Source organism: Felis catus, chromosome D2, assembly GCF_018350175.1.
Source record: "Felis catus isolate Fca126 chromosome D2, F.catus_Fca126_mat1.0, whole genome shotgun sequence".
In the NCBI taxonomy this organism is placed as follows: Eukaryota; Metazoa; Chordata; class Mammalia; order Carnivora; family Felidae; genus Felis; species Felis catus.
Genome location: NC_058378.1, coordinates 8,756,393 through 8,878,288, shown reverse-complemented (window position 1 = coordinate 8,878,288; position 121,896 = coordinate 8,756,393). Strand labels below are relative to the sequence as shown.

The 121,896-nt window shown below is 43.7% G+C and overlaps 6 protein-coding genes and 1 long non-coding RNA gene across 18 annotated transcripts; 2 read left to right on the top strand and 5 right to left on the bottom strand.

Annotated features, from left to right (window-relative positions):
* Window positions 1-7,975: 7,975 nt before the first annotated feature.
* On the top strand, window positions 7,976-28,486 carry ZNF248 (zinc finger protein 248). Of its 5 annotated transcripts, none has more exons than XM_019814132.3 (7): window positions 7,976-8,089; window positions 8,903-8,974; window positions 9,720-9,821; window positions 9,923-9,964; window positions 17,738-17,864; window positions 18,131-18,226; window positions 24,235-28,486. In XM_019814132.3, the coding sequence occupies exons 4-7, from the start codon at window positions 9,950-9,952 to the stop codon at window positions 25,728-25,730; spliced, it is 1,734 nt and encodes a 577-aa protein (XP_019669691.2). In that variant the 5' UTR covers window positions 7,976-8,089; window positions 8,903-8,974; window positions 9,720-9,821; window positions 9,923-9,949; the 3' UTR covers window positions 25,731-28,486. The 5 variants fall into 5 exon arrangements, with proteins under 5 accessions (XP_019669691.2, XP_019669690.2, XP_011285501.2 ...); XM_011287199.4 differs by having other exon boundaries at window positions 7,978-8,089; window positions 24,232-28,486; XM_019814131.3 differs by lacking the exon at window positions 9,720-9,821 and having other exon boundaries at window positions 7,977-8,089; window positions 24,232-28,486.
* Window positions 28,487-36,075: 7,589 nt separating this feature from the next.
* LOC101100156 (interferon-induced protein with tetratricopeptide repeats 5) lies at window positions 36,076-49,518 on the bottom strand. Of its 2 annotated transcripts, none has more exons than XM_003993890.6 (2): window positions 48,262-49,518; window positions 36,076-39,057 (listed from the first exon to the last, which is right to left on the bottom strand). In XM_003993890.6, exons 1-2 carry the CDS (start codon window positions 48,354-48,356, stop codon window positions 37,617-37,619), a joined length of 1,536 nt encoding a protein of 511 aa, XP_003993939.4. In that variant the 5' UTR covers window positions 48,357-49,518; the 3' UTR covers window positions 36,076-37,616. The 2 variants fall into 2 exon arrangements, with proteins under 2 accessions (XP_003993939.4, XP_023096125.2); XM_023240357.2 differs by lacking the exon at window positions 48,262-49,518 and adding an exon at window positions 43,263-43,324.
* A 4,420-nt stretch (window positions 49,519-53,938) lies between these two features.
* Window positions 53,939-89,082, bottom strand: LOC101094376 (interferon-induced protein with tetratricopeptide repeats 1). Of its 3 annotated transcripts, none has more exons than XM_045040959.1 (2): window positions 88,966-89,082; window positions 53,939-55,657 (listed from the first exon to the last, which is right to left on the bottom strand). In XM_045040959.1, exons 1-2 carry the CDS (start codon window positions 88,968-88,970, stop codon window positions 54,241-54,243), a joined length of 1,422 nt encoding a protein of 473 aa, XP_044896894.1. In that variant the 5' UTR covers window positions 88,971-89,082; the 3' UTR covers window positions 53,939-54,240. The 3 variants fall into 3 exon arrangements, with proteins under 3 accessions (XP_044896894.1, XP_003993924.3, XP_044896893.1); XM_003993875.6 differs by lacking the exon at window positions 88,966-89,082 and adding an exon at window positions 56,889-58,946; XM_045040958.1 differs by lacking the exon at window positions 88,966-89,082 and adding an exon at window positions 56,501-56,707.
* Window positions 66,050-89,093, bottom strand: LOC105259606 (interferon-induced protein with tetratricopeptide repeats 1B). 3 transcript variants are annotated; one of them, XM_006937727.5, is made up of 2 exons: window positions 88,966-89,093; window positions 66,050-68,652 (listed from the first exon to the last, which is right to left on the bottom strand). In XM_006937727.5, exons 1-2 carry the CDS (start codon window positions 88,968-88,970, stop codon window positions 67,233-67,235), a joined length of 1,425 nt encoding a protein of 474 aa, XP_006937789.3. In that variant the 5' UTR covers window positions 88,971-89,093; the 3' UTR covers window positions 66,050-67,232. The 3 variants fall into 3 exon arrangements, with proteins under 3 accessions (XP_006937789.3, XP_044896895.1, XP_044896896.1); XM_045040960.1 differs by lacking the exon at window positions 88,966-89,093 and adding an exon at window positions 69,347-69,366; XM_045040961.1 differs by lacking the exon at window positions 88,966-89,093 and adding an exon at window positions 69,021-69,282.
* Window positions 76,720-89,103, bottom strand: IFIT3 (interferon induced protein with tetratricopeptide repeats 3). 3 transcript variants are annotated; one of them, XM_045040957.1, is made up of 3 exons: window positions 88,966-89,053; window positions 85,423-85,545; window positions 76,720-78,660 (listed from the first exon to the last, which is right to left on the bottom strand). In XM_045040957.1, exons 2-3 carry the CDS (start codon window positions 85,425-85,427, stop codon window positions 77,196-77,198), a joined length of 1,470 nt encoding a protein of 489 aa, XP_044896892.1. In that variant the 5' UTR covers window positions 85,428-85,545; window positions 88,966-89,053; the 3' UTR covers window positions 76,720-77,195. The 3 variants fall into 3 exon arrangements, with proteins under 3 accessions (XP_044896892.1, XP_019669692.2, XP_011285498.2); XM_019814133.3 differs by having other exon boundaries at window positions 85,423-85,550; window positions 88,966-89,042; XM_011287196.4 differs by lacking the exon at window positions 85,423-85,545 and having other exon boundaries at window positions 88,966-89,103.
* On the top strand, window positions 78,656-83,970 carry LOC123380985. The gene is made up of 2 exons (XR_006587482.1): window positions 78,656-79,156; window positions 81,351-83,970. It is a non-coding gene; the product is annotated as an uncharacterized LOC123380985 (long non-coding RNA).
* Window positions 89,104-103,373: 14,270 nt separating the features above from the next.
* IFIT2 (interferon induced protein with tetratricopeptide repeats 2) lies at window positions 103,374-109,457 on the bottom strand. Its single transcript, XM_006937718.5, has 2 exons — window positions 109,242-109,457; window positions 103,374-105,152 (listed from the first exon to the last, which is right to left on the bottom strand). Exons 1-2 carry the CDS (start codon window positions 109,244-109,246, stop codon window positions 103,748-103,750), a joined length of 1,410 nt encoding a protein of 469 aa, XP_006937780.3. The 5' UTR covers window positions 109,247-109,457; the 3' UTR covers window positions 103,374-103,747.
* Between the last annotated feature and the right edge of the window lie 12,439 nt (window positions 109,458-121,896).

Sequence of the window (121,896 nt, the reverse complement as noted above, 5' to 3'; positions counted from 1 at the left end):
TACTAAATGAGGAAGAACACACAAATTTTCTGTAAGAATCCCAAATACATTCGAGATATTCTGCCCACAAGGAGGTGAAGCATAACTCTCCCTCCTTAGGTATGGCCTACACACAGTGACTTCCTTCCAAAGAGGACAGTATGAAAACAGGAGAGCAAAGAGTAACTTTATAGAGGAGAAACCTGAACAATGCTACCTTAGCCAGGTGACAGGTGATTAACAGGGACACCTCAAAAGTGATAAGGCATGTTGATAGCATGTGCTCAAATAACACTTCAACCCTGGGATCTTCCTCCCCAAAACACAGAACTGCAGTCTAATCATGAGAAAAACAGCAGTTTCTAGTAGGACATCCTATGAAATACCTGATCAGGACTCCTCAAATTTGTCAAAATCGTCAAAAATGAGGAAGTCAAAAAAAGTCAGAAAAACTGTCACAGCCAAAAGGAGCCAGAGGTGACAAGTATATGCATTTGTCCTGGATAGCATTCTAGAACACAAAAAGGCATAGGTAAATAGTAAGGTGCTCTCGATAAAGTATTAATGCATTGATTCATTAATTATGACAAATGTACCAAACTAAAGTAAGATGTTAATAACAGGGAAAACTAGGTGTGGAGATACAGAATCTCTTGTACTATCTTTGTAATGTTTCTGTAAATCTAAAACTACTCTAAAATAAAAAATTTAGGGGCGCCTGGGTGGCGCAGTCGGTTAAGCGTCCGACTTCAGCCAGGTCACGATCTCGCGGTCCGGGAGTTCGAGCCCCGCGTCGGGCTCTGGGCTGATGGCTCAGAGCCTGGAGCCTGTTTCTGATTCTGTGTCTCCCTCTCTCTCTGCCCCTCCCCCGTTCATGCTCTGTCTCTCTCTGTCCCAAAAATAAATAAACGTTGAAAAAAAAAATTTAATAAAAAAAAATAAAAATAAATAAATAAAATAAAAAATTTAAAAAAGCAATCAGTGTAGCTTGCGATATTAACAGCTGAAGAAGAAAAGCCACATGCACATCTCAGTATATGTGGAAAAAAACACTTGATAAAATTCATCATCCATTCATGGTAAAAACGTCCCGTATACTAGGAATAGAAGAGAACTTCCCTAACCTGATACAGGGCATTGAAACCGACTTCCAGCTAACATCATACTTAATGATGAAAGAATTCATGTTTTCCTGCTAACACCAGGAACAAGGCAAGGATGGCCTCTCTTACCACTTTTACAACATTGTACTGGAATTTATAGCTAGTGCATAGGACAAGAAGAAGAAATAAAAGGCATACACATAAAAAATAAGAAATACAAACAATGTCTACTTGCAGAGGACAGGTTTGCCCATGTGGAAAATCCCATGGAACCCATAAAAAAAGTTCAAAGACACCTGGGTGGCTCAGCCAGTTAAGCATCGGACTCTTGATTTTGGCTCAGGTCGTGATCTCATGGTTCCTGAGATGGAGCCCTGCATTGGGCTCTGCGCTGACAGCACGAAGCCTGCTTGGGATTCTCTCTCTCCCTCTCTCTCTCCCTAAATAAATATTTTTAAAAGCTCAAAATATAACAGAAGATTGCAAGATACAAAGTGATCACACAAAATCAATTGTATTTCAGGTACCAGAAATGATCCATTGGAATTTGAAGTTATACATACAAAATATATGCCATATGTATATGTAATATATATATATGTAATTATATATAATTTAGTGCTTTTTAAAATTACAGGTGTAGGGGAGCCTGGCTGGCTCAGTTGGTGGAGCATGCGACTCTTGATGTTGGGGTTGTGAGTTTGAGCCCCACACTGGGCGGTGTAGAGATTGTTTAAAAATAAATCTTCCCCCCAAAACAAACAATCCAGTGAAGAAATGGGCAGAAGACATGAATAGGCACTTTTCCAAGGAAGACTTCCAGATGGCTAATAGACACATGAAAAGACGCTCAACATCACTCATCATCAGGGAAATACAAATCAAAACCACAATGAGATACCACCTCACACCTGTCAGAATGGCTAAAATTAACAACTCAGGAACAACCAAAGTTGGTGAGGATGTGGAGAAGGGAGAAAACTTTTGCACTGTTGCTGGAAATGCAAACTGGGGTAGCCACTCTGGGAAACAGTACGGAGGTTCCTCAAAAAATTAAAAATAGAACTACCCTACAACCCAGCAATTGCACTGCTAGGTATTTATCTACAGAATACAAAAATGCTAATTCCAAGGGGCACATACACTCCAATGTTTAGAGCAGCATTATCGACAGTAGCCAAATTATAGAAAGGGCCCAAATGTCTAACAACTGATGAATGGATAAAGAAGATGTGGTATATATACACAATGAAATATTACTTGGTGATCAAAAAGAATGAAATCTTGCCATTTGCAACAATGTGGATGGAACTAGAGGGTATTATGCTAAGCGAAATAAGTCAGTCAGAGAAAGACAAATATATGACTTCACTCATATGTGGAATTTAAGAAACACAACAGATGAACATAAGGGAAGGGAAGGGAAGGAAAAATAAGGTAAAATCAGAGAGGGAGACAAACCATAGAGACTTTTAAATGCAGAGAACAAACTAAGGGTTGCTGGCAGAGAGGTGTGGGATACACTAACTGGGTGATGGGCATTAAGGAGGGCACTTGTTGGGATGAGCACTGGGTGTTATATGTAAGCGATGAATCACTGGGTTCTACTCCTGAAACTATCATTACACCATATGTTAACTAACTTGGTTTAAAGACAAACAAAGGGAAAGAAAAAAATAAAATGCTTTTTAAAAAAAATGTTTGTTTTTGAGAGAGAGAGCATGCATATGTGTGTGCGCGCAGGGGAGAGGTAGAGAGGAGGAGAGAGCTTCAGAAGCAGGCTCCATGGTAACAGCAGAAAGCCTGATATGGGCCTGGAACTCATGAACCTCGAGATCATGACCTAAGCTGAAGTCGTATGCTTAACTTACTGAACCAACCCAAGAACCCCTAAAATGCTTTAAAAAAATCTTCAAAAAAGAAAATTACAGGTGTATGATTTTTGTAGACATGTGTATGTGTATAATTTTTAAAAGTGTTTAAAAGTTTTAAACTTTTAAACTTTAAGAAAGTTTAAAAGTAAAAAATTTAAAAGTGTCAAAAACAAAATACCCATGTAAAATTTAACAAACATGTATAAGAACTATATGGTGAAATCTATAAGCACTGATGAAATAAATTAAGGAAGATTCAAATAAATATATACCATGTTCCTGGCTTCTAACACTCAATATTATACATTAATCCTTCCCAAGTTAATCTATAGACTCAAGTGTAATGCAGTCAAAATCCCAGCAAAACTATGTACAGATATGACAAGCTTATTATGAAATTAATATGGAAATGCAAATGACCTACAATAGTCAAAACAATTTTGAGGAAAAATAAAGTTGGTCTCACACTACCCAGTTTCAAAACTTACTCTAAACCAGTAATATTAAAGACAGTGTGGTATTGGTGAAAGGGTAGACAGAGATATCAGTGGAACAGAACAGAGAGAACAAAAATAAACCCACATAAACATGGCCACTTGGTTGCTGACATAGGCACAGAGCCAGCTCAGTAGAAAGGACAGTCTTTTCAACAAATGGTGCTGGAACATTAAAACATTCATATGCAGGGGCACCTGGGTGGCTCAGTCAGTTAAAAGTCTGACTTCGGCTCAGGTCATGATCTCACACGGGTTCCTGAGTTCGAGCCCTGTGTCGGGCTCTTGTGCTGACAGCTCAGAGCCTGGAGTCTGCTTTGGATTCTGTGTCTCCCTCTCTCTCTGCTCCTCTCTGCTCGTGCTCTGTCTCTCTCTGTCTCTCAAAAGTAAAGGTAAAAAAATTTTTAAATATTCAGATGCAAAAACCAAAAACAAACAAAAAGAATGCCAACCTACACTTCACAGCTTGTACATAAATTAACTTGAAATGGATTTTAGACCTACATAAATTTAAAATTCTAAAACTTCAGATAAACTGGACTTTATGAAAATGGAAACTTTTTGCTCTAAGAAAGATACTGTTAAAATTAAAAGATAGGCCACACACTAGTTAAAAAAAATATGTGCAAGTCACATTTCTGACAAAGTATTTGTATCAGAATAAAGTTATTGAAAACAAAAATAAAATAAACAATTCATCTTTAATACAGACAAAAGGCAGGGGGAGTCTGGGTGGTTCTATCAGTAAACTGTAATCCCAGAGTTGTGGGATTGAGCCCCAGTTTGGACTCTGTGCCAAGCATAGAGTCTGATTGATTTTCTCTGTCTCTCTGTCTCTCTCTCTCTCTGCCCTTCTCCCCAGCTTGTGTTCTCTCTCTCTCTCTAAAATAATAAAAACAAAGAATAATTTTTAAAAAATGGACAAAAGGGGCACCTGGGTGCCTCAGTCGGTTGAGCGTCCAACTTTTGCTCAGGTCACAATCTAATGGTTTGTGAGTTGGAGCCCTGCATCAGGCTTGCTGCTGTCAGCACAGAGCCCTCTTTGGATCCTCTGCCCCCCCTCTCTCTTTTTGCCCCTCCCCTGCTCGCACTCACTCTCTCTCTCAAAAATAAACCAACATTTTAAAAAGTCTACTAAAACTCGTTAGAAAACCAAATGGGCAAAAGATGTCACAAGTTCCTAAGGAAGATTCATGGCTAGCACCTAAGCATGTGAAAACATGTACATTAGTTTATAAGGAAATGCAAATTTAAGCTGCCATAAGGCCTTCACATCCCTACTAGAATAGAAAAACAAAACAAACACTGAAAATACAAAATGCCACCGCTGTGGACTTTGAGAGACAGGAACTCTCACACATTGGTGGTGGGAATGAAAATCATACAAACATTTTGGAAAAGTTTTAGAATTTCTTATAAATTTAAACATATACTTACCATACAATCTGGTAATCTCACTCCTGCGTATTTACCCAAGCGAATTGCAAACTATGTCAAACACAAAAGTATCAACACAAATGTTTATACTTATCTATTCATTATCACCAAAACAGGTAACAGCTCAGCTATCCTTCAATAGGTGAATAAACTGTGGATCATCTATAAATGGAATACTGTTCAGTACTAAAAAGAGGAATGAACTAGTGCCTCACACTACCACAGGAATAAATCTTTTTAAAAACTTTTTAAAAAATGTTTTTAAATTTATTTTTGAAAGAGAGAGAGAGCGCACGTGAACAGGGGAGGGGTGAGAGACGAAAACACAGAAAGCTGGGGCAGGCTCCAGGCTCTGAGCTGTCAGCACAGAGCCTGACTCGGGGCTCAAACTCATGAACTGGGAGATCAGGATCTGAGCTGAAGTCAGATGCTTAACTGACTGAGCCACCCAGGCGCCCCCTAGTGATTGTGTTTTTACAAATGTATTATCACACAACCTGAGTTTAAAAAGTGGGGAAATAGGAGCTGACCTAAATAATTCCATAAATCCACATTTTGACTGGATACATTATGACTCAAAACAAAGAGAAATGTACAGAAACACTCTAGTTTGGTAAATTCTCACAGGGGTTAGCAATTCTGAAACTACATTAGGGCAAAAAGAATAAACTTATTGTACATAATGGTAGGCAGGTGTCTCAGTGTCTAACTGGGAAGTTAAAAATAAGCAAGGGGTGGGTGGGAAGGCTAGAATGAACCGAGTTAGACGAAAAGGTATCAGTGTTAGCTTACTAATTTTCACGTAGGCAGTCACGTGTATGTATACTGTGGATACTGTGAAACAGATACTGGGATGGATACAGTGGATACTGTGAAACAGATTACTAACATGTATTAGTACATACATGTATTTCTTAGCTGTGTCAGCTGAGAGTGTCTAGAAACAATTTCATCCAGCACCAATGAGCACACCTAGAGCTCAGATCTCGATTTCTCCAGTAAAAGGAACCAAGGCTCCTTGGAGAAAGGCCTGATTCTAGGGCTGGACAGGGAGAATTCAAGGAGCCCGGAGCACCTTGTGTGTCAAAAGGTAAGGAAGTGCTTTAAAAACAGTTATACGGATTTGTTAAAAGGACCCCAAAGCTAACGTGTGATAGCTCTCAATGCCAAAGCTGGGACAATTTGAGCGACATAATAACATGATAGCATTGGATGAAATGAAAAGAGTGGAGAGAAAGGAGCCAATTTAAGAAAAAGAGCAACAGCACAAATGAGTCCTAAATGGATTTTGCCAAGTGAAAAAAGCCACACCCAGAAGATACATATTCGATAATTCTGCAGACATTCTGAAAAGAGTAGAATTATAAAATGTAGAACACATCACAGAGTTGGGTGCCAAAGGTGGGGTTGAGTACAAACGGTTGAGAATAAAATAAATATCTACGAGCCTGTACTGACGGAAATAAACGATGGAATAAATGGGGAAAACGAAAATTTTTGCTTTACAGAAGAATCTCAATAAATAAATATAGAAGAAGTAAAATAGAAAAGTCACCATTTAAAACACTGCAGTAAAAGTGGTTGCAGGCAAGATCTAGCAATGAAAGCTAAAATTAGTGGCCAAAACTCTAAATACAAACAGTATACTTGTGTAGCCTCAGAGGGTCTCTCCTCAAATTTACTAATAAATATTTGAAAATATGAGCAAAAATTCGAGATACGGCTTATTTCCTCTGCCCCTGAGTGTGCACTGGACTTAGAAACTCACTTTTTTAAAAGTTTATTTGAGAGAGAGAGAGAGAGAGAGAGAGAGAGAACACAAGCTGGGGAGGGCCAGAGAGAGAGAGAGAGAGAGAGAGAGAGAGGGAGACAGACAGGGAGAATCCCAAGCAGGCTTGTCCTGACAGCGCAGAGCCTGATGCAGGGCTTGAGCTCACAACCTGTGAGATCATGACCTGAGCTGAAACCAAGAGTCGGACACTTAACCAAGTGAGTCACCAAAGCGCCCCCAACCCACTTTTAACTGTAGACTGAAAAGGGAAAAATCCTAACCATATAGTGGAGAAACCTGTCAGACACTACCTTAACCAAGTAATCACGGTTAGTATGTCACATCATGTTTACATCCTGTGTCACCTGATACGTAGGTAGGGCACATCCTCTCAGGGGGAATCTTCCTACAAATATATAACCTCAGTCTAATCAGGAGAAAACATCAAACATAAATTCAGGGACATTCTTCACAATACCTGACCATTATTCTTCAGCCATCTGAAGGACGTGAAAGATCAAAAAAACTCTTACAGATTGGAGGGGACAGTGACGGATGGTGACTGTACAGTGCTATGTTGGATTGATCCTGGACCAGTAAAAGGACATTAGTGGGAAAACTGACGAAATCTGAATAAACTCTGTAGTTTAGTTAAAAGAATTGCACCCGAGTTACTTCCTTAGTTTCGATGAAAGTATCGTAGTTCTGCAAGACGTTCACATCGGGGGAAATTGAGTGAAGCGTATAGGGGAAGGTCCCGGGAAGAGGAGAGGGTGCTTTCTTCGAGTTTGGTATAAGAACACTTCAACGGCTTTTAGCACGAATACCGAATTGCTAGCTTGCTTCTTCCTTCATTCCAAAGGATAACCATGCTGGTCACAGATCCCACGTTTATAACTGAAATCCATGCACACCTTTCCTTCTCTTGGCTTGTGTCTAGAAGGCGCACTGCTTTGCTGCAGGCGTCGGGGGCACGGACAGAATGCTGGCTCCAGGCAGAAGTGAATATCTCAGATGATAAGCTCTGAACTCAGCAGACTCGGCAGCTACGCTCCAGCTGATTTCTCGAGGAGTGGGCAGGTGCATATCGGGAAAGGGAATCTTGAGAGAGGTACTGAACAATTTAGGCAACATCCTAAGGGCTTTAACAACGCAAATGCCTCCAAGCTTCACTAAAACCCTGTTCTCTGGCTACTACCACTAGCTTTTACAACTTAGGAGTGAGACGTCGCTTCTAAGGAGGATACGGGAACTTTCCCAGCCCAAGCTGCCAGGAGCAGAGAGCTCCAGCTCTCCGCCGCAGCCGCGCCGCTCCCTCCCTCTGCGCATGTGCATCCCCGCCTACTCCTCCCGGCTCGTCCTTCCCCGGCCTCCAGCCCCTCGTGGGAAACCTTCCCTGGCTTCCGGGTCCACGCGGCGAGGGAGCTGCGGGTGAGCCCCGGAGGGAGGGTGCGAGGGCCCAGGGGGCCCCGCGCCGCTCGGGGGTCCGGCGGGGGCGGCGGTACCCAGTGGTGGGTAGGGGCCCCGCGGACATAGGAGGGACCCCAGGCTTCTGCGGCGCCTGCAGAGTGGAAGGGACGCGGGGTGTGGGGGGGGGGCATGGGCGTCTCAGATTAAGGGACCGGGGTCCCGCGTCGGAACGTGGGCTCTCCGGCTTGCAGGGTCCGCAGGTGTCCAGCTCCAGCGCTAAGCGGGCTGCGCCGTCGTGCGGCCGCGGGTGGGGAGTGCGCGTGCGTGACGTGTGCGCTGGGCCCACGGGGAGGGGGTGGGGCTGCGGAAAAGAGTGAACGCGCGTGCGCGACGTGCGTGCGCGCTTCACGTTGTGACGTGTGCGCGTGCGTCTTATAGGCGCCTGGCTACCTAAGGAGGGGCGCGGTCGTAGTAGAGAACGAGTGAGCCAGGCAGGGCTTCTGATGTAAATGAAGGGCTCTGACCGAATAGCCGACGTGAGGCTGGGGCTCCTTATCTGTAAAGTGTGGGTGTCCAGAATCCTTGCCGCACTGCATTGTTCCGAGCACTCGCATTTTGTTAGCTGCTATTGTATTTGTTTGTTATGTGTGTAATACGTGCGGCTGGAGCGTGGACAAGTCCCTAGGGCCTTCATTGCTCAGTTAACTCATTTGTGCAATGGAACAGGGAAGGGGCTGGACTAGCTAGCCACCAAGGCCCTTTCCTGGCTCTAACATTCCTCAGATCCCAAGTTATTATTTATTATGTATTCATTTGTTATTTGTTATGTATAAGCATGACTGTATCCTGAAGCCATCGAAGGCTGTGTGACGGTGGAAGGTCTGGGACAGAGTTAAGAAGAGCGAGGTGAGCTGGAGCTGAGAGGGGTGGGCACGCAGCCTGCACAGGAAACGTCGCCTCTTTGGAGAGTTTGTGAGGGCATGGTCGGGGATGAAAGGTTCACCAGCCATAGCTAAGGAAGTTCTGTCATCACCCCTCTCTGAACACTCCCTTCTCCCCTCATTTTCTGTTCACTGTTTCCGGAGGCGAGCTGCCCTCGAACAATGTCCCATTGTCGATGGCATCTAGAAAGATGCCGAGGTCCCCGCTTTCCTGACCTTACAGGCGTACAGAATGGTAGTGCAGGCAAGTCTCTTGTAGGCTTATCTGTTTTGACCTTATTTGAAAAGTGAGAAGGCAAAAATTGAGCCTGAGGAGCTGACTGACTGAGATTATGCGGTTTGTTAGTGCCAGAACCACGGTTAAAAGTTAGGTCTGCAGATGGCTGGGCCACTGCCCATTGTGCCACTGTGAAGTCAAAGATAGTTTGTTACCAAAAGACCTTTTGAAAGTTGTAAGCAGGTTAGAACAAACATTAAACATTTTTTACGTTGCCTTAAACAGTCCCATCTCTTTTTTCCAGAGGTTTCTTGGATTATCTGACCTCAAGGGATTAATGGTGTTAACAGGAGAATATTAACAATGTGGCTTGAGGTTTTTAATTTTTCCCCACCACATCAGTTTTTTTGACAAACCCATAGTGTTTCCTCCTTTAGGTTACTGTTCTATGTTAAACTCATCTTCTCATGTTTTTAATTTTTCTGTGTCACAGAACCTAAATTGGTAATAAATCAATAAGAAACAAATGTTTACATTCACTCAGTGAAAAGTATCATGTCTAAGCTCAACATATATCGGAGCCACACATGGACACGTAAGTATCTTGTATGTGGAGCTGTTGCGTAGGCAGGTAAATTCAGGAACTGCAAGATAGGCCAAGTCTCTCCTAACTTCCTTCTTCCTTGTTCCCCTCAGCTCTGCCTCCTTCACTAAGAGCGGAAAATGAACAGATCCCAGGTGAGTTTTTTGGTTTGTGTATTCCCATTTTGTTTTAAAACGAGTTGTCTAAAGTTTGTAAGGATTCATATTTTTAAAACGAAAAAGTAGAAGTGGGCAAGAATTATATTGAGGGCAGTACGTCAAGAGTAGCAAATTCAGGGGCACCTGCGTGGCTCAGTCGGTTAAGCATCCGACTTCAGCCCAGGTCATGATCTCACAGTCTGTGGGTTCGAGCCCCGCGTCGGGCTCTGTGCTGACAGTTCAGAGCCTGGATCCTGCTTCGGATTCTGTGTCTCCCTCTGTCTCTGCCCTATTTTTCCTAAATAGCTCTTGTTCCTTTCATTGGAGCACAGTATTAGAAACCAAGACTGGGGGACTAGGTGTGCCTTTTGCTAGTGGTGCATCATTGCTGGTAGACTGAACAAGGAAATACATGTGTGTACTAACCCATGCATATACACAAGTCTACAAATATTTCAGTATGCAACCATCTATATCTACAGTAGGCTACGTATTAGTTCACACTGTTTTCTCTTGTTGTCATCATTACCACATGGAGCATTCTAACCTTCTCTCCTTGCTTGTGTGTAGTCTCCCACTCTAACAGTGAGAATCTGGCTAACATCAAATGGATTTTATTGACTTGATAGTTCAATTTGAGCATACATGTACATGTACATGATTTCAGAGTTGTTAACCCCTGGACTCTTGATTCTTCCAGGTCGGGGCCCTTATGAATTAAGGGGCTAGAAATATTCATGTGTAGGTTTTTTTTTTTTAATTTTTAAAAAAATTTTTTAATGTTTTATTTATTTTTGAGACAGACAGAGCATGCATGGGGGAGGGGCGGAGAGAGAGGGAGACATAGAATCCAAAGCGGGCTCCAGGCTCTGAACAGTCAGCACAGAGCCCGATGCCGGGCTTGAACTCACGGACCACGAGATTGTGACCTGAGCCGAAGTCAGATGCTCAACCGACTGAGCCACCCAGGCGCCCCTCATGTGTAGGTTTTAAGGAGACATAAGGTTTCAGATGCTAGGGTGTGAAATTGCCGGGTCAATTATGTAATGTATGTTTAGCTTTGCAAGAAACCGCCAAACCATTTTTACAAAGGTGCTGTATCCGTTTCCATTCCTACCAATTACAAATCAGAATCCTTGTTGTTCTGCATCTGGACCTGAAATTGGTATTGTCATTATTTTGGATTTAACCATTCTAATGTGTCATGACATCTCATTTTTGTGTGGTTTTTTGAAAAATGTTTATTTATTTATTTTGAGAGAGAGAGAAAGAGAGAGTGCATGCATGCGAGCAGGGGAGGGCCAGAGAGAGAATCCCAAGTAGGCTGTGTGCTAGCAGCTCAGAGCTCGATGCGGAGCTCAATCTCACCAACTGTGAGATTGGACCAAAGCCGAAATCAAGACTCAGACACTTAACCGACTGAACCACCCAGGAACCTCTTATTTTTGTTTTAATTTGCATTTTCCTACTAACAGGTGATATTGAACATTTGTTCATATGTTTATTTGCTATCGTTATGTCTTTGGTGATATGTTTGTTCACATCTTTTGCCCATTTTTCCATGGGTCATTTGTTTTCTTACTGAGCTTTAAGAGTTCTTCTGTATTTTTTTTGATACAAATCCTTTAGTAGATATATGTGTTGCAAATATTTTTTCTTAGTGTGTGCCTTGTCCTTTCATTTTCTTAGAAAATGCCTTTTGCCGAGCAGATTTTGTTTTTAATAACACCCAGCCCATGTTTCCTGCCCTCCCCCACAGCCCCCTGCCATGGGATGTGCTTTTTCTCTTGTATCTAAAAGCTCATCACCAAATCCAGGGGCACAGAGATTTTTCTCTTATATCCTGTGTTCTGTATTTTCTCCTAGAAGGTTTTGCATCTTACATTTAGATCTCTGATTCATCTTTAGTTAATATTTGTGTAAGGTGTAGGGTCTCTGTCTAGGTTCATTCCTTTTGCATGGGTATCCAGTGGTCCACCACCATTTGTTGAGAGTATCTTTTCTTCTTTTATTGCCTTTGTTCCTTTGTCAAAAATTATTTGACTGTATTTTGGTAAATCTAATCCTGGACCCTCTATTTGTTCCATTGACCTGTGTGTCTCTTTCAGCAATAACATACTGTTGTGGATACTTGTAGCTTTATACTACACCTGGAGATCAGTTGATGTGAATTCTCATTTTTCTTCTTCCACATTGTGTTGGCTGTTCTAGATCCTTTGCCTTTCTATATAAGCTTCAGAGTCATTTTGTTAGTATCTGCAAAATAGCTGTTTTTTTTTTTTAATTTTTAATTTTATTATTTTTTTAAAGTTTTATTTATTTTTTTAATTTTTTTTTAATGTTTTATTTATTTTTGAGACAGAGAGAGACAGAGCATGAACGGGGGAGGGGCAGAAAGAGAGGGAGACACAGAATCGGAAGCAGGCTCCAGGCTCTGAGCCATCAGCCCAGAGCCCGACGCGGGGCTCGAACTCACGGACCGTGAGATCGTGACCTGAGCTGAAGTCGGCCGCTTAACCGACTGAGCCACCCAGGCGCCCCTAAAGTTTTATTTTAGAGATAGTGTGTGAACTGGAGAGAGGGGCAGAGTGATAGAGAGAGAGGGAGAGAGAGAATCCCAAGCAGGGCTTGGGGCTCGATCTTGTGGCCTTGGGATCATGACCTGAGCCAAAATCAGGAGTCAGACACTCAACTGACTGAGCCATCCAGGTGCCCCAAAATAGCTGGGGTTTTTATTTGAGTCACATTGAATTTATAGATTAAGTTGGAAAGAATTGGTATCTTAGCCATATTGAGTCTTCCTATTGATGAATATGGAACATTTCTCCATTTATTTAGATCTTTGATTTCTTCCATCAGTTGTGTTTTTCTGCAAACACCTGTAGATATTGTGTTATATTTATACTTGAGTACCTTTTTTTGGCACTCTTATAAATGGTATTTTTTCATTCATTTGAAAATTTGGAATTCCAATTCTTCATTTTATTTGTGTTTATTTATTTATTTAAAGTGAGAGAGAACGAGTCAGGGAGAGAGGCAGAGAGAAGGAGAGAGATTTCCAAGTGGGCTCCACACTGTCAGCTAAGGGCCCAACCATGGCTTGATCCCACATACTGTGAGACCATGACCTGAGGCAAAATCAGGTGAGACGCTGAACTGACTGAGCCACCCAGGTGCCCTGTGGAATTCCAGTTCTTTATTTGGATATAGGAAAACAGTTGACTTTTTAATATTGACTTTTATCCTGTGATGTTGTTGTATTTGCTTATTACTTCCAGTTGGTTTTTTCTTTCTTTTTATAGATTTCTTGAGGTTTTCTATATAGACACTCATATTGACTTCAAATAGAGAGTTTTATTTTTGCTTTGATCCCAGTGATCTCATCTCTTTCCCCCACCCACCTCCCCTCTGGCAATAACCAGTTTGTTCTCTAAAGAGTCTCTTTTTGTGTCTCTTTTGTTTCTTAAATTCCATATGGTAGTTGTCTTTCTTTGACTTCTTTCACCTAGCCCTGTAGTCTCTACATCTATCCATGTTGTTGCAGATGTCAAGATTTCATTCTTTTTATGGCCGAGTAATAGTCCATTGCGTGTGTGTGTGTGTGTGTGTGTGTGTGTGTGTGTGTGTGTACCACATCTTCTTTATCCATTTGTCGATGCACTCTTGGCTTGCCTCCATATTTTGTCTATTGTAAATAATGTTACATTTATATATAAACATAGAGGTGCATATATCTTTTCAATTCAGTGTTTTCATTTTCTTTGAGTAAATACCAAGTTATGGAATTACTGGATCATATGGTAGTTCTATTTTTTTTTTTTTTGGAGGAACGTTTATACTCTTTTCCATAGTGGCTGCACCCCTATCCCCTAATATTCCCCCCATCAGTATATGAGGGCTCCTTTTTCACATTCTCACCAACTCCTGTCATTTCTTTTTTGAGTCTAGCCATTCTGACAGTTGTAAAGTGATATCTCGTGGTTTTGATTTGAGTTTCCCTGATGATGAGTGATGTTGAGCATCTCTTCATGTGTCTCTTGACCATCTATATGTCTTCCTTGGAGAAATGTTTATTCAGGTCCTCCATCCAGTTTTTAATCAGCTTGTTTTTTTCTGTGCTGAGTTGTATAAGTTATGTATTTTGGAAATCAGATCCTTAACAGATATATCATTTGCAGATATCTTTTCCCAAGGTTTTATTTTTGTTTTATTGATGGATTCCTTTGCTGTGCAGAAGCTTTTTTGTTTTGGCGTAGTCCCAGTAGTTTAATTTTGCTTTTGTTTCCCTTGCCTGAGGAGACATATCTAGAAAAATGGTTCTACGGATGATGTCAAAGAAATTAGCCTATGTTTTCTTCCGGTTTCAGGTCTCACATTTAGGTTTTTAATCTCTTTCGTGTATGGTGTAAGAAATGGTCCAGTTTCATTTTTTTTGCATGTAGCTTTTTCCCAGCAGCGTTTGTTAAAGAGACTGTCTTTTTCCCATTGTATATTCTTGCTTCCTTTGTTGAAGACTAATCGGCTATATAACTGTGGGTTTATTTCTGGGCTGTCTGTTCTGTTCTACTTCAAATAGCCAAAACCATCTTGGGAAAGAAAAGCAAAGCTGGAGGTATCACAATCCCAGATTTCCAGATAGACTACAAAGAGCTATAGTAATTGAAACAGTATGGTACTGGCACAAAAATAAACACATACATCAGTGGAGGAGAATAGAGAGCCAATCATGCATGTATGTATGTATGTATCTATATATATATGTATATATATATATATTTTTTTTCTTTTGGTTTCTTTTGGGTCTTACTGCACTAGTGAGTGCTTCCAACACAGAGTTGAATAGGAATATTGAGACAAGACATCCTTGCCCTATTCCTGCCCTTAGAGGAAAAGTGTCCAGTCTCTTAATATTAACTGTGATATTGCTGTAAGATTTTTGTAGATGGTCTTTATCAAGCTGAGAAAGATCCCCCTATTCCTAGTTTGCTGGGAATTTTCATCATGAATGCTGTTAGATTTTGGCAAATGCTTTTTCTTCATCAATTGATTGGATCATGTAAATTTTCTTCTTGGCCTGTTGACGTACTAGATTGTATTCATTGATTTTTTTTTTTTTTTTAAACATTGATCTAGCCTTCCATACCTGGAATAAACTCCACCCGGTCGTGGTTTAAAATACATCTTATACATTGTCAGATTTGATTTGCCAATATTTGAGGATTTTTGTGTCTATGTTAATGGGAGATATTGGTCTTTAGTTTCTCATGTCTTTATCTGATTTTGGTATTAGGATACTGCTGGCCTCATAATATGAATTTGCAAGTGTTGTGTACTGGAGGAGATTGTGAAGAATTGGTATTTTTTCCTTAAACGTTTAATAGAATTCATCAGTGACACCATTTGGGCTTTGTGCTTTCTATTATGGGAGTGATTTGATTATTTATTCAAGTTTTTTAAAATTTTATTAATTTTTTTTAAGGTTTTTTCATTTTTCACAGAGTGAGTGGGGGAGGGGCAGAGAGAGAGGGAGACACAGAATCCAAAGTAGGTTCCAGGCTCTGAGCTGTCAGCACACAGCCTGATGCAGGGCTCGAACCACGGAGCATGTGATCATGACCTGAGCTGAAGTTGGATGCCTAACCGACTGAGCCACCCAGGTGCCCCTAATTCAAGTTTTTTTTTTAACAGATATAGATCTATTCAGGCTATTTATTTTTTTGTAGGAAATGGTAGCCGTGTCTTTTAAGGAATTTGTCCATTTCATCTAATTTTTCAGGAATAGAATTGTTTGTGGTATTCTCTTATTATTTTAATGTCATTAGGATCAGTATTGACCGATCATTTCTGAGATTCATAATTGTTTCTTTTCTTTTTTTCTTGGTTAGGTTTTCTGGAAGTTTATTAATTTTATTGGTCTTTCAAAGCAGCTGTTGGTTTCATTGATTTTTTTTTCATGGTTTCAATTTCATTGATTTATTCTAATGCTTCCTTTATTTTGCTTGCTTTTGGCTTAATTTGCCTTTCTTCTGTAGTTTACTAAGATGGAAACTTAGGTTACTGATTTAAAATTTTTCTTTCTGTTTTTTTTGGATGTTTATTTATTTTTGGGGGAGAGAGAGAGAGAGATGAGCAGAGGAGGGGCAGAGAGATGAAGACACAATACAAAGCAGGCTCTAGGCTCTGAGCTGTCTGTCAGCACAGACAGCTATCTCATGATTATTGATTTCTATTTAATTCCATTGTAGTCTGAGAACGTATTTTGTATCATAGCTGTTGTTTTAAATTTGTTAAGGTGTGTTTTGTGGCCAAGACTATGCTTTATCTTGGTGAAGGTTCCATGTGAGCTAAAATAGAATGATAAAGTGTGTGTTTTACTATTTTGGATGGAGTATTCTATAACTGTCAATTAGATCATGTTGATAGATAGTGCTGTTCAGGTCATTTATGTACTTAACTGATTTCTGCCTCCTTGATCTGTCAGTATTGACGGAGGGGTGTCGAAGTCTCCCAACTATGAGTATAAATTTGTGTATTTCTCTGTTCAGTTCTGTCAGTTTTGAGGTACATATTTTGATACTCTTTTGATACATGTATGTGTATGTTCTCTGTGAGGACTTGAATCCAGGTAATGAGTTAATTCCGATGCTGTGTTTCTTAGCTCTAAAGTGCCCATTTTATCTGTGTTCGGATGTGTGTACGTTGTGTGTCTGTAGACACATGTATCCGAGGGCCCGGAGACCATCCCCAGGTTCAGTGACTCAGCGGGTAGTCCTTCTTATGGCTCTGACTCCTTAACGGGCAGGCGTACAAACCAGGATCAGGGAAGGGAAAAGGCACGTGGAGCAGAGTTGAGAGGAAGCCAGGAGCAGACTTCTAAGAGTCTTCCCCCGAGACGCCCGAGACGCCCGTCAGTGCCCCAGCAGTGAGATGTGACAGCAAATGGGAAATGTCTGCCCCGGGAGCTCAGGAGACTCAGTGCTCAGAGACCAGGAGCTGATGGCATCGGTACTCTCTGCTTAGCACAGAAACTTCGAGACCAGAAGGAATGCACGTGTGTGCATAAAGCATATTGCTTACACACAGTTTAGGCTCAGCAAACCATTCGTATTAGGGCACGGTGAGTCTCCTGAGTCCAAGTTCCCAGGTGCCAGTCAAGGGCGCCTCACAGCGGACCTTTCAGGGGCTAGCAGTCTCCGGCCTGCTCTATTACTTCTCTGCACGGCACCCATACCACGTATCCGTCAACTTATCTCCTCTGTTCCTTTATTTTGTTCGTGTTTTCCTCTGTTCTATTAGCCATATTAATCATAATTCGTTTTAAAGTTCTTGTTTATTAATTCCAATATCTGGGTCTCCTTGTGGTCTGCTCTATTTTATTACCTATTTCTTCTGTCACGTAAATGATAATATTAAAGAGCTAACTTTTTCTTGGTTTGCCTTCCTTCCCAGTGTACTGTGTGCACACTCTTGGCTCCTGCAGTGTGTAATTTAGTAAAGGTTAACGTATGCGTCTACTCTTCAGATCGTAAGCGCTTTAAGCACAGGAACGATGTTTTCATCAGCAGTATTTGCAGCAAGGGGAACAGTTCCAGGTCCTTAGTGGAAACTCAGTTTGTGCAAGATACTTCTTTTATCCTACATAGTATAGCACAAAAGAAGGCGTCCCGTATGTCAATTTTTAGTGAATCCGAAAGAGATAAGCTCTTTTAAATCTCTTCCGTGTCCTGTAGTTCTGACACTTTCATATAGAAAAGGAATATACCATTACAGGAACAAGTGTCATTCAAAGATGTATGTGTGGACTTCACTCAGGAAGAGTGGTATCTGCTGGATCCTGCTCAGAAGATACTATACAGAGATGTGATTCTAGAAAATTACAGCCACCTTGTCTCAGTAGGTAAGAATTTTTTTTCCCTTGTGACTGACTACCAGTACATTTCTGGTTGTTGAAACATATGAATTGCCTGTGGAATTTTCTGATTTGAAACTTGAGATTCAGGGCCATGAGATGACCCATCTCTCTCTGGCCCCCATAAAAAATGCTGTTTTCTCAGGGGTTGGTTCATTTGGGCATCTCCCTTGGGTAGCTCCCAAAGCTGTACCTTTCAGAGTTCCTGAAGCCAGGCTCTTTAACCATTGTCTTGTGTTATTTTTTCTTAACAGGATATTGCTTTACTAAGCCAGAAGTGGTCTTCAAGATAGAGCAAGGAGAGGAGCCCTGGATATTAGAGGCAGGATTCCCAAGCCACTGCCACCAAGGTGAGTTAGTGAATTCATGGGCAGATGGAAAGCTAGGGGATGAGATCTTAGGCCATTGGTTTAGGGTTTATCACTTTTGAAATCATTCTTCAGAAATTTCTTTTTTTTAGGGGCGCCTGGATGGCTCAGTCAGTTGAGCCATCCAACTCCTAATTTTGGCTCAGGTCATGATCCTGTGGTCTATGAGATCGAGCCCTGTGTTGGGCTCTGTGCTGAGAGTGTGGAGCCTGCTTGGGATTCTCTCTCTTTCTCTCCCTCTCTCCCCCTCCCCTGCACCCTCCCTCTCTCTCTCTTTCAAAATAAATATGCTTAAAAAATGTCTTTTTTTAGTCTTAGAGCTTTGGAAGTGAGTAAGGACGTTTGGCCCACATCCCCCTATTACCTTAATCATACTCCTCCATATGTCACTTCCACTCATAAATGCTTTCCTTGTCCTTTGACATTTTTGAGTGATTTACTTGTGCCCACGATGCAAACTTAGTTGGTTTCATCTCAGATAATTTTTCTTGGTTAGTTTATCTTTTAAAATTGTTTTATTCTCTTTGGACGCCTTGTGTTAGTTCGTGTGTATTCCTGCTGTACTTGTAGATATTTGTTTAACAAACATGTGGTGGGCACCCACTATGACCTGGTTGTGTTTTTAGGTAATTAAAAGAATAACATCCCTTTTATCATGGAGCACATATTACAGTGAGGGACAAGGAGCCTGTGTGTGTACGCACGCGTGCATGCTTGTGACTACATACATACAGTTTGTGATGGGGAGGGAGAATGATGGCATGTGCTATTTGGTAAGGACATCAGAGAAAACCTTTTGATGAGGTCCACAATAGAGATGAGACTCTAATGAAGTGAAAGTGTGAGCTGTTCCAGGCACAGGGAACATCAGGTGCTAAACTTCTCAGCTGTGTTTAAGAGTGTTTGAAGAATGGCAAGGGGGCCATTGTGGCTGGAGGTGAGTAGGTGTGGGCAAGATTGGTAGGAGATGATGTCGTAGAGGTAGTGTGGCCCTTGGTAGTTTTTTTTTTTATTAAAAAAAAATTTTTTTTTAACATTTATTTATTATTGAGGCAGAGAGCGACAGAGCATGAACGGGGGAGGGTCAGAAAGAGAGGGAGACACAGAATCTGAAACAGGCTCCAGGCTCCAAGCTGTCAGGACAGAGCCCGACGCAGGGCTCAGACTCAGAGACCGCGAGATCATGACCTGAGCCGAAGTCGGACGCCTAACCATCTGAGCCACCCAGGCACCCCAGGCCCTTGGTAATTTTATTTTGAGTGATATGAGAAAACCTTGTGTTTTTTTTTTTTTTTTTTTTTGAGTAAATGTAAGTCAGATTAAGTCATCAGATGTGATTTATTGTTTATGCAGTAAATACACCATGGTGGTTAGATGGTGCTTGGGCACGGGCAAGGAAAGAATATCATTTAGGAGACTATTCTGAACTCCAGAGGGGAGAGGATAGCAGCTAAGGCGATACTGGAAGTGCTGAGGAGCAGGAGATTTGTACGCGTATCTCGAGGATGAGAGCGTGGAAGAGAGACAGGAGTCCAGCCTGACTCCACTGCTCCGTCTCAAGCAACTGGGCCAACGAGGGTGCCCTTTACTGAGACAGAGACGTTGGAGATTATAGGGGAATCACGACATGTTTAAATTTGACACGAGAAGCTCCAGAGAGCTGCTAGAATCCAGTTGTGTGTTGAACAAGAGTATGGATGTATGCGAGTGTGCTGGATGTGGTTGAGGCCAGAGCCAGAAGTGCCCACGCGAGAGTCGTCAGCTGTGGGTCGCGGGGAAGGCACGAGGCTGGGAGAGAGCTTCTAGATCGGAGGTTGGCGGACTTTTATGTAAAGACCATAGCACATATTTTAGGTTCCATGGGCCACATGTGGTCTGGGCGGTGGCGGCTGCTCCTCCTGTTCCTCTTCCCGCTCTTCCTCCTCCTCCTGCCCCTCCTCCTCCTGCTCCTCCTCCTCCTGCTTGTTCTCCTCCTCCCCCTCCTCCTTCTCCTCCAGTGGTGGCTCGTGCTCCTCCTCCTCCTCTTCCTCCTGCTCCTCTTCCTCCCGCTGCTGCTCCTCCTGCTCCTCCTCCTCCTGCTCCTCCAGCAGCAGCTCCTCCTCCTCCTGCTTGTTCTCCTTCTCCTCCTCCTCCTCCTCCTCCTCCTCCTCCTCCTTCTCCTCCTCCCTCCTCCTCCTCTTCCTTCCCCTCTTCCTCCTCCTCTTCCTCATCCTCCTGCTCCTCCTCATCCTCCTGCTCCTCCTCCTGCTTCTTCTCCTCCTCCCCCTCCTCGTGCTCCTCCCCCTCCTCGTGCTCCTCCTCCTGCTCCTCCTCCTCCTCTTCCTCCTGCTTCTCCTCCCCCTGCTTCTCCTCCTCCTCCCCCTGCTTCTCCTCCTCCTCCCCCTGCTTCTCCTCCTCCTCCCCCTGCTTCTCCTCCTCCTCCCCCTCCTTCTCCTCCTCCTCCCCCTCCTTCTCCTCCTCCTCCCCCTCCTTCTCCTCCTCCTCCCCCTCCTCCTGCTCCTCCTCCTCCTCGTGCTCCTCCTCCTCCTCGTGCTCCTCCTCCTCCTCCTCCTGCTCCTCCTCCTGCTCCCCCTTCTCCTCCTGTTCTTGCTCCTCCTCCTCCCCCTCCTCCTGCTCCTCCTCCTTCCTGGTTCCTCTTCTCTCGCCTCTCTTCTTCCTTTCCACTCCTCCCTACTGCTTCTTTTATCTTTCCCTCTAAAGATGTAAAAAGCATTCATTGATCAAGGACCCCGCTCAGCCAGCAGACTCCTTTTCTAGAGAGTGGTTGTTTCCAAGTAAGAGCAGTGGCCCTGGAACAGTTCCACTTCTACAAGTGGTTTACAGTCCGTTAAATCGCATCGTGAGAGGAGCTGGAGAAGGAGTAGCCTGAGTGACAGGAAAACCCTGGAGCCTGGTTTCCCAGGAATCCAACAGGGAACAGTCTGCCATTGTATTTCTACCTTCACTGGCAGCTCCGGCACCTGCCCGCTAAACCCCGTTTTCCCCTGTTGGTGGTCTCCTCATATTCCTGGGTTGTTTGCCTTCCAGAACCGTCTTCTTGCCTCTTCGGTTTCTCACTGATCCCACTCAAAACCAGAACTGCATCTGTGTTCTCTCATTCCTGGCTCGATCTGATTACTAACTGGTTTTTATTTTCTTACCTAAAGCATCCAATTTATCTTTCACTAGCCTGGAAAAGTTGCTAGTTATTAAAAAATAAAATTAAAATTGAAGTCTGTTTTCACTGACTATTGCAGTGTGGTCCTATGCTGCCTATGTCATTTCTTTCTTTCTGGTCTTCAGAATTTATACCAAACCCCATACTTTCCTATATCTTAAATTTCACTTATAAATGCTTTGTCTTATTTACAACTTTTATTCTTGTTTACTTTGCCTTTTCAGATACTTAATAGTGTCCATGTGAATTCTTTAGACATTGCACGGTACACTGTGATGGCTTGTTATTATTTCACTTATTTTAAGTTAGAACTCAAGTTTTTTTTCCTATCACTTAAGTGGCCCATATTTTATGACCCTCACCCACGATTGGCCGTATCCCCAAAACTCAGATCTAATCATAGCACCCTTGTTTAGGGTTTCTTTCTTTATTGAGATTTTGTTGTCCCAAAGAGAAAGCCCTTTATTTTCCTAATTCTGACAGTTTACTAATTACTTTGTTGATTAACTGTGGAGCCGCGTTTGGAAGAGATCTTTCTTTTTCATCGATTCAGAATGCATTCTGTGGTACTTCTCCTAAGTGCACATTGCCCTTTGGTCCTCATGTATACCAGCCCGTCAGAAAGAGTTTAGAAGTGATTCACATGCACATTCCTTTTAAGAGTCATTCATATTCTGCCTCTTTAGTGAGGTCAAAGGAAACAGGATTTTGGTAACACCGGCCAAGAGCCAGACTGCGGTCTTCACAAAGGTGTAGTAGCATGGGGCGAAGAACTTTCCTTACACTGTGGTGAATTTCACAGGCAGTAAACTTGTTCTGAAGACAGCGACTAAAGGCTGGAGGTGGAAGGGGTGTCGCGGTGCTCGTTGGCGTTCATTCTTTGCTTGTTATTTTTGTGGTTTGTTGTTTTCAATTAAAGAAAGCAGCATTTCCTGGAAGATGTCCAGGTTCCAGGAAGAAGGGGGCTGGAGCGCAGCTGGCCAGGTGAAAGGTGTGTCTCTGGGAGTGAGCGGCTTATGAGAGGCCCAGCTGGAGCTGCACAGAAGTCCTGTTAATGGACTTGTGACAGGGCGGCCTGCACACTTACTTTTAATTTGTTTTTGCAGTGTAGTAACTGTTACCAGTCGGTCTTTGGAGCAGTGGGCTCAGGACAGCATTAGACTTTTTTTCACACGAATGAACGTTGTTGCGTTGGGTAGCAGCAGTGAAGCACAGCCAAGAATTTGTAAGATAAAGTTTATGGAAGGTCTCAGAACCGTGTAGGGAGAGGAGTGATCCTTCCATAAGGAAGTCTCACAAGTAGGTAAAAGCCACAGATGAGGCTAGGTGTAAAGGCAGAAAACCTTGATGTGAAAGATAAGCTTAGATATAAAAGCAGACTTAAAGATCAGCAGTGCCTCAGAAACAGAATGTTTTGGGGAGAAGTAAGCCAGCAGACGGGTGAGTAATCGTGTGACTTGCCGGTCAGGACAGATTCATTAACAGCTGTGAGAAAACAAAATGAACCTGTTCCTTTGCAGAGATGGCCCGCCCCTCATCTGTTTTGTATTTCCTACTGGATATTTGTGGTGTTGTGAATCACAGCTAGGTAGAGAATGAGAGTCTGAGGCGAAGCATTGTCCTTCAAAACATGAGGAAATAGGTGCTTTCAGAAATGTCTTCTGAGGCTGATCTATCAAACGGAGGGGAAAAAAGGAATGGCCACATGCACACAGGCAAGGATCCTACCATAGTTCGAGGTCGGGCTGTGAGGATGTGAGGACATCAGCCACGATCTGCCTCTGAACTCTTCCTCAGCCGTGTTTCTCAGTCTATTTGTAGTTTATTTGTTACTAAAAAACAAAACAAAACAAAACAAAACAAAAAACCCTCCCTTGTTGAACTCATCCAATTCTCTACATTTCCTGCTTCCTAAATGGACACCTCTCAGAAAATCTCCAGCCCTTGCTCACCGTGTCTTGAGTTTATTTCACTTCCAGCCTGCTTCTTACAGCTTTAAAAAAAAAAAATTATTTGTTGTGAAATAAGTCAAAAGAAAAACAAGATTCTAGGCTGTAGGACCTCCTGGTGGAACCTGAGGAAGTTGGTGTTGGTGCATCGATAGAAGATATGCTCCAGCAGGAATCCTGCCCCAGAAATCTGTGTCTGAGGGGATTTAGGACTGGACTGTTCTGTCTCCACCAAACATAGTTCATCCTCTGAAAGCCCTGTCCGCTAATCTCCACTGTCACTTTATGCAGTGTTCAGTGTCTCTGTTGGGCTGACCCCATTCTCTGAGTTCCCCTGAATCAGCCACTCCTGGCTCCCTGTGCTTTGAATTTTCACACTTTCCTGTCCAGTTTTGAAGGTTACGTGTTTAAAATGTTAAATGTCAGGGCACCTGGGCGGCTTAGTCGGTTAAGCGTCCAACTCCTGATTTCGGCTCAGATCATGATCTCACTCATGGTTTGTGAGTTCGAGCCATGCATTGGGTTCTGCACTGTCAGTGCAGAGCCTGCTTGGGATTCTCTCTCCCCCTCTCTCTCTGCCCCTCCCTTGCTCATGCTTGCTTGTTCGCTCGCTTTCTCAAAATAAATAAAACTTAAAAAACAATTAAAAAATAATACAATGTTAAATGTCATTGCCAGGTTCCTTCCCTGTTTCCACTGTCGCGTGTCTTTATTTTCCAGTGAAAGCAGAAGGATAAAAAACGTATGCTTGGATTTAGTTCACACCAGGAAACCGAGCCTAAGACAAAAGCATCAACTAGATAAAAGGGCGTTTGTGTGAGTTCGTTTCCATTAGAAATGTACTAGGATTCATAAGATGTGGTTATTTTTCTCATTTCTAGAAGACTGGAAAGTTGATGACCTGATAGAGAGCAGCCAGGACAATGAAGACGAACATTTTTGGCAACTTGCTTTTACCGCCAACAAAACATTAAATATAGATAGTGGTGCTAGAGTAAGAAAAACTTTCAATCTGGGCACAGATTCTGTTCCTTCAAGAAATTTTCCATATAAGATATGTGACTCGTGTGAAATGAGTTTGAAAAATATTTCAGGCTTAATTATTAGTAGAAAGAGCTATTCTGGAAAGAAGCCTGATGAGTTTAATGTATATGAGAAATTGCTCCTTGACATCAGGCATGAGAAGACTCCTCCTGGAGGGAAATCTTATAAATATAATCAAAAAAGGAATGTGCTCCATCATAGTCATGATCTCAGTCAGCCAATTTTTGATCAGCCTTCTGAGTATAATGAAAATGGACAAGCCTTCCATGAGGAAGCGGCATTTTTCACAAACAAGAAAATACAGATAGGAGAGACGCTCTGTAAATACAATGCATGTGGAAGAACCTTCATCCACAGTTTAGAACTCAGTTTATCTCAGAGAACTCATTTGGAGATGGAGCCATATGAATGCAGTCTTTGTGGGAAGTCCTTCTATACCGATTTAAGATTGGGACACCAGAGAACTCTTACAGGGGAGACTCCTTATGAATATGACGAATATGGGCAAAGCTTCTGTGATGACTCAACTTTCATTATCCATCAGGGAACCTATGCAAGAAAGATTCCCCACGAATATAAAGTGAGTCATAAAACGTGGGAAAAGTCATCCCTCTTTAAACATCAGATAGTACACATGGGCAAAAAACCTTATGAGCACCATGAAAATAGGAATAACTTCAGCAAGAAGTCCCATCTCACCCAACTTCGAAGAGCTCACTCAGGAGAAAAAACCTTCGAATGTGGTGAATGTGGGAAAACATTCTGGGAGAAGTCAAACCTCACTCAGCATCAAAGAACACACACAGGAGAGAAACCCTATGAATGTACTGAATGTGGGAAATCGTTTTGTCAGAAACCACACCTTACCAACCATCAGCGAACACATACAGGAGAAAAACCCTACGCATGTAAGCAGTGTGGAAAAACGTTCTGCGTAAAGTCAAACCTCACGGAACATCAGAGAACGCACACCGGGGAAAAACCGTATGAATGTAATACGTGTGGGAAATCCTTCTGCCACAGGTCAGCCCTAACTGTACATCAGAGAACACACACAGGAGAGAAACCCTTTATATGTAATGAATGTGGGAAATCCTTCTGTGTGAAGTCAAACCTCATTGTACATCAAAGAACTCACACAGGGGAGAAACCCTATAAATGTAATGAGTGTGGGAAAACCTTCTGTGAAAAATCAGCTCTCACTAAACATCAGAGAACTCACACAGGAGAGAAACCCTATGAGTGTAACGGATGTGGGAAAACCTTTAGTCAGAGGTCAGTACTGACGAAACATCAGAGAATTCACACGAGAGTGAAAGCTCTTTCAACATCCTGATGTCCAGAAGTCTCCACCCACCCTTTCAAAGTCTTACACCATTTTTGAAAATGAGATGAATGAGACCCAAAGAATGCCTCATGTTACTAGAAAGTGACATCTTGTTGTACTTCAAATAATACTAGAATGAAACCTTACAGATATTTTGAATATGTGAAAGCTCTCAAAAACTGAAACTTCATCAGAAAATTTATATTGAGGGGAAGTTTATTCACTTAAGTAATGTAAAAATCTTTGTCTAGAATTTATGTTGTGTTGTATTCCAGATGTGATACCAAATTTTATTGTAAATACAGTGGATGGTATTATTCATTCATACCCAGACTCACAGTGGAATCTGAAGCTTAAAAAAAGTTCAATCACAGCAGCATTAAACATTTATGTGAGGAGTCTCTGACGATTGCAGGCCCAATGTGGGTGTAGCAATGTAATAGGAATTGGATGTACGCTTGATTTGCAAACTGGAGTCCAATGAACTTGTGGAGAAAATATCCCTTCATTAAATAACTTATGGTCTGTATTAATGTTTCCCACACTAAATACCACCAGTGTCTACGGGTTGACGTAAATATAGATGTATATATGTAGATGTAAATATATTTATGCACACATACCCACACAGATGCAGTAGTGTGTTAGAGTAAGCCCGCAATGGCTTGCAAGTACTGCTGATGGTTAAATTCCCAGGAATTTTGTGAGCCAGTTCTTAGAACATAATCATTATTTAAAAATTAAATTATATTAAAAACAAAGGTAATAAATACTCAGCACTCCTTGCTTCCTAATTATTTTATAATATTTTGCTATTAGCCTTGTTCTTTAGGTCACTCACAGTATCGAGTCTGCATGGTGACAATACCATACAACACGTGCTCCCGCCCGTCCCTTCCCACCTCTACTCAGTCATGAGGGTAGCTTGGCTTTAGTGGGAGTGTTTACACCCTGCAAATTGGCAAACCCTACAAACCGGGGTTTTTATTTTTTTATTTTTTCAGACAGCCTGTTGTCAAATATTTACCAGCACACCGCTGTGTATATATGAAAATATATTTGGAAAATTTAAAGTACAAACTATATACCTTACCCCCTGTCCCATTTCCCGCCATAAATAAATGGCTGTGGCCATTATCGCTGAACTGCGTCTTCAATAAAGATCCCCAAATCTGTTTTTGTGAGGTTTTTTTTTAACTACCTTTACATCAGTCTTCATTGTAAATACTACCAGAGCCTCTTCGTAGTTTGGCCAGTCTGTGCTGTGTCACCACCGCGTCACCACCCTCTTCTGTGACATTGCTGGCGTATATGATGAGTGAGTAGGGCTGTTGTTACTGAACTACTACTTCCCAAAAGAAGCCAGATAGTATTTTTCTGAGTTTTTTCAGCTGCCTCTGGGTCAGTCTGTAATGTAAGAGCTGTTAATAACAATGGTATCCCATGAATTTTGCACAGGTCTCCATCAGTTATGAACAGGAATACTCCCTACTCTCCACAAATAAAAGAAGTGCTATGCGCTAGAATGCCACTTTCATTCTCTTGGTATTCGGTTGTTGTATCTACTTAGGCATGATACGTTGTATGTGACCCAGGAACTGGAACTATGTAATTGTATTTAAAATAATAGGATGTCATATACTGTCTCTTCCTCCTTTGTCCTGTTTCCTGTGCCTCCTTGGAACACACTGATCAGCGGTTCCAAGGACACTGCCCACCCAGCACCCATTCTCTACTTCTTACTTGCTGGGCTCTGTTTTGTTTCTCTTCCCATCCCCCATTCCCCCACCCCCAGGCAATTTAGGAGTAAATCCAGATTAAGTTAATCATGGAGATGCTATTCTAATGATTTTGTTGGGATGGACACGTGAGCAGTGAGATGTTTGGAAAATATTCTGCGGTACTTCTGGGAAAGATCTCAGTGATAAAATATTGTCATGGCATGAGAAGACACAAGGAGAGATTGTCTCTCTTATGCTGGATTTTTTCATGTGTGTATGTTGTACCAAATTATAGCTTGTGGCCCTGAAGGGCAATAGCCTGAAGAGAACAATAGACAAAATGGAAAAAGCCTGGCTCAGAGGTGATGTCATAGAGCTGCACAACTCCATCTGGACCTGTTTTCTGCTAGGACTTTACATTACTGCAGTAGTAATGGTTTCTTATTGATCCTTAGGGCTGTCTGTCACTTAGAGCTGAAGCATTCCAGCTGGTACCGACACGTACTTAGTTCTAAATGTTTATGTTCTATACAGTGATTTGGTGGAAGAATGATTTCTTTTGACAAGTTAATACAGGGATAGCTCTTTGTATCAGCCTTGGTTCTGATGAAAACCAGAATGCTACCCCAACTAAGATTCTGATGGCAGACTTCTCACAGCGGTTTGGGCCAGAAACAAGGAATACTGAAGCGCCTAGGGGCTGGCATCACTGAGAAGCCATGACCAGTCTAAATCCTAAAGGGGCGAAGGATGGAGACAGGTGTCACCAGAGCACATTAAGAGCTGCTCTCACGGAGGAGAGACCATCTCCTAGGAGACACTGTCACTACCAGAATTGTGGCACTGGATTGCTGGTGCCTCCCTTTGGAGTACCCGGCCCGGTGCTACGTGCGGGTTAGCTGAGGTGGGCACAGAGAAAGGGGACAGCAGGTCTGGGAAGAGCTAATGGCTGATGAGCTGCTCAGTGTGTTTTCATTTCTGTAAATTCCTATGTAAAGTCTCCGTATTAGAAATAAACTTACTCTACTAGTTGAAAGTTCCATATTTCTGCTCCATTGTGCTTTTGTGTCATAAGTAAATTCCCTTTGGAACTGAGCACTGTGGCAGGTATGTCTCTGTTGACATGCGTGAAGCAGGTAGTATGTTGAATTGCTTTCTTCATACATCTCTCTGTGGTGTTTCTCGTTATATGTGTTGTGAGATACGCAGCTCTGTATTCTTCCAAATCAGTAGCCAGTTGTCCCTGCATTTTTTGATCAATTCACCCTTTTCCTCGTCAGCTTGATAATGGCATTTTGAGCATGTACTATATATTGTGTGTAGTGACTATTGCTTTTTGTCTGCTCAAGGCAACTCTTCTGTATTCTTCCAAGTAATATAACCTGTCCTTGTGAATGTGTGAGTTGACATTTATCACAGATGATACCATCTCTTCCTGGCCCCACATTTGTATTGATCCAGGAATGGTCACTTGTTACAAAATAGGCCAATGAGGACCCATCCCAGAATATTTTTGACAAGTCCCCATGACCAGATAGTTTATGTCCTTGTTGCTGCCAGAAGTCCTATCAAGAAAACACGTCCACCCGGGAGAACCTGATGGGGATAGTGCTGTAAAGTAAAATAAAAATAGGAAAAGTTGTCAGAAACATGGTTTGATTCTACATCGCGTGGAGAGGGACTGACCTCACTTGGACGGCTGCAGCGGAGGGAGTGAACCATTTGCTCATCTGGAGGGAGGGAGAGTGTGCTGCGTGTATGTGTGTAATTCGTGTGCATGTGTAACCAACAGTTTTACATACCTGTAATTTTGTTTCCTGAAACAACACCCTAATTACGTGTGATATATTCTGATGTCTTATTCTGTATTGTACTGCATTCTGTTAAAAGAAAGACTTGTTGCTGTATGCTAAACCGATTTCACAGCCAATGAATGGGTCATCTCCCAGAGCTTGAAAGCCAGTGCTCAAGTGCAAACTCAGAAAAGGAATTCCTGGGTCACAGGTGGGGTTTTCTGAAATGAGTAAGCAATTTACATTTCCAGTGCCTGGAAATTGTTTTCTGATAAACTCCCAAGAACTTGTCTTTTGGGAACTGGGCCCATTTTCTGTGTTGAACTTGGCCTCCCCTTGCCTGGTGTGCCCTATCACTTCATGTCCAGCCTGTACTTGGCAAGGAAAGGTAGAGCTGTAGCCTCTGGAAAGGTTCAACCCATGGCGTCCTAGATGCCCTCAGCCACCCTGCTTGTGGCTCCAGTCGGAAGCTGCAGCTGTAGCTGTGCCCTTGCACTACCCGCCTCTGCCTCTTTGTGGGGAGGGCTTATCCTGTTCCGATTCCTGTTATTTCCGCTGGATCTTCATCTGCCACTCAGGGACCGGACTCTACGGGATCCCAGCTTCCTCCCTTTTCCCCGCCTGCCCCTCCTTTCAGATTCTACACCCCCAGGCTTCCCTTCCAGACAACGAGGACCAGTATCTACTCTTAGACACCACTTTAGGAGCAAGGTCCCCTCAGATACTTGGGGAGGTGGAAAAGTGATGCTTGATGCCTTGCGCCTTCCGCAGTGTGTGGTCGGGATGGTTGACACTCAAACTGACATTCAGTTTCCTCATATACAAAGTGGGGGTAGTTCTCCCCATGTGTAGAACTACATTTTCATCTTGCTTGTAGTGACACACCGGCCAAAAACTCTCACTGGTCTAACCCCCCAAAGTCCTTAGAGAATAGGAGGGGAGGTTAGAATTGTTTGAACTCTGGGGCGCCTGGGTGGCTCAGTCGGTTGTCTGCATGATCTCTCAGTTTGGGACTTTGAGCCCCGTGTCGGGCTCTTTGCTCACACCTCAGAGTCTGGAACCTGCTTCAGATTCTGTGTCTCCTCACCCCTCTCTCTGCCTCTCCCCCACTCATGCTCTGTCCCCCCCTCTCTCAAGAATAAACACTAAAAAAAAAAAAAAAAAAACAAACTACTTGACCTCCAGCCCCTAGTGAAGATGTATCCTGCTCTATTGGGTCTCTGACCAAATTCTTTAAACTAGAAAAGGAACTTGGAGAAGCATGGCAGCCGTGTCTAGTGTCCATGAGTTGTGGGACTTCCTTAGTCTTCCTGTGACTGGGCGCTCCTATGCTGATGGTCCTTACCATCTGCCCATGTTGGGGGGAAAGGGCATGAGTATTCTTTGGAATATAACAGATGAGTAGCCTTCACCCCCATCCTCTCCTAAATAGTTGCCTCCCCTAAAATAACTATCATTTTTCAGTCCAGCATGTATCCTAGGACTTTTTCCATGCATTGTAATCCATGTTTGTTTACCTACACAGAATTTATAATAAACCAGAATCTGAAGGGCATTTGACTTTTGCAAATCAGAAACATTGTCAAAATATTAAAATCCTACATCGCAAGCAAAAGTGTATATGCCGTTTCCAAATAATACGTTGTTGCCTGGAATTAGACAACTTTAAAGCTGTCATGCCCAGCGATTTGCAAGCTGTATTTTGTAATTGCTCCTAAAGAGAAATAAACCATGTAATTTTTAATAGCCTATGGATGAACAACTATTATTTATGTTTTTTGGAGTTTTTTTTGCATATGATTTGGTGATTTGTGCAGATATTCTATATTATTATAGTTTAAAACATTTTAAAATTCCTATAAAATGTATCCAAAAGTTTTAAAACTGCTGATGTTAGTGGTTGTGATGAAAAACATCTGAACCACAGTAACTTTAGAAGAGCAAATACTATGGAAATAGCATGCTGTTAGTTTAGTAGGTAATGAGAAAAATAGTATGCTCAGAAAACATAAATAAAATGACTTTCATATACCACAGGAGTCACAGACTTACATTCTCTGAAACGTGTTCTTCAATTTTACTTATATGGGAAAATTAGTGAAAAAATAATACTGCTCTCTTGTCATCCATAGGTGGGTTGTGGCTTTGTCTCTGGTGTTTAGTTTGCTCTCTTCTATTTCAGTGTTCTTTTAGGAAATATGCACGCACACACTCCGTCTCTCTCTCTCTCTCTCTGTCTCTCACAATTACTAGGATAACATATATATTATATATAACATTTCATTTCACAATATGTGATTAACATTTTTCCATGTTTTTCTGCCTTTATGTGATCATGTTTAATGACTGCCCAGGATTCTGTCTTATGGATCAGTACCATTTTACCTACAATCTATTGATACTCGCTTAGGTGGTTTCCAGTATTTTTATTATAAATAACCTGTGGAGGAGCACCTTGGGGCATGTACCTTTCTACACTCCTCCAAGTTTTCTTCTTTGAATTTCTTTCTAAGAGTGTAATGTCTGGATTAAAAGGTAAGTTCATTTTCAGTGCTGATGAAATTGACTCCAGAAAGGCTGTATGAATTTCAGATCCATCCAAAGTTTGAAAATGTGAGTTTTCTAAACCTATTCCCACCATGGATCCTATTCTTTTACAATTTTTCCCAGCCTTATATGATATAAAGTCTTCTAGAGACATTGAGCAATTTAATACTATTTATTGACTTATCTTATCATCTTCAATTTCTTTCTTTGTGTTGGCTCATGTCCTTAGCCATAAGGACACTTTTTATGAACCATAAAAAAATTATTTGTTTTGTAAATTTCTAGTTTTACTGTTTTACACTGGGCTGGGTCTGTGCAAAAAGATAAGCGGCGGATGGACCCAGGGTCTATATTTTGGGGTTCCCGGGGCAGCCATATATGGGGAAGGTGGTCAATAATTGAGTTTGGGGGAGAGGTCTTGTGCTCCTGGACCCCAGGGCCCAGAGATCCTCCAGAGTAGAGCTCAAAGGCCTTACTCATACCTCTTAGCAGCACGGGCAAGCCAGCAGGGGGAGTAAGAGGAATGATTTGGCCATTGACTGCCCACCCTTCCCCCACTGCCCCCCTCCCCAAGGGCTCAGGGCACTGGTATCTGTAGGACCTGAAGTGCCTTTGGTTCCTAGGCCTCGTTTTAATTGAGGTGCTTACTCTGTAATGGTCATAAAAGAGTAGTACAATAGTTTCTTGATTTATGTGCTCTTTGTAATAATATCTTTTATCTCTGTTTACAGCAACAATGAGAACTATACATACTGACTTTTTTCATTTTATAATACATGATTCCACATTAATATGATACCCTTCTCATTTTTTTTGGAGTGCCCTCTAAAATTTGTCTACAGAAAGATTATTGAGATCAAGATTTCATAAGTTCACACTTTTAAGTACATTTTGTCTGCAGCTGGTGTCATGAATTCTCAACATGAAAATTATGAAACCTGATTTTTGAACTTTTATAGTTTAAATTTTATATTTCAATTAGGAACACATACAAATACAATTACACACAAGTATGTATTCATTACAATATGGGCGGTAAACATAAAATCTGTTAAACTATTATGCACTAAAGTTCAATAGTTTCCTTCATATAGACTGCACATTTCTTATTTATACCTATATCTTTTCTTTCTTTGAGCATGTAAACCTCTTGGCTATATTATGGACGTAAGGGAGGAATTTTATATTGTTAAAATATATTTACTAATAAATAAAGATCTTCACTGTGTACTATTCAGTAAAGAGATAGTCACAAAGCATCATGCTCTTTATAAAAATGTCAGAGTTTGCACTTAAAGTTAACTCTGAGAGGAGGGGGTGTTCTTTTGGATTATATTTCTTTTTACAATTTTTCCATTTTGTTTAATGTTTGTGTAATTTTCCCAAAGAAACATGTTTTGCAATCTAAGAGGTTTTGATGATCATGGATATGACATTTTTAAATTGTTGGCCTCTGTTTTTAGTTTTTCTTAAATATTTTATGATCATAAATGATATGGATATATTTGTGATATACATTTATTTGTGGTAGTTTTATGTCAGTATAGACACAGGCTGTGATTAAAGCCCACTTCTAAACCCTCTCCTTAGAGATTGTAGAAACAGCACCTCCTGGGAGAAGAGATTGTTCGGGGCAGCTCTAAAGGAAGGGCCATAGAGGCTAATGGGCACCGAGTCCAGAACTGTAAATAATGATGTCTGATGACCCAGGGAAGGGAAGGCATAGCTCGTGGCTCTGTGCATGTGCACTTCCGTGTTGTCTCCAGACTCCAGAGGGGGCTGAGGCGTAAGGCTCCAGCTCTTCTCCTTGGGAGACCTGGTTCTAGACAGAGAACTGGAAAGGAGGTTTGTGCCCTTTGGGTTCTGTAGAATTTGGTAGTCAGAGGGACAAAGAATTGTAATTGGATTGCAGTGGGTAGGGTTCAAGATGTCTCCAAATGCTTCTCAAGTGGGTGTATTAATGTGTGTAGTTTTGAGCCTGCTGGGGACTTGCCTTCAAAGAAAGGCCCTTGAGGATAGGCTGTGCCAGATGTCCATGGTTTTCAAGGTGGAAGGAAGGGTGTGGGGAGAGGAGGAGGAATGGCATGGTGCAGAGGATGAGCTGGGATCGCCTTTGTTACTTTCTGTGAGGAAAGCTCCCTATATGCAGTACACTCTATGGGCCTTGGTTCCAGAAGGTCTCTTCCTCAGCTGCATATGCCAGGATACGAGGCCCATGAATGTGACTGAGGAGGATTGTTAAAGGCTGTCCGATAGGAGCAGTGTAGTGAAACACTGTTGAAGAGCATGGACTTTGGAGTCAGTCTGGTCTGCATACACGGCCAGTCTCTACCGCTCAACACATTTGTGAGTCTAGACAGGTGACTTGACCACTGAAATCCTTGGTTTCTCCCTCACTAAAAAGTGAATGACAGCCGTAACTAGTTTACGGGGTTGTTGTAAGATGGGAAAAAAAATAAGCAAGTTCTAAATATATTTATCAATCAGTTATGAGTCAGACAGTCTTATAGCTGATTAGGAGTTATTTGAAAATGAAACACAAAACTCTGTTGGAGAGTGATGTCACCAAGATGGTGAGGTAGGAGATGCCGCCTCCCCCATTTAAGTTTAACATCAAGACACCTATCCATGAACAAAACAGCTCCGGGAGAGCTCAGGAGTCCACTTAACAAACTTTAGCAACAGTGGAACAAAAACCCTGGGAGTAACTTCAAAAACAGGAGGACAGCTTCCTTCTGCCCCTGATCCTGCCCACGCCAGCTGGCGCTGCCCAGTGCCAAGAGGCAACTTCCAGCCACAAAGAGTTCTAGCTGGGAAAGGAAGAGCCAAGTGAACACTGGGTTTCTGAGTTCTTTTGTGGCACCGGGCAAAGGGCCTGCTTTGGTTCTGCCCCACCCAGAGCCTGGGAAGCTGGGACCTACGCAGATGGCTACGAACAAGGACGAGCGGGAGTCACCAGTGTCAACACACTGGGGTGGCATCCGCAGTTCCCAGTGACCTGCTCTGCAGAGGACCCTGGCAGCTTTGGTCACTGAAGAACCCAGCGGCCACTCAGTACTGTACTGATTTGGAAGCTTCCCGCATACTTGTTTCACCTTGTCCACATAGATCTGAGCATCTGCGAGTCTGCCCAGGTGATAGTAGACCCGGGCATAGTTTCCCCAGGTGACCAGCCTTCTGATTTCTGCTTGATCAGAGTGTTCTCGCTGGACCAGCTCCTCAGCTTGCTGTAGGCACTCCAGGGCGGCCTCGTTGTGACCATTTAAGTGTTTTATGTAGGCCAAAAAGTTGTACATTGTAGCTTTGAACTCAGCGTTTACGAATTCAATCTGGTCACACACTCTGTCTTCTGGATCACGCGAGATACCATCTTTTTCAAGTAAGTTCCATGTGAAATGGCATTTCAGCTGTGGGAGGATTTTTTCCAGAGAATTCTTGTTGACCTCACTGTGGAGAAAATAGACACGGTCACTGTGATGTGCACCTGCCAGGCACCGCGCCCTGGGATGCAGTTACAGGTTAAGTTTGTGTGTCAATCTGCCCGGGCTGTGGGAGGCCCAGACTTCGAGTCTAACATCAGTTCTGGGTGTGTCTGTGACCAGCATCTGACTCAGGAGGCAGGGGTAAAGCAGACTGTCTTCCCCAGTGTTGGCTGGGCACCACCCGGTCTGGTGAGGGTCTGAGTACAACAAGAAGGCAGAGGGAGTGTGAATTCTGTCTGCCTGGCTGTGTGAGCTGGACATGTGTCTTCTCCTCCCCTTAGACTGGAGCCTGTACATCGGCCTTCCTGGTTCTCGGGCCCTCACACTTGGACCTCAGCCTATGGCATTGTCCCTCCAGCTCTCAGGCCTTTGGCCCAGACTGGAATTATAGCATTGGCTCTCCTGGGTCTGCAGCTTGTGGACAGTGACCCGTGATTCTGGTCCTCGGCCTCCGTAATCACGTGAGCCAATTCTTCAAGATTCTAATATCTAGTAAATTTTAAAGTCATTTAATAGACTTTAAAATCTAATATTTAAATGCAGATACTTTTATTTTGATATCATAATTGTATTTAATTGCATGTGGAGTCCCTACTTGGGAACATAAGCTTGATTACAACATTATTCCCAGTGAGAGAAAATGACTTGCTGCAAAATATTTGATGCAAAGTGTGACAAATGCTTCTTCTGACAGGTTAGGACTTCAGTCCTGAATTTCTGAAATACCTGAGTAAAGATCCTTCCCTTCCCTGTTCTTCCTTCCTGAATAAACATATGAAATGGAGCAAAATAAACACAGCAGAGACTTAAGTAAAACAAACATTTAAAAAAATTTAATTCGCGAAATACACTGCAGTATGGATGTGTGTCTGAATATGCATAGAAAAATATCTGGAAGGATACATATTAAATTGTTAACAGGTTACCATGGGGGTGTGGAACTGGGTTAGAGTGAGGGAAGTGCTCTTACTTGTAAATTCATATGCTTCTGTTTATTTGAAATTTTACAGTGAGAATTCACCACTTTTATAATAATCAAACCCATCAAAACCATAACAGAAAATTTAATTAAAAAAATAAAAATAGTAACAAGTAGAAATAACACACAAATTCATGGCAGTCTTAAGGCAGTGGCAGTATGGAGAATCAAATCGCACGGCACGCCTTTCCACTAACACTGGTGGTAGATACAATTGTGTATGATACTCAAAGAAACAACATAAAAGAAGCCACTTTCAGTAGCATCCCATTGTAAAAAGCATCCCTGGGGTCAGAGTCCTTGAGTAGTAGACCCTTCGAGGTGGATATTCAAACGGAAAGCAGGGCTTAACTACTGCACGATCTACAGGAAAACATGTCAATCTGAAAACTTCAGGCAAAAGAAAGAGCCACACAGAAGTAACTTTGGAATGCTTGAACAGTTAACCACAGGCTGGAAACTGGGGGAACAAGAACCACCCAGCCCGGACCCAAAACTTAATCACCAAAACTTGGCAATCTATGGATGTAGAATGGGGATATCTAGTGCATCCATTTAATTATCATTTCTCCCACAATTCCTCAATCTGCGCAATGATTTTAACCTAAAACTTCTGCAGTTTTAGTTGGAATGAAGTTAATTCCATTTAGATAAGGTTTACTTTCCAGTTGAAAGACGGGAGAAACTCGAGACTAAGGGTTTTCCATTGTTCACTTTTTTCCTCACAACTATTTCTAATTGTGTAATGAACATTTTGGAATTCTGTATTTAAAGAAATCTTTTTTCCCCTGTTCTAGTTTTTTTCTCCTTTCATTGAGGTCATCACAGACAGCAGACTTTTTACTGTTAAGAACTCTTTCTTTCAACAAAAAGGATTCTTTAAGTGACTAGCGGGCTCATGGTTCAATACCTTCCTCAGAGTCAGAACTGGATAGGATCCATCTTTGGCAAGCTACACAGTTAAGAGCTTAACTAATAGAATTTTCCATTTTGCCGAAAGTCCGTTCTTGACCTAGGGGTCAAAGGCTTACGGCAAGATTATGCTTGTTGCATAAGTGAGCAATATGTGAAATTTGACAAAAAATTTATCAGAAAATTATTATAAATAGCAGAGATCGAGGTGTAAAGTCATAATAGCCCTCCCATTTTTGAAAGGTAACAACATCTGGAATGTTTTTGTTGCCAAATGGATTACACTATTTTCATTAGAAAAAAAAAACAGTGAAAGATTCATATTTAGCATGATGCCTGCTACACAGTAAACATTCAATAAAAATCGGCTCTACAATTAACAATAGATTAAAACAATGAACAAGAATACTTGAACCCACAATGAGGAGAAAATCTTCAAAGTAATTTCCTAGAGTGTGTATTTAAATACAAAGTCTGAGCTCACAGAGAGCAGCAAGGGACTCTGCATTTTCTGGGTCTATCCCCTGGGCCCGAGCATAGAACTCAGCAGCTTGCCTCTTTTCTCCCTCCAGCTTGTAAACAAACCCCAGGGCACATAAACTCTGCACATCTGAAGCCTCGTGACTAAGTCTCTTGAGAGCCAATTTCTTCAGAGCACTTGTTAGTTTGGTCCGGAGGAGTGACCGGTCTCTAAGCTTCAAGGCCTCTACATAATGGTGGATGGCAGTACTTTCTGATTTACAGTGAAATTCCTGAAAGCGGCCATAGTAATAGTGGATCTGATGTCTGTGATCATCAGTTATGTTCTCCAGGTGAAGGGCTTTCTGGAAAACGTCTTCAGCCTTGGTATACTGGCCTCCCTCAGCGTACATGTTGGCCAGGTCCGTGTAGGCAAATGCAAACGTGGAGTCTCGTTCCACAGCTGCTTTGAAATGAGAGAGAGCCATCGCAATAAGCCTGTCGACTCTCAGTTTATCCTCCCCTTTAGGCCTGTTGCACGTGTCCTTCTTGATCTGGATCATTTGTGCCCTATAGCAGAGTCCCATCTGGTGATGCAGGAACGAGGACGTGGGCGTCGCCTTCAAGCCCTTTTTCAAAAGTCCAAGAGCTTCGTCCCAGGATTTTTTTCTCCTGTAGAATTTGGCTGCATAACGAAGGACGTAAGGTTGGGAAGCTATCTGGTCCAGGATTTCTTCAATGTGCCTTTCCCCTTCAGCTTCTGCATGTACATCTTGAAGCTTCAGCGCCAGTAAAACCTTCACGTAGGCGTTATCTGGGTTCAGGGTGACAGCCTTCCTCAGCGGGCCCAGAGACAAGCTCCTTGCAGGCCCTCCTCTGTTACCGTCATCCAGCCGATACACCGTGATGGCGTAGCCAATGCTGAATTCTGGATTGTCAGGTTCCGCTTCCAGAGCCTTCTCAAAAGCCGCTTTAGCCTTCTGGTAATACTTTCCTCCAAATTTCAAGAATGCCCACCCTTTTTCACATTCAATCTCAGGACTCTCCAACTTGTAGTCAGAAGGACTGGACCGTTTCTTGCAGACGGCCCCTATCTTGTCTAAATGCCTCTGTGCCTCCTTAAGCTGGTCCATGTGATAGTACACCCAGGCATAGTTTCCCCAAGTGACCAGACGCCGTATTTCTTCTTTGTCCGGGTGCTCTCTCCAGGTTATGTCTTCTGCTTGTTCCAAGCACGCCAGGGCATCTTCATTTTGCCCTTTTAGGTGTTTCACATAGGCCAATAGGTTGTAAAGAGTGAGTCTGGATTCTGTGGTGAGAAACTCAAGCTGCTGCCCGATTGTATTTTCCACATCAAACAGAATGTCTTCCTTAAGTAAATTCCATGTAAAGTGACATTCCAACTCTAACAGAATGGTCTTCAGGGGGTCCTTAGGCATTTCACTGTCAAAGATAAAGTCGTTTTTAAATTTTTATGAACTGAATCATTGTTTAAACCTCTAACACTGTTCTCTGCTTAGCAACCAAACCAGTCTTCTACTGGAATTTATAGTTGAAGCACTGGGCCCCTGTAACTTTATATTGGTTTCCTCTGGGTCCAGTTACATTCTAGAAATATTTCATTAAATTCTCATTGCAAAGCCAGTTCTGAAAGACAGCAGGGTTTTCTGCATCACAGGGTATCAATTTCCTTTTGGCAGTCACTAGCCCCCAGGTACCACCTATTTTTTTTTTTTTTAACTTTATTTTTGAGAGAGAGCAAGAGCCAGGGAGGGGCAGAGAGGGGAGAGAGAATCCCTAGCAGGCTCCACACTGTTAGTACAGAGCCCAACGCAGGGCTCAAACTAATGACCTGAGCTGAAATCAAGAGTCGGATGTGTAACCGACTAAGCCACCCACACGTCAGTACTGGGCATATTTTTACAGAGAGGAATTTATGATTATGATTATGATTTTTTAAATGTTTATTTTTGAGAGAGAGAGAGAGAGAGAGAGAGCGCATAAGAGGGGGAGGGACGGAGAGACAGACAGAGACAGAGACAGAAACAGACAGAGGATCTGAAGCAGGCTCTGCCCTGACAGCAGTGAGCCTGACTTGGGGCCCAAACTCACACATCATGAGATCATGACTAAGCTGAAGTTGGACACTCAACCAACTGAGCTACTCAGGCGCCCCTACAGAGACAAATTTAGGGACGCCTGGGTGGCTCGGTCGGTTAAGCATCTGACTTTGGCTCAGGTCATGATCTTGCGGTTCACAAATTTGAGCCCTGTGTTGGGCTCTGTGCTGACAGCCCAGAGCCTGGAGCCTGCTTCAAATTATGTGTCTCCCTCTCTCTCTGCCCCTCCCCTGCTCGTGTTCTGTCTCTGTCTCAAAATCAATCAATCAATCAATCAATCAGAGAGGAATTTAAATGTTTTGTCTAACAGCCTTGAAAATTAAAAATAATCTATAAACAGTAACGAATATAAAAATTCCATTTCTGCATTATGTGTAGGAAGGGAGAGAAGAATATGTGAGAAATAAGAAAAAGAAGTTCACTGGAGGAGACACAGAAGCCATATCAATGTATCATTTTTGAGGAGGAAGGAAGAAATCGAGGGAGAGCGGGTGGGGTGGGGTGGGAAACCCCAGGGAGAGAAAGGCCCAGAAACAGACAGGAACAGGTATACCAAGAGATGAGGAAAGCATGATTTGAGATAGATAAGAAGGAGAGCAGCAGAGAGTTCAAGAAAGATGGGGAGGGGCCCCTGGGTGGCTCAGTCGGTTGAGCCTCCGACTTTGGCTCAGGTCATGATCGCACAGCTTGTGAGTTCAAGCCCAGCGTTGGGCTCTGTGCTGACAGCTTGGAGCCTGGAGCCTGCTTCAGATTCTGTGTCTCCCTCTCTCTTTGCCCCTAACCCACTCACATTCTGTCTCTCTCTCAAAAATAAATAAACATTAAAAAAATTTTTTTTTTAAAAAAGAAAGGTCGAAGGGGCGCCTGGGTGGCGCAGTCGGTTAAGCGTCCGACTTCAGCCAGGTCACGATCTCGCGGTCCGTGAGTTCGAGCCCCGCGTCAGGCTCTGGGCTGACGGCTCAGAGCCTGGAGCCTGTTTCCGATTCTGTGTCTCCCTCTCTCTCTGCCCCTCCCCCGTTCATGCTCTGTCTCTCTCTGTCCCAAAAATAAATAAACGTTGAAAAAAAAAATTAAAAAAAAAAAAAAAAAGAAAGGTCGGGAAAGGACAAAAGGAGGGTGGGTAATGTGTAGGTTTTGCTGTCAAATCCCACAACCTTCTGGCCTCTCGGGTTGTGGGCAACAATAAAGACTAAGACCTATTATTAACTCATCAGCTCCCTCAATATTCACTTCATAAATATTTGCTGAGCTCCCTTCGTACAACGCACAGTGTAACTCTGCAGAGCCCATTGGAAACATGATCTCAGAAACTAGGAAGAGGAAGAGGAAAGGAAGGGCTAGGAAATACTTATTCATTAGGGACAGCCTTCTCTGTGCGAGATCTCATCAATAACCCTGGGGATGTAATCCTGAGCGAGACACAGCTCTGCTCATGGAGAGCTTATGTTATAAGTCACTGGTCAGTTACAGCTTAGCATTCCAACCAAGGTCTGTGAAAGTGACCCAGGAAGTGCACACAGTCCAGTGCTGTGGACATCTGTGGCTCTGGCTTGGTGAGGATCCCTTCTCTTGGTTTTCCTTTCTGGAACATGCTCTCCCTCTACTGTCAGTCCCTGTGATTTGAGATGGGCCATCCACCATTCACTCCAATCTGGGAAGGCACAAGATATTCCAGCCGTTCCCTGGTCCCAGTGATTCACTCAGAGGTAGTCCAATTAAAATATAATTTTGCTGAGGGGCGCCTAGGTAGCTTAGTCTGTTAAACATCTGACTTCAGGTCATGATCTCACAGTTGGTGAGGTCGAGCCCCACGTTGGGCTCTGTGCTGACAGCTCGGAGCCTGGACCCTGCTTCGGATTCTGCATCTCCCTGTCTCTCTGCCCCTCGCCAGCTGGTGTTCGCTTTCTCTCTCAATAATAGATAAATAAACTTAAGTATTTAATATTATATGTAATTAATATTAATACAATGTAATATATAAAATTTGTATTATATATAATTAGTATTAATCAGTATAATTAATATATGCAACATGCAATTATAATTAATTGTAATACTTATATATGATTAATATATAATTTAAATATATATTATATATTAGTTCATATATATTTTTTAATATATATATAATTTTACTGAAACTAGGTCTCTTCCTTCTGAAAAGTGTAAGCTGGTAGAATATAAGCTTGGAGCTGCTAGTGGCCATCCTTCCAGACTTAGGGACAGCCTACCTGAGAAGGGATCTAACACAGCAGAAAGCAGAGCTCAGACAGGAGGAAGGACAGACAGCTTATGCCAGTGACTGAAGAGTCTTGCCTGGATCGCCCTGTCTACCCCTGAACTTCTGTTTGCTTAAAGACATAGCTCTCTCTCCTTTGTTTAAGCTGGTTTGAATTAGGTTTCTACTGTCTGCAACTGATGAAATCCTGAGTAATATTCCTAGTTTTACTTGTTTGTTTTGCTGATGGTGGTGGTGAGACAGTCAAGAAAGACATTCTACATCTACTACTGGCCATAATTAAGAAATTCGCAGAAAAAAAATTCCTTAAATCTTCTCTCAAACAGAGAAGTTCCCTGCTTACATGTGTGTATTTCTGTTTCTGTTGCACACGGGATCCCCACCCTCTTGTATGTAAAATATAAACCTATTTGTGTAAATGTTTATGGGAACTACAGTAATATTTCCATCAAAACATTTGTTGACCACCTAATGTCACACAGGCCAGGCAGTATCCTAGTTGTATCCTAGATATAGTAGTGAGCGAGTAAGTTAGAAAAAGGCCCTTTCCTCATGGCAATTTCATTCTGGAAGAAGAGGGAACAAAAGGAGTTGAAAGAAAAGAAACATGGAAACAAATCAATATGGAAACAAATGGAAAGTATAATTCCAGATAGTGATAAGTGTTAAAAAGAAAAAAATAATCAGAGTAATGGTATTAAGAGGTGGTGGTTGGAGGCGGGGGGAGGTACTTTAGTTATGATTGTGAAGAAATAGCCCTTGTAAAAAGGGGCAATTGAAATAATCAGATCCCAACAGTGGAACAGAGGCAGTCATAGAAGATCTGAGGGCAGAATGGTCTAAGCCACTGCTTCTCTACCAGGGTGCTTTTGCTCCCCGGAGACATTTGGTAATGTCTGGAGACAATCTGGTTGTCACACTGGGTGGGTCAAGACCAGGGATGCTGCTAACTATCCTGCAGTGCACGGGTAGGTCCCAGTCACCATGAATTATCCAGCCCAAAATGTCAATCATGCTGAGGTTGAGAAACCCTGGTTGGGGCTGAGGGACCAGCAAGTGCAAAGGCCCTGATGTGGGAACAGACTTGGAGTGTTCAGGGGACAGAAGGAAGAAGGGTTACGTGGAAGGTGAGGCATGGCAGTAGCAGGAACAGAAGGTGCAGGCTTGCAGTCCATGACAAGGAATATTAATTTTACAATAATTCTAATGGGAAGCCCTTACAGGGAGATTTTTAAGTAGGGAAATGATAATGTTTGATACAGGCCTAAAAGATGTCCCTCTGGGGGCACCTGGTGGCTCAGTCTGTTGAGCGTCCAACTCTTGATCTCAGCTCAGGTCTTGATCTCAGGGTTGTGAGTTCAGGCCCTGTGTTGGGCTGTTGGGCTCTGCACTGGGCATGGAGCCTACTAAAAAACAAGATAAAACAAAAAACAAAACAATAAATTTATATTATATATATTATATATATATAACATGTTATATATACATATATAACATGTATATATATATAACATATATATGTATATACATATATATGTATATACATATATATACATGTATATATACATATGTATATACATATATATGTTATATATATACATGTTATATATATATATGTTATATATATATAACATGTTATATATATATATAAAACATGTGTTATATATATATATATATATATATATATATATATATATATCAGCATCATTTACATTAGCCAAATTATGGAAGCAGCCCAAGTGTCCATTGATATATATACATATATATGTATATACATATATATATGTGTGTATATATATATATATAACATGTTATATATATATGTTATATATATATGTTATATATATATATATGTTATATATATATGTTATATATATATATATAACATGTTTTATATATATATATATATATATATATATCAGCATCATTTACATTAGCCAAATTATGGAAGCAGCCCAAGTGTCCATTGATAGATGAATGGATAAAGAAGATGTGGATACATATACAATGGAATATTACTCATCCATAAAAAAGGGTGCAATCTTGCCATTTGCAACAACATGGGTGGACCTAGAGAGTATAATGCTAAGTAAAATAAGTCAGAGACAGACAAATACCATACGATTTCACTCATATGTGGAATTTAAGAAACAAATGAACAAAAAAAAGACTCTTTTTTAAAATGTTTATTTATTTTGAGAGAGACAGAGAGAGCAACGCATGCACGAGTGGGGGAAGGGGAAAGAGAGAAGGAGACAGAGAATCTCAAGCAGGCTCCCCAGTCAGCATGAAGCCTGATGTGGGCCTCAATCCCATGACCACGAGATCATGATCTAAGGCAATATCAAGCGTTGGACACTCAACTGACTAAGCCACCCAGGTGCCCCCCAAAACCAGACTCTTAAATACAGAGAACAAACTGGTGGTTGCCAGAGGGGAGGTAGGTGAGGGGATGGGTGAAGTAGATTTAAAAAAAGGGAAAAGGAAAAAAGGAAAAAAAAATCCATGATATTATGGAAGCCTAAGGAAGAAATATTTATTTCAGGAAGGAGAGATGGATGTTCGATATGTACAATGACTCTAAGAAGTTGAGTGATTGAGGACAGAGAAGAGATCACTGGGCTGGAGCAAAGCTGTGGGGGACCCTGATGAGCATTTTACTAAAAAGGTAGGGATGAAAACATTACCAGTTGGGCGGGGGGGGGGGGGTGGACAATGGGAGGTGGAATAGTGGATACGGGCAACAGAGGTCACTCCTTTCAAGGAATTTTACTATGAAGGGAATAGACAAATAGAGCTACATCCGGAGGGGGGTTGGCGGAACCGTCAAAAACATTTTTAATCATGAAATTTTTAATGACTTAATGATATGCCCGTGGGGATGATCCAGTATCAAGGGAGAAAATGACGCTTGTAGGAGAGAGGTGGGGATAACTGCGAGAAAGATGGGACGTGAAGCAGAAGTGAAGCTATACAATGTTAATACACCTTTATCTCCAGACTCAGACTCCTAACCGCGGTCGCCATGCCTTTCTTCATCTGTCCTGTGTCTACTTCTATAGCCTCATTTTGTACAATCTCCTCTCCTTCATTGCCCTCCAGTCATACTGGCCTTTAAAAAAGTTTCTTTCCTCTGCCAGGTCTGTATCCTCAGGGCATTTGCACCTGCTTTTTACACCCTCAGTCTCTGAACTCTTCCTAAGAGAGGTCTAGGGATTACTCACTCTCATGATTCTGGTCTTGGCTCAAATGTGAGGTCTTCCAAGAGGGGTATCTCTGACCACTCTGGCTAACACTGCACCCCTGCCTTGCCAGTCACCCTACAGTATAGTATTTTCTCATTTTCCTGTCCTGCATAGCAGGAGAAGAGTGCTTTGAATCAAATAAGAGACTGAGGCTTTACAGTGAATCGACCAAGTCTTTAGGAATTGTGAAGGGGCTGCCTTAATTAGCCAAAAGTGACAGAAGAGTTCGAGAACTGGATTAGTGGCACAACGAGTAGTAGTAATTGGCCAGATAAAACCATTTCATATTTACAACCAAATATACTATTCCGTGAACAGTTTTCCAACTTTTATAGAAACTAAATTTAATCCTTAGTGACTTAATATTATCTTTAGTACACATTTAAGTTAATCTGCAATTAGTTTCAATTTTATATATTTTTTTATGTTTATTCTCACTTTCCGTGTACATACATACACACCAATATACAGGTCCCACACTTTAGTGACTATAGGTTCTAGCCAGAGCTTGCCCACAGAAATTCTTGCCATGATGGAAATGTTCTTATCCATGCTCTGCAATATGATGGACACTAGCCACAAATGACCATGATCACTTGAAATGTGGCTAGGATGCATGAGGAACTGGATTTTAAATTTCGTTTACTTTTAATTAATTTAAATAACTGTACATGACCAGCGGCTCCTGTGTGAGACAGGACACTGGAGACACTGGGCCTGTCGGACTTTAATGGAATAAAAGAGCTCCCACACACCAGGTTAGAGCTCTCCTTTAACTTAAAATTCTCTGCCATTTTATTCAAGGTGAAGAACTAAATTAGATGGCAAATAAAGATGGATTTGAAAAAAACAACCTTATACACACGAGCTGGGCTCACTGCAGATTTGGCTCAATGGTGTAAATGTTACACTATTTATAATAGACTGTCTGAAATCAGAGGAGAACTCCACAAACAAGGAAACCTGAAGTTGCCATGCATCACTAGCTTACTGCACGCCAGGCAGTGCGCCAGGCACTTACAAATTACGTTTAATTTTTATGCCATTTTATTATTTTCACAATTTTGTGGATGAGGAGTAGGGGACAGAGTTTATATTACATGTCCGAGGTTACTCAGCTCTAACGTGGCTGAGCTCAGAATCAAACCTAGCTCTGCCTGACTCAAAGCTCAATACTGTTAAACTACCTCTTTTTACCATAAAAATTGGAGGTGTTTTTTTTTTTTTTTAGAATAGTTTGCTTTATTTTTTATTTATTTAAAAAAAATTTTTTTAACGTTTATTTATTTTTGAGACAGAGAGAGACAGAGCATGAATGGGGGAGGGGCAGAGAGAGGGAGACACAGAATCAGAAACAGGCTCCAGGCTCTGAGCTGTCAGCACAGAGCCTGACGCGGGGCTCAAACTCACAGACTGAGAGATCAAGACCTGAGCCGAAGTCGGACGCTTAACCGACTGAGCCACCCAGGCGCCCCAGAATAGTTTGCTTTAAAATATAGGATACATGCAATGTATTTAAAATTCACCTTGGGGCACCTGGGTGGCTCGGTCAGTTGGGTGGCCGACTTGGGCTCAGGTCATAATCTCGCAGTTGGTGAGTTTGAGCCCGGCGTGGGGCTCTGTGCTGTCAGCTCAGAGCCTGGAGCCTGCTTCGGATTCTGTATCTCCTCTCTCTCTGCCCCTCCCCCACTCATGTTCTGTTTCTCTCTGTCTCTCTCTCTCAAAAAATAAATCAACATAAAAAAAAAGAAGTTCAGTTGGCATCTCAAATACACACATGCAATACAGAAACCTGGGCGCCTTGATCCTGTACGTCCTGTCTTCCCCATCTTGTTTGGCACCTCTTAGTTCCACAGGCCAGATAACCTAGGAGTAATCTTTGATCCCTCTCTTCCTCCTCTCCCAACCCCTCATCCATTCCAGTACGAAGTTCTGTTAATTCTGTCACATCTCAAATCCATCCACTTCTCTCCACTTCCACTGCTGTTTTCCTTCTCTGAACCACAATCACCTTTCCTCTGAGCTGGGGCAAAAATCTGGTCTCCCTGCTTCCTTCTGATCTTGATTCCCCAATACAGCCCTAGTATATTTTTGAAAATGTAAGTCTCCCACTTACAATCTCCCAATGGCTACCCAACACCCTTAGATATTAATCCAGCCCTTGCCAGGTCCTACAAGTCCCTAAAGGACCTGGCCTTGCCTACCCATCCGACCTTTTCCCTCCTACTGTCCTCCACATTCACTGTCATTTTAGACATTTTGACTTTTCTTCCTATCTCAAACACATCAAGTTCAAGGACTTTTATACCTGTTGTTTTTACTCGGGATGCTCTGCTTCTAAATCTTTGCATGCCTAGCTCTTTCCTGTAACTCCGCTCAAATATTCCCTACCCCAGAGGGTGCCTGAGGCAGAACCATCTAAAATAGACCCCTCTGTTCCAGGTCACTCTCTTAGCCCATTACACTTATTTTCCTTACAGCTCTGTTCACTTTCTGAATTATAATATTTACTCATTTATCTATTGTATGTGTATTTCCCCCATTTAAATAAAAGCCCTATGAAAATAGGGACCTTGTTTTGATCTTACTTTTTGCACCTCTGTGTCCCAGCATTTAGTTATTATTCCAGGCAGATAATGGAAGCTCACTAAATATTTGTTGAATGAATGACAGTGTAGTCACATACTAGCAGCTTCTGACGTGTCCAGCCCAGAGGTTGGGCTTAGCATCAAAAGCACCTGGCTACCTGATGAGGAGTTCCTGCTAGTCCCTCCCTCCCTGCTGATGGCTCCAAACTACCTCCCACCCCCCACTTCAATTCTCCCCACCCCACTTGTCTTTGTGTCTTGGCATGCGCTCTGTCTGGCTCTGTGTTTGGATTTTGAATACAGGGTTTGGGCTGTCTTTTACGGTCCTGACTGGGAAACCTGGTATGATCATCCCTCGGTAGTTAGTTGTTCCTTTCTCTGGTGCAACGTCACCAAAATTTTGGGCAAGACCTCCCCTTAACAGCCTGTCCAGACCCATGGCTATCTGGGCTTACCAGGCCCCTGCCCGTGGGCAGAGTGAAATGCACATCCGCTTCTGCTCCAGAGGTTTACACACCGGCCCAGCCCAAGGAGGCTGAGGAGACCGCATCGGCAATACGAATGTGGCCGTGACAGTGACATCTCAAAGGGACGTTCACTCAGCCACTGAAGTGCTTCGCTCAGACTCGGTGGAATTTATACACAACTGGATACCATGATAAGTTTTACTTTTAAACCCAGTCTACTTAACCTTTAAACTTTGTCTCTGGGAAGCTGGCAGAGAGAGGCTCTTGTGTCTGAAGAGGCGACATTTATCTTTAGGCAATTCTGAGTTTTAGCCAGGAAGGAGCAGTCTTTCGTTGTCCCCAGTGGGGTCCGCTCCTGTTCCACATACAGTGCACCCCCTTTTCCTCCTTGTTTCTTCTGGCACACACCCCCCCCCCGAACTCCCTCCCTTCTTAAACTTGTTGGAAGTGGGGCGCTTATTCAATTTCCTCTTCTACTTCACGTAATAGTAATCAACATTCGCAAAACTCTTCATGCTAAGCAATGAATTCTTTCCGCGGTCCTAAGATTGGGTGCCATTAAGTTTTACGAATAAGAAACGGACTCAGAGTTTACAAAATGTTCTGGGCATCCAACGAGGAGGTGTTCAGAGTCACGACTTCGAACAAGGTTTTAGCCTCCCGTCCCTCAACTCATTTAAATGCGGAGGTTCACCGATCGGGCGCAGGGCAGGCTGCGGAAGCCTGGGGATCCAAAGCGGGTGAGAAGCACCCTGCCCCGCGCGTCAGCTGGTAAAGGAGACAGCCTCAGGCATCCGCGCAAAACAGCCGACTGGGCGGACCAGCAGGAGTCGGTGGCTCCCGGGAAGGGAAGAACTCAGACCCCGAGGTCAGAAAGGCACCGGGGCAGAAGCAGCAGACCCGGTGACGAGTCGCGTCTGCCGGCTCCCCTCCCTGTCCCGGGACTGGGGCTGCCCTTCCCTCGGCGGGGACCGGGCTCGGCGGGGGCAACCTAAACCCGACGCCCGTGCGGGGCGCCGGGGGCTCGGCCCCTGGAAGGGCCCCGGCGCTGCGCGGGCCACGGAGTCCAAGGTCTACGCGGAGTTTGGGAGCAGAAGCGGAGAAAAACCCTCACCTCGTGGTGGTTGCGGACCGTCCCGGCAGGCGGCAGTCCTCTCGGGCTTTCTGCTCTAGAAGTGGAGACCCGGCTGCGGAGCGCGCGCTCCAGGGCGCCGGCCTGCGCGGGAGTGCGGGCGGGAGGGCGCAGAGTGCGCGGGGGCGTGTGCGCGTGCAGGCGGGAGGGCGCGGAGTGCGCGCGGACGGGAGCGCGGAAGTGCCGGCGGCGCGGGAGTGCGCTTCCCTCCGGGCGTCAGCTGCGCGCTCTCTGAGGCTACGAGTTGGCTTTTGTAAAGGCGGCGTCCGAACGGGAAATGGAACGTAGATGGTGTCTCAGCTTCCCGACCCGGCGGAGTCCAGCTCCAAGAAACGGAAACTTCTGCAAGAGCTGAGTGGGGCCGGAGAGAGGTTTGCGAGGCTCCGGGCGGTTCGGTGTGGTATTTGCAGCGGGGCCTCTGGCTTTGGTCTGGGCTCTCGCCTGCCTTGCCGAGTCCTCGTGTCCCCCCCCCCCCCCTTTTTAAATAAAGTGACAGGAGATTGCTCCGCGTTATTTCTGTTGCAAGGGTGGCAGCGATGCTCTTTTCGTCTTTCTGCATCCTAAGCGGAAAGAAGTCTCTGCTTCTCGTCTTGATTCAACAAACAACACAGGTGCACTGTAGTGCACTTGTTATTCCCATTGGGTAAAGTTAGAGAAACTTGGGAGCCAAAATGCATACACATTTTAAAATATGATAGCTATTGCTTAATAACTTTGCGGAGAGATTTATACACCCCTCCCTGGAGTTGTAGGACAGTGCTTGCCTTCTGTGCCCTTGCCAACCGTGCTTCGCCTAACAACTTCTAATAAAGATCAGGGTGGTATCGGGAATCTGAGCCGAAAATGCCAAATACCCACACACTAAAATTTTTGTCCCCCTGTGACTTCAGTCATTCTTTCGTGGATTCAGTGAACTGCATTGAACAACTGCTAAGAGGCAGACGTTGTGCAAGACACAGGCAATGCAGCAATGAAAAAAACAGACAAAGGATCTACCTTCGCGTACTTCATTCCTAGTGTGGGAGATAAAGATAATAAAGAACAAATGAAGTATTGTGTGTGAGATGGTGCTATGGAGAAAAAGCATGGAGAGGGTTACAGTGCAGGGCGTTTCACCGTTATAAATATGGTGGGGAAGAAAGATTTCACTGGGTCAGTGACATTTGAGTAAAGATCTGAAGCAGGTGAAGGAGAGAGTGGTTATGGGGCCAGGGAAGAATGGTTCAGGCAGGGGAAGCAGTAGGTACAAACCCCAGGGAGGTGGGAACATATTTGCCATGAATGGATGGTGTGGCTGGAGCAGTAAGGGTAGGGGGGAGGTCTTAAGAAATGAGATCAGAGGAAGAATGGCATGGGCCTGAAGGCTACTGTAATGTTTAACTTAAGCAGGAAGCTGCATTTTATTTTTTAAAATTTTATTTATTATGTATGTATGTGTGTATGTATGTGTGTATGTATTTTTGAGAGAGAGAGTGAGAGCGAGCAGGGGAGGGACAGAGTGAGAAAGAGAATCCCAAGCAGGCTCTGTGCTGTCAACATGGAGAGTGATGTGGAGCAATATCTCACGAACCCTGAGATCATGACCTGAACCGAAATCAAGAGTCTGACACTTAACCAACTGAGCCACCTAGGCATCCTTTATTTTGTTTTTAAAAAATGTTTATTTATTTTGACAGAAAGAGTGAGAGAGGCAGGCAGAGTATCCCAAATGGGGTTCGATCCCACGATCAGTGAGATCATGACCTGAGCCGAGACAGAGTGACAGTCAACTGACTGAGCCACCCAGGTTCCTCAAGGAAGCTGCATTTCAGAAAAGGTATCGAACAGTTTGCTGTGGGTGGAAGAATAAAGCCAGAATACCCTCCTTACCAAGGATGTAGAAAAATTCAATGGCGCTCCAGTGTTTGAAAAAATTTTCAGTGCGTGGATTATGTTTCCTTCCTTGTTCTTGCTTCTCTCCCTTCCTTTCTCTTAACCGTATCCAGGCCAAAAGGTCGTCTTTGCTTATTAAGGTTTAGACCGATAGCAACTAAGCAACCAGAAGTGAACATGAAAGGGAAAGGAAATCCTGCCTATCTACTTATATTGTTTAGGAATTCAAATTCAGAAAGGCAAAAACCATCTGTGAAAAATTTAAAGGAATATACATTTTCAGGATTGAGAAGAAACAAACGTCTGGCTGTTGAGTGGGTGTTGAACGTGCCAGAATTACTAGGGAATTTGAATATTGATCTTTTTTCACAGACTGTTGGATTGGGTGGATTCTTGGTAAAAGCAGTAGTGTGTTGTCTTTTGAACGTACGCTAGTCAACATGCAGGACGCAGCAACTAGCAACAAAGGGAAACAGAAAGTGAAACATGGCAATTGATCTAAAATCTTCTTGGGAAACCGAAAATTAAGTAATGCTTTTAAGAAATACATGTAAGTCAGTTTTTCTGGATTTGCTGCTTGCTGTTTTGCCCTGCAAGCGTCCAGGCTGTTCCACACATTAGAGCTTCCGAGCCCTCAGCGTGCAGACACCTCTTCCAGAGGAGGGGACGCGAGGGGATAGAGAGATGGTGTTAGATTATAAGACACTCTGATGACTGTGACCTCTGGGTTGTCAAGCACCCCTCACACAAACACATCCATAATCCAGAGATTTATGTTGCATGAATGAGCTCTGCTTTCCGGCTGCAAGTGATGTATAGCAATACCTGGGAAGAGCTGCCTAGTAGATTAACCAGTCATCCGACCAGTATTTACCTTTCATGTTTCTCTCTCTGGAAGAGTTCCCAGTGGTTAGACTCACTTTAGTGCCAAAGTGTCACTTTGGGCCTCCTCCCCAAACTCAAGCACTGTAAGATACCATTTTTGTTAAATCTAACAAGTCTTTTGTTTTAGTTACAAGTATGTTGAGAAGATCGGATCTGTGTGGCTCTGATGTCTAGCCTTCAATGATGAAGTTTGCTCCCTTCGATTCCTAACGAATTTTAGTAGAAATCAAAAGGCTTTTGCAATCTGTGTATGAATTCCTTGAGGATTTGTGTTCTTGTGGATTATGGATCCCCACCAAGAAATGCAGGCAGTCTCTAGTAGTTGGAAAAGGTACAAAAAAGGATTGTCCCCTAGGACCTCTGGAGGCAGTTGCCACTGGATTTCCGTCCAGTGACACCCATTTCAGATTTCTGACCTTCAGAACTGTAAGATCATAAGTTTTTGTGGTTTTAAGCCACCAAGTTTGTGGTAATTTGTTAACAGCCACAGTGGGAAATTAATACATCCTCCCCCTAAAAAAATACATGGATGAAAAAAGCAGTCACACTGTTTCCTTATCTCTTCCTTTTAAAACTATTGGATGAGAAAAGACACATTGTTTCCTTATTTCTTCCTTTTAAAAATATTGCTTGGTGTGCAACCCCTTTTAATAAAATGTCACAAAGGTGGTTGTTACTGATGGTCTCTCAGGTCATTTAGCATCCTTTTCCTGTGTTTTTGATCAGTCAATACCAGAAAATGACTGAATAAACAGTGCTACATGTGGCATGAAAGAAGAGAAACTGCTTTGGAACAATAAACATCAAACAGCAAACAAGTAATTGACTGTGTACTTGTTACTCACTAGGTCGTAAACTTCAGGAGGTTTGGGGAGATGTCTGCTTTCTTGGCTGAAGGGCAGCAGAGTATGCCGCCCCAAAATATGCCAGGTTGGTGTAGGGATTATTTTGAACTGAGGGCAGTTGAGAAGAAGCAGGGTACAAGAAACGCTCTGCACACTCCCCCTACCTGCCTACAAGCAGTACAGAACTTTGTAGTGGTGTCCCCTTACCCTCTCCACCAGGAAGGTGAGAAGTTGATTGCCTGAGACAAGTGTAGACCCTTATCAGCCCAGAGTCACTGTTGGAGGAATCTACATAACAAACCTTCTTCTTTTTTTTTTTTTCCTAATTTTTAAAAATCTTTATTTATTTTTGAGAGAGGGAGAGAGTGAGCAGGGGAGGGACAGAGAGAGAGGGAGACACAGAATCCGAAGCAGGCTTGGGGCTCTGAGCTGTCAGCACAGAGCCCGACGCAGGGCTCGAACTCACCAACTGTGAGATCATGACCTGAGCCGAAGTTGGACGCTCAACTAACTGAGCCACCCAGGCCCCCATAACAAACCTTCTCAACTAGCCCTTGTTTTCCATTAATCTCCCCCAAATATTTACATTCCTACAGTTTGCCACCCTAGAAACTCAAGGTTCTTTTCCCTTCTCTAAAATTTCTTATCCCTTCTCTAAAAATGCATTGTTCGTTTGCCAGGATGCTATGTTCTAGCCACCCTTTTGAGTTACTCATCACTGGGTGCTCCCCTGTGTGTGTGCGGTGCATGTATTCATAAATCTGTTTGTTTATCTCTTGTTAATCTGTGCTTGTCATTCTAATTATGGAGTCCTGGCCAATGACCCTAAAATGGGTAGCGTAAAAAGATTTTTTCCTCCGCTACATCACCATATTTGGTATCTAACACCAAAAACTATTTGTTGATAAAATGAATGAATGAAACATTTTTGTTTTATGTAAATCCAGGCCTTTATTTGCTACGAATCTACTCGACAAATGGTTTTTCGACTATATATCATTCACAGAGAAATGGTTCCTCTCTCACGTAACAGAGATGTATATATTCTGTTTCAGTATTTTCTGAATAGAACCAATATTTTACCAGGTTTGGGTAATGGTTAAAAACTTGCATCACTGCAGTGGATTGCTTAATATGTTTCTGAAAGTAGCAAGCAGAAACAATGGTTAGAGTTAACATGTTTACCTAAAATCAAATAAAACGTGAAAGTGGTTCATATTTCCACACCCAGGATCAGGTACCAGAGTTCCCAGAGTCCACAGCCAGCCGCAGGGCCTGCTCATAGTACTCCAGGGCTTTGTTCATTTCGCCTTTGACTTTGTAGATAAACCCAAGAATGCTCAAGCTTTCTATGTCTGATGCGTTTCTGGAAAGTCTTCTTAAAGTCAGTTTCTCCAAAGAATTAATACATTTATCTCTTGTCAGTGACACCTTTTCTGTTTTTAGTGCTTTTAAATAATGGATAATTGCATTGACTTCAGATTTCTTTTGAAATTCCTGAAATTGACCATAGTGGAAATGTCCCTTTTGCTGTTTTTCTTCGTCGAGGGACGTCAGACATAACAATTTTTGGTAAATGTCTTCAGCTTTTCTGTGGTTGCCAGCTTCTATGTACATACCGGCCAGGTGTATATAAGCAACATCAAATGTGGGCTTTTGTTCCAGAGCAAATTGAAAATGAGCTATGGCTAACCTTACCATTTTGTCGACATTGTCTCTATCCTGTCCTCTGGGCTGCCAGTTTGCCGCTCTCTTGATCTGGATCATGCGTGCCTTGTAACAAAGCCCCATCTGGTGATGCAGGAAAGCGGAGGAGGGCGTGGCCCGCAGGGCCCTCTTTAAGAGCTGAAGAGCTTTATCCAGAGCGCCTTTCCTGCGGTAAAACTTGGCCGCGTATCGAAAGACGTAGGTCTGCGAGGACATGTTGGTCAGTGCCTCTTCGACGTACTTTTCTCCTTCGGCTTCTTGGCCCACGTCCTGAAGCTTCAGGGCGAGCAGAGCCTTGATATACGCGTCTTCTGGGTTTAGCCTGATGGCCTCTTTTAGAGGCTGCAGACAAAATGCGTCGCTGACCTGGGTCGCTTTGTTGAAGCCGTCCAGGCGATAGATGGTGATTGCATACCCGGTGCTGAATTCAGGGTTCGCAGGCTCCGCTGCCAGAGCCTTTTCGAAGCAGGCCTTGGCCCGCTCGTAGTTCTTTCCTCCACACTTCAGCAAGGCCCACCCTTCCTCACAGTCCATCTGAGGACAGTCCAGCCTGTAGCAGGAGGGGGCTGCAAACTTCTCACAAGTGTTCGCCACCCTGTCCAGGTAAGTCTGGGCCTCCGCCAGCCTGCCCATGTGGTGATACAGCCAGGCGTAGTTGCCCCAGATGACCAGGCTTCTCACAGCCGATCGGTCGCCGTGTTCCTGCTGGATCAGGTCTTCGGCTTCCTTCAGGCTCTCCAGGGCCTCCCGAGTCTGGCCTTTCAGGTGTCGGACGTAGGCCAGCAGGTTGTGTATGCCCGCGTTGTATTTGGTGTCTAGGAACTCAATCTCATCCAAGATCCTGTTCTCTAAATCGGGCATCTCAGTGTCTTCAACTAGCAGCTCCCAGGTGAAGTGGCATCTCAGCTGAAGCAGCTTACCTTTGACCTCATCAGCGTTCTTACTGCAAAAGAGAAAAACAAGTTTTCTTTGTTAAGTGAGGAACGGTCGATAGAAAGAAGCCAGATAAAACAGCTCATCTTTAGGACTTAGCCTTGGAAAGGGCACGCCTGCTTTGATTTTCCTTAGAATCCCTACGTTCCTAAGATCCGCACAGACTTTGAATGCAGTTTGCTTGGTCTCAGACACTGGCTCCGCCACTTTTTACCAAGTAACCTCTCTCTGTTTCAGAGTCTCGTTTGTAAAATGGGGATAGGAATAGACTCAGCACACTTGAGTCTGAAGTTGGGTGAAAATTAATAAGCCTGTATGTGTGTTAAGTACTTAGAGCACATATTACATGCTATAATGAGAGTTTCCTATTTTCCTATTCCTACATTCAGGACAGAAACCAGTTAGAAACATAGAGCCTGGGTGGCTCAGTCAGTTGAGCATCCGACTTCGGCTCAGGTCATGATCTCGCAGTTTGTGACTTTGAGCCCTGAATTGAGCTTGCTGCTGTCAGCGCAGAGCCTGCTTTCGATCCTCTGTCCCCCTCTCTGTGCCTCCCCCGCTTACACACTCTCTCTCAAAAGAAAGAAAAAAAAAAGAAAGAAAAAAGAAAGAAACGTAGAGGCTTATAAAACAGTATTCACTTCAGGACCTTAGTCTGTAGGTTATGCCACAAATTTAGACCACCTGAAAGAGAATATTTGTTCGACCAATTTTTTTTCCCACTTATAATTTGGAAATAATTAGAGAATCACTGAAATTTGCAAAGAGAGTACGGAGCTCCAGTGTACCCTTCGCCTGGTTTCTTCCAATACCTTACACAAGTACCATACAATAACAAAATGAAGACACCAACATTGGCACAATGTAAGTCCTGTGTTGTTTCATCACGTGAGACAAACTGTCCATTCCCTCCCTCGGTCAGACAGAAGGGAGTTTGGGGAAGAGAATTTCAGAGACGTGGATCATTTTCTCCCTCCCTGCAAAACTCTTTTCCCACATCCCTCTGCTTCTTTGGGCTTTGTTATGAGGTAAGCTTCCTCGGGGTGATGCTAAAAAAAAAGAAAAAAAAAAAAGAAAAAAAAAAAAAGCCTGAATTAAGGACACTCAGTCTCCAAGCAGACGCTCACCTGGAAGAGTAAGGAAACTCAACATCACTGAAATCAAGTCTTTTGAGATAGTATTGATTAACCTTTTTTCCCAGAACTTCAGACTGACAGGCAGAGAAGCAGAGAAGTCCTTACCTCATGGCTGCCAGTTCTGCAGGGCCTCGTTTAGCTGTGGGCTCTTCTGAGATCCAGCCAGGAGACTGGGTTTTCAGGATGTGAGCCACATCCTGGGCAATATAAGAAAGATGAACAGTTCATGACGTAACCTGTGGGCGTGTTGTTGACAATTTAGACTGGAAACCGAGATAGAAACTGAAAGTGGAAAGTGAAACTAGTGAGCAGAGTTCCTGCTTGGGGAAAACAAAACCAGGATTGCTTTCTTTGGTCTGTCTGGAAACTGAGAAGAGGCCGAGGAAAAGCAGTTTCACCGATGTGCTAACTCTTGTCTCAGGCTCCGTGTGGCCTTGTGCAGAGCTGGGAGTGTGGAGTGCCAGGCACGTAGGGTCCGCGGACCCTGGAGCCAGGGAGGCCTGGGGAAGTTGGCTGTGGGACCTTGCCACACTCTTGCCCCAGATCTGTGCCTTCGTTTGCTCATCTGGAAATAGAAAGCTTCCCTTTCGTGGCATAAAATTCTGCATCTCTCCAAGCTGGAGTTTTGACCCAAATCTGCCACTGTTGTCTGAGAGGCTGTGTTTTACCAGTTCTTCTCTGCTTTGTTTTTTGCATACCCTTCCTGAGAATGGCCAATGGCAGTAAGAGCTTGTAACCTCTTCCTTGTTCATTAGAACGAAGAAAGTGTATGTGCTAGCATCTTGAGACTTCAGACAGAACACGTTAGGCCTTAATGACAGTATTTTTAATGCCTCTACGGTAGTCGTCTAAAGTGTCCTTACTCAGCAGACGTGACTCTCGTAGCTGCTCAGGGCCCTGTCCAGTTCTGGAGGCGCCCACGGCACCAGGTTTGGCATCCCTCATCCTGGCCCACGTCACTTTCTGTGCTCAGGGTGTCTGTGATAACAGGGAGACGAGAAAAGTGCTGAAACTGGGGGTGAGGCTCCTGTTGGTGCTGTCTGCCAAGTCCCTGTTTCTTTCTACCTTTCACTGGAAACTGTCCGACCCTCCCGATACACGTCATAGAGTGGGGGTTCTCCAGCCGCTCCTGCAAAGCAAATTTATCCCCAGACACAGTTCATTTAGTCCTGGGAAAGCTCCATGTTGAGATGAGTGTGAACAGGGAGTCCTGAGATGGACTTGGAGAATTGCTGGGGGTCCCAAAAGGGAGCTGGGAGATCTTTAGGAAAACGGAGTTTGTGCATGTCTGCCCCTGGATGGAGACTGAACTCTAGAACCTGGGCCTTAACCACAGAACCATTTCTGGAACATTTCTATGTATCAGATAGCTCACATGTTGTCAGAATCAATCATTATTCTTTTAAAACAACTTGTGGTTTTTGCCTTTAGAAACTCCTAATTTCTTCCCCCAGTTGTTTGATCCCTCTCAAATCTATCTTCCAAACCGCAATCCCCAAGACCCCAAATAAATGCATTGCTTGTTTTTACAGACACAGTCTGAGATCCGTTGACATGCCATGGTGTCAGAGAAGTGGGGTCCGGAGCAACTGCCTTCTGTTCCAAGCCGCAGTGGGCACCTGTGAAGTACCTGCAGGATGCCATTGTTTTCCACCGTCTCCCCTGGCAACCTTGTTCTTGGTGGTAAGTCCTCCTGGGCCCAAACCTCCCTTGTTTGGGTGTCCTCTGCTGCTGGCTTCTGTCCTCTCTCATTTCTGAAGAGAGGATTCTGTTTTCACTCATTTTGAGTGGAAGAGTTGGGTTTCAGCTTGTTGATGAATACTCTGTTTGGGGAGATCATTCTCCTAAGGGGACTCTTGATAACCAGCCCCCTGCCAGAGCTCCTGCAGGATTTATGTGTAAGGAAGACGGCTCTTCTTGCTGAAAAATGTTTGCCTGTTAGACTCGCATTCCCCACGATGATTTAAAGCCTTATTGGCCAACATGGGGCACTTCTGATAGTCCAAACTGAGGTTACTTGCATGCATAAACTGAAAAGGAGTTATACAACCGAACAAAATGAGTGGGGGGCTTATTTTAAATGGAGATTCCAAAAGAAACACTGGAAAGTTTGCTTCCCTTCAGGAGCTAAGTCTACATTCCCAGCAGTTAATTCAGACCCTTCTAAGAGGCTCTCAAGAATAGAAGAAATAGCTGATGCCTCTCAACCCCTTGCTTCTCCTCCTCTGTTCTGCCCCCACCCCTGCTGTTCCCACCCCTTCCCCACCCCTTCTTCCCACCCTCTGTCTCCTACTCTCCGTGTACACATCCTAGATGAGTTGGACTGCCCTTCTCTAATGACAGCCTGGGCGTTCATGTAGATCCTGCAGGCATCCTTTCCCAGTTAGATCTAAGGAAGGAGGCTCTGAGACTTCATCAGTTCCTTACGCTCCTCGGACTAAGACAGAACTGTAAGCCATTACCGAGGACTTTCCCAATGCCTTTGAAGACCTGCTAAGATTTGTGAAAGAATTCCATGTAGTCAGTCAGACCCAGGAGCCTGGCTATTCCAACCTTTATCAACTTGTCCACATGCTTGTAAGTGAGGGTCAGGCAAGGGAATGAATTTAAAAAGTAGGTTGAACAAAGCCTTTTGATAATTTTTTCCAAGTGATAAGCTATAGACAAAATAGCAGCCAGAGTGGCTGCACCAGTTTGCATTCCCAGCATTTCTTATTTCTTTCTGTTGTTTCTTCCTAAAATGTTGTGACGATAGCTCAGAGACTAGAAATGATTGACCAAACCTTCCCTCCTGACATCTTTCCTCAACTGACAGATATGACAAAAGACAATGCCTAAGATCCATTTCCCTGAGGCTCCCTGTTGCTCAAATGTAGCCATTGTCCTTAGGTCAACAACTCCTGCCTACACCTGTTTCTCTCCTCAGTGGGACATCACATACCAGAAATGAACCTTCCTGCGATGAAGGACCCAAAACATAAAATTATTCATCAATGTTTTTGAAAATTTATTGATCATCAATGCTTTCTGAAGAAAGATCTTGATCAAAAGGAGGAGATGTGAACAGAGTTATAAAATGGAGCTATGATTGCTAAGGGTCACAAAATGGAGCTCCCTTAGGGAAATGGAACTTTTTTTTTTTTTTTGGTTTTGTTTTGCAGCCTCAGCTTGAAATTTGTTAAGAGGAACTTCGGCTATAGCAACTTCTTACTTGACACGTCTCTGGAGGCAAGGGAAACAAAAGCAGAAATGAACCATTGGAACTTCATCAAAATATAAAGTTTCTGCGAAGGAAACAATCAGCAAACTAAAAGGTAGCCAATGGAATGGGAGAAGAGATTTGTAAATGACATATCAGATAAAGGGTTAGTATCCAAAATCTATAAAGAACTTATCAAACTCAACACCCAAAAAGCAAATAATCTATCTAGCAAAGAAATGGGCAAAAGACGTGAGTAGACACTTTTCCAAAGAAGACATCTAGATGGCTAACAGACACATGAAAAGACACTCAATACCACTCATCATCAGGGAAATACAAATCAAAACCACAATGAGATACCATCTCACACAGGTCAGAATGGCTAAAATGAACAACTCAGGAAACAACAGATGTTGGCAAGAATTCACAGAAAGGGGAACACTTTTGCACTGTTGGTGGGAATGCAAACTGGTGCAGCCACTCTGGAAAACGGTATGGAGGTTCCTCAAAAAACTAAAAATAGAACTACCCTTCAACCCAGAAAAAGCACTACTAGGTATTTATCCAAAGGTTACAAAAATGCTGATTCCAAGGGGCACATGCACCCCAATGTTTAGAGCAGCACTATTGACAATAGCCAAATTATGGAAAGAGCCCAATGTTAATCGACTGATGAATGGATAAAGAAGGTGTGGTGTGTATGTATGTATGTATATATATGTATATACATATATATACATATATATGTATGTATATGTGTATATATATGTATATATATATGATGAAATATCACTTGGTGATCAAAAAGAATGAAATCTTGCTATTTGCAACAACATGGAGGGAACTAGGGGGCCATTATGCTAAGCAAAATGAGTCAGGCAGAGAGAGACAAATATCATATGATTTCATTCATGTGTGGAATTTAAGATACACAACAGATGAACATAGGGGAAGGGAGGAAAAAAATCAGATAGAAACAGAGAGGGATGGAAGCCATAAGAGACTCTTAAATACAGAGAACCAACTGAGGGTTGCTGGAGGGGAGGTGGGTGGGTAGGGGGATGGGCTAAATGGGGGATGGACATTAAGGCAGACACTTGGGATGAGCACTGGGTGTTATATGTAAGTGATGAATCACTGAATTCTCCTAAAATCATTATTACACTATATGTTAACTAACTTGGATTTAAATTGAAATAATAAAGAAAGAAAAATAAATAAATAAAATCATTAATTAAAAAAAAAAGAAATGTGTTAAGAGGAGACAATTAGACTTGCTTCCCTAGAAAGCTGGATCTTGGAAGTGTTGGACCTGTAGCATATATATTTGAGTACCATTGTCAGCCATGTTTGTTCATGTGGCCTGAAAATAAAAACAGAAGAAGCTTATTGAAAGAGAAGAATCTCAAGTGGTTAATGAGAGAAATAGAGAACTGAAGTAAGAGATGGAAAGTTCTGATGATGTCTTTTGTCCGCAGCTTTACCATCAAGAGTCAAGGGGCAAGGACCATGTGCAGGGTCTTGTGGAGTTTGCAGGTGAGTACAGAATTGTATGAAATCAGAGTACCAATGGCTGTGAACCTGGGACCTTACTGAGGGGTGTTCCTAGTGGTGCAAACACTTAGCAGCAGTGTCTGGAACCAGATCTGTCTTGTACCCTGAAGGAGAGCTTCAGGCCATCGTTGCCTGTCATGGAGGTTGGTAGCTGGATTCTGGAAGAATTGAAGGAGGTAGTAGCCCCAGTTTCAATTAGCCTCCTAAATATAGAAGGAATCTACTATAAAATATAAAAACCTACTCTTATTTTGAAGTGATCAGGATTCTGGTGGTTACTATTGGTTTCAGCCTGACAGAAATAAACAAGCCACCTGGTTCACGAATGAAGGAAATGGACCAAATACCAAGAACGCCTCTTAATCCCTGATCACTTGGACAGGAGGTAAGAGAAAGATTTTGTGGTTTGACAACGGAGTGCCCAGCTCATCTCCCATCTCAGCTCTCACCAGTAATATAAGCCTCCATGGAGGCATCCTGAACTAGCCAGAAAGTTCTGCACAAGTAAAAATTTCTCAATACATAAGACACATTTATCCATGTGTTCTGATAAATGCTCAGGCCATAAGCAAACGCTGAACTACATGCATTAGAAAAGCTCTCTTTTTGGGGGTAGAAAAGTGTCTTTGGAGTTCTTGTGGAGAAAAGCAATTAGTTTGTAATTTTCCAAATGCACTAAATAGATTGTAGACAAGCAGAAAGAATGTGTATCTTGTGATCACCGTGAATTTGGCAATGGTTCCAGTTCGAATGAGCGCCGACTCAGAGTGAATAGGTAATTCAGAATCTTGCCCATGAGTGACACTAGACAAAGCAGAGAGGAAATAGCCAATAAAGTACGCACGCATGCGTACCTCTGTGTGTGCGTGTGTGTGTGTGTGTGTGTGTGTGTGTGTGTGTGTGTCTGTGTGTGTCTGTGTATGTGTGTGTTCAGTTAGGAAAGAAATCAAGAACTGGAGAAAACGAAACTTACAGAAAATGAAATTTCAGCACTAGACTATGAGTCCATTTCTGGGAGTCTACGACCAGCTCCCTGAGTGACTGACCAGCTGATATAAGCCACTTCACCTCGATGACCTCAGTTTCCTCAGGTGATAAACAAGTGACTTGGGATAGATTATTGGATCTCAACCCTTACTGTACCCTAGAAGCATCTAGGGAGGTTTTAAGAATAACGCTAACTAGGCCCGATCCTAGGCCAGTCAAATACATGTCTGGGAATGCCCCCCTCCCATCTCTGTATTAAAAAGAAACCCTCAGGTGATTTTTATGTACACCTGGGGAGGAACCAGGGCCTAGATGACCCCTGGAATCTACTGTAAAACTGAAATGCTTTGACTGAGTGGTCTGAGACACCAACCCTGGACCTACCCGCCGTTCTGTGTGGCTCACATTCAGTGTCTTCATTACTCGGAGCCTCATTTCCCCACCTGCATAATGGACAGTTAACTCCTCCACCTCTTACTGACCCCACAAGATGGCATGGAAAAAGAATGGAATTTTGAATGTTTGGACCCTTCTATAAAAGGATCTTCTTGGCTTTGTGGATTTTCCCCAAATACTTGCAATCATATCCGTGGGGAAGGACTCAGAGACACCAGGAATCCTTTGTTGTGAACGGTTTGAGGAATTTCACATCTCGGGTACTTCCCGCACCCTCTCAGGCCACCTTGACCCCCCATTTAGCCCATTGCAACATATTCAAGTACGAACTGAATTTTTATGATTTCCCTTTTTTACATTTCAAGCTTATTTTGAAATAGTTACAGACTCACAGGAAGTAGCAAGAGGGGTCTTGTATGCCTTTCACACAACTCCCCCCTGACCCCCACCCCTGAGTGGCTACTTCCTACATAGCTGTAATACGGTATCGAAACCAGGAAAGTGACACTGGCACTGTGTATATGTTTTAAAGACAAAATATATCACGAGTTCATCTTATTGATTCAAGCTTATAGGAGTTTTACTCAACCTAATTGTGTATCTCTTCTCCTGAATGGAGTATCTGATACCCATATTCATATGCTCTATTCATATGAGGCTGGGTAACAACAGCCTCAGAGTAACAAAATACACAAAACAACCTTCAAAATGATTGCTGAGTAGAGTTTAAGATTTTTTTTTCTGTTCTTTTTGTCCATAAGATCTATTCTTCTAAAACTGTAGAGTCAAATTACAGTACGCTAAAAATCTCTGGGAGGTGGGGGGTGATGCTGACCTTCGGTGTGTGGGTTCCAGTGCCTTGGCGCCCTCAGGAAGTTCTTTCTTGTGGGGAGCATTGTAAGAAGAGGCTAGGGGAACTCATCCTCACTCTGAAACTGGGGCAGGCACTGAGGTGGTCTGTGCACCCCCCACTGTCACACGGACTTTGCCCCTGGCAGGGATCCCAAGACTGCTGTGGCTGCACAGAGCTGCTGCAGAGGGTGATCAGTCCTGGGATGAGCCACGTGGGCTGTCCTGGGCGAGTCAGGTGAGCTGATGGAACAGAAAGTGGCCCACAGCCTTGCAGAGGGACTGGGAGTGATCGCCTGCACTGGGGAGGAGCTACATGAGAGGGAAGCTGGTGTCACCGAGAAGGTCACTGTGGATGACGCGAAGGACCAGAGCAAGGTCGTCCTGGCCTCTGAGCCCATGTGGGCCGTCAGGACTGGCAAGACCGCGGTGCCCCAACGGACCCAGGAAGTACACCAAGCTCTGGGGATGGCTTACGTCTAACGCTGATGCAGTGGCTCGGAGCATCCCGTTTATTTCTCAGGTCCTGTGGCTGGGGCAGCCGGCAAGGAGCCAGCAAGCTAGCCTGCTGTGGGGCCAAACCGGGGGACATCACCAGTGACACGCAGTGTACCCCATCCATGTCCCCTACTCTGCCTGCTCGGCCAGGGACAAGGTGGGGCAGAGGCCCAATCACTGCGCTCTCCACCGCCCCCCCAATGCTGCGCACGCTTCCGGATGGGGGCAGCCCATGGCCTAATCCAAACCATGCCCCTTCTTTACCATGTACACCTCACCCTGTAATGCTGGGGCCGGGCCTCTCCTTCTCCACGTACTGGAATGGTTAGGACAGAACGTGTCACCAAGGTGGCTTCTCCCCGGCTGAGAGGTGGAGGGGGTGGAGTCACTCATGGGTCCCCTCAGTCCTTAGTGAGAGCAGGAGAGACAAGCCTGTTTCTCCTGTCTCGTGCCATGAGGCCACGGGCTGCAAGGAAGCCCCATCCTCCCCTCAGAGGGGCTGTTCCCGTGGTGTTCAAAGTCCCGTGGTGTTCAAAGTCCCACGTCAGGGGAACATAGATACCTGGTGCTTCAAACAAATCACTTAGAATATTTTCTCATCCTGTGTGGTTTTATCTTCTAGCCCGTATATATTTTGGCTCATTTGCCTCATTTTGGTTTACCTTTCAGATACGGCTTTTTGACCTTTTTATCCTGACAGTTTTGTCCTGAACATCAGAGAAAAGTTGAGAGGATTTTACAATGAACACTAATATACTCAACTACCTAGATCCTACAGTAACATTTTACACATTTGCTTAACTGCAAATCTATTCATCCATCAAGCCTCCATCCATTTATTTACCTTAGTTTTTGTTGTGTAAGAAGGCAATTCGCTGATGAAACGTGTCGGCATGCATACTGTGATGACTTCAGTCACATCTTGTTTACAAGAAAAAGACAGTATTCCTGCCCCAGTAGGTTTTTTTTGTTGCTTCAATATAATAAATCCATTCTTGGTTTAGGAGCGACAAAATTGGAAAGGGCAGTAATTTTGGTGCTAATTATTGCTATTAATTGTTTTCCCCGGGTATCATCTGAGTGACCGCCACCCTCCGCCCCATAGGTCAGTTCCAGCCCTCAGGGAAAAACCAACCTTACAATTCCGTGGCCTGCAAAAGTAAAGCCCTACCCAATACTTGAAAAAATTCTTGGTAGTGTTTATATTCCCGAAGCTTCTGCCTCAGACCTTCTATTGCTTATAGAAGTCGCTTCTGTGTTTTTCTACTTCCATCCAAACATAGAATATATGGTTTTCTTAAGTTTACTTATTTATTTTGAGAGAGAGCATGAGCTTGAGCCGGGGAGGGAGAAAGAAAAGGAGGAAGAAAGAATCCCAAGCAGGCTCTGCGTTGTCAGCACGGAGACTGATGCGGGGCTTGAACTCACAAACCGATGGATCATGACCTGAATTGAAATCCAGAGTCGGATGCTTAACTGACTGAGCCACCCAGGTGCCCCAAGAATACACATCTTTTTTTAAAAAAAGAATTTTTTTTAACGTTTATTTTTGAGAAAGAGAGAGAGAGACAGTGCAAGCAGGGGAGGGGCAGAAAGGGAGACACAGAATCCGAAGCAGGTTCCCAGCTGTCAGCACAGAGCTGGATGCGGGGCCTGAACCCATGAGCCCAATATCATGACCTGAGCAGAAGTCAGATGCTTAACCGACTGAGCCATCCAGGTGCCCCTGGAAGATATACCTTTTAAAAATCTCACTAATAAAACTCACTCAAAGACTTTGTTAGCTTACCAAGTTTCTAACTTTACTGAATGCTTTTGGAGAAAATATCTTAGGGAAAAAGAAGATTATATGATGTACCCCAAGGGCCAGCACCTAAAAACTGCATTAATGTATTTGTCACTTTTGGCTTGCACCTCCTAAACGGGCTTTTCCTTTATTTGTCTTTCCCCAGTACATTTTAATTTTTCTTAGGGGTGAGTACACGTCCAGCGACGTGTTTGGAATGCACAGATTCTTTGCGATTGCCAGCGGCTGGACAAACGTGTCCCGAAATGTTTGAGTTTCTTATGAGGCTATAGACTTGGCTTCCTGGCCAGCAGTTCTTGGCTGTGGGAAGGCCTTGGGAGATGGACACCGGGACTGGAACACTCTAGTGACCTCCTGAAGTCCCTTCTCTTTTCTCTTTCATCTTTGCTCATTTGCCTTGCTTTTAGATCTGGTAGGTCAGCACGCCTGGCCACATGAAAAGTAAATCTTTTTTTTTTTTTTTTTAATTTTTTTTTTTAAACTTCTGACTGGGTTACAGTGTCAGGAATTTTCCAAATACAGAATGTGTATGTGCACAAGTCCGCAGGAATGGGCCTGTGTGAGCTCCAGAATCAGTGTGTGTGGAGAGAGATACACGTGGTGCATGTGTATATGAGCAGCCCATGCTCTTGGCTCAGGATGACTGTCTCCAGGAATTCATGCTTTGAGTGTGTGAGCCAACCAGCGGAAGTGTCTTCGGACCAAGGCACGGACGTCCTGTGTGTGTGCTCCTGCAGAGACAGGGGTGTGTGCACAGAGCTACACTGGCGTGTGACCGGTGTGCTGGGCCCAGGAGGGGCTGAAATCTTCCCTGTTTAAGACTCCTCTGTTTCGGAGACCAGGCAGATGGAGGACGGAAGCCACCCATGCACCCTTTCCCCATGCAAAGCCATAGGGAAAAGAGCTTCCGTTGGCCTAGCAGGTGATAGGTGCCCCCAAAAGCATCAACCGACCTTGGCCAATGAGTACAGGGATGTGTTACACATGGACAGGAGGGGAAAGAAAATGGTGGGGGGGGGCGGCGCTCAGCAGGCAGCACAGCCTGTGTTGTATCAACTCTTGTATTTCAGCATGTCACATGTTCCTGAAAGCAGCGATCAGGAAGGTGTTGGCTATATTTAGTTATGACATTAAACAAGTAATGGTGACCTCTGTTTCAGACCATGGCGTTGGAGTCAGCAGCCAGCCTGAGAGCCTTCTCATAACACACCAGGGCCTCACTCACTTCCCCTTTCAATTTGTGGATGAGCCCAAGGATGCTGAAACTTTCCACCACACGTACATTCTGATGAATATGTCTTTTAGCTAACTTCTCTAGGGCGCTGAGAATTTTTTCCCTGGTGCGGGAGATGCTTCTTATTTTGAGACCTTTTAAATAATGGGTGATTGCTTTATCCACAGATATCTTGTGAAGTTCTTGGAAATGGCCATAGCAGTAATGAATCTCTTGTTGCAGATGATCGTTGATGTTCTTCATGTACAACACTTTCTGAAAGGCGTCCTCAGCCTTTGTGTGTTGGCCTATTTCTGCATACATGTAAGCCAGTTCAACATAAGCCAACTCAAATGTGGGCCTTAGCATCAGAGTCTTTTGAATTTCACATATAGCCAAGTGAACCAATCTGTGGACATTGTCTCTATCCTGTCCTCTGGGCTGCCAGTTTGCCGCTCTCTTGATTTGGATCATGTGTGCCTTGTAACAAAGCCCCATCTGGTGATGCAGGAAAGCGGAGGAGGGCGTGGCCCGCAGGGCCCTCTTTAAGAGCTGAAGAGCTTTATCCAGAGCGCCTTTCCTGCGGTAAAACTTGGCCGCGTATCGAAAGACGTAGGTCTGCGAGGACATGTTGGTCAGTGCCTCTTCGACGTACTTTTCTCCTTCGGCTTCTTGGCCCACGTCCTGAAGCTTCAGGGCGAGCAGAGCCTTGATATACGCGTCTTCTGGGTTTAGCCTGATGGCCTCTTTTAGAGGCTGCAGACAAAATGCGTCGCTGACCTGGGTCGCTTTGTTGAAGCCGTCCAGGCGATAGATGGTGATTGCATACCCGGTGCTGAATTCAGGGTTCGCAGGCTCCGCTGCCAGAGCCTTTTCGAAGCAGGCCTTGGCCCGCTCGTAGTTCTTTCCTCCACACTTCAGCAAGGCCCACCCTTCCTCACAGTCCATCTGAGGACAGTCCAGCCTGTAGCAGGAGGGGGCTGCAAACTTCTCACAAGTGTTCGCCACCCTGTCCAGGTAAGTCTGGGCCTCCGCCAGCCTGCCCACGTGGTGATACAGCCAGGCGTAGTTGCCCCAGATGACCAGGCTTCTCACCGCCGATCGGTCGCCGTGTTCCTGCTGGATCAGGTCTTCGGCTTCCTTCAGGCTCTCCAGGGCCTCCCGAGTCTGGCCTTTCAGGTGTCGGACGTAGGCCAGCAGGTTGTGTATGCCCGCGTTGTATTTGGTGTCTAGGAACTCAATCTCCTCCAAGATCCTGTTCTCTAAATCGGGCATCTCAGTGTCTTCAACTAGCAGCTCCCAGGTGAAGTGGCATCTCAGCTGCACCAGGCTATCTTCAATGGGATTCCCGTTTGATTCGTCACTGTAAAAAGTAGACAACAATTATTTGTATTTTTAGGAGAATTCAGTCTAATAGGAATGGAGCCAGCACTTGAATGGTCAAATGATACCTTCCAGTGTCCTTGCCTCCCCCTATCTGTTGCCTCCCTGGGTTCTGTGGTCACGTCATTAGGACAGAGAGCAGGTTGGCCTAAAAACCCTGAGGAAACGCTCATCGCTTTATGGCGCCAACAGGTAGGTTACATGTAGTCTAAAAGGCAACCTGAAAGGGATTAATTCTGCTAATGTCAAAACAATTTTAGCCCCACCCTCAGCACTGCAAAACCCTTCTCTCCTCAATGTTGCAGCGCACCACTAGTGCTGTCAGAGGAAATGTGGGGAGAACTTCACCTGGTGTTGGGTCAGTGTAGGACCCATCTGGACAGCATTCATCTTTTTTGTCTGTGTTCAGACATGTTTTATGGAGTGGCCTTGTTTTTGTTTTGGTCTCTCATGGTGTCAGGGTGGCCTTGTCTGATGTTGATGTAATGTGCATGTGGGACAGGGGAACAGGGTCCTGGCTGTGGGGCGCTGTCCAGCAGCACCGGGGCCTTGCTGATAGTGTCGGGCTGTGTGGGTCTCTTTCTTTCTGTTCAGAGAGCTTCTATATTATTGCTTCAGCCCAGAGCTGTTGGCATGTCCAAGGCGGCCTTCGTTGCCATGAGCTCCTTCCTTACCCATTTCTAAAGTCTGCAAGCCATGAATGACCATTAGTTACATGTCAGGCGCTCTGTTGGGACATGGATATGACACATTTCCTCTTCTCAGGTGACTTGCCATCTAGGTGGGAGACAGATCCATGAGCATTTAATTTTAACAAAAGCAGTAGATGTTGGTTGCTTTATAATCACAGAGGAAGGATTCTTTCTCTCTTCTTGAAAACACCTTCTTGGGTTAACTCTTAATCTTTCAGCTGAAGTATTTTGAAGAATCATAGTCCTGCTGGCTCCCCACTTAGAGAATACTCCTAAGAAGATATGCAGTGGCCAGGCCAGGCCCTGGCGGTTTTGAGGCTACTTATGCAAAGGTGCAGTGATGCTAGCTGCACATGCTAAGGCTTCCAGAAGGATCGCCAAACCAGCACTTGTATCTCAAGTCACAGTAAACGTGCAGAAGCAGATAAGAGGAATATGTAACTGTGAAAGTGCCAGCTGACCACCAGATTGGGACTCTGGAAATGGGACATTTTACATGACAGGGGCCTCGCTGTGTGGATTCTGCCCTTACCGTCCGGTCAGGCATGAGTTTGTTTCAGGTGGCTTGGCACTTATACCCCCTGAACGTCATCAGTTGTTCCATGGTCTGTAGGTGAGATCTAGCCCCTCACTTTTCCTAGGACAGGCAAGATACCACCTGGGGATCGGTCTCAAAGAAGCAGAGGTGCAGAGCTGGATTATACCCACTTCCTCTCAGTGAGTTGGCTTATTTGGTACTCCTGTTGGTGCCAAAAATTAGAAGTAATCAAGATGTTCTTCGGCAGGTGAGGGGATAAACAAACTGTGGTACAGCCACAGAAAGGAATGCTATTCATCAGTGAAAACAAATGAGCTCTTAAGCTAAAGGAGACATGAAGGAACATTAAATGCACATTGCTATGTGAAAGAAGCATCCTAAAAAGGCTATACCCTGTACATCCAACTTCATGACATTGTGGAAAGAACCAAACAATAGGAATAGTAAAAAGATCAGTGTTTGCCAAGGCTTTAGGGGAAGTGGTATTGTTGGAGCACAGGGGTTTTTAGGGCGATGTAATTCTTCTGATGATAGAGCAATGGTAGATGGGTGATGTTGTGCTCAATACAAAGAGTGAGCCCTAATGTAAACTGTGGGCTTCAGTTAGGAATAAAGTATCAATATTGGTTCATCAGTTGGAGCTAATATACACACAAATGCAAAGTGTTGATAATAGGGGAAACTGTAGGAGGGGTGAGGGTGTGGAGGAGGGAGGTATATTAGAACTCTGTACTTCCTGCACATTTTTCTATATGCCCAAAAGGGCTCTAAGAAATTGAGTTTATTAAGTGAAAAAAAAAAAAAAAAAAGAAGACTTGCAATAAGGAAGGGAGACACTTCTGATCTTAAGATCTGCTAATGTCTGAAAGGTTTAGTCAGAAGAGGGCTTTTCCTTTACATAGAGGTGCAAACAAGGCTAGAAACTGGGTGTTCTAGAAACTTCTAGAAACTGGGTGTCAGGGAAGAAGGGAGAGGGTGGAGAGATCAGGAAATCTCTTTCCTTATTGTTAGCCAAGCTTTGAGAGGGATTGTCTGGCCTTCCAATACTTGTTTAGCCTTGGGGGCGAGTCAAATTTAAGGGTCTCGTGGGGAAAGAGAGAGAGATTTGGCCAAGTTAAGTTTATAGGCATTTTGACTTACAGCAGTGGGCAGAACATCTAAGCAGAAAATCAACAAGGAAGCAATGGCTTTGAATGACACACTGGACCGGATGGACTTAACAGATATATTCAGAACATTTCATCCTAAAGCAGCAGAATACACATTCTTCTCATGTGTATATGGAACATTTTCTAGAATAGATCACATACTGGGATACAAATCAGCCCTCAAAAGGTACAGACTGAGATCATACCGTGCATATTTTCAGACCACAATAAAGGGTTTCATAGCAAAACTCTAAATGAACCGTAATAAAAAAATTTGGAAAGACAACAAATACTTGGAGATTAAAGAACATTCTACTAAAGAATTAATGGCTTAACCAAGAAGTTAAAGAGGAAATTAAAAAGTACATGGAAGCCAATGAAAATGATAACGCCACAGCCCCAGACCTCTGGGATGCAGCAAAGGCGGTCATAAGAGGGAAGTATATAGCAATGCAGACCTTTCTAAAGAAAGAAGAAAGGTCTCAGATACACAATCTAACCTTACGCCTTACAGAGCTGGAAAAAGAACAGCAAGTAAAACCCAAAACCAGCAGAAGAAGGGAAATAATAAAGATTAGAGCCAAAATCAAAGCTATCAAAACAAAAACAAAACAAAACAAAAATGAAAATACCCCAGTAGAACAGATCAATGAAACCAGGAGCTGGTTCTTTGGAAGAATTAACAAAATTGATAAACCTCTAGTCAGTCTGATTAAATGTACAGGCACTTTGTTCTGATTGATCATGGGAACAAATAATTCAGATGATCACTTAGGAGAAGCAGAATGAGAATCTGGAGAGTCTGTGGCCTCAACAGAGGGAGACAGGGGTCCCATCCCGAGTTTTATCTAAGTAATACGGAAAAGGGTGTTTCTCTGCAGTTTCACAGAAGACCACAAGAGAAGTTGAACTGGACAGGTTTATTCCTCACAGGTCCTGACGCCACATGATAGGGATGTCAAGGCAGGCTGCAGGCAGAGAGGAAGCATTTATCATGGGCTGTGAGTGAAATGCTTTGGGGTTCTGGGCGTAGGTTCGGAATGGTCCCTTCAAACTCAAAAGAGTGGGGTTTCGGTCAGCTCCACAGGGGCTTCTCTAAGGGGAGGAGGGCAGAAGGGGAAGGCCCTGGGAGGCCAGGCAGGTTGTTGCTCAGACAGGCTGCTGGGAGATATCATATCAGGAACCTACATTTGCTTGTAATTCTGCAGGCTGCTATCTAGGGCGTGTACTTGCACACGAAGACTAATGTTAGTTCAACGCCCCACTCAGGCTCCTTGGCCAAACAAAATGGATACCGAGACAGCAATAACATGGAGTAGCTTAGCTAAACTCCCCACATTCTCAGACACCAAAGTTGGGGGTGGGCAGATTTTTTGACCATGGCTTTTGTCTAGACGCACAGGGCTCGGGTAAAGTTCAGCATTGTCAACATCATTCCAGGATGTCCTGTGCTTGGTGCAGCCCCTACAGCATCCCACTTCAGTGACCTCTGTCCCCTCTGGGCTCCACATGTTCATGGAGACAGAAGTCTTAGAGGCCATGAAGTCTTAGAAAACTTCATTGATGGGACGCCTGGGTGGCTCAGTCGGTAAAGTGTCCGACTTCCTCTCAGGTCATGATCTCATGGTCCATGAGTTCAAGCCCCACATCAGGATCTGTGCTGACGGCTCAGAGCCTGGAGCCTGCTTCAGATTCTGTGTCTCCCTCTCTCTGCCCCTTCCCCACTCATGCTCTGTCTCTCTGTCTCTCTCAAAAAAGAATAAATAAGCATTAAAAAAATTTAATAAAAGGAAAAATTCATTGACATGATGTCAGCAAATTCATTATGTCAGGTTTGAATATGAGCTGAAGGGAATTAGGTCTGCCAATGACTTATCAACCCTGCATGATGGTATATAAGCTTCAGTCATCTGGCACCTCTGGAAGCCATGTTTTCCTTGTGAACTCCTGTGTGTATGTATGTAATTAAACCTATTTTTTCTCTTACTAACCTGGCTCTTGTCTAACTGACTCATGAGCCCAGCTATTGAATATAGGAGGGTAGAGGGAGAAAGATTTTTCCTCCCCTGCACTATAGAAGCTCTAGTTCTATCCACCCATTTGAGTTATGCATCCCTGAGTTCCCCCATGTGTGTGGATATACCAGTTAATAGGCAGCTATTTTTCTCTTGCTAATCTGTCGTCAGTCTAATTTGCAGGGCCCCTGCTGGAGAACCTGGGAGTACTGTAGGGGGAAAAGATTTGTTTTCCTCCCTTACACTATAATATAACTTACCTGTAATTATGGCTGCATGCTGAGTCTGGGAGTCCTTTTAACACATGGGCAAACCTGAGGGTGGCCATGGGTCCCCTCACTGCATGCTTGAAGGACCCTGACTCACTGAAACATGGTGAAAGCATTGTTTGGGAATGAAGGGTAAAGGGATAGATACCTGGGGTGCCTGGTGCCTGTGGAGTCATTGGTGGCACTCATAAGCTGTACAGAAAAGGGTTAACATATCAGGCCTTAGACTATGATCCTTAGAAAGACCTGCTTGCAAGGTTTGTCCTTGGCTGACATCTGGGAACTTGGATTTTTGGAATGCTCCCACCATTCTCTAACTGATCAGGCTGGTTTGCTGTGCCTAAATGGTTTGTACAAACAATCTGGTTAATGCCGACACCTGCTTTCCTTCTGGGAGTCTGGAATTTTGATATGTGCTAAGCAGGGGGTGCCTGTGTGGCTGGTCCCCGATACAACCCTTGGGCACTGAGGCTCCAACTAGCTTCAGATGTGTGACATTCGATACTGGAGGAATTAAGCACATCCTGTTTGATTCTACTGGGACAGAATCTGGGAGATTTGTGCCTGGTTTCTTTGACCTTCACCCCATGTACTCTTTCCCTGTGCTGATTTTGCTTTTGTTGTATCCTTTTGTTGTAATAAGTCTAATCCATGAATAGGACTGTATGTTGCATCCTGTGAGTCCTTCTAGTGAACCACTGGACCCAGGTGATATCTTGGGGACTCTGATGCCAACTTCCTAGAATTCTCATTGGAGAACACAATACAGCAGGCAGTTAGGGAACAGTCACTCCATCTAGTGGAGCAAGGGGGAGGAAGGACAGGCCAAGACTTGCGGAGTGTGGCTCTCTCTCCACCCTTCCCAATTTCCTATGAGAGTGAATAAAAAATGGACTGCAGAGGAAAATCTTAAAGTCCAAGGAAAGTATTCCCCGTGCATTTAAGAGATCCTGGTTGTCCAGGCCCAACTTTTACAAAACGGAGCTCACTGTGTCAGCTGCTGGTGGTTCTGGAGAGGCCGGTGCAGCCCTGCGTGGATGTAATTCTAAATTCCTTTGCATGTAGCTTGAGGAGCATTACCACTGTCAAGGTCCTGTGAATTTGCCGTATCAGGATGAATTAAAAAAATCTGACACTGGATTACAAAAGACAGTGGGAAAGAGGAGTAAAATGGAAAGCCAGGAGATTCCGGAATCACACACGGGAGTGTGGGGGAGGGGGGTTTGGATTAAGTGGAGGAACTGATAGGAAGAGACACAAGTCAGGGGTCTACCCTCACAGTGGAGCCTGAAACCTCTTGGTTGTGCCAACAGACTGAGGCCACAGCATGTGAGAAAGTACAGAAATGCATGTGAGCAGAGCGTCTTGGTGTCACACAGCTATGGACTTGAGTCCCAGCGATACCTCTTTCTAGCTGTGTGGCCTTGGACGAGTTACCAAACCTTTCTGAGCCTCATACCTTCCACACTGGTTTTAGATGCTAGCAATGGGCTTAGCACAGATCCTAGAACATAGTTCAGAGGCCAGTACAGAAACCTGCCATGCTTTTATTGTTACTGTTTTGTAGTTTGGGACACTTACTCTTTTATTTTCCCAGCACCCTCCCCTAGGATTCAGAGAAGTTGTTTTAGAAGAGGTGAGTTCACACAGTGAGCCACTGAGCTGGTGGTAATGGCAATGTCATAGCCGTCAATGGAGACAATGTGTTCAAAATTTTTTGAGAGCTCAGTTCATTCCAGGCACTGCTGGAATGGGCATATAGTTGTGAGCAAAGGAGACAGAGTCCATGCTTCCCTGGAGCTGATAAGCCTGAGGGGAGGAGTCCATGGTTTCCCCTGTGGAGACAGACTCCCGTTCCTCCAATTGTCTCTTCTGTGGACAGCCCTAGAATCTGCTAAGACATGCTATGTGGCCACCAGTCAAGCCTGCCCCACAGCCTAGGTTGTAAAATGGCACTGGTCGAGAAGTTCTAAGTCCCCACCGAGTTACTAGTTGGGTAGGGTTGGGTATGGCCCCAGGTGGTAAGGAGTGGATGTCTGTGAAAAACCAGCGATTTCTTATTCCCTCTGGGTCTCCAGAGGCGGGGCTGTGTGAGATCAGGGGCACACACAAGGAAGTGGAGATTGTGGACGTTCCCTCAGACAACAGTAGATTGTGGGTGCAGAGGCATCTTTTCCATAAAATTGTCCAGGCAGCAAAATAAATCAAAGCCTAGGAATGTAGGTCAGGACAGATCAACAGCAATTCTGGGAGCCTTAGCACCATCTGGAAGGTGGATGGGACCCTGAGCATGGAGGGACAGGGTAGGTAGGTGGCCACGATCCTTGTGTCAATCAGCTGTGTGTGATTTCCGGGGATGGGACCAGGTACCCCTGTTGGAGAAACTTCCAATGTCCTCCTTCGCCACCAGTATTCAAAATCTTTGTGTCGTTGAGCATGTGTGTTTGCATATAGATGGGCAATTCCTCACCTACCCCAGAGCTGTACCTGTTGCCAGTCTCCACCTTACCCCCAGCCACCCTTCCATGCTCTTCCACGCTTTCAATGTTGGTTTCCCTGCTAATATTCTTTACCTGGGCCCAGCAACCCCTCTGGAATGGGCTGCTCCAGGCCAAGGCTGGCCAGGAGGCAGCAATTCACTGCTGGGCACTTGGAGGCTCTCCCAGCCTTGCTGGAGCCAACAGATAATTCAGGGGTGGGGGGCAGCCTCACTGAAGTCTGCTGCTTTTACAGCCAGTGTGGCTTATGAAACACCTTCCCAGAACTCCCCTTGTGTACAAGGAAAGAGTCAAATTTCTGACTGCCCACTCATAAAGGAGGTGGGATTGCCAGTCCCTCTGTCTTGTCTGGGATCTGGTGCCTAACAATCTTCCTCTGCACCCAGACAAACGGATGATACCACTAGAGAAGCATACGAACGCAGACCTTGTAGCGGGTTGAGGACAGGTGGACAGGGTCCTTGGCACATCTCCTAGCTGCATGGTGCACAAGCCTGTGGGTCTCCGCAGCTGGGAGGGACTACTTGAATATTTTCATACCGTCGGGCAGGTGAAGATCTCTGTCTCTATAGCCAGCCTAGTACTGGCACCTCTTACACACCGTCAGGAGGGCAACTGTCCAGGCATTGCTGGGTGCACAGCAACCCTGCAGAAGCTTCTGGCTGGGCACTGCACTCCGCCGGGGCCCCTGGACTGGAATAAGAGAGATAGTTCCCATGGCCAAGGGCAGGCCGGCTACAGGGGAGTGTTAGCTAACAAGGGCACGTTGACAGTAGTATGATATGGCTGTAGCAGTTACCCACTGTCCCTAGACAGTGTCCCGAAGAGAAACTTTGGGAATTAATATTACTCTCAGTCACACACGCAAAGCACACAACTGCTTTATCCTGAGTCAAAATTTTAAGGTTTATTGTAGCATCACTATCAAGAATACGTATTTATTGTAGTATCACAATCAGGAATATATATACATGGCTGAAGCCAAGAGTCAGACAGAAGGAATATTCCAGGATTAGTCAAAAGGTGGTCTTTCAGGGAGTCCAGAAGGCTAGATAGCAGTGGGGCAGAGGGCGGGAGACCTGGGAGCAGGCAGCGGCGAGCTAAGACTCTTGGCAAGAGGGGCAGAAATGGGGGCTATCCGGTGAACCGAGTGCAAACTGAGAATTACTCAGCAGCATGCAGGCCTGAAGCACTGTTTCCACTGCTAATTTTGTTATAAGACCTGCGGACTAGGGAAGTGTGTGTGGCTGATATGCACAGGGGAGACAGACACGAGGAAACAACTCCTCAGATGTGCCCTAAAGCAATAAGCGAGACCAGCACCCCACGCTCCCTGACTGTGCTCCCGTCCCTCCTCTGTGTTTCAGCTCAGGGTTGGGGGAGCTCTGAGAACGGGGCTGTGTGGGCCCCGGCCTGCTTCCTCATTGCCTTGTTCAAGCTCAGGGGACGGCAGGAAAAAGCTGCCTATGCCGGTAGGGCTGTTCCTTAAGAGGTAGCCCAGTTCCTTCTCGTAACATTCGGCTGCCTGAAGCAGCTCTCCGTTCAGCTTGTGGATTAATCCTTGGAGATACCAAGAATTGGGTGCATTTTGTGGAAGCTGATTTCCAGCTATGTTCTGTGGTGGGCACTTCATCTCTCCCTTCTCAGCTGGTTTTGTGCTTGTGGGCACACCCTCTAAATCACGTTGGACAGAAGTGTCTTCAGACTTCCCATGATGCCCCTCAAAGTCGCAATAGTGCTGGTGGGGTTGTAGCCTCCCAGCGTTGGGGAGCTCCTTACTGAAAGCTGTCTGAAAACAGTCTTCTCTTTCCAGGAGGTCGGTGACATCAGAATATGCATACAGTGGATCTACTCCTTTCTCAATAGCTTTGATCACATAGTCAATAGCATGTTTCTTTAGTTCTTCAATCTTCTCTCCATTCTTGCCAGCTTCAGATTCTCCTGCACTCCGAATCCGTTTGACTTTTGCCCTATAGCAGCATGCAATCTGGTGATACAGGTAACCATTGTTTGGAATGGATTTCGATGCCCTTAGAAACAGTTCAATAGCTTTGTCTAGATCACCTTTATTTTTGTAAAATGTGGCTGCATTGCGAAGGACATCTGCTGGGCAAGGAGTGTTCTCCACGGCCTCTAGGACCAACCGCTCCCCTTCAGCTTCTTCATTCATCTTCTGCAATTTCAGGGCCAAGAGTACTTTGACATACTGATCGTCAGGATTCAGCTCAAGGGCCTGCTTCAGATCATCAACAGAGAATGGCTTCTGTGGTTTATTATCCAGACGGCATGTTGCGATGGCCAGTCCAGAAGAGAATTCTGGGTTGTTGGGCTTCTCTTCCAGAGCCTTCTCGAAACATACCTTGGCCCTTTCGTTGTGCTTTCCTCCACACTTTAACAGTGTCCACCCTTCTTCACAGTCAAGCTCAGGGCACTCCATACTGTATGGATTTGAAAACTTCCCGCATACTTGTTTCACCTTGTCCACATAGATCTGAGCATCTGCGAGTCTGCCCAGGTGATAGTAGACCCAGGCATAGTTTCCCCAGGTGACCAGCCTTCTGATTTCTGCTTGATCAGAGTGTTCTCGCTGGACCAGCTCCTCAGCTTGCTGTAGGCACTCCAGGGCGGCCTCGTTGTGACCATTTAAGTGTTTTATGTAGGCCAAAAAGTTGTACATTGTAGCTTTGAACTCAGCGTTTACGAATTCAATCTGGTCACACACTCTGTCTTCTAGATCACGTGAGACACCATCTTTTTTAAGTAAGTTCCATGTGAAATGGCATTTCAGCTGTGGGAGGATTTTTTCCAGAGAATTCTTGTTGACCTCACTGTGGAGAAAATAGACACGGTCACTGTGATGTGCACCTGCCAGGCACCGCGCCCTGGGATGCAGTTACAGGTTAAGTTTGTGTGTCAATCTGCCCGGGCTGTGGGAGGCCCAGACTTCGAGTCTAACATCAGTTCTGGGTGTGTCTGTGACCAGCATCTGACTCAGGAGGCAGGGGTAAAGCAGACTGCCTTCCCCAGTGTTGGCTGGGCACCACCCGGTCTGGTGAGGGTCTGAGTACAACAAGAAGGCAGAGGGAGTGTGAATTCTGTCTGCCTGGCTGTGTGAGCTGGACGTGTGTCTTCTCCTCCCCTTAGACTGGAGCCTGCACATCGGCCTTCCTGCTTCTCGGGCCCTCAGACTTGGACCTCAGCCTATGGCATTGTCCCTCCAGCTCTCAGGCCTTTAGCCCAGACTGGAATTACAGCATTGGCTCTCCTGGGTCTGCAGCTTGTGGACAGTGACCCGTGATTATGGTCCTCGGCCTCCATGATCATGTGAGCCAATTCCTGAGAATAAATCTCTTTCATTTTGTGTGTGTGTGTGTGTGTGTGTGTGTGTGTGTGTGTATAGTATACTATATATAAATACTATATTTGTAATATATATTTATAATATGGTATGTATCTATAAATATATATATATACACATATATTTTGTATATATGTATATATAAATATATACATACACACATATATATTTTAAACCAGCAGTAGGTAAGAATCTTTAATCTTTATTTTACTGAAAGTAGAGAAAAGAGTAGGTAAAAATAAGCATGTTTAGAAATTGTTGTAGAAAGAAGAAAAAAGAGGGTTAAAATTCTCAGTGAGGAAAACCAAAAAAATATGTCCGGTTGTATAAAGACTCTTCCCTTTCAAGAAATGGGGATAAAGCTGAAGATCCAGTTTGTTTTCGCTGTTGGCAAATGGACAAAGTAACAGAAAAAATAGTTGAGTTCAAACGTTGTGAGTCCACTACTTGAGCCTACTCATGATCTGAGCGAAGTCAATGACTACAGTTCAGGGCAGAGTTGATGGTGGGACAGCCAAGAGTCCCGCATCCAGGAGTCCATCCTGCCCTAACGTTCACGTAGAAGCTGAAGAAAAAGCCCTTCATGCAGTCTGAGCTCCATAGTTGGCTGCCCGAGTTTCCTCTACTGCGGTGCTCTGAACGGTTGACTTCTTGGTCAGCAAACACATGGAAGAGCCTGGAACAACTGCCTTTAGCAAATGCCTGCTGCCTCTTCCCAGCCTTGGTGGGTGGGGCCTGACATCTCCCAGCAGCTTACATGGACATACATGTATCTCCTAGTGGTCCTGTTTGTCTGGAGAGCCCTGACTAATGCACACCCTATGTTGTCCTCGACAGAAGAGGAGGTACCTTCCTCACGCTCCCTAGCTTCACCCGCCTGTAGCTGTGCTCTGTGCAAGAGCCCATGGAGCATGTTCCTCCCACTGTGTGGGCAGATCTGCAAGGTGAGGTGGGCAGGTGGGAGGAGAGCACTGCAGAGAGAAGACCTGGATCTCTTGTCCTGCTCCATTAGAAGTCAGGGCTCAGTCCTCACATGCTGGGTAAGGTGGATCCAATGACCCTTTACAGGGCTACTCCTTTGTGTCACTTTGTTAGTTTTGAAGGATGCCAAGACAAAGTAAAGTCAGTTATCCTTGCTCTCTCTGGCCTAGAAGCCCACAGACTGGTTAGAAGGAGCCACATAAAGAGACGGAAGCCCAGGGGTGTTTTACACCGTGCTGTGGAGACTGAGCCCTTTCCCTTCATCTTCACCATCTCCCTACAGTCACTCACACAGACCCATGGGCGCTCACTTTCAGTCTGATTGGGGCATTTTTCCCGTCACAGGCCAGATCCCCAGACAGAATGAATTAATTTTGAGGAACAAACAAGCAAAATCAACATATCTGAGTTTTGTAGATGGAGGATGCCAAGGGAGATCACTGGCCTTATTCAGTTGGATAAACTACCAGGTTCTCAAAGTGTTCTCCTATCACTCTTTGCCTGGGACTCGGAGGATGTTTCACTGAGTTTGTGCTCCCCTTTTCTACCAGTAGATTCTTGACACCACAAGATAGTTAAGAACCTCCAGAAATCATTAAACCCAGTTGTTGTCCATAGTTTTGGGTTTCACAGACTAGCACAACTTCATAAAGAAGTTGAGTCAAATAGGGCTGCCAACTTAAATTTGGCAAAATCATGACAATGGGAGAAAATGTATTCCAAAAGACACCAACCACCTATGCTTGCCAACACTGGATTAAAAAACAAAAAGAAAGAAGCATTTTTATCCCTGAAGAAATAAGAAAGATATAATGAGAATAAAGGGAAGTTCTTTAACTTGTCAAAATACATTTTGCTCACTGAGGAGCCACTGACTTTATTTGTACTTTCCCAAGGACCAGCACTGGTTCACACACTCCTGCTGCTGCTCTAGTTTCTGTCTGTCTCTCCAGCAATGCTCATCTAGGCCATTTCTGGACCCAATGTGATCACATGTGAAATGCCTTATAGTGAAAGACACAGAGGCAAGGCAATTGACCCAAGACAAGGAAAAAGGGGGAACTTGCTGTCTATCTAGATACCCTTTTATGTGCATGCCTCTATTCCTGGCCATCTTTATCATTCTCTAGGTCCCTGGCTAGAGCACCACAATGCCAATGTCTTTTATCTCCATTCTAGGGTTTTCCAGTTTGGCTTCATGTGGTGATTCTAGCTGCCCTGTTTGAAGGACTACAGATCATAACTCAAGGTAGCAAGTATTAGAAAGTAAACATTAAGAGCAAGTTGTAAAGATGATCACTGAACAAATATGTTTATAACTGTTATGCCACTAAGGCATAATAGAGGCATTTCTGTGTTTCAGCATTAGTTAACTTTGCTGACTTTCCAATTAGGGCATTGGAGGAAGGCACGAGTTTCAGATCGGTAGAATGTATTTGTAGATATAGGTGCCTGGAAATAATAGGTGAACACTCTATCAGCCATAGAGTGTATTCATCCAACTTCTCAGTGAGCCTGCAGAATAGCAGGTGACTTTGGTTGTTTTTGCTATAACACCAGTTTGATAACACTATCTCGCTATCTTTTTTTCCCATGGTGATGACACAGGCTGAAATATTAGTAAACCAGAGGGATCTTACCAGACTAAAATTTTAAGCACTTATTGATAAAGATGAAACATATTCCATCAACTCTCCAAGATGAAACACATTCCAATCCTGTTATACATAAGCTTCAGGAGATGTCAGTGGCTCATGAAGTGTAGGGCAAGTAGAAAAGCTCCCTCTATATTCCTGAACCTGAGAGACAGCCCCAAAGATGGAACACTTAGGGATACTCCATCCCTACCACCACCTCACCAAATGCTAGAGCTAGCCATGCTAAGGAATGTATGCTAACAAAGGGCAGTTTGTTCAGGAAGAGAGCCAACTGTGTAAGTGGCTTCATGATTATAAGACTTATTGAAAATTTTAATTAAGTTCTGTTGACTTTTCATAAGGTTTCCTCTGTACATTTCCAATTTGATTATATATTTGACACCTGATACCCCCTTGAAGTAAGATTTGGAGAAAAGTATATTGGACCATGAGTCCTGATATCTTGATAAGAAGAAACATGAAACTTGGAGCTAGAGTCCAGGAGATTTGCTTTAAAACACTATTGCCTTGATAGGTAAATTGCTTATAAATCCAGTATAATGATTAAAAACAAAAGTTTTTAAAAAAAAAATAACTATAGCCACCATAATCTGTTAATGTATAGACAAGTTAAAAAGATATAAATTGTGACATCTGAAACATAAAATGTAGGGGGGAGGGAGGAGTAAAAAAGGTATGCATTCAAACTTTTAAGTTAGATACTTAAAATGGTCTGTTATAAATATAAGATGTTTTATTTCAGCCTCATGGTAAATACAAAGAAAAAACCTGTACTAGATACATAAAAGGTAAAGAGAAAAGAATAGAAGCACACCACTACTACAGAAAAGCATTAAATCACAAAGAAAGAGAGCAAGAGAAAAGGAAGGAAATAAAGGAATTGTAAAACAGCCAGAAAACAATGAACAAGATGGCAATAGTCTATAGTCTATAGGCTATAAGTCTATAACTATCCACAATTGCTTTAAATATAAATGGACTATATTCTCCAATCAAAAGACACAGAATGGCTGAATGGATGTAAAAGAAGACCTAACACATGCTGCCTTCAGCTTTTAGGACACACATAGATGAAAGTGAGGGGATGGAAAAGATATTCCATGAAAGCCAAAGAAAGCAGGGGCAGCTATACTTATACTAGACAAAATAGACTTCAAGTTAAAGAGGGAAAGAAAGTCATTACTTAACAACAAAGTGGTCAATCCAACAATAGGATATAATGTTTATAAATGTTTATGCACCCAACACACCAGCACCTAAATATATAAAGCAAATATTAATAGACCTGAAGGGAGATAGAGAGTAATACAGTAATAATAAGGGACTTCTCTCTCCCTTTTCAACAGTGGATAGATCATCCAGACAGAAAATGAATAAGAAAACATCAAACTTAAACAACACTTTAGCCAGGTGAACTTAGACATTTACAGAACATTCCATCCAACAGCACAAAATACACAGTCCTCTGAAGTGCACATGGAACATTCTCTAGGACAGATCATATGTTAGGCCACAAAAAAATCTTAAAATTTAAGGAGACTCAAATCATATCAGGCATCTTTTCTGATCAGCATCACTCAATCATAAACAAACAAACAAACAAACAAACACAGAAATCCTGCCATTTGCATCAACATGGAAGGAATATGAGGAGATCTTGCTAAGTGAAATAAGCCAGACAGAGAAAGACAAATACTGCATGATGTCACTTATCTGTGGATTCTTAAAAAAAAAAAAAAAAAAAAAAAAAAAAAAAAGGAAAAAAAAGTCAAACTCATAGAAACAGTAGAAAAGTGGTTGTGGGGGGTGGAGTGTGGAAATAGGTAGATGTTGCCAAAAGTACAAACTTTCAGATGTAAGATAAATAAGGTCTGAAGATCTAATATATGACATAGTAATTATAATTAATAACATGGTATTGTATATATAATTGGGATTTGTGGAGAGAGTAGAACATCAATATTCTCACCAAAAATAAACAAACAAACAACACAAGTATGTGAGGTGATAACTGACCTAATGGAAAAAGGGAGCCCTTTCACAGTGTGTTTGTATATTGAATCACTATGATGTATCCTTTAAATATCTTAGAATTTTATGTGCCAATTATTCCCCAATAAAGCTGAAAGAAAAGAATAGAATTACTTTAGCAATTCTTATCCCTTTTCTTCTGTGTAGTTTAGGTACATGAAACACTCTGTTCCTTACTCCCCTCTTTGGATTTTTATTACATATTTTTATATGTTAATTCACATATTTACACATGTCACTGTAATTACATATTTATGATAATGTTAACATCATTAACTGAGTAGATCAAAATAAGACATTTGAAGATAATTCTGATTAAAAAATATAAAAAATACAATTCCCTTTTTAAAAACCAATACCCCATATGCCATGGCTTCCTCACTTACTAATTTAGCTTATATGTGTTTGTGAAAGTTGCTCTAAACACTCTTTATATGTATATGTATGAAGTTTAGGCCTTATTTCTGATCTATTCAATCTGGATTTCAGAATGCAGGGCCTGCTAATTGGCGTTCTAACTGGGCACTCAGGTTAGTTGTGATATAGGACATTTGCTACAGTTTGTGACAGTTCGTAGTCCACAGGGGGCGCCTAGCAGGTCAGTAAGAGGGCGTGTCAGGTAGACATTGTCAGCTCAGAAAAATTTCCTTCCACTGTTCTAGGCTCTTCGGCTAGTCTAATAATTAAGTTGACATAAGACAGATGAACAGGGAAGAAAAATTTAATTTTGTAGGTGTAGGAGCCCCATAAAAGCATGAGGCCCAAAGGCAGTCAGGCAGTTGAGGCTCAAATGCCATCTTCAGCTAAGTAGTGGATTGGGTCCTGAAATTTCAAAGTGGTGGAGAGCAATTCCCAAAAAGATGAGTGTAGACGGTTGATACTCAGCCTTTTGCCCTGCCGTGCATGTAAGTCTTTCAGATAAAAAGTTATCTCTGGTAACAGCTCCCTTTGGGGTCAGGCCCCGTATCTAAATTCTCTCAGGCAGTTAACAGAGAGGTAAACGTTTTCTTGAGTCTGTTGGGTCTCAGTTGCCTTTGGCTCAAAATAACCCACATGCCAAAGCGGCACATTTTGGGGTGGCCTATTTTCGGCCCCTTCACCATATTTCTCAGTTCTGAAAGAGCAAACTTTGGGTAAGAGCAACCTCATTATGAAATGCAGTGCTGGCTTAGTCATTAGCAGAGAAGTAACCACACTTTTGAAATAACCCACAACAACCACAACAAAATTCACTGACTTAGTCTTTTCACAAAAGAAACAAAAGAGGGACCGGGACCTCCAGAACTCTCCTGAGGGACAGTGGTGCCCTCCAGGCCCTCTGCCCCTTTCCACCTGCCAGTCTCTTCTCCTCCCCCACCCCCCAGCTCTCCTGGAAGCACTTCCCTCAGTGTCTGTAAATCAGAAATGGCCACAAAACTAAGAGAGATTTATGATCGAATTAGATAATTGTGTATTTCATCTATAAGCAAGCACTGCATCAACATACTTCAGGAAGTTGCATGCAAGGCTGAAGATTTGTGGGAAATTCTCAACTTCCTATCAGAAAAGTAGGGAACATTTACCTCATGATGGTTATTTCCCTCAATTCTGAAAAGCTGGGGTCCAGGCTGATTTTATTTTCTGCTTGTGGATCAGAAGCAACTGCTGAAGGGCCTTCCAACCAGGATGCCAGCTAGCCCTGAGATCTATGCTTTTATCAAACAGAAAAGGACAATGAGACCAATACAATGCTATCAGGATTCCCACTGAGGAGAAACTGAAACCTAATTGTCAGAGCTGAGGTCATTCCCACCGGGAACAGGGTTCCAGGCACACTGGGGGTTTGGAAAAAGGCATTATACATATATATATAGAGAGAGAGAGAGAGAGAGGCCCTATTCTCAGAGCTTCTGTTGAAATCTGGGTGTGGGCTTGGGCTCAGGAATCTGCATTCATACAAGCACCAGGGAAATTGTATACCTGGAGGAGCCCCTGTCCCGCATTTTGAGAAGCACTATTCTAGAGGGATTTTGAAAAGCAGTTTCCCACTTACTTGTCAGAGATAATGTAGCATATCAAAGAGCGAGGCAGACCATCTAGAAGAGAGGAAAATGACCACAAGATACCTGGAGTTCTGTTACCTCTTTGACCTGCTCTGGAATATTTCTGGAATCACATTATTTAGCCTCATTTCCTTATGAGGAAATGGTCCTGAATGATCTTCCTTTTTCCTTCCATCCAAATTGTCAGAAACTATGCCTTGGGGAGGTCTGCTTTTACCTTCCTCTAATGTGTGGCTCTGTGCACTCCAAGAGTTTCCATCAAAGAGAGTGGTCCTCATTCTCCAAATAGGGATCTCGAAGGCCCAGTCCTTTAACTCCTGCCCCTTGTCTCTAGTGTGAGCACAATTAAAAGCATTAAGACCCTCCACCCTCTTGGATTTGGTCCACAGAATTAGAAGATGCTCGGCCCTAGAGTTTGGTACCTCACTAATGGCTCTGCTCTGACACCTACTCTCTTGCCTGCTGAGCCTCATTTTCCTCATCTAGAAAGTGAGACTAAGTCTGGAAGTTTTCTTTCCATTTCCATTTTTTGGAACAGCTTGAGAAGGATAGGTATTAACTCTGCTTTAAATGTCTGGTAGAATTCCCCTGGGAAGCCATCTGGCCCAGGACTCTTATTTGTTGGGAGACTTTATATAACTGATTCAATTTCTTCGCTGGTTATGGGTCTGTTCAAGCTTTCTATTTCTTCCTGTTTGAGTTTTGGTAGTGTGTGGGTGTGTAGGATTTTGTCCATTTCTTCCAGGTTGTCCTGTTTGTTGGTGGGAATGCAAACTGGTGCAGCCACTCTAGAAAACAGTGTGAAGGTTCCTCAAAAAATTAAAAATAGAACTACCTTATGACCCAGCCATAGCACTACTAGGAATTTACCCAAGGGATACAGGAGTGCTGATGCATAGGGGCACGTGTACCCCAATGTTTACAACAGCACTTCCAACAATAGCCAAATTATGGAAAGAGCCTAAATGTCCACTGATGAATGGATAAAGAAGATGTGGTTTATATATACAATGGAATACTACTTGGCAATGAGAAAGGATGAAATCATGCCATTTGCAGCAACGTGGATGGAACTGGAGGGTATTGTGCTAAGTGAAATAAGTCAGGCAGAGAAAGACAGATTTTATATGTTTTCTATGTTCCACTCAAGATGTGGATCTTGAGAAACTTAACAGAAGTTAAGTTTCTTCTGGGGGAAGGGAGGGGGAAGAAATAGTTACAGAGAGGGAGGGAGGCAAAGCACAAGAGACTCTTAAATACAGAGAACAAACTGAGGGTTGATGGGGGATGGAGGAGAGGGGAAAATGGGTGATGGGCATTGAGGAGGGCACTTGTTGGGAGGAGGCCTGGGTGTTGTATGTAAGTCAATTTGACAATAAATTATATTCATAAACAATAGAAAATGAGGCTGATAAAAATCACAGTTCTTCCTTCCTAGGGCTATTGGGAAGGTGATATGAAATAACGCACGGAAAGCCCTCGACAGAGCGCACTACCAACTGCTGACCACGCAGAAAGAGTTACCCTCACAATCACTGGTCTATTAGTGTTACAATTTTAAAAGAAGTTTTAGTGCACGGGGCAGCAACGGAGTTCCTCAGTGAGTGGGGCAGAGGAGGGCGCCCATCAACCAGCCCGAAGATAGTAGGTGTTTCCCCAGGTGTTTTTTCCCCTTTGGCAAGTTTTAGCCCTGCCAGGGAGGAGCAGACCCACCTGGCCCTGGCCCTGGCCCTATATAGCCTCTGGGAACAGGGCAACTTGATGTGGGCACCCGTCCAGCAGAGTCCAGAGAACCCCTTACCACCCCCGCCCCCCAGACTTCCTCAAGTCAGTGACTCGACACACCTAAGCACAGGCCACTGTAAAACCTCTTGGGGCAAACTGGCTAACAGGGCGCTGGGCAGGGCCAGGCTTTCTGGTTAACACCACTCATGGAGACACATATATAACTTGGAACCTGTTACATAGCAAAGGGTAACCTGAGGCACTTGGCAGTGACTTCCTCTTACCCGGCCCATTCCCAAATAGGAGCCCTGGGGACTTTCCCAGGGTGTGGTCACTGGGATCCTCCCTCCCCATGGTGTTTGAGTGAAAATGGCTTCTCCTTCTCTCAACTCTATCTTTCCTGAGGCTCTAATGGCAGAACTTAAGCATGTTCACATGCTTTAACAAAAAAACCAACAAAAACCCAAATTCGCTAAGATTATACTTTACATACAATAAGATGCACACATTTTAAGTGTAGAGTTTGATGAGCTTTGAGCTTTGACAAGCAACAAGCACCACTATCTCCCTACAGACTATTGACATCATTCCCAAAGATTCCCCACTCTGCTTCCTACCCAGCCCCAGCCCCCTCCACCATCCCAGGCAGCCACCGACCTGCTTTCCATCCACTAGAGATTAGATTGTTACTAAAAAAGAGATTAGGTCATTCTGTTTTGAAGAGCAAATTGTTTGCTGCTCCCCAGCTCTCATCACAGAAATAAAAACACACTCTCTGCTTCTGGTTTTGTTTTGATATAAGAAATGGGAAAATGCCCATATGGAAGAATTATTTCTTCCACTTCCCACCTCGAACTGACCCAACGTTTCAGGGCAAAATTCCTCAACACACGAGTGGAGTTTGTACTACCAATTCCATCTTTAATAATATCTGCTGAAAAGAAATGCTTCTTTTTAAAACGACAAGAAAAAAAGCCTCTCAGTCGTTGCAAAGAAAACAACAACAACAGCAAAAAAGCCCATAAAGAGTAATTCCATCACTCCTCCAAGGTCCAACTTGGAATCCACAAACTGTGCTTGAGTGGGGGTCTAACACTCCTGCTGAGCCCTTCCCTCTTCTGGGCTCCCAGCTAGAGGAGCAGTTCTAGAAGCTCCGGAAGCCTCAGTGTGTGTACACCGGGGAAAAGACCCGGAAATAAAAAGCGCCCACACCGATAAACGCACGGTTCATCCAAAAGCCGCGGGACAACACAGGACCCTGCCTGCACCCAGCAGCTCCGTTTACAATTTGCATTCAAGATCAGGGGAGGGGCGCTTACGCATTTCTATGTCACTGACCTCATGTCTGCAACCTGCTCCTCTTCCGTTCTGAAAATCTGGTCCCCAAGCTGATTCGTTCTTGGGAAACGTCCCGAGTGTGCCCCAAGTCCCTGCTGAAGGAGCTATATAAGGGGCGTGAGGGCGGGGGGGGGGGGGGGGGGGACGCGTCAGCTGATGTTTTCTCCCTGCTTCCGAGCCAGTGCCTCCGTGAAAGGGAAGGGAACTGGAAAGTGAAACTGATCAAATTCCAGGAAAAGAAGACTGAAGGTCGAAATCTCTGGTAACTCAGTGGAAGCATCCTTTAACGATGCTTTGAGAGAACGTGAAGGCGCTCGCAGGAATCTGACCATCAGTCCAGGGCGAGTCCCAGGAAACAGCTTTTTTTTTTTTTTTTTTTTTTTTTTTTTTTTTTTTTTTTTTTTTTTTATTGCAAGTGAATATTTTATTATTCTTGTTTGAAAACAAAACAACTTAAATTTTTTTTTAATATTTATTTTTGAGATAGACAACACAAGTGATGGAGGGGCAGAGAGAGAGAGACAGACAGACAGACAGACAATCCCAGCAGGCTCCGGACTCCCAGCTGTCAGCAAAGAGCCCCACGTGGGGCTTGAACTCACGAACCACAAGTTCATGACCTGAGCCGAAATCAGACACTCAATTGATTGAGCTACCCAGGCGCCCTTCAAATTAGTGTTTTTATTTTCTTTCGGTAAATACCCACTAGTGGAATTACTGGATCTCATAGTATTTCTATTTTTAATTTTGGGGGGAAGCTCCATACTGTTTCCATGGTGGCTGCACCAGTTTAGATTCCCACCAACAGTGCGCAGGGTTCCTTCTTCTCCACACCACATCCTCTCCAATACTTGTTATTTCTTGTCATTTTGATTTTAGCCATTCTAACTAGTGTAAGTTGATATTTCTTTGTGGTTTTGATCTGCATTTCAGTAATTAGTGACGTTGAGTATTTTTTCATGTGTGTCTTGGCCATCTGTACATCTTCTTTGGAAAACTGTTCAGGTCTTCTGCCCATTTTTTAATTGGATTGTGTGTCTTTTTGGTATTGAGTTGTATAAGTGCTTTATATATTTTGGGTATTAACTCATTATTAGATATATCATTTGCTGCTATCTTCTCCCATTCAGTATGTTTTCTTTTGTTTTGTTGATGGTTTCCCTTGCCGTGAAAAAGCTTTTAACTTTGTTGTAGTCCCAACAGTTTATTTTTGCTTTTGTCTCCCTTGTAGTAGGAGACATAGCTAGAAATAATGTTGCTATGACGATGTCAGAAAAATTACTGCCTTTGCTCTCTTCTAGGATTTTTATGGTTTATGGTCTCACATTTAGGACTTTAATCCATTTTGAGTTTATTTTTGTGTATGGTATAAGAAAGTGATTCAGTTTTATTATTTTACAAGTAGCCATCCAGTTTTCCCAGCACCATTTGTTGAAGAGACTGTCTTTATATATTGTATATTTTGCCTCCTTTGTTCCTTTGTTATAGAGTAATTGACCATAAAATTGGGGCCTTATTTCTGGACTCCCTAGCCTGTTCCACTGATCTGCGTGTCTATTTTTGTGCCAGTACCATACTCTTTTGATTACTACAGATTTGTACTAGATCTTGAAATCTGGTATTGTGCTACCTCCCACTTTGTTCGTTCTCAGGATTGCTTTGGTTATTTGGAGTCTTTTTGTGGTTCTATAATATAATATTTGTTTTAGTTTTGTGAACAGTGCTGTTGGTATTTTGATAGGGAATGCATTGAATCTGTAGATTGCTTTGGGTAATATGGACATTTTAACAATATTAATTCTTCCAATCCATGAGCATGGGATATTTTTCCATTTGTTTGTGTCATCTTCAATTTCTTTCATCGGTGTTTTATAGTTTTTGGAGTATGGGTCTTTTACCTCTTTGGTTAAGCTTATTCCTTGGTATTTTATTATTTTTGGTGCAACTGTAGATGTTTTGTTTTGTTTTTTAATTTCCCTTTCTGCTACTTTGTTATTAGTGTATAGAAAAGCTACCCATTTCTGAGTAATAATTTTGTATCCTGCCACTTTACTGAATTTGTTTATTGCTTCTAGTAGTTTTTTGGTGAAGTCTTTAGGATTTTCTGTGTATAGTATCATGTTGTCTGCAAATAGTGACAGTTTAACTTCTTTACCAACATGGATGCCTCCTATTTCTTTTACTTGTCTAATTGCTGTGGCTAGGACTTCCAGTACTATGTTGAACAAAACTGGGGAGAGTGGACATCCCTGTCTTGTTCCTATTGAGATGGTCAGATGATTTTTGTTCTTCATTTTGTTGATGTGGTGTATGGTGCTAATTTATTTGTGAATATTGAAGCATCTGGACATTCCTGGAATAAATGCCACCTGATCATGGTGAACGATCTTTTTAATTTATTATTGTAGGCGGTTTGCTAATATTTTGTTGAGGATTTTTGCTTCTGTGTTCATGAGTGATATTGGCCTGTAGTTTTCTTTTTTTGTGGTGTCTTTGTCTGTTTTTGGTATCAATGTAATGCTGCCTTCATAGAATGTATTTGGAAACTTTCCTTTCTCTTCTATTTTTTGGAATAATTTGAGGAGAATAAGTATTAGCTCTTTGTTAAATGTCTGTTAGAATTCCCCTGTGAATCCATCTGGTCCTGGACTTTTATCTTTTTGTAGTTTTCTGATTACCAATTCAACTTATCCATTTTTTCTAGGTTGTCCAGTTTGTTGACATATAATTTTTTGTACTCTTCTATTATAATCCTTGATATTTCTGCGGTGTTAGTTGTTACTTCTCCTCTCTCATTTCTGTTTTTATTTATTTGGGTCCTTTCTCTTTTTTTCTTGATGAGTCTGGTTAAGGGTTTGTCAATTTTGTTTATCTTTTCAAAGAACCAACTATTCAGTTTCATTGATTTTCTCTATTATTGTTTTAGCTTTTGTGTCATTTATTTCTTCTCTGATCTTTATTATTCCCTTTCTTCTACTCACCTTGGGTTTGTTTTTCCAGTTCCTTTAGGCCTAAGGTTAGATTGTTTTTTTCTTTTTTCTTATATTTTGAGGTAGGCCTGTATTTCTATATACTTCTCTCTTAGAACTGCTTTCATTTTGTCCCAAAGATTTTGGACCATTGTGTTTTCACTTTCATTTGTCTCCATGTATTTTTTTTATCTCTTTTTAAAATTTCTTTGCTCACCCAATCATTGTCTAGTGTCATATTATTTAGTTTCCACATGTTTGTGTTTTTTCCTGTATTTTTCTTGTGATTAATTTCTAGTCTCATACCGTTGTGGTTGGAAAAGATTCATGGTATGATTTCAGTCTTCTTAAACTGATTAAAGCTGGTTTTATGGCCTTATATGTAATCTATTCTGGAGAACGTTCCAAGTACACTTGAAAAGAATGTGTATTCTGTTGTTTCTGGTTGGAATACCTTCTATATATGTGTTGTGTCCATCTGGTCCAATGTGTCATTCAAAGACATTGTTTCCTTATTTGTTTTCTGTCTGGATGTTCTATCCTTTGATGTAAGTGGGTTATTAAAGTCCCCTACTGTTATTTTATTACCATCAATTTCTCTCTTCATGTCCATTAATATTTGCTTAATGTATTTAGGTGCTCCAGTGTTGGGTGTGTAGATATTTACAGTTATTGTATCCTCTTGTTGGATTGATCCCTTTATCATTATGTGATACCCTTCTTTGTCTTGTTATGGTCTTTGTTTTAAAGTCTGTTTTTAGAAGTATTGCTACCTCAGCTTTTTTTTTCTTCCATTTGCAAGGTGAATGTTTTCCCATCCCTTCCCTTTCAGTCTGTATGTGTTTTTAGGTCTGAGGTGAGTCTCTTATAGGCAGCATAGATGGGTCTTGTTTTTTGTTTTTTATTTATTTTTTTATTTTTTTATCCATTCTCCCATCCCATGTCTTATGATTGGAGCATTTAGGCCATTTACACTCAAGTAATTTCTATACCCAACATGGGGCTTGAACTCACAGCCCTGAGATCAAGAATCACATGCTTAGTCACACTGACTAAGCCAGAGAGGTGCCCCTCAGCCATTTCCATTTAAAAAAGTTATTGACAGGTCTTTACTTATTGCCATATTAAAATTTGTATTCTGGGTGTTTTTGTAGATTTGCTTTTTACCTTTCTTCTTATCTTGATCATTTTCTTTGTGGATGATGAGTTTCTATTGTGCTATGTTTATCTTTATTTTTTCCATATCTGTCACAGGTTTTGGGGTTCTGGTTACCATGAAGTTCATGTATAACATCCTAAGTAAATAGCATTTTATATTAATTTGATGGTCATTTAAATTCAAACACATTCTGAAAAAAAAAAACTTTCTTTTTCTATTTTACCTTCTCTTCCCCTTTTATTCCCTTTTCCACATTTTATGTATATGTTGTCATATTTTACCTCTTTTAATCCGAATTTTCTAATGTCTAATTATGACCATTTCTTTTCCACTTTTAAAAAAAAAGCTTATTTATTTATTTTGAGAGAGAGAGAGAGAGATGAGGAAGAGGCAGAGAGAGAATCCTAAGGTGGTTCTGCACTGTCAGCACAGATCCCACTGTAGGGCTTGAACTCATGAACCAGGAGATCATGACTTGAGCTGAAACCAAGAGTTGGACACTTAACCAACTGAGAGCCACCCAGGTGGCCCATTTCTTTTCCACTTAAAGAAGTCCCTTTAACATTGCCTCTTAGGATGGTTTAGTGGTGATACACTCCTTTATCTTTTGTTTGTCTGGGAAACTCTTTATCTCACTTTCAAATCTGAATGATAACCTTGAGTATTCTTGGTTGTAGGGGTTTTTTTCTTTCAGTACTTTGAATATATAATGCCACTCCCTTCTGGCCTACAAAATTTCTACTGAAAAATCAGTTAATAGCCTTATAGTTTATCCCTTGTAGGTACCTTTTTGTTTCTCTCTAGCTGCTTTTAGGAGTCTCTCTTTATCTTCAATCTTTGATGTGTTAATTATTACATATGGTGATGTGGACCTTCTTGGGTTTCTCTTGCTTGGAACTCTCTGTGATTCCTGGATTTGGATGTCTATTTCCATCTTTAGGTTAGGGAAGTTTTCAGTTATTATTTCTTCAAGTAAATTTTCTACACTTTTCTCTCTCTCTTCTTCTGGGAACCCTATACTGTGAATGTTTGTTTACTTGATGTTGTCCAAGAGATCTCTTAATTGATTCCTTGTTTTTAAAATTCTTTTTTTCTTTTTGCTGTTCAGCCCCTGTGTGCTCCATTACCCTGTCTTCCAGATGGCTGATACACTCTCCTGCCTCCTCTAATCTACTGCTGATTCCCTCTAGTGTTTTCGTGTGTGTTTTATTTCAGTTCTTGTATTCGTCAGCTCTGACTGGTTCTTTTTAATATTTTCCATCTCTTTACTGAAGGTCTTACTGAGTTTTGCCACTCTTTTCTCCAGCCCAGTGGGCATCTTTATGATCATTACTTTAAATTCTTTATCGGGCATATTTCTTATCTCTGTTTCATCTAATTATTTTTCTGATATTTTTTCTTGTTCTCCTTTTGGTTTTTCTTTTGCAGAATATTCCTCAGGCTCCCCCTTCTGGTTGGCTTTCTGTGTTTATTTCTGTGGATTAGGTTGAATGGCTACTTCTCCTAAATTTGTCTTGTGAAAGGTATTCCCTGTGTAGATTGTGTATGTGGTGACTGCTGGCTGGCTGGAGCTGTGGCTGTAAATGCTAGTTATTCTTTTATTTTTTTTTTAATTTTTTTTCAACGTTTATTTATTTTTGGGACAGAGAGAGACAGAGCATGAACGGGGGAGGGGCAGAGAGAGAGGGAGACACAGAATCAGAAACAGGCTCCAGGCTCTGAGCCATCAGCCCAGAGCCTGACGCGGGGCTCGAACTCACGGACCGCGAGATCGTGACCTGGCTGAAGTCGGACGCTTAACCGACTGCGCCACCCAGGCGCCCCTAGTTATTCTTTTAAACAGTGGCTTTTTACAGAAAGAAGAAAGTAATGATAGGAATAGTGATGGTTGATGATGATGATGATAATGATGATGATAATGGAAAGATAAAAGAAAGGAAAACAAAATAGAGAAAAAAGCAGAAAAGAAAAAAATGAATGAGAAGGAAAAAACAAAACCAAAAAGAACAAAATTAAAACAAAATGGGACAAATTTAAAAAAATAAAAAATAAGAAAATAAAAATTAATTAAAACCAAAACAAAATTTAAAAAAAATACAGCATGGTTTATTTTCTGTCTCCCAGCACTACAGTGGTTGATGTGGGCTTGTGGACACTGGGGTTGCTGAGGTCACAAGCTCTCTGTGATGACTGGACGCACCACTTATGCTTTCCAGACTCTGTTCCACTCTGGGCTTGTAAGGTGGAGGGGAGGGAGCATCCCCACAGCTCCTCAGCCTTTTTATCTATTGTTTGTTTGTTTTTAAGAGAGAGAGAGAGCAAGCACGAGCGGAGTAGGGGCAGAGGGAGAGGGAGAGAGAGAACCCCAAGCAGGCTCTGTGCTATCAGCACAGAACCTGATGTGGGGCTCAAACCCACGATCGTGACCTGAACCAAGATCAAGAGCCGGACGCTTAACCAACTTGGCCTTTCTCACCTCTGGCTTATTTTCTGCCCCAGTGAGACCAGGGCTGGTGTGGGCTTGTGGATCCTGTGCTTGCTGAGGTTGCAAACTCCCTCTGACCACTGCACCTGCCTGTTATGGTGTCCATACTCTGATCTGGGCTTTTAAGGTGGATGGGAACATAGACTGTGTCGTTATCCAGTCTCTCTGACCTGGAGAGTGTTCCTGAAGCTCCTCCACTACTTGGCAGTCTTCTTGTGTTGTCTGTTACATGTTAAGAGACTAAGCCCCAGGACAGGGGGATCTGTTCTCAGTCCTTCAATACGTTCCCTCCCCACTGCCATTGGCAGCGTTGGTGGTCAGGGTTCCCTTCCTTATGATGTCTCCGTCTCTCTGGCCATTTTCTCTATCTTTGGTTGTTCAGTAGCTGTTCAGTCAGCCCTCAGTACTTCCGGGGAAAATTGTTCTATTGATGGGTGTGATTTTGTGTGCCCTGGTAGAAGAAGCCAGTTTGGGGTTTTCCTACGTTGCCATCTTGGACCAGAATTCCCAGAAACTGCATTTTTAATAGCAGTGTGCAGGAGATTCTGATGTAGGGATTTCTGGGACCACATGATGCGAAAGACTATCCAGAAATATTCTGTGAAAAGTAGTTTCTTCCAGTAAATTTACTCCTGGGAGACAATTTGCAACTGGAGACCTGGGTTAATTTTGTGTGTTCAGTTTACTAGCTGTGGGATTGATTATCCATTAGTCAAATCACTGAGTCCGAATTTCCTTCTTGCCCCACGCGAAATACAGGAAGCCACTCCTGGGAGTGCAGTTTAGCTCTCTGAGGTCTCAGGCAATCCTTTAGTTTTCTCACCTGTAAAATGGGAATAGTGACCCATGTAATAATGTCTAACGGCTGTCTGGTAAATTCATGTATTTACGCTTCAAGTCTTGAAGGAGTGATATTATCCTGAGAGATTTTTGAAAAGTTTTTCTAAAATTTCTTGGTCATGATGTGTATATACATAAAAACCTAGGGACCATAGTTCTTATGGCTGATTTGATGAAAGAATGGTCAGTTGGATAGGAGAAAGGCTCCCTCCATTCTGCAACTACAGAAAGAAGAGATGCTTGCGTAACAAAGCTGGCATATGGTTTTTCCAACAGCAGGCATATCAGGAGATATCTCGAGCCCAGAGATTATTGTTGTATCTAGGGAAAGTAACCTGCAACTTGGAAAAGTCTGTAATTCTGATTGGTTGTCTTCCTTAACAATCTGTTATCCTGGTAGTAATAAAGTGGCATGCCTTTATAAATGGTGCAAATACTTGTGATACGATAAGAGGTGTCATCCTCTTACACCCAGGTAGAAGGGGCCCTTGGCTTCAGCCCTGTGCCTTAGAGGGCCTCACATGTCATAGACAAACAAAAATGTAAATTTTTTTAAAAATTTTTTTAATGTTTATTTATTTTTGAGACAGAGAGAGACAGAGCATGAATGGGGGAGGGGCAGAGAGAGAGGGAGACACAGAATCCGAAACAGGCTCTGGGCTCTGAGCTGACAGCACAGAGCCCGACACGGGGCTCGAACCCACAAACCGTGAGATCATGACCTGAGCCAAAGTCGGACGCTTAACCGACTGAGCCACCCAGGCGCCCCCAAAAATGTAAATTTTTAAGAGAACACATAACATCTCTGTTGCTCAGAATGTGGTGCTTAACCCTGGCAGATCTTAACCCTGGCTTAGGCTTGTACACCCTAAGCATCCAGCCCAGGAGCAACGGGTCTCTGTGTCTTACCTTCTTTGCTGAAAGAGAAGGGAGGTTGTACGGTGCAAGTTTCCGTGTTGTGAGGGTGCTGACTTGAGAGCCACACATGGGTTTGGAGGGGCAGGGAGGGGCTGAGTAATGGAAGTGGTCAGATTAGGGAAAAGGCAACTTTTCCTTTTCTGGTCAAAACCTTCCTGTCAGCTTGAATACAATAGACTCGTATCTAAGGAAGAGTGATTTTCCAAGTACAGTAGTGCTGGCTGCCTACCTTCTTCTTCTCTTTCTTATTCTAATTCCTGGCTTAAGAAGTACTTATGAAGCAGTACAGTATTTGTACCCATCGCATATGGTTGAATAACATCCTGCATATTAAGAAATTCACAGTCCTCTTAAATCTGTACCCATGTAGACCTAGATTTCTACACCAAGTCAAATTTCCTTCTCCATTTGGACCCTTCTTTTGTGCCAGTTTGCCCATGAATTGTTGTTTGGCACAGGTGTTTTAAAGTAAAATGCTCTCTGGGGCACCTGGGTGGCTCACTCGTTTAAGCGTCTGACTCTTGATTTTGGCTCAGGTCATGATCTCACAGTTCATGAGTTTGAGCCCCACCTGAGGCTCTGCACTGACAGCATGGAGGCTGCTTGGGTTTCTCTCTCTCCCTCTCTCTCTGCCCCTCACCTGCTTGCGCTCTGTCTCTCTCTGTCTCAAAATAAAATAAACTTAAAAACCAAGTAAAATACTCCATAAATAAATAAATAAATAAATAAATAAATAAAGGCACCTGGGTGGCTCAGTCAGTTGAGCATCTGACTCTTGATTTCAGCTCAGGTCAGGATCTCACAGTTGGTGGGATCAAGTCCTGCATCAGGCTCTGCACCATCAGCATGGAGCCTGCTTGGGATTCAATCTCTCCCTCTGCTCTGGCCCCCCACTCATGCTCTCTTTCTAAATAAATAAACAAAGAAAGAAAGAAATATTAAAATGATAAAGACTAGATTTTCATACTCTACTCAGACAATAGGCTGGAGGATTTCTCCCAACATATCTGTGGAGTACAAAAGCAGTGAAGCAGCAACAGTATTTAAAATGCTAGTCATACAAAGGGTACAATACAATGAAAACAAACCTAGTGGTTAAAAATAGAAGGCAATGAAAGAAAAGCTTGCTTTCTTTATATTCATTTGGAACAAGAGTCAATTCATCAGTTAAGGAATCTACTTTTTGGCTATTATGAAATTTTTAGCAGTTACATTGAAACATAATCCATATACTGTACAACTGACCCACTTAGAGGGTACAGTTCAAAAGCTTTCACCATTTCACAGAGCTGTGCAACCATCCCCGCAGTAAATTTTAGAAGATTCTCATTCCCTGCAAAAGAAAAGTCCATGCCCCTTTGCTGTCACTTGTGATTCTGCCATTCACCCCAGCCCTAGGCAGCCACTATCCACGTTCTATCTCTATAGATTTTCCTTCTGTGAACATTTCATGTTAATACACCTTTGGTGATTGGCTTCTTTCACTTACCATAATATTTTCAAGGTTCATCTATGTTGGAGCATGTATCAGTACTACATTTATTTGCAATAATTGTAATAAGTACCACACTTTGTATTGCCGAGTAATAATCCACTGTAGAGATATACCATATTTAATATGCCAGTTTAGGGGCGCCTGGGTGGCGCAGTCGGTTAAGCGTCCGACTTCAGCCAGGTCACGATCTCGCGGTCCCTGAGTTTGAGCCCCACATCAGGCTCTGGGCTGATGGCTCGGAGCCTGGAGCCTGTTTCCGATTCTGTGTCTCCCTCTCTCTCTGCCCCTCCCCCGTTCATGCTCTGTCTCTCTCTGTCCCAAAAATAAAATAAAAAACATTGAAAAAAAATATGCCAATTCATCAGTTGATGAATCTACTTTTTGGCTATTATGCATAATGCTGCCATGAACATTCACGTCCAAGTTTATGTGAATGTGTTTACATTTCTCTTGGGTATATAGGAATGGAATCACTGGGCTGTATGCTAAGTCTATGTTTAACCATTTGAGGAACTGAGGAACTGCTTGTCCGAGTCGCTGTACTGTTTTACACTAAGGATTTTAGTTAGTTTCCCTTTTTTCTTTCTTTTTCTCTTTTCTTTTCTTTTTTTCTTTTTTCACGTAAGCTCCACACCCTGTGTGGAGCCCAACACAGGGCTTGAACTCAAGACCCTGAGATCGAGACCTGAGCTGAGATCCAGAGTCGGCTGCTTAACTGACTGAGCCACCCAGACACCCTTAGTGTGTCACAGCCTCCCAAGAAGCTACAGGTCACCAGCAATGAACAATTACACTGTAAATCATACTTACTTGTCAATCCTAATTACTCCCTTCCTAAAACTAAGTGATGAGGGAAATGGTAGAGGAAGGAGGGAGAGAGGAGCATATCGTCTCTGGGTGGAATCCACATTTCCCAGGTTGGCGTCCAAGGTCGATTGTGCACACAGTAGGGACCTTACAGTTTTACCTGAGTTTATCTTCAAGATTTGGACCCTTCCAATGTTTCTAGTTGCACTGGATGCAGGTTGTGAAAATCTGTTGACATGAGGTAGGAAGGAAGATAAAAATGGAGCATGACTCAAGGCCTGCTGCCCCTGGGGGCTATCTCTCAGCTCTATGGAAAAAGGGGCTGTGAGCAGAAGCTGACGAACCTTCCACTGAAGACTCTAATGCTGGCAAATACTCAGTATTGCTTAACACCCAGACGGATGAGAGGAATTCTCCTTACTCCTTCACGGGCACTAACACAGGTGAGAACATCTTTGGCAGGATATCAGGAAGCTCTCAAGGTGGCAACCAGAGGCGATATATGGAGGCAGTTTTATGAGCAGAGGACGTTAGTGCATGTAGGTGGGAACAATATGAATAACAGATGTGATTAGAAAATTCTGTCAGGGGCGCCTGGGTGGCGCAGTCGGTTAAGCGTCCGACTTCAGCCAGGTCACGATCTCGCGGTCCGTGAGTTCGAGCCCCGCGTCGGGCTCTGGGCTGATGGCTCAGAGCCTGGAGCCTGTTTCTGATTCTGTGTCTCCCTCTCTCTCTGCCCCTCCCCCGTTCATGCTCTGTTTCTCTCTGTCCCAAAAATAAATAAACGTTGAAAAAAAAATTTAAAGAAAATTCTGTCAGGCTTGTTCCTCGACACCCGTGAGATGCCTCCTCGAATTAGCTGGGTGGGTATCCGAGGGAAGTCACATGCCCTGCACTGAGAAATGTGGTTAAGAGTCAGGGAGTTTTGACTCATTCCAAATAACATGGCTCCATTTGTTGTCCCTGGATAGCGAGATTTCAGGAAACATGAGCAACCAACATAATTTTATCTATTGTTTTCTAATCATTTCTGTCAGCGTTAAGTCCTCAAATAAAAATTGAGTATAACACGTTATATCTCTTCCCTGTTCTTTCCACCTGTGTCCTTTGAGGATCCTGAAAGGATCCAAGCACTGGTTTTGCTGGGGTCACTTGCCTGGACAAGATGGTGTGCACCCAGTATACCTTCTTTGGCACTCCACAGACGCCAGTGGTTCTCTCTCTAGGTTGGCCTACCTGCCCATCTTACCTTCCACTCAGAGCACCCCTGCCCTTCCTCCCCAAGCACCAGATCCAATAATAAGGAAGCTAAACCTTTCCCTGAGATGTACGCTTATTCAATTTAGTCCAGTGGAATGAGTTTACCGTTGCAGCTGGTGTGAGTTGTATTTTCCACTAGAGGCCTCTTGGAAAACAAGAGACTTCGGGGCCTTTTGTCTCTTTCTATTCTTTAATTAATAGGAAAACCTCTCCAACAGGCATTTAGATTGCCTCCAGGATGGAGCATAAAAGAGAATGGGCGACAGTCATTTCCTGTAAAGGAGGTCAGAAGAGGAGAAAGCATGCGGATGGGAGCACGTGGTGTTAACAAGATATAACGGAAAGAAGAGAGGGAGCCCACCCTCTGGCAGAGTGTGGGGTTGGGGTGTTTGGGCATGAGGGTGCATGGTGGTGGGGGTCAGGGTGTAAGCTGAAGTCCTGGATTCTTAAGGTGGAGGGGAAAAAAGCCTGTACTATTCAGTGGTTAGAATGTTAGACCAATCTGGGTTATATATAGTTCGTAACCCGCATGACATTCCGTTAATCAGTAGCTGGGTCTGGAAGACTTAAGGTGCAGCAAATTTTGAAAAAAAAACAGAAACCGCTCCCCCTTTATATTCCATCACCTCTAAGTTATTTATTAATTAAATCTATTGCTTTATTCAAGAATCGATGCTCTGCATACCAGTGATCTCAAGTGCACACAACACTATTGTTTTTTAAATTTATTTATTTATTTTGAGAGAGAGAGAGAGAGCTCGTGAGTGAGCATTAGTGGGGGAGGGACAGAGAGAGAAAGGGGGAGAGAGAGAGAGAATCCCAAGCAGGCTGTGTGATCAGCTCAGAGCCCAACACGGGCCTCAATCCCACGACTGTGAGATCATGACCTGAGCTGAAATCAAGAGTTGGACGCCTAACTGAGCCACCTAGGTGCCCCCACAACAATCTATGTTTAATGCAGAAGATAACATGAAAAGTGTTGTTATATAGTTGCAATTTTTTAAAATATAATTTATTGTCAAATTGGCTAACATACAGTGTATAGAGCATGCTCTAGATTCCCATGATTCATTGCTTACCTACAACACCCAGTGCTCATCCCAACGAGTGCCCTCCTCAATGCCCATCACCCAAAGTGGTAATTTTTCATTTAAAAAAAATCTTGAAGTTTATATAATGTTTTCATTTCTTAGTAAAAATGTTAAATATACTTAAATCTATTGAAATATACTTGACATATAACACTGCAGCTTTAAGGTTGATTTGACACATTTATATACCATAATATGATTGTAGCAATAGTTACCACCTCTATCATGTCATATATTTATCATTTCTTTTCTGTGATATGAGTAATCAAGATCTAGCCTCTTAGTAAGTTTGATGATTATAATACGATATTGTTATCTATAGTCACTATACTACACATTAGATCTCCAGTACTTTCTTATTAATCAGTTGTAAGTTTGTACCCTTAAACATCTCTCCTATTCCCCCAACCCCTGGTAACTGCCATTTAAATTTAAATTAATCGGAGCAGGCAAATCTTTTCCAACCCAGAGGGTGACTGATGGTCTCAGGCTGGGTCAACCGACTTTGGTTTGGTTCACATGGACCCTGATGTCATGGGGCATTCAGTATTTACCTAGAAAACCCCAGTCACCCCAAGCAAATCATGAATTTTGTGGTTTCCTTGAAGATTTTCAGGGTGAAAAGCAGTTTTATATCACCTAATATAAAAACGTCTAGTCGGGGGAAAACCCCTCCATTATTGATGTCATCTGACAAGACCTTCCTCTAGGTCCTTGGCTTCCAAAGGAGCCTTCTGTTCTGCTACTTTCCCATCACCTTGAACCTGGGCATTTTTGAACAAAGCACGTCTTCATCTTACAAGGAAATTTTCCAAATAATGGCCAAGAAAATGAAAATTTTCTCCATAGGATTACGGTCTACAGTGACAAACCAGCATTCTCTCTTTCTCTATTTTGCCTACTCGATCCCTGTCCCTACTGGTGTGATATTTATTTTTCCACATGTTTTAGAGAAATGTATTATTTTGGTTTCTAGCATTTGCGCACAATCCCCTTTTTTATTCTTCATGCTCTGTGTTACAGGGAGGGTGGAATGGAAGCGAAACCTCCCCACGTGCCTCCCAAAACCCTTGTACTGTGATTGCCTGATCCCATGGCTTGTCCTGGGTGTGTTCCTTCTAAATTCAACCTGTTCTCTGCTCTCTTTTCTTCAAACTACGTTCCCAATTCAGTTAATGGGACAGTTGAACTCAGGTTGTATAGGACAGTCTAGATGGAAGACTGTCTGGGGGGAGGAGGCAGAAGTGGGGGAGAAGAGACACCCAGCCCTATGTAGGCTTTGGTGCCCCAGCCTTTGAATGGAAACAGCACTTTGGTGTCTATGCAGGGCCAAACCGTATAGGATCTAAGGGTGGAAAAACATTACAAAAAATGGACCACAGTGTTACAGATGTGAGGAATCTGGCTGCTTTATATAAACATAAAGACAAATGCAAAGCATCACCCAGGGAGGATGACTAAGGGAATGTCACAATGCATAGTGCTCCCAGGAGGTCAATTCGGAACTAGCCCTCTTACCAAGTCCCAGGGCCACCCCCCCACTCCAATCTAGTCCCTGTCTCAGAAAAGCCTGAGTGATCCATGTGTAAACACTCTACGCAGTGGGTTCCTCTGTAAACCTGGTCCAGACTGGTGGCCAGTGGCTCGGTCCAGGCCTACGCCATACCAGTTGAGAAGTATCTTGAACACAAACTACTTGGTGGAGGGGTTTCTGCTTCCCTTCCCGTCACCATCCCACGGGCACCATATCCTGATTTCTCATTCCTCAGGGGAAGATGCTGAAGGGAGGAAGCTTCCAGAATCCAAATGCCTCTCAGACTTTTCCTCTGCTGGCCGCATCTCTGTACCCAGCTCCTGAAGAAACTCCAAGAGGTGCAAAGCGACAGAATCCGCCCCATTTTTAGAAAGCCTGACACTGGCAATTTTTTGCAGCTTATTTTTCATCTTTTCTGTCTCCTTTGAGTCCTGCTTTATTTTCACACCCTGTATGAAATGGTGGATGGCTCTGTCCTCGCTCTTCAGCTGGTAGAGCTGGAAGTTGCCATAGCGCAGGTGGAGGACTTGTTTGGCTACGGGAGAAAGCTCTTTGCAGAATTCCTTTTGGAAGTAGCACTCTGCTTCGTCGTACTGACCTGCTTGTGCATAGAGGCAGGCCAGATAGGAGCAGACACAGGGGTGGTTTGCATCGGCCTCCTCCACTCTCTTCAAATGATACACAGCTTGCTCAATGGCTTCCTGTAACTTTTCTCTTCTCCAGGGCACGCCATTCTTTCCTGTGTCCTGTAGGATATCGAGGACTTTTGCCCTGTAGCAGCACCCAGTGTAGTAATGCAGGTAGGCATTGTTGGGCATGCCTTCTAGAGCCTTTAGAAGCAGTTCGATAGCTTTGTCTAGGGCTCCTTTTCTTTTAAACAGCTTCGCTGCTCCACAAAGCACGTCAGTTGCACACGGGGCCCCCTCCAAAGCTTCCTCCACAAGCCTCTCTCCTTCACCTTCTTCCTTCATCCCCTGAAGTTTCAGAGCCAAGAGCACTTTTGCATACCGGTTGTCAGGATTCAGCTGAATGGCCCGCCTCAGAGGGTCGACGGGATCCTGAGGCAGCGGCCAGGTGTCCAGACGGTAGCTCGCGATGGCCAGGCCAGAGGTGAATTCTGCGCTCTGGGGATTCCTTTCCAGAGCCTTCTCAAAGCACACCTTGGCCCTCTCGTTGTGCTTTCTTCCACACTGTAACCGGGCCCACCCCTCCTCACAGTCCATCTCAGGACTCTCGATTCTGTAGGGGCTGCGGAACTTCTCGCATACCCGTCGCACCTTGTCCACATACATCTGAGCGTCTGCGGGTCTGCCCAGGTGGTAGTAGACCCAGGCGTAGTTTCCCCAGGTGACCAGACTTCTGATGTCTGCCTGCTCCGCGTGCTCCCGCTGGATCAGCTCCTCAGCCCTCTGTAGGCACTCCAGGGCAGCCTCATCGTGGCCTCTGCGGTGTTTTATGTAGGCCAGTATGTTGAACACCGTGGCTTTGAATTCGTTGTTCTGGAACTCCGTCGTGTTACATACCTCGTCTTCAAAGTCATCCAACGACTTTCCTCCCTCCACCAAGTTCCACGTGAAATGGCATTTAAGTTGCCGCAGACAACTCTCCAAGGTGTTTCTGGTGGTCTCACTGGAGGGCGAAACAGAGAGATGGACACTTTGAGACACAGCACGGATTCTCCAGGAGCAGGGCAGACACAACTCCTCTCCTCCTCAAGGGTGTTCACCCCGTTCAAAAGAGAACAATATTTCCTGTTTGTTTCTTTCTATATTTTGGCCTATGCATTAAATGCACAGAGACTCAGGGATTGGGTGACTGGGCGGCAGAGGAATTAGGGAGAGGGCAGTGGTGGAGCTGGGGGAGGGATGCTCTGAGCCCGGGGCTGGGTTTCCCTGAACAAGGTGGTTCGCATCAGGTAGTGCTGGGTCAAGCCTGGGGGAAGGGATTCCAGCCCACGGTGGACCTGATGCGGTTTTGCAGAAAGGCTATTTGATTACTTTATGTTTCTGTTCATCTTACCTAGCATTTACTTCCGTGTTTTTGAAGATGTTAGCTTTAGAATGGTCTATTCTTTTAATGTTTTGCCGGCTTGATTTTAATCTTATTATCCCTCTGAAGTTCAGCTGCATTTTGTCCCCTGTAGTTTTAGTTCCTTAGTTCTTCGTCTGTCCTTTTTAGCATTATTCCTTTCTATAGCCTATCTTATTATTTAAGTTTTCCATATATCCTTAATTGATTTTCTTTGTTTATCCAAACTTTTTTTTAATCCCATTGGCTTTGTCTTGTCTTTTAATTTTATTATATTACTATTATTATTACTATTATTACTATTTTTTTAATGTTTATTTTTGAAAGAGAGAGACAGAGCATGAGCAGGGGAGGGGCAGAGAGAGAGAGACACACAGAATCCGAAGCAGGCTCCAGGCTCTGAGCTGTCAGCACAGAGCCCGACACAGGGCTCAAACTCACAAACTGTGAGATCATGACCTGAACTGAAGTCAGATGCTTAACAAACTGAGCCACCCAGGTGCCCCTGTCTTGTCTTTTTATTAATTCAGCATTCTCTGTCCTCATTTTATCTGCACTTTTACATTTTAACCATTTAAATTGTATTTCAATAATTCTAAATTCTTACTTCTTCTGCTTTTGTATTATTCTACCCCTTAATTTTATTATATATGCTAGCAATGTTTTAAACTTTTATTTTGGAATAAAATATAATCATTTTTTTCTCCCCTCCACCCCCACCTCTATTTCTTAGTCTGATGATTTCTGTTCTTAACATCTCCCATTGTGTTGGTCTATTAAAAATTTTGCATTTGTTGCTTTAATTATCTTTGGAAATTTTATTTTTCCTCTCCTATGGTTTGCTTTCACTCATGGTGTTAGAAGTGCAGCTCTGGGAGGAGGCTCAGAAGACAGCTAGCATCTTCTGTTATGGGAAATGCTCCTTTTCCCTTAAGGTACTCTTGAAACTCTTCTGGAAGAATTTTCCATTCGCTTCAGTGTTAGTTCTTTAAAATGGAATGGAATGGAATAGAATGGAATAAAATAAAATAAAATATAAAATAAAATAAAAACTCTCCACCCCAAAACCCCATCTTAGATAACTTCAGCGATGAGAAGGTTAAAAATCATCAACTGCCCCAAATCGTTTCTCTGCATTGCCTATGTATTGGAGTCCCTGAAATGTTGCTCTTTCTCACTTAAAAAAATTTTTTTTTCTTCAGGGTATATGTTAATTAACCCTTTTATGAGGAGCTGATATTCTAAGTGTTATCAATTCTGACATAGGCAAGCAGTAGATATCTGGGAAGTTACATAACGTGGCAAATACCGCTGTTGAAATGTTGTCCAAATGGAAGATTATATTCCTCCATTTTCTTCCTGTCCCCTATCTTTCACTTTTGATACCCTCCCCCACCCCCACCCCCCAATTTGATGACTAGATCAGGGCTGGGCACCCAAACTCAAGTGGAAGCTGGAAATGGAAGTGCAAGGGAGCTGGTTTTCTGGAGTCAAAGAGAGCACCGTGCACACTGGAGGTGTCATGGCGTCCACGATCTGCAGCACACAATGGAGTGGCTGTGACTGGATACACATGCACAGGACAGAGACTCTGGGGCTTCCAAGCTCTCCTTTGTCCTGTTCTGGCCCTCTAGAACAGTGGCTGGCTCTAGTCATGTGTGTGGGTCCTGTGAGCCCTTCTAGGAACTTTAAATCAGTCCCTGTTCATTTCTGTTACTTGAATCAGATGGAGACTCAACTACCCCAGGTAGAATAAACAGAAGAGATGAAGGAAAATGGGTAGGAGTTCCTGCCTGGGGAAGGACCCTCTGTCCTTTCAAAGCCCTGGATAGGTCTTAGTGAAAAGCCAGGATGTCTGAGCCTCTTGATGTAATATGGGGGTTGATGTGTGTGTGTGTGTGTGTGTGTGTGTGTGTGTGTGTGTGTGAGCCCAGGAGAGTGCCTGGTGTGGTTTCTGTCACTGTAATGACAGCAGCCTCCCCTTGAAAAGTTCACGTCTGACCTGATCTATTTTCCTTCTCAATAAGGTTTCAGGAAGATTCCCTTAGCACGTAAGCTCTTTAGCAGCTTTCCCATTCTATAAAAGAAACAGAGTGAATACAGTTGAAATTATTGCCAACATATAAAGCATATGGTCAATTGTGCATTTGCAGGAGAGAGACACTTACTATACACACTTAAGTAAAATCCCTTTGAGCAGCCATTCAAAAGCATCCAATTTCACTGCGTGATTATGGGCTTTTATTTCTACCAGTGAATCAGAAGCTGGTTCCAGACACTTGCTTCCTGGATTCAGACTTGTGAAAATTATGCTCCTGATACCTCTAGAAGCACCAACTGTATACACACAACACTTTCTTCCCCTGCTTCTGGTCTGGATGAAAGCCACGGTGATGGTTGTTTACTGGGCTCAGAGCCAATGCCGTTACCAGTGTCTTAGAGCAGTTAGAAATGGACATCCTTGGACCTCAACCTAGGATTACCAAATCCGAATCTGAAGTGGGGGCTTGAGCCCAGGAATGGTCTTCAGCAAGCCCTCCAATTAGATCTCATGCGTGCTCAAATTAGAGAACCACTACCTTAGAGTGCAGGGCCAGTGCCTGGTGACAGTGCCCATAGCTAAGGGACCAAAGACAATTAGGAGAGATACTGATGGGTCTGTGTTCTTAAGGGGAAGACTCTAAGAGAGACCACGCTGAAATTCTAAGAAATATTTCTAAATATTCTGAGTTACTCTCAAACAGACATCTGGAAATAGATCAAATCTTTCTCTTTCTTATCAGACACACATGTAGAGGAGCAGAAAATAATATCATTTCAAGAAGAGAGAGCAGGAAACTTATAGAAGGAGGGCAATGTATCCCCTAGGAAGTAAGTGCCGGGGTGGGTGTCTCCAGATTCTGGAGCTCCCAGGCCTGAGGCATAGGCATCTAGTCTGTTCACCCCACCCTCACGCTGGAGAAAACAGAAATCTCCCTTCCTACCCTTCTTCCTTCCTGGGAAATCTTATGTTTCTGAGGTGTGAGAGCATTTTTGAGGTGGGGGCTATTTTCTCCAAGCACCCTGCCTCCAATTCATACTTCAGAGAGAAGGACTCTAGCTAATCAGTAGCATTTGGAGGTAAAATATATTTCTATTGAGTGAATGAATACATTTTACCAGCCCTAATACAAATCTGAGATGAATGAGCACATTAAAAGTAAAATCTAGCTTAGCATGAGCTGGGGTTGCTACCCAGAGTACATTTTAACAATATCTGCCCAAAAGAGATTGTTCGTTAAATAAGAATCCTATTAAAAGCCCCCACTTAATCCTTTCAAAACAAAAGAGAGTCTACAGGAGCAATTCCCCCAGATCCATCTTTACATGAAGCACCTGCCTGATAAAGCATCTCTCTCTCTCTGCCTTTCCCCCACTCCCTCCCTCCTCTGGACCTCAGCTGTCAGCTTCCCTGGGAGAGACGCCCTAACAAAGCTTGACTGCGTGGGGCAGAAAATAACAGAAATAAGCCAGCCAGCTTTGGTAAGACAAACACACGACTACAGACAGATGCGCAGCAAGGCTACAGGCAAACACTAAAGCAAAACAAATCGGGAACTCGTGTTTCAGGAGCATGGCTGTAGAGGATTTGCATTCCACAACGAGATTGCTTGGACATTTTCAACACGATCAGAGCAGGCGAATCTTTACCTCATGATCACGGGGCACTTCTCAACTGTTCTGAAAGGCTGCAGCTCAGGCCACTGTGCTCTCCAGAAATCTTCCTCCTCTGCCTCAGAGAGATGCTAAGGAGACCTATATATGGAAGCATCACCTGGTTTCTTTACCTCGCTTTCTCCCGCAGTTGGCTTGAGGAAAGAGAAACTGAAACTGGAAAGTGAAACTGGCAAGACTCCTAGGGAAAATGAACCTTGAGTAAGGGCCAAGCCTATAGCACCCCCGCGGCCCCACCCTGCAGTGAGTCAGAACTTCCTCTTTGTGACTGTTGTGATGTCCTAGATCAGCTGACATCAAGGCAGCCCAGCGTGGAGAAGGATGCATACACGTATCAAGCACCAAGCACCCTGCTTCATTACTGTAATGTTAACCCATCCTCACTCTGCCCGCCCTTATCACCAGTGTGGCCCACAGACCCCTGTAAGGGTTGGGGTTTGTGTTGGTTTCCTTCACCACCGAATCTCCAGTCCCTGCAATAATACCCAGCACGTGGCAGGCATTCAAAGGGTAGAAGCTGAACGAATGACTAAATGATTGGAACTGTGGGCTCTGATGTCACCTGTCTGGATTTGAACCCGGGCTCCATGTATATGCCGTGATGCTGGAAATTATTGAACGTTTCCCTGTGCATTAGTTTGTTCTCCTGTGAAATGGGGATCCCACTACTCCTACCAACTCGTAATGGTGTTGTGAGCATCAAATGGGTGAAAGCATGAGATGTCCTCAGAATAACGCCTGGCACGTGATAAGTACACACTAGTTTTTTTATCATACTTGAGAGCTGAAATCATTAACCAAAGAGACCAGAAGGGAAATCTTTGATGTTGCCTTTTCTGGAGCTTTAGCTCCTCTGTCCATCCACCATCCGCCCATCATGATCACTAACCTAAGCCAAACCCGTGCAAGTTGTGGGCTTCCCTGAGCACCGCAACATTTAAAATCCCTCGGGTCGCCCCGGTATCCAGCACCCGCACATTGCAATGCGCAGCCACGGAGGTTCGTGACGATGGAGGACAGCTACTTTCTTTGCCTTTTCCTTATTCAAACCCTTGATCGCAAAGGGGTTACCGTGTGCCTAGACCCAAGAGGACAAGAGGTAACAGCACCAGGCGTCGCTGAGGCCGGGAAATTACACAGAGCACGAGTGAAACCTATTCTCCACAACAGGTAGTTCCATCCTGGAGATAGCATTATTTATGGTAGGCTTTGTATTCATAGGGGTGGGTGCAAGCAACAGCTAGGTTCATTGACAATCCTCTGCCCTTTTATCGGGACACACGGCCAAAGCTATCCCGGTTGGAAACCCTTACTTTTAGGTGTCATTCAGGAGTTACCAGTTCTAGTATGTATTTATAGAAATGCATGTTAGATGTACAGGAACCACTGCAGAAGGAAACTAGGAACATTATAGAGTTTGTTGTTTGTATTGAATCTGCATTCAAGAAAACTATTGGACAGAAGTGTTTAAATCTTATTATACGGGTAGCAGGTTGGGGGCAAGCAGGCTATAGCTGTGTTGTGAGATGCCCGGAACTATTGTTCTACTCTTTGGAAATCTATCCGGCCAGTGGCTTTGTATAATGGGTTCATGACACGATGTACCAGCTGCTCTGGCAGCCGGGGTAGTGTCAGAATATGCAGTGTGGATGCAAAATAGAAACTGAAAAAGAAAACCCAACTCTCTCCTGGTAATATTTCTATTTTGAGAAAAATGAAACTGAACTCCCTGAGAGTTGCGATTATTCTGGCTCTTACAACTATTGATGTGTCTGTGTCCAGAATACAGGGTCCCTGTCTCAGCCTAGACTAAGAGAGAGTCCTTGTTTGCCGTTCTGAGAGTGGGGAGGGCCACCTGAGTGGCTACATCAAGTGCAAAGTGGTATAATACTCTAGTTCCCATGTTGCCATCAGACACAAGAAGTATCAGCATCCGGCCATCAAAAAGAATGGAATCTTGGCAATGACATGGATGGAACTAGAGGGTATTATGCTAAGCGAAATAAGTCAGAGAAAGACAAATACCATATGATTTCACTCATATGTGGAATTTAAGAAACACAACAGATGAACGTAGGGGAAGAGAGGAAAAACAAAATAAGATAAAAACAGAGAGGGAGGCAAGCCATAAGACACTCTTAAACACAAAGAACAAACTGAGGGTTGTTGAGGGGAGGTGGATGGCAGATGGGCTGAATGGGGGATGGCCATTACAGAGGACACTTGTTGGGATGAGCACTGGGTGTTATATGTAAATGCTGAATCACTAAATTCTACTCCTGAAGCCAATATAAAAAAAAAAGAAACTAAAAAAAAAAAGTATCAGCATCACCCTGGGATGTGCCACAAATGCAAATTCGCAGGCTCCATCCTGGACAAAACGCATCACAAATTCTGGGAGTGGGGCCAAGCAATCTTCGAGCTAGTAAACCTTCCAGATAGTTCTAATTCATGCTAAAGTCTGAGAACTACATACTGTTTTGACTGTAAGTAAAAATACTAAAAATACTTTTTAATTCCATAAGGCAAAACTCTATAGGTTTTTCTTGAGATTTAAAAAAAAAGAAAAAAAGGCCCTCTTTTTCATTCTATGTCTCTGTAGAGAATGTTTAAGTTTTGTCCACCTAGAAGAGTTGGTAGCTAGTTCAACAGAGGACTGCTAGAGGACTCTTCACACCCTGAATATCCACAATGTACCCTTCTTCCCAAACACAGAACATTCTCAGGCCTTTCCCAAGAGAGTCAGTCCAGAGACAAGGCAACCACTGCACCCAGCTATACTCAGGGATCTCTCAGTGATGCACCATTGCTCTCAATGGATGGGATGTGACTTCCTATGGTCTGGTGAGAAAAAAACCTAAAGGACTAGATAAGATTAGATAACTCCTGGGCGCCTGGGGAGCTCAGTCAGTTAAGCGTCCAACTTTGGCTCAGGTCATGATCTTATGGTTCTTGAGTTTGAGTCCCGCATTGGGCTCTGTGCTGACAGCTCAGAGCCTGAACCCTGCTTTGGAATCTGTGTCTCCCTCTCTCTCACACCTCCCCAGCTCACACTCTGTCTCTCAAAAATAAATAAATAAACAGTTTAAAAAATTAGAAAAAAAGATTATATAACTCCTGTGTGCTGTGTGAAAATGGTGGGGCCCAATAGCCGTGGTAAACACTCCCAATTGAAGAAAGGGAACACGAAGTAAGCCTAGAGGTGATGAGTCAGAAGCAATGATGTAAGTCTGCTGGACAGACACTTGGGAGGTTCTCTAAACTGAAAATGGTGGCAGTTTCTTCCTCAGCCCCAGATTCTGCTCCCTGATGGGACCCATATTGCTGGCTCCACCCCCTGGGAGGCTCTTGGTGACATTAACTCTTTTGTCCCCACGTCCTCTGCCATGGGCTAGGGTTCTGTTTTCACCTTGTTGGCTCCAGAGACTCCTGTGCTCAAGTGGAACCTTTGCAGATAGTATCCTGTCGTAGACTCTAAGTCTAAGGTTCTCTTTTGTCTAGCAAAAAGCAGACACAGGATTAAAAAAAGAGATGGCTAATGTCCAGGAAAAAGACAAGAGCCCCGAATAAGGGTCCTTGCCCCATATTTATTCAGATCAGAAGGCTTGCAAACGTGATGGGTGTGTACAAAGAGACAAAGAACCTAGGAACAGTAACTTGTGGATGTGAGGGGGAAAAGGGGATTTTGAAGATATACAGTGTTTGGGGTTTGGGTCACTATAAAACAAAATCCAGGTGCCGGGCAGATGGGTAGATGGCTGTTAACAGCAGACAGGAGGCACCGTGCCTGTTTATCTTTGCCAGCCTAGGGGATGAGACAGACAGGGAATAACCTCAGGGTTGACAAGACACCTTTTCTTTTGTTAACCATCTCCACTCCGGGCTGCTTTGCCTGCAGCTCAGTCGTCCAAAGTCCAATTCACCAATTTACCTGACCTGGCCCTATTCTCCTATGAAAGCAGCTTTCTGCTATAGTACCAAACTTGGGGTGCTTTCACCCTGAATCTCTAATCTTGTTATTCCTGTGTGTTGGGCACCTTGGCGCCGATTCTATTTCAGGCCTTTGCCTCTCTCTATTTTGGGGGGTTCAGCACCCCCTCCCTATTTTGGGGTGCCTTTGCACCTCCCTATTCTTGGCACCTTTGTGCCTCCCTATTCTTGGAGTGCCAATCTGGTGTGAGCATTTTATGACTTTGTGTTTATGCCTTGTTAACCCATTGCTGTAGGCCCCGGGGATTCCTAAGCTTACCCCCCATAGTATCCCTCGAAGGAGAGCATTTATCCAAAGCCACGATGCCTTCAAAGAATGCCTCAAATATCTGTCAGGGTCTGGTTCTGAGAATAAGAAGTTTTAAAAGTCGATTTTCGTGGAAGCATTGGTAGGTGAAAAGAGAGATGAAAAGGTCACACGAAGGTATAGGGGACAGCAGGGGCCATCGGAGGAAACGTGTGGAAGTGCTTCTCTGCGTGTGTATCGATTTCTGGTTCTTTTCGCAAATTAGCAGCAGGAACTTTGCCATGTGTCTGGCCAGCTGCTCTGCTGGGTCTCTTGGAAGCAAAGCCTGTGGCTACTTCAAGGTTTCCAACCAGACTCTGCACCATCCTTCGGACTCCTCCTGCGCTTACTAAAGGGCCGCAGGCAGAGATGCCCGTCACACGCAAGGCCGAGCGACACGGGCTAAAATTGCCGCTCCCTGTCAGGACAGCCTCACATGAACCCTGGCCGCCGCCTTTCTGGGGTTGACCATCTTATCGCAGGTTGAAGTTCGTCCCTCTAGTGGCAGAGAGGGGAAAGCCGCACTGCCGAAAAGCACGCGGCTTGGATGAAGCTCTTCCTGCTTTACCCGGAAGGACAACTGCGGGGATGCGTGCGGTGACAGAGACACGGTGCAGCAGCGTGAACTGCCGAGGAGCCGCGCCTTTCCTCTCGGTGCATTCTCATTCATCACGTTACTTGATGCCTTTTGGGAGCTCAAGAAGAGTTCGTTGCATGAAAAGTACATTCCTGGACACTTGATGATGAAAGGGACAGCAGAGAGGGACAGGTGGAGTAGAGCGGCCCGAGCAAACGTCCAGGAGATGGTTACGCTCTCAAAGATTGGCTGTGATGGACGCCATGACGGATTGGTGAAGAGAGCTACAGAACACGCTGTAGTTGTTGGCGGTGGGGTGACTGGTGGGTGGTGGGAGTAGAGATGAAGACGTGGAGGAAAACCTGGAAACAGAGACCAGTCGATTATGTGAAGAGATTTTCAAACATTGATCAGTGTGGCTTGTACCCAGTAAGAGCGGTTTGCAGAATGGACACCAGTGGGGTGGTCATGGCACTCTGGCATCACCATCTTTTGTTTTGTTGCATACTTTATTTGACTAAGCGATATATGCTCTGGGTATCAAATTCAAAATTTAAAAATATATATAGTTGCAAGTAAGTCTTCCTCCCACACAGACTCCCAGACAACCCGTTCCCTCTCTAGCAGCTACCCTACACAAAATATACCCTTTCCCAAATATTCTATGCACAATGTGATATGCAGTTTTTCCTTTTTCCCTCCAACCCCTCCTTCCTTCCTTTGAACAATGTTAGCACACTGTATGCCTCTTCTGAACTTCTATTTTTCTATTTTTTAATATATCTCAGATAGTATTCTATATTTTTACATTTAGAACTGCCTTATTTTTCATAATAGCTGCATGCTGTTCCGTATATGAAATATTGAAATTGAATTAATGAGTCCCTAGTGATGGGTCGCGGTCAGTCCTTTATTATTATAAACACAGCTTCCTGAGTATCTATGTATGTATGTCTTTGCATGCATGTGCAAATACAGGATAAATTAATGGGGGGAATTGCTGGGGTGAAGATTCACGTATGCTTAACTGCCGTCAGCAAATTCTCTCCACCTATGCAATTTAGAATCTCAGCGGTGATGCATGATGGAGCCGGTTGCCCACATCCATGTTAGCACCTTCTTACAAAAGGTGTTTCTTCGGTTGACCTGAGATGGTCTCTTGCATAGTGTTGGTTTGCTTCGCTCTTAATAAGAGTGCCATTGGCAATCATTTCACATATTTAAGTCATTTTAATATCCTGACCTTTGCTTATTTTCACAATGAGTTGATTTTTCCTTGTTGATCAACGGGAGTTACTTTAACATTAGGGAAGGAAATTCTTTACTTGGTAATGTATTGAAACAGTATTTAAAAAATTTTTTAATGTTTATTTTTGAGAGAGAGACAGAGCGTGAGTGGTGGAGGGGCAGAGAGAGAGGGAGACACAGAATCTGCAGCAGCTCCAGGCTCTGAGCTGTCAGCACAGAGCCCGACGTGGGGCTCAGACTCATGAACCACGAGACCATGACCTGAGTGAAGTCGGATGCTTAGCCATCTGAGCCACCCAGGTGCCCCTAAAACAGTATTTTTAAGTCTATCATTGATTTTGACTTTCTGAAGGCCTTTCTTCTATGAAACATGTTTTTAATATGGTTGAATTTCTTAATATTTTTTGCCTTTTGTGTTTTGTTGCATACTTACCACTTCCAGACCCTGAGATTTAAAACATCCTCTCGAGAATTCCTGTAGAAATTGTGTGATTTCTAATTTTTAAACATTTAAAACTGTGACCTGTATGGAGTTCATTTTGGAGCTTAACGAGTGAGGAAAGAAGACCAGCCTCAATGAGGTTGTCTTCACTCGTTCCCTCAGCAGTGTTGAGTGCCTACTGTACGCGAGGCCGTGTGCAAGGTGCTGGGCGAGAGCTGGGGAACCTGGGTGGGGCAAACTGAGAATAAACCAGAATCCCACGGTCTCAAAGCAAGCACTTGCCCTCAGAGAAGTTTTTGCTCAAAATATCCATAGGACAGAGGCAAGGTGATTCTGAATTTCCAGGTCTGGATGGGAGAATTTGGGAGACCCCATTTGCAAAAGAGCAAAATGAAGAGGCCCAGCCATCGGGCCGGGCTCCCGCGAGCTGCAGCTCTTGTGTCTCCCTGTGTCCCCGTTCCCCTCCCCTGCGTGACCACCTAAGCAGGCCTCCTACCCCCCTCCCCTCTTGCTCTCTGTCTTCTCTATCTGAAGGCCTGAGGCCCCGTCATGGACTCTCTCTACGGCCTTCTGCTCCTCTGTCATTTCCTTACTGCCCTTCTCAGCCCAAGGAGCAGGGGCCACTGATCTGCCAGGGTCCGAGGGTGGACCGACCAGCGGGCGCCGCTTTCCGTTCAGCTCACGGATGAATCTGGACAGTTGCCAACCCACCGCATCAGAGGTGTTTTCAGAGAGTTGTGTTTTTTTGGCCATTTTTCTTAGGTTCATGATCAGCTTTTCTTTCTTGGTCGAGGTCCCGTTGGTGTTCAAGCCATCCAGGTGGTGGTGGATGGTGTCGTCCTCGGGCATCCTCTGGTACTGCCAGAAGTTTCTGTAGCACAGGTGGAGTACTTGTCTCTCAGCTGGAGGCAGATCCTTGCTGAATTCCTTCTGGAAGTAATACTCTGCCTTATTGTCCTGCCCCGTTATGCCAGAGAGGCAGACAAGGTCTGAGCGGCTTGAGGAAGGTTGATATTCAACTCGACAACTTTCTTAAAGTGACGCAGGACGCTTCACCCCCCCGCAGCTCCTCTTATCTAGCTCCTGGTATACTTCCTTGACCTCTGTGTTTGTCTGCTTTTTGCCCTGTAGCGGCATCCAATCTGCAGATGTTGATAGACATTGTTTGGCATGGACTGCAAAGCCATTTCCCACTTTGTCAACATAAGACGGAGTTTCTGGAAGCCTGCTCATGTGATAACAGACCCAGGCGTAGTTTCCCCAGGTGACCAGACTTCTGATTTTGCTTTGGCGGGCCTGTCCCTTCTGCTTGCTGTGAGTATTCTGGAACCTCCTCGTGCTGGCCTCTGAGGTGTTTAACATAGGCAAACAGATTGTTTTGAATTCTTGGTTTGGAAACTGTAGATGATCACACACTCTGTTTTCCAAGTCATCTAAGGAACACCCTTTGTCATATGAATTCCAGGTGAAATGGCATTTCAGTTGTAGTAAGGTATTTTCCGAAGAAGGTTTGGTGATTTCACTGTCAGGGAAGAAAAGCAAACATTTGGGGGATGTGAGTGAACAGATGTACACAGCAACAGGTTTAGGGCCTGGCCACTTGACCACGTCTGAGTGGAATGCCCAGACAAGGCTGGCACTCTGATCTCGGGCTTCCAGTCTCCAGAAATGTGAGAACGAATTTCTGTTGTTGATAAGCTACCCAACCTGTGGTATTTTGTCATAGCCGCTCAATGGATGAAGATGAAGGGATGGCCCAGAAAAAAGGGACACCCCACTTCGATTTGTCTTAGAGAAGCATGTGCACAGAGGTCCTGGAGCCCCTATGGCAAAGGAGGGGATTTCTCTGTAGAAATGCAATTGGAGACTGGTATGGGAGGTGAGTTGTAACATGTAGTGAGGGTTTTTTGTTTCTTTCCTCAAGCACGGAAACCAGGCCGTGACGGCACGAACAGCTAGAAGGCAATGGAGACATGCCTTCCAACAACTGTGAGAAAATAATTTTAAATTTAGAATTCTACACTTAGCCAAATAATCATTTAAATGTGAAGAAAGTGTGATGACCCTTCCACACCTGGCAACAAGAAATTTATGTTACAGGCACTGTTCCTCGGGAAGCTGGGAGGAGATGCCGCATCACAATTAGGAGTAAATCCAGGTGGTAAACAAAGAAATGGGATTTAGGAAACACAGGACCCGATGTAAGAGAAGGTCTTCCATAAGAGGGAGGTGAAGGGAACACCCTGGTGTGGGGGAAGGGAAATCTCTATACTTCACCGCCAGGGTAGACAGGAGCAGGTCAAAGGCCGTGTGAGTGATTTCCACAGAAATGTGACAATGAGAGCTTGCCTAAGGTTTGAAAATATGGAGAGGAAGTTTATTCAACTAGAATGGAACTTGGGGCTGAGATGGTGGTAAGTACTTAGAAACCAAAGTAAAAGAAACAAAGAACGAAACAACTTTTGTTTGTTTGTTTCCTTTAACTTCAGAAAAAAATGAACCAAAATACAGGAAAAAGAGAGGGCACTGCAGAACAAGACATGGCTCATTTGTGAACAGGGTTTACGTGGTTGTGATAATCCAAATACCGAAGATCAGTCTAACCCAAGTCACAAAGTGATATTGGGATGGGAGAATGGAGGAGAGGAAAGGTGTGTAGGTGTGTGTGTGTGTGTGTGTGTGTGTGTGTTGGTGTTGGGGGAGAATCTATGGTGGAAAACATAGAAAATGACTAAAATTTAAAAATTGGGAACTTCCAGTGGAAGCATATTATTTAAGTATATGGCAATAAATAGCACAGTTGTCACTAAAATAATTACTGGTGGCCTCTGAGGTGTGGGAATAAGGTGGGATGGTGGGGGTGGGGACTGCTCTTCCTCCCTCCTGGTAGATCACGGTGACTATTTAAATGGTGTGAATGCATAAATTTGATTATAAAGTAAGGAATCTGGAAGGAAGGAGGGATGGAAGGAGGGAAGAAAGAACCAAGGAAAACAAGGAAGAAATCATGATACATCTATATTTTGCAGCATTATTTGAAAGCCTCGATACTCATGATAGTGCAATTGTTTTAATAGTAATAACACAATATAGTGCTAAGTGAAAAGGTAAGACGAAACTTTGAAAAGATTTTCCCCCAAATCTGTTAATAAAGTACATATATATCCAGTGTTGAAGTATTTTATTTCTGCTTGGTTAGGTGGTATAAGATTGAATTTTTTCCCTTAGACTAACTGGCATTTTCCCAAAGTTCTTTAGTGTGTTCACAGTATCTCTACCCTGAAAAAAGTCCTTCATGATTCTAGTTGGTTTTGTTTGTTTGTTTGTTTTAAATTTTTTTAACGTTTATTTTTGAGACAGAGAGAGACAGAGCATGAGTGGGGGAGGGGCAGAGAGAGAGGGAGACACAGAATCCGAAGCGGGCTCCAGGCTCCGAGCCATCAGCCCAGAGCCCGACGCGGGGCTTGAACTCACGGACCGCGAGATAGTGACCCGAGCTGAAGTCGGACGCTTAACCGACTGAGCCACCCAGGTGCCCCAGTTTGTTTGTTTTTTTAAGACCACCGAGACCCCAAACCAAAGACCACAAGCCAAACAGAAAAGGAAAGCTTGGGTACCAGATGGTTCAGGGTCAATTTCTCTGGAGGCTCCGGGGAGCCTCAGAGATGTGGATTCTGGTTTAGTACCCGACTGTGGTTCTACAGGAAAGAATTCATTAAATTCAGCCCATCCTTTATTAGGGCATCCAGTGCTGAGCTTATAAAGAGTGTGCTTCCCTTAAAAATGATAAAATCAAAAAACCCCAAGCTCCTGACTTTTCCTCTCAAATGAAAAACAGAAAAACAAAAGCTTGTAAGAACATTTCCATCTGGTCCGCATCCTTCACTGATGAAAATTCACCAGCCACAGAATAAAATACCTTTACCCTGCCCCCTTCCCCCAAAGCCTTCTGTACCTTTTCTTCCCCGCTCCAGGCTCTAGCTACTTCTTGCTTAGGATTTCTAAAGTCTTCCCCTGGGGAGAGCCTGTGTGTGTCTGGAAGTGCTGCAAAATTTAAGATGCCTGAAACAATTATTATCAAGATTTAAGGTATATTAAATATTTAAGCAAACACCGAAATGTGGCACTTAAGAAAAATCCATCTTGAGATTTTCAGAGACACTAGGCACAATTTCAAGACATCAATGCAAGAAAAAAAACCTATACCTCGTGGTTGGAGGCTGAGTGCTGCCCATCTCTCCTGCAGTGTTCTGGCATCGGCGGATTTACTGCTTAGACGTTGGCCTCCGCTCCTCTGGCCAACCTAGGAGTCTTTAGCAAACCCTCCAAGCCTGCATGATTGATTAACTAAGCCTTTCTTCCTATAGCAATAGATCATGCATTCTTGATAGAAAGAATAGAGCGTTTCTGCCCCTCACCAGAGCTTCTGAACCTGCCCTGGGCCACCCGCCCCCCTCTCCCCCTCCCCACCCCCACTGGCACCAAGGAACCAGACCCTCTGTCGAAACTTCTGAGCACCGAAATGACATCTGTAGCTGGCACCATGGCGTCTGCACGTCATCAAGAGATGTTACAGACCACTGCACTCCCTTAACTGATGTAACTGCCCTAACCCCCTTTATAAATCTCTGGGCCAGGCAGAAACCGTGGAGTTGGCCTTTGGGGGGCCTTTGGGGGGCACCTTCTCCCCCGGCCAACAGAATAAAGCTCATATTCCTTTCCATTCAAAACTCGAATCTTAAGGATGGGCTTTTGGAGCAACGTGCAACCAAACTTGTCGGCCACAGGTTGCTGAGGACGAGTCGCTGGGTGCTGCTGCTGAGGGGTGCCTTTGTCTGTACTTGCAAATAGGGCGTGGAAGTGTATCCTGGCGAGCACAGCTGACTTCAGCCCTGCTGGTTTCCTGCTGGGGGAAAGGGAGACTTCAGCAGGAGAGCTTTGATCTTTCTGATGGGGGAACTCAACTGGGACGGCATGCTTTGGAGGAAGCACTTTGGAGGAAGCACGTGTAAGGAAGTTTGAGGTGGAGGAAAATTTAATGGAGGGAGGACCCACAGTGTAGCAGTCAGAGAACTAGAAATCTAAGTGACCGCTGCACTTGTGCGGCTTCAGGAGGACTGTGGCCCCAGTAACACCACCACTAGCCGGTACTGACGGAGAAGCTTTGCTCAGGGCTTTGTAGCGCCAGTTTACTGCCTTTGACCGCCATGTGAGAGATGGCCATTTCCCAGATGAATGAAAAAAGACTCGGCATGCTCATGCAACAGGCCCAAGGAGGCAAGTCCAGGTCTGTCAGACTTTTAAACCTCACTCGTTTGATTGTGAGGCTTATGAGCAGAGAGTCTCTTGAGCTAAACTGCATGGTTCACTTACTCGCATGTAAGTTGGTGCAGTCACTGTGGAGAACAGCATGAAGCTTCCTCAAAAAGTTAAAAATTGAATGACCATGTGACCCAGGTATCCTACTTCCGGATGTATATCTGAAGGAATCAAAATCAGGGTCTCCAAGAGATATCTGCACACCTATGTTCATTACAGTATTATTCATAGTAGGCAAGATATGGAAACAACCTAAGTGTCCATTGTCAATGAATGGATAAAGAAAACGTGATGCACACACGTGCGTGCACACGTGCACACACACGCAGTGGAATATTATTCAGCCATAAGACAGAAAGAAATGTCACCATTTGTGACAACATTGGCGGGCCCTCAGGGCATCTGTGCTAAGTGAAATAAAGAGAGGAAGACCAATACTGTATGAACTCATTTATATGTGGAATCTAAGAAAGCTGAACTCGTAAAAGCAGAGAGTGGAATGGTGTTTACCAGAGGCTGGAGGGGTGGAGGGAGTGGGGAGGTGTTGTTTAAGGGTACAGACCTGCAGTCAAGTCAAAAAATATATTCTGGAGACCTAATGCCCAGCATTGTGATTATAGTCAACAACACTGTATTATAGACTCCAAAGTTGCTAAGAGTTGAGGGGATGAGTTGGTTAAGAAGGTGCTCCCAGAGAGAGGCAGTAAAGACAAAGCCTGCCCAAACGAGGATAGTTAGCTTACAGTCTGTGTTTCTTTCTGAGTTCCCA

Coding starts and splice junctions, on each gene's coding strand:
- ZNF248 (XM_019814131.3), top strand. Junction 17,865..18,130: donor CAGCCACCTTGTCTCAGTAG/GTAAGAATTTTT, acceptor TTTTCTTAACAG/GATATTGCTTTACTAAGCCA. Junction 18,227..24,231: donor CCCAAGCCACTGCCACCAAG/GTGAGTTAGTGA, acceptor TCTCATTTCTAG/AAGACTGGAAAGTTGATGAC.
- LOC101100156 (XM_003993890.6), bottom strand. CDS start 48,356: ATGCGGTCTCCTCAGCCTCCTTGGGCTGGGCCGGTGTGTAAACCTCTG. Junction 39,058..48,261: donor TGCCCACGGGCAGGGGCCTG/GTAAGCCCAGAT, acceptor TATCTTTGACAG/TGAAATGCCTAAGGACCCCC.
- LOC101094376 (XM_045040958.1), bottom strand. CDS start 56,553: ATGGACAGTTTGTCTCACGTGATGAAACAACACAGGACTTACATTGTG. Junction 55,658..56,500: donor AGGACTTACATTGTGCCAAT/GTTGGTGTCTTC, acceptor TCTCTTTTGCAG/TAAGAACGCTGATGAGGTCA.